The 126,683-nt window shown below is 34.6% G+C and overlaps 3 protein-coding genes, 1 long non-coding RNA gene and 4 pseudogenes across 7 annotated transcripts; all 8 read right to left on the bottom strand.

Moving 5' to 3' along the window:
• Positions 1-13,766: 13,766 nt before the first annotated feature.
• LOC132178794 (beta-amyrin synthase) lies at positions 13,767-21,514 on the bottom strand. Of its 2 annotated transcripts, XM_088513338.1 has the most exons (17): positions 21,281-21,514; positions 18,864-19,049; positions 18,449-18,538; positions 18,113-18,310; positions 17,632-17,716; positions 17,209-17,375; positions 16,913-17,104; positions 16,711-16,824; positions 16,331-16,450; positions 16,078-16,200; positions 15,886-15,984; positions 15,300-15,356; positions 14,965-15,155; positions 14,707-14,884; positions 14,361-14,441; positions 14,189-14,272; positions 13,767-14,057 (listed from the first exon to the last, which is right to left on the bottom strand). In XM_088513338.1, exons 1-17 carry the CDS (start codon positions 21,479-21,481, stop codon positions 13,935-13,937), a joined length of 2,289 nt encoding a protein of 762 aa, XP_088369464.1. In that variant the 5' UTR covers positions 21,482-21,514; the 3' UTR covers positions 13,767-13,934. The 2 variants fall into 2 exon arrangements, with proteins under 2 accessions (XP_088369464.1, XP_088369465.1); XM_088513339.1 differs by lacking the exon at positions 16,711-16,824.
• Positions 21,515-31,381: 9,867 nt separating this feature from the next.
• On the bottom strand, positions 31,382-38,709 carry LOC132177922 (beta-amyrin synthase-like; annotated as a pseudogene). Its single transcript, XR_015911445.1, has 17 exons — positions 38,501-38,709; positions 37,740-37,925; positions 36,514-36,603; positions 36,164-36,361; positions 35,717-35,801; positions 35,324-35,490; positions 34,757-34,948; positions 34,555-34,668; positions 33,863-33,982; positions 33,241-33,363; positions 33,050-33,148; positions 32,774-32,830; positions 32,443-32,633; positions 32,176-32,357; positions 31,854-31,961; positions 31,709-31,792; positions 31,382-31,594 (listed from the first exon to the last, which is right to left on the bottom strand). The product of XR_015911445.1 is annotated as a beta-amyrin synthase-like (transcript).
• A 3,784-nt stretch (positions 38,710-42,493) lies between these two features.
• Positions 42,494-45,839, bottom strand: LOC132177383 (uncharacterized). The gene is made up of 3 exons (XR_009439750.2): positions 45,769-45,839; positions 42,830-42,913; positions 42,494-42,698 (listed from the first exon to the last, which is right to left on the bottom strand). It is a non-coding gene; the product is annotated as an uncharacterized LOC132177383 (long non-coding RNA).
• Positions 45,840-59,505: 13,666 nt separating this feature from the next.
• LOC148587238 (cytochrome P450 93A2 pseudogene) lies at positions 59,506-60,162 on the bottom strand (annotated as a pseudogene).
• Positions 60,163-61,462: 1,300 nt separating this feature from the next.
• Positions 61,463-68,744, bottom strand: LOC132178810 (beta-amyrin synthase-like). Its single transcript, XM_088513340.1, has 17 exons — positions 68,452-68,744; positions 66,563-66,748; positions 66,158-66,247; positions 65,815-66,012; positions 65,625-65,709; positions 65,271-65,437; positions 64,969-65,160; positions 64,763-64,876; positions 64,374-64,493; positions 64,123-64,245; positions 63,932-64,030; positions 63,106-63,162; positions 62,795-62,985; positions 62,517-62,694; positions 62,015-62,095; positions 61,838-61,921; positions 61,463-61,758 (listed from the first exon to the last, which is right to left on the bottom strand). Exons 1-17 carry the CDS (start codon positions 68,650-68,652, stop codon positions 61,636-61,638), a joined length of 2,289 nt encoding a protein of 762 aa, XP_088369466.1. The 5' UTR covers positions 68,653-68,744; the 3' UTR covers positions 61,463-61,635.
• Positions 68,745-87,411: 18,667 nt separating this feature from the next.
• Positions 87,412-93,566, bottom strand: LOC132176919 (beta-amyrin synthase-like; annotated as a pseudogene). The gene is made up of 16 exons (XR_015911580.1): positions 93,357-93,566; positions 92,183-92,368; positions 91,778-91,867; positions 91,435-91,632; positions 91,260-91,344; positions 90,908-91,074; positions 90,602-90,793; positions 90,396-90,509; positions 90,006-90,125; positions 89,755-89,877; positions 89,564-89,662; positions 88,988-89,044; positions 88,675-88,865; positions 88,397-88,574; positions 87,580-87,660; positions 87,412-87,480 (listed from the first exon to the last, which is right to left on the bottom strand). The product of XR_015911580.1 is annotated as a beta-amyrin synthase-like (transcript).
• A 2,570-nt stretch (positions 93,567-96,136) lies between these two features.
• LOC132178123 (beta-amyrin synthase-like) lies at positions 96,137-102,472 on the bottom strand (annotated as a pseudogene).
• A 5,531-nt stretch (positions 102,473-108,003) lies between these two features.
• Positions 108,004-120,793, bottom strand: LOC148587237 (beta-amyrin synthase-like). Its single transcript, XM_088512509.1, has 17 exons — positions 120,575-120,793; positions 118,608-118,793; positions 117,361-117,450; positions 117,011-117,208; positions 116,591-116,675; positions 116,267-116,433; positions 115,324-115,376; positions 110,166-110,307; positions 109,965-110,078; positions 109,656-109,775; positions 109,449-109,571; positions 109,256-109,354; positions 108,995-109,051; positions 108,672-108,862; positions 108,413-108,590; positions 108,205-108,285; positions 108,004-108,108 (listed from the first exon to the last, which is right to left on the bottom strand). The coding sequence occupies exons 1-17, from the start codon at positions 120,773-120,775 to the stop codon at positions 108,004-108,006; spliced, it is 2,190 nt and encodes a 729-aa protein (XP_088368635.1). The 5' UTR covers positions 120,776-120,793.
• Positions 120,794-126,683: the final 5,890 nt, after the last annotated feature.

The raw sequence follows: 126,683 nt of genomic DNA, 5'->3' as shown, positions 1-126,683 counted from the left end.
TTTGTTTAATTAAATGGTTTGGATTAAGGTTGATTTATATAGTTTTATACCTATATTCCGACATAACCTGAACCCGACACACAATATATATAGGGTCTAGTACTAATTATTGACATGACCCATGAATTTACATGAACCTAATACTAAATTAGTTAGTTAGGGTTGAGCCATTGATGAGTTTAACCGGTTTAATTAAATTGATCGAATTAGAATTGACCTATATAGTTTTATACTTATATATTGACACAGCTCGAACCTCAAATATAAACACGAATTGTTACCCCTACTCTACGGCAAAGATTTTGATGCAGGAAAGTAGGTGTTTTTAGTATATATAGATCATAGAGAGAGAGAGAGAGAGAGAGAGAGAGGATATGCATTCGCCATATGAGATCACTGCTAGGTTTCACGTGAAACCGGTTCTTGTAGAAATTTTGACGTGCCTCTTCAACGTACCTCAGCCCAACCTGAGGGTCAAACTCCCATGTCTGCTTCCCAGCAAAGTTGTTTGTGGTGAAGATATAAGGGTCTTTTCCACCCTCTGCTATCTTAAGCTTCCACATGTTCTTCCTCGTCAGTTTCTTTCAATCACTTATCTCTTCTCTTCTTCCCTGCTTCATGCAGCTATTATATATATATATAGTCGCTAGTGGTAACATACCAATCATATAAATATATATAACTTATAACCAACACTAAAGCAACCATAATCGTAATAAGTTGTATTAGGGGGTTTTACAAAATAATCCGTCTATTTTGCCAACAAAATCATTATTTTAAAATAGAGGAATTCTATTTAGTAGACTTTCATGCATGAACATGTATCTGATCATGAACAAATATCTTTTAATGAATAAGTGTCTTTTCATGATCCAGATACCTTGTTTCAAAATGAAGTCATTTAATTTTAATCACTTAGTCTGGATTGTTGGATTTTAAAGATCAAATCATTTACCAATAGTCATTTAATTATACTTGGTCTAATCCTGCAATCCAAATCATTTCATTCCTACATCATACTGATTAACTAACAACGCCCAAAACATATAATTAGTAAGTAAATTTATTGTTGATTAATTGGGGAAACTCCTCAAGGTCAAAGAGCAAATGATTAATTTAAATTACTATTATAATGAAGTGTTAGCTATGGATATATTCGTATTATTTATAGATCATCTGAACTCTCTTGATTTCTCTAGATTTTTAAAGGTGAGTGCATGGTAGATATCAACATGCATGTATGAACCACAAAATTCATGGTGCATATGGCTGAAGTTGTACCCCCTTACATCCTTCAATTAAAAATTCCAGGATATAATATTAGGGGTGTCAACCCGGTCCGGTTTCCCGGTTTTTGGCCTAAAACCGGAACCGGAACCGGGGTACCCCGGTTCTCAATTTTGAGAAACCGGAACCGGAACCGGGACCTCGGTTAACCGGGGTCCCGGTTACCGGCCGGTTCCGGTATTACCCGGTCCGGTAACCGGTTTTTTTTTTAAATTGATTTTTGGGCTTATTTTAGGTATTGGGCCTAAAATAAGCCAATTTTTTTTTTCATAAGTTGGCCCATTTTTTAAAAAATCTATTAGTTTATTTGTATAAATTAAAGGGGTTTTGTTGTGATTGTTCCAAATAATTAAAAAATAAACCTTAAAAAGTCCAAAAATCCTAAAAAATCATTATTTTTGCCTATTTGGGCCTTAGAAATAAAAATTTAATTTTTTAAAATACCCTAAACCTAAACCTAAGTGTAAAAAATATTAATATATATAATATATATATTAATATATAAATATAATAATATATAAATATTATTAAATAAAATGGAAACCCGGTTCCGGTATTCCCGGTAAAAACCGGGTACCAAAAACCGGTACCGGAACCGGGGTACCCGGTTTTTAGATTTTTCAAACCGGAACCGGAACCGGGACCCCGGTTTCCCGGTTTCCGGTTTCCCGGTTTCCCGGTTTTCCGGTTCCGGTTCCGGTTCCCCGGTAATTTTTGACACCCCTAGGATATATAGTACCTTTGTGATTAATTAGTTATATAATTAAACAGATATAGAAAATATCCCATTATCTTGGCTTGGTCTACTAAAAAGAACAATGATTCCCTATGAAAATATTTAATTAGAGGACCACATGTAAGAAGGATTGCCATCAACTTACGAAGAAGAAAATCTATTATTAAAAAATTAATAATCCCATGTTTTACATAAGTTACAATCTATAATCATTAAAAATTCAGAGGCAACACACATATATATTGCCCCATGCATACGGAACATGATCCTTTCGAATTTATTGGAACTGGATAATATTCAGTTAGTTCTATTGAATGAGTATTTTTGTTTTTTTACTTTTTAAGGAAATAAAAATACCCTATCAATATAACTAACTAGATCCACGCAGATGTAGGCCGCACAATAGCTGATAATTCCAACCTAAGGTTTTTTAATTTTTTTTAATCAGGGTTACATGGGATCGAAAATTAAAAGGGTGAGCTCGATCTCCAACAAAAGATAATGCTTAAAATACAAACTAATAATAAAAAATAGATCCAAAAAAAAAAAAGGACTCGTTTTCTATATATATCTTTGAACAAAAGCCAAAAAATATGTCGTATAATTAAGCAATATAAACAAATCAAAAGAAACACGGAAAGAGGCACTCACCAACCTTGTAAGGTCCATCATCCCTTCCCGAACCCCCATAGTTTATATGTTTTAACTTTGTATTCTTTTATGCTGAAAGCTACTCGGCATCCTTGCCCTTCAACGTCCAAATATCACACGCCATCATCAAAGACACCATCTCAACCAACCCTCACTCTTTCTCTAGGTAGGCCATTCTCACTAAAGACACCAGTGAGAAGTAAGAACGATTAATAAAATGAAAACTTCTATGCCCGTATTACAAAAAAAAAAAAGAAGCATTTAATGCCGTTTTTTTAATGCCGCTTTATGCTACATTAACGTCACTTAACAAGTAATTATGTGTTCAAGAGCTCGAATCTGAATAAATAATAATAATAATAATAAGAAGAAGAAGAAGAAGAAGAAGAGAAGAGGAGCAAGAAAGTTAAAGAGGAAAGAAGAAGACACTACTCGCCGCCGCCGCCGTTAGTGAGAGGGGGGGGGGGGGGGGGGGGGGGGCACGCTGCCACGCAACCTCTCTCTCCCCCGTGCATCATATACCCCCCATATATATGGTGCACGGGGGAGAGAGAGGTTGCGTGGCAGCATGGGGTGGGGGAGAGAGGCATGGGGTGCGTTGGGGGGAGAGAGGCTGGGGAGGGAGAGTGTGGGGTGCATTGGGGGGGGTGAAGAATTGAATGAGGTAGCGGTAGGGGTAGTTGGGGAAAAATTAAATCAGGGAAAAATTTCTGCAGCATTGTGCTGCCGTTTGTACACCGGAAAGGGATGGAGAAAGGGGGGACTGGCAGGGGCCAGGGTCCCCCCAAATGACAAGAAAAAAAAATTTTATAGTTAATTTTTTTTTTCTTTTGCTAATTGGCCCTTATCAGCTAAATTTTTTAGACATGGGCCCCTACCCATTTGCAAGGCTGGCTCCGTCTTTGCCGAAAACGGCATAGAATCAGAGTGAACGGCATAATTTTTTTTTTTATTCTTGCACAATATACTACATTTATGCCGTTTGTACAATCAACAACATAATTTTTATTAGAAAATAATTTCTATAAGGTTTTGACATAAATCAAGGCCTTTGTGTCCTCCAATAAAATCATGACAAATCAATGTGGAACACCATAACAAAAATAAATATAAAAACTTAATTTATTCTCACCAAGACCTTATATGAGTTAAAACAAAAAAATCTTCTAAAATGAACCTTTCCTCTTCTTTTTCTCTAGACCCATCGTTAGCCACCAACCTACCGCGGGCAAGTCTAGACCGCACTAGAGATGACGCTGGCTCGCCCAGACCTTGCTGGTGCTCCTCTCCCTCTCTCTCACACTGGTAGCAGAGAAGAAATTTCTCTACTGCCGTTGCTCCCTCTCCCATTTCAAAGATTTGGGTTGATTGCTTGATTTTCAACATGTCCGGCAGCAAAGAAATGGGAGAACCCAAATTTTGAAAATTAAGCAATCAAGCAATCAACTCAAAATCTTTGAAATGGGAGAGGGAGCACTGGTAGCAAAGAAAAACAATTCTCTGCTGCCGGTGAAAATAGGGAGAGAGGGGGTGGCCAGCATGGTCTTCGGCAAGTTTTGGGCTGACCGGCGTCATCTCTAATGCGGTATGGGCTTGCTGGCAACAGGTTGGTGGCTGACGGTGGGTCTAGAGAAGAAGAACGTGAAAGGTTTATTTAAGAAGATTTTTTTGTTTTAACCTATATGAGTTCTTGATGAGAATAAATTAGGTGCTTATGTTTTTTTTGTTAGAGTGTTCCATGCTGATTTGTCATGCTTTTATTGGAGGGTACAAAGGTATTAGTTTGTACCAAGACCTTATAGAAGTTATTCTCTTTTTATTGTCGTTTATTGTACAACCGATACAAATTAAACACAAATTTTTAATTTGTGCTGGTTGAACAATAAACAGCATAATTTTTTAATGACATTTATTGTACAAACGGCAAAATGTCAATAATTTATGTTGTTTATACAATAAACGTCATTAAAAAATATACTGGTGTACAGTAAACAACAATAAAATTTAAAGGGATGATAGGGACCCAACTATTTTGCCCAACTTCGGACCAACTTTTACCTTATTTTTTAATTAAAAAAATAAGAAATGAAAATGAAAAAAATGTGTGAAGCAATAATTTTTTTTTTTCTCCTTCTTTTATTTGGTATTTAAAAAAAAAAAGTATATAAAAAAAAAAAAAAATTGACACTATTATGAAGAAAAATACCAATTAAAGAAGGAGCAAAAAAAAAATATATTATTGCTTCACACATTTTTTTCATTTTTCATTTTATTTAAAAAAAAAATTAAAAAAATAAGGCAAAAGTTGGCCCAAAGTTAGGCAAAATAGTTGGGCCTTTAGCATTTTCCTAAAATTTATACCGTTTACTGTACAAACGACTCAACTTAAAATTTTAATAAACGTATAAAATCTGTGTTTTCAATCACGGGTAATGAGGCGTTTTTTTTAAAAGTACACAGTTTTAAAATATTAAATTGTGATTTTAAAGGCCAAACTGCAATTTTATCTAAAAACAAAAATTACATTTTACAAATCACGTTTTTCAATTGTACATTTTAAATTCGTACTTTATGAAATCCCAAATTCAAACGAACTCTAAAAGTTAATGTTTTGCAATGGCAAATCAATGTTTTTTTGAATATAATATATACCTAGGTAAGTTTGAAATTGAAGTCAGAACAATTTTAAAAAATTAATCCCTCCTTAATACTATAGTTGTATTTGTATGTTAGACGCAGTGATACAAAATAAATAAATAAATAAATAAATTAGACTTAAAGAGATGAAGTTGGTGCTATTTTGGCTCAGTTAAGCTGGCCCAACTTAGCTTACTCTATAGGAACAGGATCCTCTCCAGTCCATTATGGATTGAAGAATATTCAGTTTATGGCTAGGATTTCTTCTCAGAAAGCATATGGCCACAAATAGAACATATATCTCACTAATAAAAATAATAATAAAATATTATTTTAAATTGAAAAAAAATTAATAAAAAAATAAGAAAAAAGAAGGAGAGTGACTGGCCACCATAGGGTAAGGGGTGGCTCAAGCCACCCCTAATGGCTAGCCAGGGGGTGGCCGAACCACCCCCATGGCCTATGGGGGTGGTTCGGCCACCGCCATCTTGCAAAAGGGGGGTGGCCGAACCACCCCCAAGAGCCTTGGGGGTGGCTCGGCCACCCCCTCTGGGCCAAGGGGTGGCTTCGGCCACCCAGCCACCAGGTCTGGGGTGGCCGAAGCCACACAATGGCCTTGGGGGTGGTTCGGCCACCCCCAAGGGCCAACCCTTTTTTTTTTTTTTTTTTTTTTTTTAACTTGGCCCTTGGGGGTGGCTCTTGGGGGTGCTTCGACCACCACCCTTTTGCAAGATGGGGGTGGCCGGCCACCCCCTATAGTGGCCAGCCACCCTCCTTTTTTATTATTATTTTTATTAGTGGGATATGTGGACCATTTGTAGTCATAGAATTTCTGAGAAGAAATCATAACCATGAACTGGATATTCTCCAGTCCATAATGGACTGGAGAGGATCCTGTTCCTACTCTATAAGGCTCCAATTCAAGTCTCAGGCCCAGTCCATGGCCTAAATCATTCACTGCTACCAGCAGCCATTGCTAGCCTCCATTGCCGTTGTCCTCCGCCTCAAGCTGCCACTCTATAGCCACTACTCTAGGGAGCCCAAAAAAAAAAAATTATGTTTATTTCCCTTTCTTTTTCCCAAACTCAAGCTTGCACCTTGAGTTTGAGGGGGGATGTTATAATATTTTATATTATTCTAGTTGTCTTATATGTTCTAGGGTTTAGTCTAGGGTTTCTTGCTTATCACTCATAACCTCTCTATATATAGAGGCATCTGTAATCACAATAATACAATTAATCATTATCAGTACAATGTAGTCCATTGTTTCCTTACACTCATTCTCTCTTCCCTTTCTCATACTTCCCCTCTAATATATTCAACAATATATTTAACAAGACTATTGAAAGTGACTGAATTATCACTCCTGGCATTTGGGGTGATCAAACCACACCTTTTTTGGTGGGGTAGTTCGACAATTACCTCTGCAGCTCCAAGCCACCCCTTTTTCTCTCTCTCCCTACTATATATGTGCAGTCATGATCTCGTAGTTATTGAAATATCTAAATCCTTTAAGAATCAGATAGGAATAAACTACTAGAGAAGCTAGCTGTCTAAACAAGACCTACTTCACAATAAATGAATGGAGTAATGGAGGACCAATATTCCATTTCCAATTGAACCTCATAGTGCATGTAGTCGGTGTGCTACAGCTACAGAAAGATATTGTGTTGTTGATGGTCTTTCGTGATAATGGGGCACCCCTCCATTTTGCCCTAGTGGGTGGCCGGTCACCCCATGTGAGTGGTTGGAGCCACCCCAACTTACAAAATGGCCGATTTGAGGTGGTCAAACAACCTTGTTTCAAGTGTCAAGTTTTCGGCATCTTCATTAGAATTTTTTTAGAGTAAAACTTGGCAAACTATCAAAAAGCCAATTTATGTACTTTTTTTTTAAAAAAAAAATGTCGATAAAGAGAAGAGAAATGGGGAAGAGTGATTCGAACTAGTGACATTTGCTTCATAAAGTATGACCTCCAACCGATTGAGCTACCATTTAAAGACAGATATAGTATAGCGAAAGATATGAATAAATAAATGTGGATATAAGATTACATCAAAATAATGGACCACTATAGATAATTGGCTCATCCACACAAGTTGATAATTTATGCCAATCCCACAAAATACAGTTAGTTAGTATAACGCCATGCAATTATGAACACCTAAAGTTGGCACGTCCTCGGCATTATTACAATTTTATAAACGGCTTTCATATTAATGGGGATGTTTTTGCTCAAATTAGTTTGAAAGAAACTTATCATAATTATGGAAGAATATCATGAGGAGGTAGCTTAAGATATCATAGGGCTGGGGGGCAAAGACCCTTATATCTTCAGCACAAAAAACTTTGCTGGGAGGCAAACATGGGAGTTTGACCCTCAGGCTGGTACCCCACAAGAGAGGACTGAGGTTGAAGAAGCTCGTCAAAATTTCTACAACAACCGGTTTCACGTGAAACCTAGCAGTGATCTCATATTGCGAATGCAGGTTCCCTCATCTTCTCTCTTTAATTCTTTCTATCTATACCATGCAATATATCATTTTATGGTTATTGATGCAACCTATTTTAGGTTACTTTTGATGTCGCTTATAGAGTCTACCCGCAATGCATGCCTAACAACTGAAAGAGAGTTTGAGTTGACATGTGAGAGGAAGTGCTAAAATATAAATAAAATAATTAAATTTTCCTTTTTGTTCTTCATTTTGTCATGATTTATGGTATTTTGCTTACCAATTATACATAGGTTAAAGGAGAGAAACTATTTTATATATGGTCCAGATTAGAGTCCACAACATCTAACTGCGTATATGTTACATACGTTGCCATGTCAATTAAAATTTTAAATGATGTGACACTATGTATATTAATGTTAGATGCTATAAAAGTTAATTTTGACCATAAAATTGAGAGGATCATGCTACAATTAAGCTTTACGGGGCTTACATACAGTTAGTGTCATTTCTTTACCTTATTTTGCTTGAAAAGATTTTTGAAATTAAATTATAATGGAAAAAAAAAACCATATAATAGCTGAAGCCTACAAATTTAGTAATATATAAAAAGATTAAATTATAATATATAAAAAAATTATAATACTATAATTTTTTTTTTTTAAAGTTAAATTGTAATGAAAAAAAAAAAATCCTGCATAGTGCGGGTTATAGGCTAGTTTTAAGTAGTGCTTAGAACAAAGGTGCTGGAATTCATAGTAATCTAGCGGCTTTAGGCCCTTAAAATTCATATATATAATGAGATATCTAATAATTCAGAAATTGTTTACCCTAATATATATGCTCATTTCCTTGTCAAAATGATTGCAGTTTCTTAGGGAGAAAAACTTCAAACAAACAATTCCCCTGGTAATGGTTGAGGATGGAGAGGAAATCACAAATGAAAAGGCTACAGCTACATTGAGAAGGACCGTCTATTTCTTTTTGGCCTTGCAAGCTAGTGATGGCCATTGGCCTGCTGAAAATGCTGGTGTATTGTTTTTCCTTCCCCCTTTGGTGAGACTCATAATTATTATCAATTATTATTTTTATCAGTGTCATCGTTGTTATCATCACATAATCAAATAGATTCTATTTTGGGATATTTAGTATTAGTCGCCATAGATTCTCATTGATGCCATAATGGGACTAGGTCATGTTATGGTTCAGTCGAATTTGAGGGAGCGCCTGCGGTTCCCACCGTTTAAGTCCCTCATGTGTGGCTCCCAGCAGGTCGGTGCCACAATGGTTACACCCAAGTAGGATAGTCACAATTTGTCTCCCCGCCTACCCTTTTTGATAAAAAAATAAAAAAAACTCTGAAACATCTTCTAAGATTGACTAGATTATGAACAGTACCATTGGATTTATGATGACATGCTTGTTCGTTGACTTGTTTTGGTTTTCATTTTGATGCAACTGCTAATTGTATTCTTTTTAACCGGAAAAAATGCAGGTAATGTGTTTATAAAGTACAATACATTTTAATACTGTGTTCCCTGCCTGCTGAGTATCAAAAGAAAATCCTCCGATACATATACTATCATCAGGTGCATATTCTTGGAAACATACATGCAAATTATGCAATAAGGATTAGATTTTTTGCTGAATTGCTTGCTTCCTTTCCTCTTTTTTTTTTAGATGTTTAAACAGTCATTTATTCACTGGCCTGCAAGGCAGAAAAGAAGTGGACGGCCCTTTTTAGTGCAACTGTGACCTTTTCATATGTGATTTCCTCTCCATCCTCAACCTTTACTGGGGGAATTGTTTGTTTGAAGTTTTTCTCAACTGTAGCCTTTTCATGTAAGAAGGATTGCCATCAACTTACGAAGAAGAAAATTTATTATTAAAAAATTAATAATCCCATGTTTTACATAAGTTACAATCTATAATCATTAAAAACTCAGAGTAAACTCAGAGTCAACACATATTGCCCCATGCATACGGAACATGATGCTCTCGAGTTTATTTGAACTAGATAATATTCAATTAATTTTATTGGAAGCATATTTTTGTTTTTTTCACTTTTTAAGTAAGGAGATAAAAATATTTCTTCAATATAACTAACTACATCCACGGATACAGGCGGCACAACTAATAATTCCAACCTGAGGTTTTTTTTTTTTTTTTTAATCAGGGTTACATGGGATTGAAAATTAAAAGGGTTTTCAACAAAAGATCCAAAATAAAAAATATAATACCTAAAATACAAACTAATAATAAAAAATAGATAAAAAAATGACTCGTCTGCTATATCTTTGAACAAAAGCCAAAAAATATGTCGTATAAGCAATATAAACAAATCAAAAGAAACACAGGAAGAGGCACTCACCAACCTTGAAAGGTCCATCATCCATTCCCGAACCGGCGGCGAACCCCCACAGTTTATATGTTTTAACTTTGTATTCTTTTATGCCGAAAGCTGCTCGGCATCCTTGCCCTTCAACGTCCAAATATCAGTCAAGAGTCAAGATTGACGGATTACGCCATCATCAAAGACACCATCTCAACCATCCCTCAGTCTTTCTCTAGGTAGGCCATTCTCACTAATGACACCGGTGAGAAGCAAGAACGATAAATAAAAATGTAAACTTGTCCTTAACACGGTAGCTTAATCCGCAGGACCAAGCATAATAAAGCGGAGGTCACTAGTTTGAATCATTCTCTCCTCGAAGACATGTCAAAAATAAAATAAAAATAAAAATAAAAATGCAAACTTCTATGCCAATAATAAAAAAAGTAAAAAATAAAAAAAGCATTTAATGCCGCTTAATGCTACGTTAACGTAACTAAACAGGTAATTGCGTGTTCAAGAGCTCGAATCTGAAATAATAATAATAATAATAAGAGAAGAACAAGAAAGTTAAAGAGGAAAGAAGAAGAAGAAACATGGTCTGAAAAAAAAAAAAAAAAAAAAAAAAAAAAAAAAAAGCTTGAAAACTAACCGCCGAATGCGTGGAGCTTGGGTGGGGCCCGTGGGGGAGGCCGGCCACTGCAAACACTACTCACCGCCGCCGTTAGTGAGAGTACGTGGGGGGTGGGCTCTGCATATATATATGGTGGATGGGGGAGAGAGAGGTTGCGTGGCAGCGTGGGGGAGAGAGGCATGGGGTGCGTTGGGGGGAGAGAGGCTGGGGAGAGAGAGTGGGGGTGCATTGGGGGGGGGGGGGGGGGGTTTGGGAGAGTTGAAGAATTGAATGAGGTAGAGGTAGGGTAGTTGGGGGGTGGGGGGTTGGGAGTGAAGAATTGAATGGGGTTGCGGTAGGGTAGTTGGGGAAAAATTAAATGAGGGAAAAAATTTTCCAGCATTGTGCTGCCGTTTGTACACCGGAAACGGCATAGAATCAGAGTGAACGGCATAATTTTTTTTTATTCTTGCACAATAATACTACATTTATGCCGATTGTACAATAAACAACATAATTTTTATTGAAAAATAACTTTTATAAGGTTTTAACATAAATCAAGGCTTTTGTGCCTTCCAATAAGATTATAACAAATCAGCGTGGAACACTATAATACAAATAAACTTAAAAACTTAATTTATTCTTACCAAGACCTTATGGGTTAAAACAAAAAAATCTTCTAAAATGAACCTTTCCTCTTCTTTTTCTCTAGACCCACCGTCAGCCACCAACTCGTCGTTGGCAAGCCCAGACCGCGCCGGAGACGACACTGGCCAGCCCAGACCTTACTGGTGCTCCTCTCCCTCTCTCTCTCTCTCTCTCTCTCTCACACACACCGGCAGTAGAGAAGAAATTTCTCTGCTGTCGGTGCTCCCTCTCCCATTTCAAAGATTTTGGTTGATTGCTTGATTTTCAACATGTTTAGCAGCAGAGAAATGGGAGAACCCAAAATTTGAAAATTAAACAATCAAGCAATCATCCCAAATCTTTGAAATGGGAGAGGGAGCACCAGCAGCAAAGAAAAAAAATTCTCTGCTGCCGGTGAAAATAGGGAGAGAGGGGATGGCCAGCATGGTCTCCTACAAGTTTTGGGCCGACTGGCGTCGTCTCTAGCACGGTATGAGCTTGCTAGCAACAGGTTAGTGGCTCACGGTAGGTCTAGAGAAGAAGAACATGAAAGGTTTATTTAAGAAGATTTTTTTTATTATTATTTTAACTCATATAAGTTCTTGATGAGAATAAATTAGGTGTTTATGCTTTTTTTTGTTATGGTGTTCCACGCTAATTTGTCATGCTTTTATTGAAGGGCACAAAGGTCTTGGTTTATGCCAAGACCTTATATAAGTTATTCTCTTTTTATTGTCGTTTATTGTACAACCGATACAAATTAAACACAAATTTTTAATTTGTTATGGTTGAACGATAAACAACATAATTTTTTAATGACATTTATTGTACAAACGGCACAAATGTCAATAATTTATGCCGTTTATACAATAAACGTCATTAAAAAATTATACCGTTGTATAATAAACAACAATAAAATTTGGAGGGATGATAGGGACCCAACTATTTTGCCCAACTTTGGGCCAACTTTTACCTTATTTTTTAATTAAAAAAAAATAAAAAATATAAATGAAAAAATGTGTGAAGCAATAATATTTTTTTTGTCCTTCTTTTATTTGTTATTTTTTTTAAAAAAAAAAATGACACTATTATGAAGAAAAATACATTTTTTTTTTAAAAAAAAAATACCAGATAAAAGAAGGACCAAAAAAAATATTATTGCTTCACACATTTTTTTCATTTTTTATTTTGTTTTTTTTAAAAAAAAAAAAATTAAAAATAAGACAAAAGTTGCCCAAAGTTAGGCAAAATAGTTGGGTCTTTAGCATTTTCCTAAAATTTATACCGTTTACTGTACAAACGACTCAACTTAAAATTTTAATAAATGTATAAAATCTGTGTTTTCAATCACAGGTAATGAGGCTTTTTTTAAAAGAAAATGATAAAGACACAACTTAAACTCAACTTTTCTCTTAAGTTTTTTTTTTTTAAAAAAAAAAAAGCCTGTGGAGGAGAGAGAGAGAGCCTTAAAATAGAGAGAAAGAAATTTAGTCTGGAAGTTGGGCCAAAGTTGAGTTTAAGTTGTGGTTGTATCACACCTCTTTTTTAAAAATGCACAATTTTAAAACATTAAATTACGATTTTAAAGGCTAAACTGCAATTTTGTCCCAAAAAAAAAAAAAAAAACATTTTACAAATCATGTTTTTCAATTGTACATTTTAAATTCGTACATTCTGAAATCGCAAATCCAAACCAACTCTAAAAGTTAATGTTTTGCAATAGCAAATCAATGTTTTTTGAATATAATATATACCTAGGTAAGTTTGAAATTGAAGTCAGAACAATTTTAAAAAAAATTAATCCCTCCTTAATACTATAGTTGTATTTATAAGTCAGACGTAGTGATAAAAAAATAAAATAAATAAAAAATCAGACTTTTTTTTTTTTTTTTTTTTTTGAAGTTGGCGCTGTTTAAGTCCCATTAAATAAGTAAGGCTTTTAGAGTTTTAAACCGTCATTTTTTTTTTTTCTTTTCTTTTCTTCCTTTTTTTTTTTTTTTTTTCACACGGCCATAAAGGAGCGGGACGGGGGCCCAGGAGAGCGTTCAAACAAAAGTTGTTAAACGCAACGTTCTACTTTAGTCAAACGATCGTTTTATAATACAAAGTTGTGCGTTTTTGTCAAAAATAAAACACTCGTAGCAGTCGTCTTCAACCTAAATACCAAAACACAAGAAACAATGGTAGATACTCGTGAGGCGTGAATCTCAGCCTTTCTAAAAATATTTGCCCCCTGATGAGTGGCAGAGTGGGCAATCAGGATATCCAAAGAAATTCTTTCAGTAGTAAGGGAATTTTTTGGGAGGTGAGGGGGGAGGGGGGGGCATTTGACCCCTCTCAACCCTCCCTCCCTCCGCCCCTGGGTACCATCCTGAGGGTCAAGCTCCCATGTCTGCCTCCCAGCAAAATTGTTTGTGGTGAAGACATAAGGGTCAAACATATGTGGCATATGGGATACACTTTAATATAATTAGGGAATTTCTTACATATTAGTCTCAGTGTACAACATTGTATTATATTCCTTAAGAAAATTAACAATTGGCTTTCTTATTGGAGCCTCTTATGTGTAGGGGTTGAGCTATATAGTTCACTAATTAATCAAATTTTTCTGGATGGCAATGGGACACGCTTGCAGTATTCTGCAAGAGCCCACAATGGGAAAGTTTCTCTGTATGTTCCATAGTGTATCATGCAATTCCTCAAGTAGACTCCAAGGATTTCCTGTATGAAAGAGTGATGAATGGTTAGAAAGCTTTGGCGGTAAAATTCAAGCATAATAAACTTCAAAGTTGGGTTATTTTTCTTTGCTCCCTATTCTTTCTGAATTAAATGCATGTTTTAAAGAGAGGTACCTGTTGAGGAAAATCGCCATCTTCCAGTTGAGAATTAATTATCAGCTTTGCTGCACGATGAAGAGGCGTTGGGTCTCTTTCAGCCTATTGCAGATACAATTTTAACATCAGAACATGCAGGATCAAAGCATAGGACAATAATGACAGTATAATATAAACCATGGAGTCTTACCTGTCCAGCATGAATGAGACCCATCATTGCCCATGCAGTTTGTACCAAATTTGATCGGTTTCCTTCAAGAGGTACATATTCCTATATAATCAAGCACAAAGAGTTTATAGTTTTATTATCTAGCATCTGCCAAATCTTAGAAAGCCAAAACAATAAGGACTTTTCTTTGACAAATTGATCCAAAAACTTTGTGGAACAACACAGTGCATGTTATTAAAGGTTCTTAAATTGTTATCAATGATGTTGAGAGTAAATGATAATGAAAAACTTAATGATGTTTGGAAATAAAGATGAAAAACAAATAAGAATCAAGAGCCTTTTAGCATTATACGTGTTAAAACATTACCTTGGTTGGGCATGAGAGATAGCTCTCTCCCCAACCACCATCATCTCTTTGTGCTCTGAGTAGAAAATCAACAGCTCTGCGCATAGCTGGACAGTTGCTGCAAGTCTTGCCAGCTGCAGCCAATCCTCCAAGTCCAAACCATGTACCGTATATGAAGCAAATTCCCCAATTTCCATACCTGTGCAAATGCTTAATCATGCAATAGTATAAAAACAGACAAATGTCAGAAAAAATATCTAAGAAACCAGTGGAACATACCATGAACCATCAGGCATTTGCATGTCTTGAATGAATGGCACAGCACTTTTTATGAAATCTTCGATCTCTTCCTTCCTGTGCCCGGGGTATAACTTCTTAAACAAAACTAAAGCTTGGATTGCTGCTGCGGTGCACTCAACGTACTCATGCTCAACGACAATGTCAGAGAAGAATTCTGTGGGATTAAGCAGCTAATGATAAAAATAAAAAATAAAAAGAGAGAAAATTTCCATTAATATACGATAAAAATGGTGAATTTAGAAGCACTAGATAGTTTTGAAGTATTCCTATAAGCATATTTCAAAAAGGCCACTTCAGTATGTTAAGGTACTTACTTCCAACCATTTTTGGGCTCCAGCTGGTTCCCAGACAGCCATACCGCCAGTTTTACTCTGCATTAAACCATAAATAGAGCTTAATGATATGAATGCAATGAAATATTTAAGAAATAAACATTGCACTAGATAAATGAAACTTCAAGAAAGTTTTAGATCCTTAGAAAAACCAAATGAAGCCTAGGTTTCCTATTCATGCCGATAGTTTCCAAATATTTGTACCTCAAAATACAATGCTAGTTGTTAGAATATTGAATAAATTATTAAAATCAATCATTTCATATTAATTTAAGCTTTTGGAATAATTGGTGATTTAAAATGGTATCAAAGTCAATGTTCTAAATTCTCTACATGTTGGGCATCACTTACTAAGGAGTAGTTTGAGCCCACGTGTGAGGGATTATTAAAATATTACTTAAATCATTAAAATCAACATTTTCCCTTATTCGCTTATTAAAGAGTAGTTTGAGCCTACACACGTGAAAAGTGTTAGAATATTATTTAAATAATTAAAAGCAACCATTTCCCATCAACTTAACCTTTTGGGATGACTCATAAATTAACAATAATGAAAGTTAATCCTCACCTGTAGAGAAAGTATGAAATTTACAGAATCATAAAATCGCTCGGGTTCCATTTTCTCACCAACAATTTCTGGTGGCATCATGGATAAAAGCATGCAACACTGAAATAGAAAAGAATTTGGTGAGGAACAAATTAATTATGGAAAAAGGTGTAACACTTTACCCCATTGACACGTTTAAACAAAGTTAATTACCTTAAAAGCTTCTGCAGTGCAATCAGAAACTTGCCATCCCTGATCTTGATCAGACAAAGTCCATGATCCTTTAGAAATGTGACGGTACATGCTTTTAAAGTCTCTTGAAGGATTGTCCTTGACCTTTACAATTTTTAAGGGAAAAATGAAATAACTAGTTTGAATGAATACTGGATAGTTTTTATTTTTTTTAAGCAAAAAGGCAGATTTGATGATTATGGTGAAGAGATGCTTTTAGAATTGAAAATCAAACCTGAGATTTCTTCAGGAAGTCGTGGCCTCTCGCAAGTGTGGGTCCAATTTCATCAGTGAGATTACTAGCAAGTAAAGCTTGGATAGCAAAACCAGCATCCCACAGTTGACTTCCAAAACCCTGAATACAAATGGCGTATATCAAAGCCAGCGATCCCTTCCTTTTTCTTGCAAAGATTAAGGACTTATAGACTTGAAGCTTAAAAACAAGAGCTTGGGGTTTATACTCAAGTTTGAATAGTTATATTTACAAAACCTATCCTAGAAAGAAATTTATTTTAGGAAATCTCTTCATGCATAGTTCAATATAAAGTGCAACTCAAATGTTCAATGGATGGACAAAAGGTTTTGCAAATGTTTGTGCAAAATATGCGTATTGACCTGCATCTTGATTCCATCTTCAGAGACCCATATGTAATCTGGGATCCTAGCGATATGCTTCTTGAAATAATCCCCATTTGGATCTTCAACCCAACAAGCAAGCATACATAGCACCTATTCAATGCAAATGGATTTAGGAGTATTGATATATAGCCCAAATAGATGCTCTTCATTGCTTCCCTTTATTGTATGATAACATTACCTTTTGCACGCATCCAATGTCAATGTATCGACTCTTCTCATCTTCATAATGAATGTGCTTCATTGTTACTTGAAGAGCCTTCTCTCTAACCAGCTTGTTAAAGGGCCAACGTGTGAGAAGAGGCTCAGTGAATATGTATAGACTATCCCAGAGCAGATCTTGTATCAAATGGTGGGGGTAGTAGAGATCCTCCTATAACAATAGTTTTTCACAATCAAAGCATTGGAAGAATATTGAAAAACATATGTAGCAATGAGCAAGTATCAACAATGAAGAGACGATTAAGGTGAGCTCACCTTTGCACATAGATGGCGCACTTTCTTCCAATTAACTTCATTGTAAGGTTGAGTGTAGAGTTCCTCCCTCAATTGAAGAATGAGAGGTGTGATTGGGCCTACAAACCTTTTCCCATACAAGTATGACATGGGCATGTACACCAAGCGACAGTAGCACCACATTTTAGCTGCATTTTAGGGAAATGATAATTGATAAGCAATATGTAGCAAATTTAATTATCAAAGAGAAGAAACTAAAACCTCTCTAGTAACAGAGGCTTCAAATAGAAGTGCTAAGTGCGAACCATATTTCAATTAAACACTGTATCTAATTTTCAACATTGGACTAAATTATTTTTAAAACATTCCATTATGCAATAAAGATTTAAAGTACAGTGACATTCTCAGGAAGTATAATGAAGTAGTAAGAAGACATGTATAAACCTGGGTGCATGGGAAGAAATGAAGGAAGGATCCAAAATTCCGGAGGCATTGGGTTAGTTCCAATCCACTCGAACACACCAAGTATCTACGACAAAGGGAAAATGCATATACTAGAGTTAATTATCAGCAAACAATCATCATGCATAGTGAATATTTGAACATATATATATATATATATATATAATCATTTCCTAACTGGACATGAAAGCAATATGACCAGATTTATGAAATTTATTAAATTTATACATTCTCACTGGATTAAACTTTTGGAATACGTGGTGATTTAACATAGTATGAGAGCTAAAGGTAATGAATTAGAACCTGACCCATTTAAATTAAATATTTAAAGTGTTAGGCATCACCTAATAAAAGGGAGTTTGAGTCCACATATGAGAGAGGGTGTTAAAGTATTTGATTAAATAGTTAAATTTACCCATTTCTATCAGCATAAACTTTTGGAATAAGTGACGATTTAACATACCGAAAGCCAGGTCTTTCCCCAAGAAGGTATATGTGTTACACCACCATGATCAAGGATCCACTTTCGCGCTCTTGCACAAGCATTGTCCTGACCACCATCAGGTCCTTCCCCAAGCATACGCATACAAATGTAGCTGAGGGCCGTGGAAAACATGATGCTGTGGCCCTCTATGTGTAATCCCCAACCACCGTCTTCATTCTACAATATGCAAAATTTACAGCACACTTGTTAAATATGAGAGTTTAAACACACAAAAAAGGAAAGGAAACAAGTAATTCAACAGAAAATCTAATCTTGTTTGCATAATTAACATGTAAAGCTTCCAAGAATATACACCTGATGATAGTATATGTGTCGAAGGATTTCCTTTTGATGCTCAGCAGGGAACACAATATTAAGATGTCCTGTAATGTACAAACACATTACCTGCATTTTTTCGGGTTCAAAAGAATACAATTAGCAGTTGCATCAAAGATGAAAACCAAAATAAGTCAAATATTGCAGGCATGTCGTCATCGATCCAATGGTATTGTTCATAATATGGTCAATCTTAGAATATTTTTAAGTGTTAAATATCATTAGAGAAAGCTGTTATGTTGTTGATGATTTCCTGGTATCACAAAAGGTTCCTTGATGTGTACTTTTTTACGTAAATATCCCCAAACAGTATCTGTTTGATTATGTGATGATCACAATAATGACACTGATAAAAAAAAAAAAAAAAAAAATTGATAATAATTATGAGTCTCACCAAAGGGGGAAGGAAAAACAATACACCACCAAATTCAGCAGGCCAATGGCCATCACTGGCTTGCAAGGCCGAAAAGAAATGGGCGGCCCTTCTCAATGTAGCTGTGGCCTTTTCATGCGTGATTTCCTCTCCATCCTCAACCTTTTCCTGGGGAATTTTTTGTTTGAAGTTTTTCTCCTTAAGGAACTGCAATCATTTTAACAAAGAAATTAAGAAGCATATTGGAGCTGTAAAGAATTTCATAAATATCATTAGATATCTCTTGATACATATTAATTTTAAAGCTGCTAGATTACTCTGCATCCAGAAGTGGGAGAGCAATTTCATTTCCTAAACCAACAGTCAAAACAACATTTATAGATCTAAGCTATGTGTTATACTGAGGATTTAGTGATGTGCCTTGGTTCAAGGAAATGTCTTGGAAAAGAATAATAAAAAATTAAGAACAATAATAAGTAAAATAAGGTAAAGAAAACAATGGATTAATATATTAGACCAATATATTGTACAACAATATATTTTCCTATGAAGAATCTAGAATATTTACAGAACACAGATAGATTATTATACAATCGCTATTACCTTTACAACTTATATCCTATCCACATTAGTTGCATGGTAAACTCCAAAACAGCTATGGATTTGAAATTTGACAGAGCAAAGCTAAAAACGAAACATACCGTTTGCGTACGTACCGGAAGAAAGAAGCTGAGCAAAAACTATACATTGAAAGAAAAGAAAGAGACGAGAATAGAAAAAAGAAGGAAGAAGAGGTCCGGGTCGGGGTCAGATTGGGAGCAGAGGGCGTCTTCCACGTCGGAGGGGGTGAACCCAGGCTTGATCTTCTGGACCCATGTCTCGAATTGGTTTTCCAGAGGGATTTATTTCTGGGATTGGCGTTTTGTGATGGAAGGGTTGGGGTTCGAGGCATGGCTCAGCTGCTGGAGCAGAAGCCTGGGCTATGATGATCGGTGGTGAAAATGGTGGAGGAGGGAGAGTAGTTTGGTGAGCTTCAGGGTGGCGTTGGATTTGGGAAAGAAGGTCAAGAGATGGATTGGAGGTCTGGGAAGACCACCTTGACTAGAGAGCTTTGGAAAGGTCAGAAATACTGAAATGGTGCTGGAAGAAGAAAGAGTGATATACAATAAAATAATAATAATAATAATAATATTTAAAAGAAACCAAAGAAAATAATAAAAAATTTGTTAGAATGCGTAAAAAAAATATAAGTTAAAATAAAAAAAATAATTTTTTTTTGTTAGATATTTTAGATAGGATATAAATTTTCTTCAAACCAATATAGATGAAATTTTTTTCAACCTATTTAAATAAGTGACAAGTTTCTTTCAACATCTTTGAATTTCTCAAAAATTAATGTTTAAGTTCTTAAGTTAGTAGAATAACAATAACTAACTGGTCCCCAAGAGGTATCTCAATCGGCTCGGACCATGCCTAATAAAACAGAATGCGGACATGTAAAAAATAAAAAATAAAAACTAACTGGATTCGGATCTCTTGAATTTCTTAGGAGAATTCTAATTTCTGAAATTTCATATTCAAGCTATTCATTTTCATCAAGGAGCCATTATCCTGTCGCGTGTCCCATTAATAATAAAATAATAATAAATTTTTAATGATATTAAAAAATAGATGATCTAGATCTGAAATTTCAAAAACTAAAATTCTCCTGTGAATTCTAAGGAATACGGATCCCAATAATTGAGTCTTAAAATATATATATATACACACACGAGAAGACACTTGTCACTTATTAAAATAGGCTTAACGAAATTTCTTCAAAACTTTTGTTTTAATCATATTGTACCATATCATTTTGTAAACAAATTTTTTTGTAAGCTTAACATATTTCAATCGGATATCTCATGCCATGTATGTGCTTTTTCTTTCTCCAATCGGTTCCTATTGTTATTCAATCAAGATTCGCCATCAAGAGATAGAAGTCTTTACTTTAAGTTATTTAGTCGGATCGGATGCTTAAGTACAATTTAGAGCATTCCAAAAACTTAGTGATTCGATGGTACCGAGTGGTCGCTAGCTCAACAGATAATATGACCCCAAAAGCTTAAAAAAAAAAAAAAGATCTCATTTAAATCATAGGGCTTCTAACGTCAAACCGGGTAGAATACAAAACCAAACTCCACGTCGGGTAATTGATTTTGTATAGTTAATCGGTTGGTTTAGTTTTGAACTCTGAGTTTTGTTCTGGTTAATTAGTTTATTGAGTTTTTCTTGTTAACTGCTTTGTTTGTAGCAGTCATGGTCAAGCTTTTTTTCTATCTGGACACAGATTTTGATGCGGTGGTAATGGTTGTTGTGAACATTATGCATGGCAGGAAGAGGAAAGTAGCTTGCTGTTTTGTGTGTAGAGGATCATAGAGAGAGAGAGATGGGAATACCTGCATTCGCCATAGGAGATCACTGCTAGGTTTCACCTGGCACCGGTTGTTGTAGAAATTTTGACGAGCCTCTTCAACCTGAGCCCTCTCTTCAGGAGTACCAGCGTTAGGGTCAAACTCCCATATCTGCCTTCCAGCAAAATTGTTTGTGCTGAAGATATAAGGATCTTTTCCACCGTCTGCTATCTTAAGCCTCCACATGATATTCTTTCTCCCCGGCCAGTTTCTGTGTTAGAAAAAATATTCAGTGCCTTTTATAGACGGAATTAATACACGATCTAATGTACAGTTGTTCACCTGCATTACTTTTGAATATCTTTCACTCAAAAGTACACTGTTACTAGTCGTGAATATCTCCTCTGTCTCTTTGATGGTCTTAATCAACATTAAAGCAGCGACTAATCGTGCCAAGTTGCACTGGAGGGTTGTTCAAAATAATCAGTCTTTTTTTTGTTTTTATGTTTTTTTTCCAACAAAATCACTATTTCAAAAAGCGAATGTTAGGGTTCTTTATTATTCTTCTGGTTTTAGATGTATATTATTATTTTTTTTTTAAAAAAAAAAAAGCAGTTCTTATTTCTCTTATCCGATTTTTTTTCTTTTTTTAAATAATATCTACCTAAAAGCAAAAAAAAGAACAATTTTTTTTAGGGCTAGGGCTATGGGTGTGTTTGGCAAAGGACTTAAAAAATGAAGTTAACTAGAACTGTAACAGATTTGATTGATGTGAGAAAAAAAATAAGAATATTTTGTATGAAAAAAAGTGAAAAAAAAAAAAAAAAAAATTTGTTTTGTAGTGATTTTTTTATTTGAATAGTAATAAAAAGTGATTGATGTAATTAAAAAATAAGAATGTTGGGGTTGATTTTAAGATAGTGTGAGATTTTTTTTGGGTTTGGTCCACTCCTTTGGCAAAGAGAGAGAAAGGATCATGAGACTTTTGGACTTCATTGTTTTTTTAAGTAAATTATTATTCATTCATTCATTTAAAAGAATCAAATATTACAACTTTTAGCATGTACAAAATTAGGGTATTCTTCAATTTAAATTTTCTCCATTGATTTTTGTAGCACCGCCCCCTTTGCCAATAGGTGTGTCGCCAAATTTGTTTCCCTTTTGTACATATGCATCACAAGTCAAGACTGAAAACTGTGTCGAACAATCTGCACATCCTCAACCAATATTGTATCATATCTTTGCCATAATTGGTATTCCATGTGAAAAGCATAAATTATCTCCAAAATATCACCTTCCAAAATAACATTACAAGCTTAGATCTCTCCCAAAAATATCACATTCCAAGCAGCATAAGCCTCAATTGGTGGGATATGGGTTAGGGTGCATCGATAACTTTCCAGAGCACTTAATGACCGGTGGGTGAGTGGCCGGTACAATAAGACTTTAGTTCACGGAAACAAAATTAACAAAAATTGATTAAAAAGATAATTAGAATTTATTTTTATTAAGAAAATTTGCTAAATTCATATCATGAGCTTATTTTAAATTTGGTTAGAACTCAATAAAATTATTATTATTTTCCGTAATTTCAAATAATTACAATAATATATTATATTCAATTAAAATATGAACCATAAGAGTCTCTTTACCAATAGAGTTGAATGAAAAATGTACTTATTTGTCAAACTCTCCAATGTGAAACCATGAAATATAGGGATGATTTCTATTTTTTTATGAGCCTTATATTAATTAATACCAAAATTCATTTGTATAAGGTACAGCTGTTTTAATATACAACTAATCAAAAATAAAATAAAAAGGAAAATGACATGTAAAATTAATTTTTGGGTAGTTAGGAATTAATGATTCCTTCTATAAAGAGAAAAATGGTAACAACTCCCTTATTTTTCTGGAAATTTGCATTTACAATGAGTTTAATTTTTGTGTTTTTTATGTGGGTATGCTAAAAAATATAATAATAAGTTCACGCCGTTAAAAAAATTGTCTGAATTTGTTAATATGTCACAACAATGCCAATCATATTATTACATATGTCATTTAAATAAAAAATGAAAGGATGATTGACCCGCTCCTTTGGCCAAATAAAAGTAGTGGAACCAACCTTTGAACAGAAGCTGCCTGTCCCTCCTCCATGGCGAGGTGGTTCTATCTTCGGCATCCATCCATGCATGACGTTCATTTTCAAGACAGCGATCTTAATTTGTTCTTTTAGCAAGACTAGCATTTTTGTGAGAAGGGCATGACAACAAAATGGCAAAGACTCACGAATCAATGCAAAGCGCTATAGAGTGGCATCTTTTGTAGCCACCAGAAGCCCTCCCAGTTGAAATATTGTGAGTCAATGAAGAATATATTAGGCCGTTGGTCTAGTGTACGAAGTGATTTGTTTATCAGGCTAGCCATGAGGTGGTCGGGTCATCCCATTTGGCTAAGGTGGCTATACCATTTCTTTGTTTTTTTAATAAATATTTTAATAGTTATTATTCTAATTAAACAACGACTAATATTCCTCTACAAAAATTAAGGAATTGCTATTCCTTTAGAAGTACCATAGCTCTAAAACTCATAAAAAACAAAAAAAAAAAATTGTTTGCTCTGCCTTAAATGGATGCATCTGCTCTATCACTGTCCATCAGGTACGAACGAACTTGCTTTAATGCATTCATGTCGAGTCAGCGTCTTTTCTCATCTAACTTCGTCCGAGGATGTTGACACACTTATATGTATTAGAATTAGAAAAAAAAAAAAAAGATTGATACTGAATTAGAAAAAACAAAAAAAATGATTAATAATCAATTCGGTCTCTAATTTCAACAGTTATATTATTAAGTTTCATCACAGTTTGAAATAAGTCTAGTTGTGAACTTACCGTTGGACTAATTAACAACATGATGTGATATCATACTACTAAATTAATTATATGCCTATCGTATATGACAAGGCATCCGCATACTATACATTTAAAGTGACAAATATACATTAAATAAAAAAATTAGGAGTGGATTGTGGAGCGTTTCCCATACTCTAAAGGTGAGGGTTTTCCGCACTCAAAAGGTGGGAATAGGATTCTCTTCTCTGAATTATTATTAGAGGAGTATTGTCTTATCAAAAAGTAAAAAAATAAAAGTACTTTTAAAATATAATTAATTGGAGATGATCTAATTCTTAAAAGTTAGAATTGGTAATTATTATAGTTGGATTCTAACATATTTCTTGGCAACTTGGAAACAAAAACAAGCAACATATATAGCTGATCACCTATGGATTTGGTAAATTATTAGAGAAATACGTGGGAGTAGAAAGGAGGATGATCCCTCACAAGTTTGAAGTGCGAGCAAGAACTCTTTGTTATTAGGATGAAAAATCTCTCTCTCTCTCTCTCTCTCTCTGACATTATTATGTGTGTTTTTGAATAAATTTAAGGATAATTTATAAAGAAAAATGCAAAAGTGTTTAGTTTGAACAGTCTGGCTTGATTGAAGACTTGGCTGGTTAAGTTTGCTGAGTTCGAGCCAAGCTCAAATTTGGCTAGACTTTTAACCAGCCTAATTCGGATAAGAAATAATAAATTTATGTTTTGTCACATCATCCATAAGCTCTATAACCAATTGGCCCAATTCCATAAAAAGACTTAACAAGTCTCCAAAACGCACTTCAAACGAATCAAACCGTACAAACCACTGCTCTTTCCATATCAAGCCACCTCACCTACTCAAGATCTCTTATCAATTACTTGTAATTAATGTTTCCACCTACTACAATGACTTATGCAATTCCCTAATTCTCGGTTCTCTAGATTATGATCCTCTCCAGTTTATTTAAACAAGATAATATTCAATTAGTTATATTGGAAGAATATTTTTATCTTTTCACCTTTTGAAGAGACAAAAATACCCTCAAATATAATTAACTAGATACTATTATCCAGATCAAATGAATTGGGGAGGATCCTATCCCCCATTTTCTGGGCTTCCATGCTGAATGAATCCTAAAATTCTACAACTAATTTTTATTTTCAAGTCTTTCACGCAAAATAGAATCTTCTCCATTTCACTTAACAATGTACATGATGTTAATGTTAACACATTTTTTTAAAATATTAAATAATGTAAGGTTATGTATACTATTAAATGTGTGCAATAATTTTAAATCTTGATTATATTTTAGAGGGATAAATGCAAAATTAGTCCATGTGGTTGGCCTAAATTATAAATCACTCCCTGTAGTATAACAAATAATTTATAGATCCCTGTAGTTGAATTAAATTACAAATCACTCACTACGATATAAAAAATAATTTATAGATCCTCAAGGTATTCTAAAATAACAGTTTACTCAATGAAATCAATTTCCGTTATGTAACTTAACAAATTCTATCACTTTACCACGTCATACCCAATAAAAACGCGATAAGTGTTATTATTAATTTCTAACTTTCAAAAATAATAATTATGATTTTTCACATCATTTTACGACGTCATCTAATTTTACACATCAGTTATCATTCCACGTCATATCCTCAAAATTTTTTCCTATGCGTAACCCTCCCTCATCTTCATCTTCGTTAACCGCTTCACAAAATACAACCATCAAATTCTTACAAAATGCTCACAAATTGAGACGATAAAGAAGGCTAAAATTACAAACCATATATAGCAACACAGCTTAAACCATTACAAACCACTACTTTCTCCCTATGAAGCCACCTCACCCACTCGTGATCTCTTATCAATTACTTGTAATTAATGTTTCCACCTACTATAGGCAGTGCAACCAAACGGAAAAGCTTGTTTTTTGTTTTTCATGGGGGTGGTCACCGACAGCCAAGCCAATAATACCCTTCTAATTGTGCCTAGAAATATTAAAATATTGAGTAATGCTATAAGTTTTTTTAGAGTCTTTCTTACAGTCATTCTAAAAGTGATGTAATTTTTAAAATCACCGTTGAATTTGAGATGTGAAGACTTATAGCATTACTCATAAATATTTGATCAGAAAATGGTTGTTTGCGAAATGATTTTTAGTTGTCCCAACAAAGTTGTTTGTGCTGAAGATATAAGGTCTTTTCCACCCTTTCAGCTATCTTAAGCCTCCACGTACATATTCTTCCTTATCAGTTTCTTACTTTCTTTCAAACAAGTTTCACTACAAAAATTTCATGTTTTAGGGACGTTTGGTAATTAATGAAGTCTTTTTAACAAAACGACTCCGGCCACCATAGGTCATTTTAATAGTAAAACGACTCATCTCAAAAAAAGGGGTCGTTTTACTGTAACACGCTCCCAATTATATAATTGAGAACGTTGCTACAGTACTGCACACCCAATCAAATTTGATGATATATATTGCTACCACTTCTTTCTTCTCTTGTCTGTTTCATGCAGCTATATTATATACTGTGAGAGATAATATTCCAATCATATAATATATATGTAGTTATAATCAACATTAAACCAACCATAATCGTAACAAGTTTCATTAGAGGGCTGCATAAAATAGTCAGTCCTTTTTCCCAACGAAACCATTATTTTTGGGGCTCGCCACCTATGAGAAGTTAGATTATGAGAGAGAGACAATTAAAAGATAAAGTTAAACAACAAATTTGCTAGATTTAGCTATACACGTACTCGTTTAAATTTTGATTGAAATTGAAAAAAATTATGGTTAATGTCCATAATTTCAAATAACATCTTACATCAGTTTCGGTTGGCGAAGGATAATGGGGTGAATAATGGACCTTTTACGGACCCAACTATGGAAGAGAGATAGAAAAACCCCCCATGGCTAACACAAGGTGAATTGGGATATTGCGATTGATTCAAACCAGAAGTACATGGGCCTAGGGGTGATTATTAGGAATGATAAGGGGCTTGTTTCAGCAGCAATGAGTAGAACGTTGGAGACCTTACAAGATCCAGTCATTGGTGAAGCTATGAGGGCCTTGGTGTAGCAGAATTCTGCAGGGATCTCAAGTTCTTTGACATTATCCTTGAAGGAGATTCCAAGCAAGTTATAGATGCCATCACTGCTACGGGTTCCATGTGGTGAAAATATGGGCACATCGTGGGAGATACTCATGAAGTTTCGAAAGCCTTTAGAAGATGGGAAATTAGGCATGCAAAAAGAACGGCAAATGGGGCCACTCATGGTTTAGCTAAGGGTGCAATTAGCTAGGGTCTTAATTCTCCATTCTCTAAATTAGGACTATCTCTAGTTCATTTGAACTGAAAAATATCCAGTTAGTTATATTGAAAAGATATTTTTATCTTTTCACTTTTTGATGGATAAAAATACTCCTCCAATATAACTAACTAGATATTATACAGTTCAAATGAATTGAAGAGGATCCTATTCCCTGTTCTCTGGCTTCCATGCTAAATGAATCCTAAAATTCTACCACTGATTTTTATTTGTAAGTCTTTAACCTGCAAAATAGAATCATCTCCATTTCACTTAACAGTATACGTACATGATGTTAATGTTGTCACATTTTTTAAAATATTAAATAATGTAAGATTATGTACACAATTAAATGCGTGCAAGAATTTTAAATCATGATTATATTTTAAAGGGATAAGTGCAAAATTAGTCACTATGGTTGGCCACTTGGCCTAATATACAAATCACTCCCTATAGTATAACAAATAATTTATAGATCCCTGTAGTTGGACTAAATTACAAATCACTCACTGTGATATACAAAATAATTTATAGATTCTCAAAGTATGCCAAAATAACAGTTTACTCAATAAAATCAATTTACGTTAAGTAACTTAACAAAATTTGTCACTTTACCACGTCATACCCAATAAAAATGCGACAAGTGTTATTATTAATTTCTGAATTTTAAAAATGATAATTATGATTTTTCACATCAATTTATGACGCTATCTAATATTACACATCAATCATCATTTCACGTCATATCTCCAAAATTTTACCCCATGCGTAACCTTCCCTCATCTTCATCTTCGTTAGCTACTTCACAAAATACGACCATCAAATTCTTACAAAATACTCACAAATCGTGGCGAGAAAGATGAGTAAAATTACAAACCATATATAACACACCTCAAACCATTACAAACTACTACTTTCTCCCTATGAAGCCACCTCACCCACTCGTGATCTCTTATCAATTACTTGTAATTCATGTTTCCACCTACTATAATGACTTTCGCAATTTCTTAGACTTCAGATTTAATTTAGATTTCTTCAAATTTTCTAAAAATATAAGATTACCAGATTATCATGTCGTATACGATAGGCATATAACTAATTTAAGGTACGTATGATGTGACATCATGTTAATTAGTTAAACGGTAAGTTGACAACTAAACTTATTTATAAGTGTGTGGAAAGTACTTAATAATATAATTGTTGAAAATTAGAGACCTAAGACTGAATTGATTATTAATCATTTGTTTGGAGTTAGGTGAGAAGAGACGATGACTCGACCTGCATGCATTTTAATGCAATTAAGTTCGTGATAGAGCAAATTCATCCATATATATAATTAAGGCAGTGCAACCAAACGAAAAAGCTTGTTTTTTGTTTTTCATGGGGGTGGTCACCGACAGCCAAGCCAATAATACCCTTTTAATTGTGCCTAGAAATATTGAGTAATGCTATAAGTTTTTTTAAAGTCTTTCTAGATTCATCCCAAATATAATGTGACTTTTAAAATTACCGTTGAATTTGAGATGTGATATATTGACTTTTGATCTATTGATGATTTTAAAAGCCATATCACATTTAGGATGGCTCTTGGAAAACACTAAGAAGACTTATAGCATTACACAAAAATATTTGTTTAGAAAATGGTTGTTTGTGAAATAATTTTTAGTTGTCCCAACAAAGTTGTTTGTGCTGAAGATATAAGGTCTTTTCCACCCTTACAGCTATCTTAAGCCTCCACAATTCCTTATCCTTCTTACTTTCTTTCAAACAAGTTTCACTACAAAAATTTCATGGTTTAGGGACATTTTGTAAGGAAGTCTTTTTAACAAAACGACTCCGGCCACCATAGGTCATTTTAATAGTAAAACGACTCATCTCAGAAAAGGGGACCGTTTTACTGTATAGTAACACGCTCCCAATTATATAATTGGGAACGTTGCTACAGTACTGCACATCCCAATCAAATTTGATGATATATATTGCTACCCCTTCTTTCTTCTCTTGTTCGTTTCATGCAGCTATATTATATACTGTGAGAGATAATCTTCCAATCATATAATATATATGTAGTTATAATCAACATTAAACCAACCATAATCGCAACAAGTTTCATTAGAGGGCTGCATAAAATAATCAGTCCTTTTTCCCAACGAAACCATTATTTTTGGGGCTGGCCACCTATGAGAAGTTAGATTATGAGAGAGACAATTAAAAGATAAAGTTAAACGAAAATTAATTAAAAAATATTAAACACTAACAAATTTGCTAGATTTAGCTATACACGTACTTGTTTAAATTTTGATTGAAATTGAATAAAATTATTGTTAATGTCCATAATTTCAAATAACAGCTTACATCAGTTTCGGTTGGCGCAGGATAATGGGGTGAAGAATGGACCTTTTACGGACCCAACTATGTAAGAGAGTTAGAAAAACCCCCCATGGCTAACACAAGGTGAATTGGGATATTGCGATTGATTCAAATCGGAAGTGCATGGGCCTAGGGGTGATTATTAGGGATGATAAGGGGCTTGTTTCGACAGCAATGAGTAGAACGTTGGAGACCTTACAAGATCTAGTCATTGGTGAAGCTATTGGGGGGGGGGGACCCTTGGTGTAGCAGAATTCTGCAGGGATCTTGAATTCTGTGCTCACATTAGTAATTAAGTGAAGTTAATCAATTTTTGTGCTCACATTCTCTAATATTATGTTTTTAATCAATTTTTGTTCTCACATTCTCTACAATTCTGAATCCGTCACTAACCCACTGATTATGAGATACTCTAAGGGTTGTTGTTTTTTTCCCCTCTAAAGGGTGGGTTTGAGCCAACTATTGTTGTTTTTACAGCACCTTGTCTCTTCAATTTGGAATATTATTGACAAATAAGCATTTTTGTCCATTCAGTAACCTTAGAAGACAAGAGTACTGGTACGTTCACATTTCTTTTCAAAAGTTTGTGATTGACTGCCCATCCATTTTTCGTTAAATTAAGTTGATTAGAAAAAAGAAAAAAAAAAGAAAAAGGTTTGTGATTGACTGCAATGAAGGAGGTGACAAAATTCCAGCTCTATTGGTAAATAGAATCTTGTTTTGCGTATGTTAAAGGAATAAAATGTATACTTGTAGTTACTTAAAATTATGGACAACAACAATAATTTTATTGAGTTTCAATCAAATTTTAAACTCAATAATGTTATTGAATTTATCAATAATACAACTCAGTTCGTTAATATTTTCTAGATTTTTTTTTTTTTTTTAAATTTTTAAATTTTTAATTTTTTTTAATTTTATGATACGAATTGAAGGTACGTAAAAGTAATTTTGGCCACTCAAAACATACATTTATCACACGCATGTTCATAATGTGTTTGGTAGCTTAGAATATTGAGGAGATCGAGGGAAAGAAAATTACATTTTGTATTGCTTATGTTTTACACTGTTTTGGATTTGAAAACTTCGAGAAATTTACCTCAATTAGCTTAGTGCTAATTATACATATTAGGTTCAAATGATTGGATAGCTTTGTTTCCTCACGTCCCAAATGAAGAAAAACTCGTCCATTAAATTTTTGGAAGGCTTCAACTCTTAATAGATTTTGATAATTTGGGGTTCAAATTATGTGTAGGGTGGTACTAGGAAGGAATTTGAAAATCTGGAGTAGTGGAAGTTAAGATCATAGTGACTTAGCTGCTCAAACTTGAAATGGATGTTGGAAGTTGGAGAGAAGATTATGTGTTGTAGAACTACATAATTTGGTATAAATTATCGAACATTATTCATTATTATGTTTAATTATAAATCACATTAAATACATGTGCATATGGGCCACACTTTAATATAATTAGGAATTTCTTACATATTATTTGCAGGTACAACATTTTATAATATTCCTTAATCCCATCTGTCTTTGGTGGCTTTGTGTTTAGACACTTATTACACACGTACATCAACACAGCTGCTAAAGAGAAAGTAAAAGAATTAATAATTGGCTTTCTTATTATAGTGGTTGAGCTATATAGTTCACTAATTGATTCAAATTTTTTTGGATGGCAATGGGACACGATTGCAGTATTCTGCAAGAGCCCACAAGGGGAAAATATCTCTGTATGCTGCATAGTGAAACATACAATTCTTTAAGTAGACTCCAAGTATTTCCTGTATGAAAGAGTGATCAATGGTTACAAAGCTTTGGAGGTAAAATTCAAACATAATATATATATAATTCAACATACTCTTTCTGAACAAAATTCATGTTTTAAAGAGAGGTACCTGTTGAGGAAAATCGCCATCTTCCAGTTGAGAATTAATTATCAGCTTTGCTGACCGATGAAGAGGTGTTGGGTCTCTTTCAGCCTATTGCAGATACAATTTTAACGTCAGAATATGCAGGATCAAAGCATAGGACAATAATGACAGCATAATATAAACAACGGATTCTTATCTGTCCAGCATGAATGAGACCCATCATTGCCCATGCAGTGTGTACCAAATTTGATCGGTTTCCTTCAAGAGGTACATATTCCTATATAATCAAGTACAAAGTGTTTATAATTTTATTATCTAGCATTTGCAAAATCTTAGAAAGACAAAACATGTTGTTAAAGGTTCTTAAATTGTTGTCAATGATGTAGATTGAGAGTAAAAGATAATGAAAAACTTAATGATATTTGGAAATAAAGATGAAAAAAGAGAGTAGAATTAAGAGGCTTTTAGCATTATATGTGTTAAAACATTACCTTGGTTGGGCATGAGAGATAGCTCTCTCCCCAACCACCATCATCTCTTTGTGCTCTGAGTAGAAAATCAACAGCTCTGCGCATAGCTGGACAATTGTTGTAAGTCTTGCCAGCTGCGCGCAGCCAATCCTCCAAGTGCCAACCATGTACCGTATGTGAAGCAAATTCCCCAATTTCCATACCTGTGGAAAAATGCTTAATCATGAAATAGATATCAAAACAGACAAATGTCAAAATATTATCTAATAAACCAGTGGAAGAACATACCATGAACCATCAAGCATCTGTATGTCTTGAATGAACTGTGCAGCATTTTCTATGAAATCTTCGATCTCTTCCTTCCGGTGCCCGGGGTATAACTTCTTAAACAAAACTAAAGCTTGGATTGCTGATCCAGTGCACTCAACATACTCATGCTCAATGACAATGTCCGAGAAGAATTCTGTGGGATTAAGCAGCTAATGAATAAACAAAAAAAAAAAAGAGAGAAAATTTCCATTAATATATGATAAAAAGCATGAATTTAGAAGCGCTAAGTAGTTTTGAATTATTCCCATAAGCATATTTCAAGGCCATTTCAATATGTTAAGGGACTTACTTCCAACCATTTTTGGGCTTCTGCTGGTTCCCAGGCAGATAAACCACCATTTTTACTCTGCATTAAGCCATACAATAGAGCTTAATGATATGAATGCAATGAAATATTTAAAACAATCACTCTAAGTGTTGGGCCTTACTTATTAAGGGGTAGTTTGAGCCTACACGTGAGGAAAAATGTTTAAATATTATTTAAATAATTAAAACTAATCATTTTTTTATCAACTTATGTTTTTGAGATTACTAGTGATTTAATAATGTGAAAGTTAATCCTTACCTGTAGAGAAAGTATCACATTTATAGAATCATAAAATTGCTCAGGTTCCATTTTATCACCTACAATCTTTGGTGGCTTTGTGGATAAAAGCATGCAACACTGAAATATAGGAGAATTTAGTGAGGAACACGTTAATTACGGAGAAGATTCAACACTTTACCCCATTGACGCATTTAAACAAAATTAATTACCTTCAAAGCTTCTGCAGTGCAATCAGAAACTTGCCATCCCTGGTCATGATCAGAAAAAGTCCATGCTCCTTTCAAAATGTGACGGCACATGCTTTTAAAGTCTCTAGAAGGGTTGTCCTTGACCTTTACAATTTTTAAGATAAAGTGGAGTAATTAGTCTGAATGAATATTGCATGGTATTTATTTTTCGGGGTTAAATACTTTATTAGTACTTAGGTTTGCTGTTTTTTATTTTTTTCCCACCTAGGGGAAGCTGAAGCTACCCCAGATTGGCCTTGGGTCACCCCCAATGACCAAAATGGGGGTGGCCGGCCACCCTATGAATTTTTCAATTTTTTTTTTAGGGTTAGTTTTTTTATTTTATTAGACACGTGGCATTTCTTTTGTGACGACACGTGACACTCTATTAGTTTGGGCTAACGGAACCTAACAGAGGTACTAAGTTGGTTTTTTCTCATAAGTCAAGTACTATTTGTAACTGTTTTGGAATCCTAGGTGGGAAAAAAATAAAATAAAAAACTGTGAACCCAAGTACTAATTAAGTATTTAACCCTATTTTTTAAGCAAAAAGGTATACTTGAGGATTGTGGTGAAGAGATGAATTCAAAATTGAAAATCAAACCTGAGATTTCTTGAAGAAGTCATGCCCTCTCGCAAGTGTAGGTCCAATTTCGTCGATGAGATTACTAGCAAGTAAAGCTTGAATAGCAAAACCGGTATCCCATAGTTGACTTCCACAACCCTTCATACAAATGGCATATAGCAAAGACTTAAGACTTATAGACATTTATTTTTTTTTATTTTTTTTTATTTTTAAGGTTGGAGGGGGAGACTAATTGTGGTTATTTTACCTGGGAGTGACCATATAGTAGCACCAACCTGCGGGGGACTACTCAGAAGGGACTCAGATGGTGAAAACCGCAGGCGTACCCTCAAGACCAGCCAAGCCATAGCTTAACTACTCACCCCATCAGGGCATCAATGGGAACCAAGGCGGTTTATACTAATCAGGCATAGGGATTCTTCATTGTGGAGATTCGAACCCACACCGGCACACCCTAGTACTTACCTAATCACTTGAAAATTTTCTTGGACCATTGAACCACCACCCTTGATGGTTATGACTTATAGACTTGAAGTTAGAAAAATAGAACTTGGGGGTTTTATATTCAAGTTTGAATTGTTCTATTTACAAAAGAAATTCAATTTAAGAAATCTCGTCATTCATAGTTTAATATGAAGTGAAATTCAAATTTTCAACAGATAGTCAAAAGGTTCTGCAAATGTTTTTGCAGAATATGCATACTAATTAACCTGCATCTTGATTCCATCTTCAGCGACCCATATGTAATCTGGGATCCTAGCAATATGCTTCTTAAAATGATTTCCATTTGGATCTTCAACCCAACAAGCAAGCATACATAGGACCTGTTCAATGCAAATAGCTTTAGGAGTATTGTTATATAGCCCAAATAGATGTTCTCCATAGCTTCCTTTGATTGTTTGATAATATTACCTTTTCCACGCATCCAATTGTGACGTATCGACTATTCTCATCTTCATAATGAATGTGCTTCATTGTTACTTGAAGAGCTTTCTCTCTTACCAAGTTGTTAAAGGGCCAACGAGTGGGAAGAGGCTCAGTGCATACGTATAGACTATCCCAAAGTAAATCTTGTATCAAAGGATGAGGATAGTAGAGATCCTCCTGTAACAATAGTATATTGCATAATCAATGCATGCATTGGAAGATGTTAAAATGCTACTTATCCTAAAAGCTTAAGCTGATAAGAAGTGATGGATTTAATTTTTCAATTTATATTCTAACACTCTCTCTCATGTGTAGGTTCAAACTTCTCCTTATTAATTAATAAGTGAGGCCTAACGTATGAAGTATTTAATTAAAATGAGAGATATGAATGATGAAGACAAGGTTTGAACTCAAGACTTTTGTCTTGATATCATATTAAAAGCTTAAGCTGATAGAAATAAATGAATTTAATTATTTAATTTATATTCTAATAAAATAATGTTGAAAAGCATATGTAGCAATGAGAGAGTATCAACAATGAGAAAAATTTACCTTTGCACAGAGATGACGCACCTTCTTCCAGTTAATTTTGTTGTAAGGTTGAGTGTAGAGTTCCTCTCTCAATTGAAGAATGAGAGGTGTGATTGGGCCTACAAACCTTTTCCCATAAAGGTATGACATGGGCAGGTACACCAAGTGGCAAAAGCACCACATTTTGGCTGTATTTTAGGGGAAAGGAAATTGATAAGCATCATGTAGCAAGTTTAATTATCAAAAAGAAGAAAGTAAAACCTCTACCTAACAGAGGCTTTCAATTAAAAATTGAATTTAATTTTCAATATTAGATTAAATGATTTAAAAAAAATTCCATTATGCACTAAGGATCTAAAGTACATTGGCATTTTCAGGAATTAAGTATAATGTAGTAAGCATATATGTACAAACCTGGATGAATGGGAAGAAATGAAGGAAGCATCCAAAATTCCGGAGGCATTGGGTTGGTTCCAATCCACTCGAACACACCAAGTATCTACAACAAAGCGAAAAATGCATATAAGAGTTAATTATCAGCAAACAATCATCACGCATAATGAAAATTTTGTTTCACTTTGTTGTAATTTTTATTTCAATTAGACAATAGTGTACTTAAGATTTTTCATTTAGTTCAATTTTGTGTTCTAAGCTCGAACCGAAAATTTACCAGTTTGAACTAGCCAGTGGAAGAAGTAATCTCAAGTTTGACAAAACTTGCCGTTCCAAGATTAATTTGTATTAATTCGGTTCCAACTTATTCTTGTATTTAGTGGATGAGTTTTCTGGGTTTGGTCATCTCGGAATAGTTTTACTATTGAATATATAGTTACTCAAAAGATTTATGAAACATGATCATACCGAAAGCCAAGTCTTTCCCCAAGAAGGTATGTGTGTTACACCACCATGATCAAGGACCCACTTTCGCGCTCTTGCATAACCATTGTCCTGACCACCATCGGGTCCTTCCCCAAGTATACGCATACAAATGTAGCCGAGAGCCGTGCAAAACATGGTACTGTGGCCCTCTATGTGTAATCCCCACCCACCATCTTCATTCTACATATAATTAATATGCAAAATTTGCAGCATACTTGTTAAACGTACATGACAGCTTAAACACACGCACAAAAGAAAAGGAATCAAGTACTTCAACAGAAAAGCTAATCCTATTTGCATAATTAATATGTGATGGTTCCAAGAATATGCACCTGATGATAGTATATGTATCGAAGGATTTCCTTTTGATACTCTGCAGGGAACACAGTATTAAGATGCCCTGTAATGTACAAACACATTACCTGCATTTTTTGGGGTTAAAAGAATACAATTAACAGTTTCATCAAAATGAAAACCAACAAGTCGAAGGTAGGCATGCATGTCCTCATAGATCCAATGATACTATTCATAGTCTGGTCTATCTTAGAAGATGTTTTAGAGATTTAGTAACTTAAAAAAATTAATTTTAGACGAGGCAGGATAAAACTAAAAAAAAAAAAAAAAAAATTCTTAAGGTAAAAATTTAATGGGTAAAGTCTATATATCTCTCTAAAACTACCACCCAATTGACAATGTCCTCCCAAACTTTTAATTATGACAATATCTCTCCAAATTACCAAAACATTGTCAATGTCCTCCCAAGACTAGTAAAAAGATAAAAATGCGTCTATAAATTCCTCAATGAGACAAAAATACCCCTATAAAATACAAAAAATAAAAATAAAAATTTATTTTAAAAATACGATTTTAAAATTTTTTTTTATTATTAAAAATGAAATTTTTTATTTTTTTAAAAACCAATTTTTATTTATTTATTTATTTTTAAATTGGAATTTTTTTCTTTAGTCTGTTTTAAAAAAACGATTTTTTTTTTTTAGATGGAAATTTTTATTTAAAAAGCTTTTAAAACAACAATTTAAAAAAAAAAACGAAATTTTTTAATTTTTTTCTTATAAAAAGGATTTTTTTAAAAAACAAATTGGCCACCCCTTGTAATTTTTTCTTAGAAGTTTTAGTATTTTTTTTTTAATTTTTTAATTTTTTTATTTTTTTAAGGGTAATTTCGTTATTGGAGGAACATTGTCAATTTTTAGTAGTTTGGAGGGACATTGTAACAATTGAAAGTTATGAGAGACATTGTCAATTAGGTGGTAGTTTGAGGAGGGAATGTAGACTTTTCCCAAAAATAAAATTTTGGAGGTTCAATCCATTAAAAAAAAAAAAAATTGAGGTAATTTGAAAATTTTTAGGGGAGTAGCGCCCCAAGGCTTGGGTAGTTCTACCCCTGATTAGTAAAAGCCGTTATGTTGTTGATGATTTGTCTTGATGTCACAAAAAGTTTCTTGGTGTATATAATTTTTACGTAAATATATATAATGATGACATTGGAAAAAAATAAAATAAAATAAAATTGTTAACGATTATGCATGAGTCTTACCAAGGGGGGACGGAAATACAAGTTGCCAGAATTTTCAGCAGGCCAATGGCCATCACTGGCCTGCAAAGCAGAAAAGAAGTGGACGGCCCTTCTTAGTGCAGCTGTGGCCTTTTCATATGTGATTTCCTCTCCATCCTCAACTTTTACTGGGGGAATTGTTTGTTTGAAGTTTTTCTCCTTAAGAAACTGCAATCATTTTGACAAAGAAATGAGCATATATATATTATAGTAAACAATTTCTGAATTATTAGATATCTCATGATATTTTGAATTTTAAAGCCGCAAGATTACAATATATCATGATATTATGAATATTTTATATAATATTTATACGACTACTGGATCTGATACAAATTTAGTATTAAATCAACATGTTACAGTTAAGAGATCTAATTTGTTTAATTAAATGGTTTGAATTAAGGTTGATCTATATAATTTTATACCATATTTCGACATGAGCCGAATCCGACACACAGTATAGGGCTAGTACTAATTATTGACATGACCCGTGAACTTACACGAACTTAATACTAAATTAGTTAGTTAGTTAGGGTTGAGCCATTGATAAGTTTAATTGGTTTAATTAAATTGATCGGGTTAGAATTGATTGGGTTAGTTTTATACTTGTATATCGACACAACTCAAACCTCATGTAAACACGAATTGTTACCCCTACTCTACGGCAAAGATTTTGATGCAGGAAAGTAGGTGTTTTTAGTATGTATAGATCATAGAAAGAGAGAGGATGAGGGTACGTATACCTGCATTCGCCATATGAGATCATTGCTAGGTTTCACGTGAAACCGGTTCTCGTAGAAATTTTGACGAGCCTCTTCAACCTGAGCCCTCTCTTCTAGGGTACCAGCCTCAGGGTCAAACTCCCATGTCTGCCTTCCAACAAAGTTGTTTGTGGTGAAGATATAAGGGCATTTTCCACCATCTGCTATCTTAAGCCTCCACATATTCTTCCTTATGATCACTTTTTTCCAAACTAATTTGAGCCAAAAAAAAAAAAAAAAAAAACCGATTACGAAAACCTTTTATAGAATTGCAATAAGGCCGATTGAGGATGTGCCAACTTTGGGTGTTCATAATTGCATGGCATCTACTAACCAACTGTATTTCACTATTTTGTGGGGTGGGCATAAATCATCAACTTGCATGCATGGATGAGCCAGTTATCTATAGTGGGGTCCATTATTTTGGTGTAGTGTTATGTTCACATTTATTCGTTCATATGTTATATCCACGTTATTTCAAATTTGATTAGAACTCAACAGGGGCGGAGTCAGCTTTGAATTTATGGGGATTCAGGGCCAAAATTTTTTTAGGGATAGACTAATTGGCAAAAAATACCTTAAATTATTATTTTTTCCTTAATTTTTTTTTTTCTTGTAATTTGGGGGGGGAAAGGGGACCAAGGCCACTATCGATCCCCCCCTAATCCGTTTTTGTCTAAAATTATTGTTTTTCGTAATTTCAAGTAACTACAATGATATATTATATTCAATTAAAATATGAACCACAAGATCTCTCTTTACCAAAAGAGCTGGAGTTTTGTGGCCTCCATCATTTCAGTCAATCACAAACTGTTGAAAAGAACAGTGAACGTTGCACTCTTGTCTTCGAGCACTCACGTCCGACTCAACAAATATTTAGTTAAAATTTAGCTAACAAACACATTTTTCTATTTTAATTATCAACCTTTTCAAATCACTTATATCCGGCTCAACATTTTAACTATTTACTTTTACTTTTTTATTTAAAAAATATATATCTATATATATATATATATATTTTTTTATCTACTTTCCCAATTCTCAATGAAGAGAGTGAGCAAGATTACTTTTATTATAAATATAAATAAGGATTTGTTGAGCTACAACACTGTAGCTCCTCAACAAATCTTTAGTCATTTTATTGAGCCGATTAAAATTAAAATTAAAATTAAATTTTTTTTTTTTAAAAAAAAAAAAACCTAATTTATTGAAGCCAATGTGAATGCTCTTAGGGTACTGAATGAAAATGTACTTATTTTTTATGATGTGAAATCATGAAGTATAGGGATGCTTTCTATTTTTTATGAGCCATATATTAATACCAAAATTCCTTTGTCTAAGGTACATCTGTTTTACTATACAACTAATCAAAAAGAAAGAAAAAAGGAAAATGACATGTAAAATTAATTTTTGGGTAATTAGGAATTAACGATTCCTTCTATAAAGAGAAAAATGGTAACAACTCCCTTATTTTTCTGGAAATTTGCATTTACAATGGGTTTTTGTTTTTATTTTTTCTGTGGGTCAGCTAAAAAAAATAAAAATAAGTTCATGTGGAAAAAAACGTTGACAAAATCTGTTAATGTGTCACAGCAACATCAATCATATTGTTACACATGGCATTTAAATTAAAAATAGCTAGAGAAATGATTGAGCAGCCCCTCGGACAAAAGCTGCATGTCCCTCCTCCATTGCGAGGGGATTCCATCTTCAGCATCCATCCATGCATGACGTTCATTTTCAAGCCAGAGATCTTAATTTGTTCTCTTAGCAAGACTAGCAATTGCATAGAATGATATAAAATATAATAACATCCTCTCTCAAACTCAAGATGCAAGCTTGAGTTTGGAAAAAAGAAAGGGAAATAAAGAGAGTTCTTTTTTTTTTTTTTTGGGTCGCCGGAGTAGTGGCTGGAGAGTGGCGGCCTGAGACGGAGGACAACGGCAATAGAAGCTGGCAGTGGCTGGTGGTGGCAGTGAATGACTTAGGCCATGGACTGGGCCTAAGACTTGAATTGGAGCCGTATAGAATAGGCTAAGTTGGACCGGTTTGATTGAGACAAAATAGGCCAAAACCCATGGACCATTGCATATGGTTTGACCTGAAAATGATATGAACTGGGTCTAACTCGTTGAACCAAGTTGACTAATTTGAACTGGTTAGATAGATTGACCAGGTTGGACCGGTTTAGAACCTGATGATCCGGTTAGAAACCGGTTTTGGATCAAGTTGGAGATGACTTTATTTGAACCCGATAAACCGGTTAGAATCCGGTTTTGGAGCGCCTTGGATGGATCCGGTTGGACCGGTTTAGCAAGTGGGCTGGTTACATGGGCCAAAATGGCCGAAACCCGTGTATCGTTGAATGGGTCGGTCTGGCCCGAAAGAGAAGATCCGATTCTAACCCGTTGGATCGGGTCGAAAATATTGGATCCGGATGAGTTTGAATTTATTTATTTATTTTTTGGATCTGACACGTGGCAGAGGGCTAGGACTGACGTGGTGCGCTCTCTGAGGGACACGTGGCAAATATAAAGAGCAAGGAGCGTCTGGCACGTGGGAGATGCTGCCGGCGCGTGAAAGACTGACAGAAGCTTCCGGAGGCGCGTGGAAACTTAACCCGTTGAGATATCTTCAGATCTAGACTCGGAATCGTCTGATCACTATCGTCTGGAGTGGAGCGTGTAGCACCAACTAGGGCAATGGTGGTGCGTGGGTTCATAGGCAGTTTCTCCTAGCAGCGTGTGGGAGTGCGTGCAAGTCTGGAAAGGACTGAAATTGCACAAATCCATCGATTTGGGGCCGAGACACCCCGTTTGGTGGTTATTCGGCCGAGAGGAGTCACAGTGGTGGCGCGTGTGACACTTGCAGGGACTGTCGGATGTGCGTGGAGGCGCGTGGGACAGCTGATGGTAGTGGATCTTCCATAGATCTGTAGATTTGTGACTCGCAAGCATGAATCTAGGATAAATTTTCCTAGATGAAGTTACGTTGAAGGCGTGAAAGAGATTTTGAGTGAAAAACTGCTTGGCGGCGCGAGGACTACCGGAAAAGGGAAGTTGCTGGCGGGAGCGTCGGAAAATGTCAAAGACGTTAATTGGAAACCACAAGAAAGTGGCTCTGATACCATGTTAAATAGCTTTGATACCATGTTAAATATATTGTTGAATATATTGGGATGGCAGCATGAGAGTGGGAAGAGGGAGAGCGTAAGGAAACAATGGACTATATTGTATTGGTAATGATTGGTTGTATTATTGTGATTACAAAGGCTTCTATATATAGAGAGACTATGAGTGATAAGCAAGAAACCCTAAACTGAACCCTAGAACATATAAAGCAACTAGAATAATATAAAATATTCTAACAAGTCCATTTGAAATGTCCAAAGGGGTGATTTAGACACTCTCAAAGAATGTCTTATGAGTGACCAAACCATCCTAATAGCCAAAACGAGATTGTTCGCACAAAAGGGCGAAACTAGAACTTGAAAGAGGGATGGACAATTTTTTTTTTTTTTTGTTTAAATGATCCAAAAAGAATACTCATAAAAATATATATTTTGGGAGCTTTTTAAAAATGTTGGGAGGCTTCAACCTCCCACCCGTTAAGGTAGTTTTGCTCCAGTTCTGTTCGACCACCCTGCGGAGAATGGACAATACTTTTTGTAATTGGAATTTCTGCTTTTATTTTTTCCTCTCGCGAGGTACTGATCGGTACCCCTCAACCCTCTCAAGTAAAACTTAATTTACCTTATTTATTTCTCTCATCAAAATAAAATCCGTTCCAATTTTAATTTTACAAATAATTTCTTATTTAGAGTAAATTACCAAATACCCGTAATTATGTTTAATATAAATCACAATAAACACATGGCATATGGGCTACACTTTAATATAATTAGGGAATTTCTTACATATTAGTCTCAGGGCACAACATTGTATAATATTCCTTAAGAGAATTAACTATTGGCTTTCTTATTGGTGCTTCTCACTACAAAAAAAAAAGGGATAGTTCCTTAAGATCTTATATATAGTTCACTAATTAATTCAAATTTTTCTGAATGGCAATGGGACACGTACGCTTGCAGTATTCTGCAAGAGCCCACAATGGGTGAGTTTCTCTGTACGTACGTTCCATAGTGTATAATACAATTCCTCAAGTAGACTCCAAGGATTTCCTGTATGAAAGAGTGATAAATGGTTAGAAAGCTTTGGAGGTAAAATGCATGCATAATATACTTCAAAGTTGGGTTATTTTTCTTTGCTCCCTATTCTTTCTGAATTAAATGCATGTTTTAAAGAGAGGTACCTGTTGAGAAAAATCGCCATCTTCCGGTTGAGAATTAATTGTCAGCTTTGCTGCACGATGAAAAGGTGTTGGGTCTCTTTCAGCCTATTGCATATACATTAATTTTAACATCATAATATGCAGGATCAAAGAGTATTTTAATAGCTTAACCCGTTAAGCTTTTATAGTTCACTTTAATCATTCTTAATTTAAAAAGTGATATTTTTCTTCAGAAAAATGGCCATTGTTTTTTTTTTAAAATGGTCATTATTCTGAAGAAAAATATTATTATTATTTTTTTAAAAAAAAATACCAAATGAAAAAAATGACAACATAGGGTGTTATTAGTTCTTAACTTTTTTATTTATTTTTTATTTTGTTTTTTTTTTAGATGACCATATAAGAGAAAAGTTGGGCCGAACTTATGTTAAAAAGTTGTGTCTCTATCATTTTTTTTTCACAATAGCTTTCCTTACCTTATCCTATACTATTAAAATATTATTTTTTTACAAAATACAAGTTTCCTACCTACTCCTACTTTTTTCCCAAAATCCCAACACAATCCCAATTAAAGGTAAAAAGATGAAAGATGAGAAAGAAAAGAAAAATGCTTATATTAAAATAATGTATATGGAACCATTTTTGGTTCCCTACACATTGCGGAATACTGTAGCAACCTTGAGTGTTGGCTAAAAGTAGGAAATCTGATGTAAGTTTTTGTAATTTTTTTACATTTTTTAAAAAAAAAAACATAAGGAATGGAATGGCATATAGGCATCTACTGTTACTGCTCTTAGGCCAATGATCTAGTATACAAAGGGATTTTGTTAATTAGACTGACCAAAAGGTGGTTCGGTTGAGCCACTCCTTAGCCAGCCGCCCATTTGGCTAAGAAGATTTCCAGCAAACTCCCTATAAGGGAATTTGTTCCCTAAGTTTAGGGAATATATCCAAAAAAATCGCAAAAAAAATCTCATAGCAGGCTCCCTATATGAATCCTAAACATTAAGATTGTTACAGTGGAACCCAACGTTTTGGGTTTCACTATTGCAATCCTTATGATTATTAAAATAAATAAAAAATGATTCTTTCTCTTTTCTCCTCTCATATATATAATATAATTAAAAATAAATAAATAGTTTAATGATATAGGGAATGATTAATGGAACTTATTGAGATGTATTTTGATATAAAAAAGTAAAAAATAATTTTAATATTTAAATATAAGAAAAATGACGAAAAAATTGATGAAAATGCTCTAAGGGTGGCTAGAGCATTTCTTTGTTTCTTTAATAAATATTTTAATAGTGATTCTTCTTCCTCCACAAAAATTAAGGAACTGCTATTCCTTTTAGAAATACGCTAGCTTTAAAAATCATTTCCCAAACAACCATTTTCTAAACAAATATTTCTAGGCACAATTAAAAGAGTACTGGCCTGGCTGTCGGTGACCAGTACCCCCATGCATGAATTGAATAACAACAAACAAAAGTTTTCGTTTGGTTGCACTGCCTTAAATAGATGATCAATTTGCTCTACCACCGATTCTTATCTTGTACGAACGAACTTAATTGCATTAAAATGCATGTCGAGTCAGCGTATCTTCTCACCCAACTTCACACGCTAAGTCAATAAGTTGGTGTGAATAGCCGGCCCTACAGAAAACCTATTGGGAAAAAATCTGTGGGGACCTACTACCCACATTTTTTTTTTTTTTTTTGAAGTTTTTCCAACCAGTCCAGTGACTCTTTCCATTTGCTGCCTCCGTCTGCCTTCTATTGCATGTGATGCACCACTTTTCGCTTTCTCGTAATCAGTTGGATTTCAAATCAAGTTTTTCAAATCTAAATATAGTTTTCTTAACTAGTTTTGCTCAGCGATGCACAAGTCCACCATGCTTTCCAGCTCCTCACCTGCCTATCAGCACAAAACAACTCCATCTCGTCCACCACGCACCAGTCAGTGCGTTTCGCCTCCCGCATCTCGGTTGTTGTAGCTATTTGCGGTCTTTTTATTTATTTATTTATTTTTAATAAGGGTTTGACTTCTTTTTAAATCTACTTTCATAAGCGATCTTTGGGGTGAAGATTTTTTATCCTGACTTTTGAGTCGAGGAGAATTTGTTTCAGTGTGAGGGTTTACTCCTATGGCCTAAAAAATAAAAGTAGGAAATATGGATTACCTATTTATTAGATTGAGTACGCCTGCAGCAGATCTTATTCTATAACTGAAGTTTGACATGGGTTAGCAAATGTTGAAGTCATATTTAGGACTCAATTGTATGTTTTTAATGTTTGTCTCTATGATGTTATAACCTCATAGCTAAATAATAAATAAAAACTTCACACATTAAGTGACATGTGGAGATCCAATTTCGTTTGAGAATGCTAAGTGACATACTTATATAAGTGATTAATACTAAATTAGAAAAAAAAATGATTAATGGTCAATTCAGTCTTAGGTCTCTAATTTCAACAATTATATTTCAACACAATTTTAAATAAGTCTAGTTGTCAACTTACTGTTCAACTAATTAACAACATGATGTCACACAATATGCCTATCGTATATGACATGGCACCCGCTGTACGTTCAAAGTGACAAATAAACATTAAATAAAAAAGATAAGAGTGGATTGTGGAAGGTGGACAATCCAATTTCCCTACCGGTGAGGGTGGATGAACCCCTCTAAAGGTGAGGGTTTCCCACACTCTAAAGGTGGGAATAGGATCTTCTCCGGTTTATTATTGGAGGAGTATTTTTGTTTTCTTATAAAATAAAAAGATAAAAATACTCTTCAAATATAATTAACAGAAAATAATCATAATTTCTAAAGATGAGGGTTGGTAATCAGATCCCATGGCAAGTTGGAACAAAAACAAGCAACATATATATATCTAATCACCTACGGTAAATTATTAGAGAAATATGTGGGAATAGAAAGGAGGATGTTCACTCACAAGTTTGAAATGCAAGCAAGAAATCTTTGTTGTTAGGACGACGACTTCGTTCCAGGCATCTTCACTAAAAGCTCTCTCTCTCTCTCTCTCTCTCTCTCTCTCTCTCTCTCTCTCTCATTATTATGTGTGTATTTTTGAATAAATTTAAGGATAAGGAGAAACTTCATAAAGTCCCCTTGAACTTTTAGCCGTTTTGACATACCCCCTTGAATTTTCAAAACTCTCACTTAGGCCCAATGAACTTTGGTTTTCTCTCACTTTGGACCCTTTTAATATTAAACTACATTGTTTTGGACTTTTTATACTCATTTTACCCTTCCCTAAAACTACGTCGTTTTGTGTCCTAAAATTACACCATTTTGAGCTTTAAAATTACATCACCACCCAACCCAAAACGACGACATTTTGAGCATAATATTAAAAAATAAAAAAATAAAAGCAAAATAAAAAAATAAAAAAATAAAAAAAAATAAAAAATAAAAAAAAGGAAATCGGGGGGTGGCTCTGGCTGGTCTGGGGGTGGCCGAACCACCCCCTTAGCCATGGGGGTGCTCCGGCCACCCCCAAGGCCAAAAAAAAAAAAAAAAAAAAAAAAAAAAAAGAGGGAAGGGGGGGGGGGGGGGAGATAGGGTGCATTTGGGGTGGCCGGATACCTATGAGGTGGCCGAAACCGGTGGCCGAAACCGGGGGTGGTCCAGCCACACCCAAAAGCAGCCCATCCAACTTTTTGTTTTTTTTGTTTTTTTTTTTTTTTAAAATTAATGCCTAAAACGACGTCGTTTTTTGCTATAGTGTAGGTGTTGTAATTTTAGGACATAAAACGACATAGTTTTGGGGAAGGGTAAAATGTGTATAAAAAGTTCAAAACTACGTAGTTTAATATTAAAAGGGTTCAAAGTGAAAAAAAAAAAAAAAAAAAAAAAATCAAAAAATCAAAAAATCAAAAAATCAAAATTCAGTAGGCTTAAGTAAAAATTTTGAAAATTCAAAAGAGTATGTTAAAACAGTTGAAAGTTTCAGGGAGATTTTGTTAAGTTTCCCCCCGAAGATAATTTAGAAACAAAAATGCAAAAGTAGTCGTTAGTCGTAGGAACTGTTTGGCTTAATTGAAGACTAGACTTTTAAGGAGCCTAATTCGGACAAGAAATAATAAAGTTATGTTCTGTCACATCATCCATATATAAGATCTATCGCCAATTCCATAAAAGACTAACAAGTCTCCAAAACACGCACACTTCTAACCTCACAAACCACTACTTTTTCCGTATCAAGCCAATCTCTTATCAATTACTTGTAATTAATGTTTTTATTTATTTATTTTATTTTTTTACAATTCCACATAAAAAAGAAATGAGAGATTCAAACTAAAAATTTTGAAAAAATTATAATTTTAGATACAATTGATCAAATTATAAAAATTTGAAATTTTGAAGGGATGAATTATAAAAATTAAAATATTGGTGTTCGAATTAAAAAACGCTGTCAACTTTAAAGAAATAACCTATAATTTTCTCAAAAATTTTAACAGTATACATGATATTAATGTTAACATATTTTTTTGAAATATTAAATAATGTAAGATTATGTACACTTTAAGTCCGGATTATATTTTAAATGAAATGGACCCTTCGCCTCTACCTGCTCTGATTCTTCTTTACGCCACCTCACCGACTCATGATCTCTTATCAATTAATTATTGTAATTAATGTTTCCACCTACTACAATAACTTCCACAATTCCCTAATTCTCCATTCTTTGGGCTTCAGATTTGGACTTTCTGGAATTTTTTTAAAATATTATAAGATTCTCTTGTTATCACGTCATATACTCGTATAGATGAGAATAACTTATTAAGGAGGCTGCACAAAAGTCATTTTTTGTGCTACTAATAAGAAGCTAATAAATTAACTAATTTCATTAGATTTACATTTAAAATAAAAACTCAATCACACCATATTATACTTTAATAAAATAAAACATTAATTTTTTTTTTATTTAACAAAATAAATAAATAGAATTGAAGGGGTGGCCAACCCTTTGGGTGGTCGGCTGCCACCCCAAATTCGGCCACCACCCTAGATCTGGATCTGGGGTGGCTGGCCACCACCCCAGCCCATGGGGGTGGCTCACAGGCGACTCCCATGGCCTATGGGGTGGCCCGCGAGCCACCCCAAGCCATGGGAGTGGCCGCGCCCCATGGGCTGGGGGTGGCTCGCCGGCCACCTCATAGGCCATGGGAGTGGCCGCGCGGCCAACCCCATGGCCTGGGGTGGCAGCCGGCCACCCCAAGTGGGGGAGGGGTGGCTGGCTAGCCACCCCTTCAATTTTGTTTTTTGTTTTTGTTTTTTTTTTTTTAAAAAAAAAAAAACAATTAATTTTTATTTATAATCTGGTGTATTTATGCTTTTTTTTTTAAAAAAAAAAAACTTAAGTCTGATAAATTTAACTTAAGTGTTACCTTCTGATTGGTTGCACAAAACTCACATTTTGTACAACCTCCTTATATAAGTTATTCTCCATATTTAATAGGTATATAACTAATTTAGTGGTATGATGTGACATCATGTTGTTAATTAGTTGAACAGTAAGTTGACAACTAGACTTATTTAAAAAAAGTGGTGAAACTTAATAATATAATGGTTGAAAATTAGAGACCTAAGACTGAATTGATTATTAATCATTTTTTTTTCTAATTAAGTATTTTATTTTTTTTTAGGAAAAATCAATCTGATTTTATTAATAGAAGTCAAGTGCATAGAAGCTCTTACAATCACAAAGCATACAGTTCTGCAAGATCATAGCCGAAGTTAAAAGATTACACGTCAAAAAATTGAAAACATAACAAATCTTACATTGAAAAACCAATCTATGATGTCAAACATCCGCTATCCTAGCCCGATCTTCAGATTATAGAACAGAACTGCTAACGCAGACTCCTTTCGGGAGCACAGGAAGCCATTTCCTAGGTCTGAGCAAAATACTCATACCCAAATCATTTTCCTCTCGACCCAAAAGCCAGAAGCATTATTTACGTCCTCAGTCCAACGGCTGGGATCATAAAATAAAAACAACAAAAAACAAAAACCAAAACCCTCACAAGCAGCAGTTGAGAAGCACGACATCGTAGATATTCATTCGGAGGATACGCCTTGGCTCAAGAAAAAGATCAGATCTAAGGTTGAAGAGACTAGATCTGAATCTAGATTTATATCTATAAACTAGATCTAAAGTAATCTGCCAGAAACGGAGACCGGTGGAGCCTACTGAGAAGACGCCGAACACTGCTACCATGAAAGGGGAATAAGAAAGATCTAAATCTTTCTTCTTCTTAAAGTTATTCTTAATGTTGTTTAGATGAAAAGATAGAGATGGATGCTTCTCATAGTGAATTAATTAAGTATTAATCACTTATATAAGTATGTCACTTAGCATTCTCGTTGGAGCCAAATTGGATCTCCACATGTCACTTAGCCCGTGGAGTTAAGTGAGAAGAGACGCTGAGTCGACATGCAAGCGTTTTAATGCAATTAAGTTCGTTTGTACGAGAAGATGGCTGTGCCTAGAAATATTGAGTCGTGATTGGGAGCACGCCTGGCGTGCTTCAACAGTGAAGCACGCCAGGCACAAAATTTTTTTTTTTTTTTTTCAAAAAAATTAAAATAATAAAATAATAATAAAAAAAAAATTTTGTGCCTGGCGTGCATCACTGTTGATGCACGCCAGGCGTGGTCAATATCTTTACCCAGAAATATTTGTTTAGAAAATGGTTGTTTGGGAAATGATTTCGCGGGCGTGGCACGCCCAGTGCCAAATTTTTTTTTTTTTTTTTTTTTTAAGATCAACAGCACGGGCGTGCAATGCACGCCGCGTGCTGTTGATCTTTACCCAATGATTTTTAGAGCTAGGCTAGCATATTCCCAAAGGAATCGTAATTCCTTAATTTTTGTGGATGAATATCATTCCTCATTTTAGAAGAATAATTATTAAAATATTTATTAAAAAAGCAAAGGAAACAACCCCTTAGCCAAATGGGGTGGCCGGCCAAGGGGTGGCTCGACCACCTATGGCCGGCCAGCCTGACTCACAACGAAACCATTATTTTTGGGGCTGGCCACCTATGAAAAGTTAGAATATGATAGAGAGAGAATTACAAAATAAAGTTAAAACAAAAACAAAAGTTGCGTCTCTATCATTTTTCGTTCACAATAGCTTTCATTATCTTATCTTATACTATTAAAATATTATTTCTTTACAAAATATAAATTCCCTACCTATCTTCACTTTTTTTACAAAATCCTAATACAATCTTAATTAAAGACAAAAAGATGAAAGATAAAAGGAAAAAAGAAAAATGTTTATATGAAAACAATGTATATGGAACTACTTTTGATTTCCTACATATTGGGAAACATTATAACAGCCTTGAGGGTTGATTAAATGGAGAAAATTTGATGTGAGTAAATTTTTGTGATTTTTTTAAAAAAAATTTCTAAACATAAGAAATAGAATGACATTTAGAGTATCTGTTGTTATTACTGTTAGGCCGATAGTCTAGCGTACGAAGGGATTTTGTTAATCCGATTGACTATAAGGTGGTTCCATCGAGCCACCCCTTAGCCGGCCACCCCATTTGGCTAAGGGGTGGCTAGGGCATTTCTTTGTTTTTTTAATAAATATTTTAGTAGTTATTCTTCTTCTTCCACAAAAATTAAGGAACAGCTATTCCTTTTAGAAATACGCTAGCTCTAAAAATCATTTCCCAAACAACCATTTTTCTAAACAAATATTTCTAGGCACAATTAAAAGGGTATTGGCCTGGGTGTCGGTGACCAATAACCCCCATCAATAACAACAAAACTTTTCGTTTGGTTGAACTGCCTTATTAAATAGATGATCAATTTGCTCTATCACCGGTTCTTATCTCGTACGAACGAACTTAATTGCATTAAAATGCAAGTCGAGTCAGCGTATCTTCTCATCTAACTTCACACGCTAAGTAAATAAGTTGGTGTGAATAGCTGGCCCTAGAGTAAACCTAGTGAGAAAAAACCTGTGGGACCTACTCCCCACTTCTTTCTCCTCCCTTTTCATTTTGTTTTGTTTTGTTTTGTTTTTTGTTTTTTGTTTTGTTTTATTTTTTTTATTTTTTTTTTCTAGTTTTTAGTTTTTTATTTTGTTTTTTCTGACTAGTCCAATTGCTCCTATTATCTCTTTGCTTATGCTGCATTGCCTCCGTCTGTCCTCTATAGTACTGCGCTGCTTTTCGCCTCCTTGTAATCAATTGGACTTTAGATCAAGTTTTTCAAATCTTGATATAATTTCCTCAATTGGTTTTGCTCAGCCATGCGTTGGCTCACTATGCTCCTTAGCTCCTCAGCTGCCCATTTGTGCAAAACGGCTCCATCTCTCTACCATGCACTGGCCAGTGCGTTTCGCCTCCTTCACCTCGGCTATGGTAGCTATTTACTGGCCTTTTATTGTTTTTTTGTTTGCTTGTTTGTTTTTTTAATAAGAGTTTGACTTCTCCTTAGATCTACTTTTATGAGCGATATTTGGGGATAAGGTTTTTTACCCTGACTTTTGAATCGAGGATAATTTGTTTCGGTGTGAGGGTTTACTCCCATGGTCAAGAAAATAAAAGTTGGAAAATATGGACTACCTATGTATTAGATTGAGTACGCCTATAGCAGATCTTGTTCTATAACTGAAGTTTGGACATGAATTAGCAAATGTTGAAGTCATAGATAAGAGTTGATTGTATGTTTTTAATGTTTGTCTTTATGACGTTAATTATAACCTCATAGCTAAAAAAAAAAAAAAAACTTCACACACTAAGTGACATGTGGAGATCCAATTTAGTTCGTACGAGAATGCTAAGTGACATACTTATATAAGTGATTAATACTAAATTAGAAAAAAAAATGATTAATAATCAATTCAGTCTTTGGTCTCTAATTTCAACAGTTATATTATTAAGTTTCAGCACAATTTTAAATAAGTCTAGTTGTCAACTTACCATTCAACTAATTAACAACATGATGTCACATCATACCACTAAATTAATTAGCCCTATCGTATATGACATGGCACCCGTATATTATGCGTTCAAAGTGACAATACACATGAAATAAAAATGATAGGAGTGGATTGTGAAGGGTGGACAATCCCATTTTTCTACCCGCGAGGGTAGACAAACCTCTCTGAAGGTGAGGATTTCCCACACTCTAAAGGTGGGAATTGGATCTTCTTCGGTTTATTATTGAAAGGGTATTTTTATTTTCTCAAAAAGTGAAAAGACAAAAATATTCCTAAAATATAATTAGCCTAAAGTAATCCTAATTTCTAAAGATGAGGGTTGGTAATCAGATCCCATGGCAAGTTGGAAACAAAAACAAGCAACATATATAGCTAATCACCTACATGGGTTTCATAAATTATTAGAGAAATCTGTGGGAATAGAAAGGAGGATGTTCACTCACAAGTTTGAAATGCAAGCAAGAAATCTTTGTTGTTAGGATGATGACTTCGTTCCAGTCATCTTCACCAAAAGCTCTCTCTCTCTCTCTAACATTATTATATGTGTATTTTTGAATAAATTTAAGGATAATTTAGAAAGAAAAATGCAAAAGTAGATAGTCGTTTGAACTGTTTGACTTAATTGAAGACTCGATTGGTTAAGTTTGCCGAATTCGAGCCAAGCTCAAATTTGGCTAGAATTTGAAGGAGCCTAATTCGGACAAGAAATAATAAAGTTATGTTTTGTCACATCATCCATATATAAGATCTATCGCCAATTCCATAAAAAACTAACAAGTCTCCAAAACACGTACACTTCAAACCTTACTTACAAACCACTACTTTTTCCCTATCAAGCCAATCTCTTATCAATTACTTGTAAATAATGTTTTTATTTATTTTTTATTTTTTACATGTCTACACAAAAAGAAAATGAGAGATTCGAACTAAGAATTTTGAAAAAATTATAGTTTACACCCTAAAATTGACAATATTTTTCAATTTGAACACCAAAATTTAAATTTTTGCAATCCACCTCTACAAAGTTTCAATTTTTTTTTTTTTCAATTCAATTAATATTATTCCAAATTTCCATACTGTTCATAATTTTTATTTTTTATATAAAGAAAAAAACAAATTTAGGGGGGTGCAAAAATGGCTAAATGACCAAAGGGGTGGCTACGAGCCTACGGTCACCCCGCATTTTTTTTAAAATTTTTTTTATAAAAAATAAAAAATTAGAGGCAATATTGGAAATTTTGGATACAATTGGTCAAATTGTAAAAATTTGAAATTTTGTTGTTCGAATTGAAAAATGCTGTCAACTTTAGAAGGTAAACTGTAATTTTTTCAAGAATTTTAACAGTATACATGATATTAATATTAAGATATTTTTTAAAAATATTAAATAATGTAAGATTATGTACACTTTAAATCCGGATTATATTTTAAATGAAATGGATCCTTCGCCTCCACCTGCTCTGATACTTCTTTACGCTTCCATGGTGAACAAATCCTTTAACATCATATCCCACCAACCATATCAACACGTACACCTCAAACCATTACAAACCACTACTTTCTCCATACGAAGCCACCTCACCGACCCATGATCTCTTATCAATTAATTATTGTAATTAATGTTTCCACCTACTACAACAACTTTCACAATTCCCTAATTCTCCGTTCTTTGGGCTTCAGATTTGGATTTTCTGGAATTTTTTTAAAATATTATAAGATTCTCCTGTTATCATGTCATATAGATGAGAATAACTTATACAAGAAGGCGCACAAAAGTCATCTTTGAGTCACCAATAAGAAACTGACAAATCAACCAATTTCATTAGACTTATATTTAAAACAAAAATATTAGTCTAATGAAATTTCTGACGTGCTAAAAATATCACGTCAGAAATTTGTGATGTGTTAAATGTTAGTACGTCACTCAAAAATTAGGTGGGATTTTCAACTTTTTCGCTCTAATTTTCCCTTAATTTATTCTTTTATTATTCTTTATTCCCTTTATATTCTTTATTTATTCTTCTTACCCTTTATAATTCTTTTAATTTATTCAACTTCTTTCATCCCTTTTCTTTTATTTCCAGACTCATGTGCAGAGACAGAGGGAGGGGGGGGGGACTGGGGTGGGCCACGGTCCGCCCCCAAATAAGGAAGAAAGAAAATTTATAAGTAAAAAAAAAATAAAAATAAAGTAATGTTTTAAGTTTAGTCATTTGGCCCCTTCAAAAAAAAAAAAAAAAAAAAAATTGACCATATTTTAAAATTTTTTGGCCATATCCAATAAAAGTTTTTGGCCATATCCCATTAAGTTTTTTTTATTTTTGGTCCTTACTTTCAAATGTCTATTTTTTGGCATGCTCACTTTTTTTTTGCCTTTACGGTAGTTTTTAGTTCAAAAAAACAACTAAAATAATTTTTTTTAATAAAAAAATTCTAAAGAACCAAAAAAAAAAAATTTGGTTGGCCCCCTCCCATAAAATTTCCTGGCTCCGTCCCTGCTCATGAGCTCTCTCTTGATCTCAATCTCCCTCTTCTCTCTCTGCACATACATGCAGCCGGCCAGCTCCCTCTAGAGGGATGAAGAAAAGGAAAAGGAAAAGGAGAAGAGAAAAAAAAGATAAGAAGAAGAAGAAGAAGAAAAAATAAATATAGGAGAAGAGAAGAAGAAGAAGAAGAAGAAGAGGAGAAGATAAGAAGATAAGAAAATTTTTTGAAGATTTGTTGGGTTTGGTGTTTGGGTTTTTGATTTTTCAGGTTGATTTTTTTATTTGGGTTTTTAATTTTTTGAAGATTTTTTGGGTTTGGGTTATGAAAATGGAGGAAAGAAGAGAGAGAGAGAGAGAAAGTGAGAAAATGGAGAAAAGAAGATCGAGCAGGGAGAGAGCTGGCCGGGAGAAAATGGAGAAAAGAAGATCGAGCAGGGAGAGAGTTGGCCGGTAGAAAATGGAGAAACGGTACTGATGAATTGAATTAAAAAATATATTATTTTAATTGAAAAATAATTTAAATTAATACATTTTTTAATTGAAAAAAAAATTCCATAATTTTTTTTTAAAATAAAAATTATTATTTTTTAATAATTTTTAAATTACTGACGTGTCAAAATTAACACGTCAGAAAATTTTTTGACGTGTCAAAAAGTGACACGTCAGAAAACACGTCAGAAATTTTCCATTTCTGACACCGATAATCTTAACGCCTGAAACACGTAAAAAATGCCCCGTCAGGAGGATTTTCTGACGTGTCAGAAAACTTATGTCAGGAAAAAATTGGTTTTTTGTAGTGTTAGAATATTGAGGAGAGGAAAAGAAAATTACATTTTGTATTGCTTATGTTTTATTCTGTTTTAATTTGGATTTGAAAACTGCGAGAAATTTGCCTTAGCTTAGTGCTAATTATATATATTAGGTTCAAATGATTGGATAGCTAGCTAGCTTTGTTTCCTCACGTCCCAAATGAAGAAAAACTCGTCCATAAAATTTTTGGAAGGCTTCAACTCTTAATGGATTTTGATAATTTGGGGTTCAAATTATGTGTACTTGGAATGAATTTGAAAATCTGGAGTGGAAGTTGAGAATAGTGACGTAGCTGCTCAAACTTGAAATGGATGTTGATGTTGGAAGTTGGAGAGAAGATTATGTGTATGTAGATTTCTTATTTGGAATAAATTACCAAACACTCATAATTATGTTTAATATAAATCACAACAAATACATGTGCATATGGTCCACACTTTAATATAATTCGGGAATTTCTTACATATTATTCGCAAGTACAACATTGTATAATATTCCTTATAAATCCCATCTATCTTTGGTGGCTTTGTGTTTAGGTACACTTATTACACACATCAACACAGCTGCTAAAGAGAAAGCAAGAGAATTAATAATTGGCTTTCTTATTATAGTGGTTGAGCTATATATATATGTAGTTCACTAATTGATTCAAATTTTTTTGAATGGCAATGGGACACGATTGAGTATTTTGCAACAGCCCACAATGAGTGAATATATATCTCTGTTTGCTCCATAGTGTAACAAACAATTCTTTAAGTAGACTCCAAGTATTTCCTGTATGAAAGAGTGATGAATGGTTACAAAGAGTCCTGTATATATATATATATACTTCAAAGTAGGGTTATTTTTCTTTGCCCCCTATTCTTTTCGAACTAAATTCATGTTTTAAAGAGAGGTACCTGTTGAGAAAAATCGCCATTTTCCAGTTGAGAATTAATTATCAGCTTTGCTGCACGATGAAGAGGTATTGGGTCTCTTTCAGCCTATTGCAGATACAATTTTAACATCAAAATATGCTGGATCAAAGCATATGACAGTATAAACCAACAAGTCACCTGTCCAGCATGAATGAGACCCATCATTGCCGATGCAGTGTGTACCAAATTTGATCGGTTTCTCCTTCAAGAGGTACGTACATATTCCTATATAATCAAGTACAAAGAGTTTATAGTTTTAAGGTAAAGTCTACTTAACCCCTTCAAACTACCATTTCAATGACAATCTACCCTTCAAATTATTAATTACGACAATTTACTCTCTAAACTACCAAAAAATGACAATGTACCCCCCAATGCTAGCAAAATAATGAAATTACACCTATAGAATTTTCATTAAGACAAAAATACCCTTTAAAATTTGAAAAAAAAAATTAAATTTTAGTATTTTTGTTTTTATTTGAGTAAGGGTAATTTTGTCATTTTGTTAAAATTGGGGATACATTGCCATTGTTTTGGTAGTTTGGGGGGTAAATTGTCGTAATTGATAGTTTGGGGAGTAGATTGTCATTGAAGTGGTAGTTTGAGGGAGTTAAGTGGAATTTACCCATAATTTTATTATCTAGCATTTGCAGAATCTTAGAAGGACAAAACAAGACTTTTCTTTGACAAATTGATCCAACAAATTCATTCATTGACATTATAGTGTGTCAATGATTTTGCAGTATATATATATATATATATATATATATATATATATATATATATATATATATATATATATAGTCTACCTACAAAAAAATATAAAAAAAAAAATCTTTCGTCTAATTCATAATTCTCATCTCTTAGCAACTTTGATGTAGATCGGAGTGTATTCCGATCTCATATGTTATTTCATGTTTTTATCTTTTAAGTGTCGTGGCCGTCCGGACAGCCATATGTCCCGTCCGGATGGACGCCGTTAGTTTGTTTTATTTTCTAGCCGACTTTATGTTGTTATTTTATTAGGTTAAGGTTTTGGGAGTCTTTATTTCGTTATTTTATTAGGTTTAGGGTTTTGGGAGTATTTATGTCATATTTTATTAGGTTTTGGGTTTTGGACTATAAATATATGCTTATAGCCTCTAGAGAAATGGAGTTTATGTTGATTATTGATTTTTATTAATAAGAATTACTCAGAGTTGGGTTTATGCCTCTATTTTCCTTCAAAACCTAGAGAGTATCTAATTTTGTTAAGAATATTTCTTAGATCATTAATAGAATCAAGATCTAGAAGTATTTATCCGTTGCTTATTGATGTTTTTTGCTGCAGCCCACTAAGTCACGCTGCATCAGTTGGTATCAAAGCTCAAGTTACTTTTCATGAATGGGGAGGAGCGACCGTCTGACAAACATGAACGAGGTGCACGTGTGCACGGAGACAGCACGTAAGGAGCAACTGGCGATTCGTTTGCGGCACATGGATAGTGGGCCAAACAATTGTCGTCACCAACTAATACCATGATTTGCTGAGGTGAATAGCAAATCTATCGCTGAACGTTGGCAGCACGTGGAGGATTAATTCACGGCTATGAAAGATCAAATTGAAGACCTCACTATTGGAATATCCAACTTGTGTGGTCACAAAGGGAGTGGATCTAGAAACCCGTTTGCAGAACGCCGAACGCAAGGACGTTAGCACCTTGCGCAAGCTCATGCCAATTGGCGGGTGAATAAGTTCAAACTCGATGTACCGGAATCCAAGGTTGCTTGCAACCCAAAAAGTTCTTGGTGACACAAAAAAAAAAAAAAAAAAAAATTCATTCCACAAAAGAAGTACCTAGGAAGATGGTGGAGATGGTGCCTAGAGAGGTGACAGAGATTATGAGTCAATCAGTTGTGGTGGAGGAAGATGGATTTATTGAAGAAGATTGCTCGGTAGATTGGGCCTCTCCACCAATCTATGACATCTATCCTGACGAAGAGTTGAGTTCTATACACCGAGTGTTTGATGAAAGTTCTGAAAGAGAAATCTTTGATTTGGAAGTTGATTTGCTTGGAGTAGATGCTATCTTGTTAAAAACTTTTAACCAAAGTCGTGATGAGATCTATGGGGCTGAGACGACTTTTCTATCAAAGAGTGAAAGGGTCTTTGTGAGTTCTTTGGGGATTTTCATGGGATTTGGGAAGGGCAAGGTACGAGCAAAGCTTGGAAAGTCTACTCAGCAAGGTGAGGTGCTGGCCATCATGTTTATTATGAGGTGTGGCCTTGTTGTGATTTTGAGAAGAGGAGGATGAAATGAGTTGATTGGACAGCCGAAGGACCGTGGGAAGAACCGGCCCATATGTTATTTCATGTTTTTGTCGTTTAAGTGTCGTGGCTGTCTAGATGGCCATATGTCCCGTTCGGATTGGCGCCGTCAGTTTTTTTATTTATTTTTTAGCCGACTTTATTTTGTTATTTTATTAGGGTTAAGGTTTTGGGAGTCTTTATTTTGTTATTTTATTAGGTTTAGGGTTTAGAGGGTATTTATGTCATATTTTATTAGGTTTAGGTTTTGAACTATAAATATATGCTTATAGCCTCTAGAAAAATGGAGTTTATGTTGATTATTAGTTTTTATTAATGAGAATTACTTAGAGTAGAGTTTATTCCTCTATTTTTCTTCAAAACCTAGAGAGTATCTAGTTTTGTCAAGAAGATTTCTTAGATCATTGATAGAATAAAGATCTAGAAGTATTTATCCGTTGCTTATTAATGTTTTTCGCTGCAGCCCACTAAGTTACGCTGCATCAAACTTGGAAACAAAAACAAGCATTCACAAGTTTTTGTTTCACCTACATGAATTTGGTAATTATTATAGAACTATGTGGGAGTAGAAAGGCAGCTGTTCACAAGTTCGAAGTACAAGCAAGAAGACTTACGAGGCATGCTCCATACAACTCTTTGTTAACTAAACAGGCTCCTAGTCATCTTCACCAAAAGCTGTCTCTTAGACATGATTACATGTTTATGTTTGTGTAGGACCATTAGCTGTAAATCCACCTAAAATTAAATATTGGTGGGTGAAGGAAAACAAGCTCAAGTGTTTTATGGACCTTAATTAACATTGCACCGAATGAGCATGTTTTTAGAAAAATTGCTGGGAGCGACACTGTGTCCCAATAGTTTGGTATTCATTTGTTACTGTCTTGGCACAACATTTGGCATTAGGTGTAAATCCAATGACCTGAAGAAAATAACAATGAAATAAAAGTAAAAGCGGAAATAAAATAAAATAGAGATAAATGATTTTTACGTGATTCGGTCTATGAATTATATCCACATATATAGCCCTAAAGGCTACATTATGCTTTTATTCAATGGATGATTTTACAATACGAAATGGTCTCTATTTATAGAGATGTAGAGAGAATACAAAATGATATATATGGTTGATAAAAAATCAAATCAGAACTGAATGTATCTGCTTTGATTTTATCAATTACGATTATATTGAAGGAGCACATGGGTTGAAGTGAGCAACTGGATGAACTGCGAGTGGGTGAAGCATGCTCAAGGACAGGCCTGGTCCAGATTGCATAACAACCTTATCTCCATCTCCATCAACCTTCCAATCAAAGCATTGAACCAAAGATGCAACCGTAGCATTCATCAAGCTGAATGCCAGTGTTGGTCCTGTCATGCAGGTCACCCTCTCCTCCCCGCCCCAAATGGAACATAATTGAAATTTTGTCCACTGATCACTTCACTTTGATCCTTGAAGGAAACCAAGAACCTCTCTGGGAGGAACTTATTAGGATCATCCCATGAATCTTTATCCCTCATGATGGCATAAAGATTGATTGCCACCGCAGTTTTTTCGGGTATATCAAACCCATTGATTTTGCAGTTTTGGCGGCATTCTCTCATTACTCCAGGGCCTGTTGGGTATAGTCTTAGTGTTTCCTTCACAACCGCTTGCAAGGTAAGGGAGATTTGGGATATTTGATTCTTCAACATGTCTAGTTTTTCCCACATCGGATTCTATTTCCTTTCTGACCTTCTTGAACACACAAGGATGATTAATTAACTCAGCTATTGCCCATTGCATTGCTTCTGCTGAGGTTTCAGTGCCCGCAATGAAAAGATCCTGGCATGCATGCATATATAAGATAAAAATTCAAAGCCTTGGTGACCTGCCAAAATTACACACGTCACCTTTTAAAGGATGACGAGTTTAATTCCACATGTCACTAATTGGCGATGTGTTCATCAATTGACAGATCACCAAATCCAATTTTAGACCGGCAAATTAATGCCACGTGACCCATGTCACTAATGACATGTCACCATCCAATTAGTGACGTGTTTAGCAATTGGCAAGTCACCAAACTGAAGTCACAAAATCCCAATTTTTTTGTAGTGGCTGAAGTTTCAAAGTTCCAATGTGAAGGTCTTCTTTCCCTTTGATTTCTTCTAACATCTTGCTTGTTTTTGTGCTTATTGACCTTTTTTTTTTTTTTTTTTTTTTTAATTTTTTATTTATTTTTTATATATATTTTCTCTTGGTTGACTTTAGCCACTCAAAAGTCAAAACATTAATACGAATTTCATATCGAGAAATGTTACTAGTTAATAAGTTTATCATATTTTGCCAATATTCTTCTACAAATTTAATAAATCAATAATTAAATTTGTGAGGTCTACTATTAACTTATACGAGATCCACATAAGTTCACAAATTAAATGATTGATTTGTAACATGAGATGTGCCAAATATGAGAAAAACATTGACCCATAGCATTTATCTATTATATCAGTCAGGGCTAATGAATATGTCTACTCAGTTGCTTTTTTACCTGAGGGTCAAGTAAAAACTGGCCGAGAACGCGGTGCTGCTAAGAGGGAGGAGGAGACCACGCTGTGGCATAGGTGCTCCTAGGGTTACCTCGCAACTGTGGGCGAGGGGGAAGGAGAAATCTTTTTCTTTATCCCTGTTAGGAACCCTAGATTTTTTTTTTTTTTTTTTTTAATAAGTTGTATCAATATATTTTGCTTTTATTTCCCTAATAGGCTATTTTCCTGATTGGCTAAACCGTATATTTTCTTACCTAAATAAGTCTGGCCGTATGGCAATTCAGTGAAGAATAAACATAATTTTGCCTAAAGTAATCGGAGGTTGATCCCTTCAAAATCATCAATAGGGGTGGGCACGCATTGGAGTGGAGCAGGTTTAAGGGTTTTCTTGAACTTGCCCCGTAATGGTCGGGTTCCAAACAAATGGGTCTAAAACCCATGTAAAAAGGATAGGCCACCCCATTTGCTAGGAGTGGCTAGGTGGGCCACTAGAGTTCAAGAGCGAAACAACTTGCAGTCATATGAAATTGGACTGGATTGAAATAGCACACGGGTATAGGCTTATAGCCGAACGAAGAATTTTCATTTATTTTATATATATATATATATATATGAACGACCTATTTATTCAAAAGAAAACACACATTTACAGACTCTCCAGCTAATCACCTGATACTACACATTGACACACATTCACTGGCCACAACATCAACACATTCGCTAAAGAAAAAGTAATTAAGAGAATTCTCATCTTGCTTTCTTTAAGAGTTCACCACTTGATTTAAATTTTTCTGGATGGCAATGGGACACGCTTGCGGTATTCTGCAAGAGCCCACAATGGGAAAATATTTCTGTATGCTGCATAATGTAACATACAATTCCTCATGAAGACTCCACTAATTTCCTGCATGAAAGAGTGATGAATGGTTAGAAAGCTTTGGAATGATATACCTGAAATTTGAAGCTTAGTTAAAGAGAGGTACCTGTTGAGGAAAATCGCCATCTTCCAGTTGAGAATTAATTATGAGCTTTGCTGAACGGTGAAGAGGTGTCGGGTCTCTCTCAGCCTATTACAAATACAATTTTAACATCAGAATATGTCATAAAAGCATATGTGGTATGACAGCATGATATAGATTTTTAAAACATGAACTACTCACCTGTCCAGCATGAATGAGACCCATCATTGCCCATGCAGTATGTACCAAATTTGATTGGTTTCCGTCAAGAGGTACATATTCCTATTATATAATCAAGCACAAAGAATTTTTGACAATGATGTTAAAACTAAAGTTGACAATTTTTGACAGCTGTAAATTCGACTCAAACTTAACACAAAATTAAGAAAATTAGGATTGATGAGTCTAATTAACCTGTTTAATTAATTGAATGGGCTAGGTTAGGGTTGAGCTATATAGTGTTATACTCATGCCTCAACACGACACTAACCCAACACTCAACATTTGAGGTCAACAATTTTTGACACGATTTATAAACCCGACGCAAATTTAATATGAAATTAGCGGGTTAGGGCTGAGGGGTTTGATTCGTTTAATTAAATGGGTTGAGTTAATATTGACCTATATAGTCTTATACCCATGTCTCGATAAGACCTGAACCTGGCATGCAAATACGAATTCTCACCCTTAGTAAAAGCATTACCTTGTTTGGGCATGAAAGATAGCTCTCTCCCCAACCACCATTATCTCTTTGTGCTTTAAGTAGAAAATCAACAGCTCTGCGCATAGCCGGACAATTGTTGTAAGTCTGGCCAACTGCAGCCAATCCTCTAAGTGCAAACCATGTAGCGTATGTGAAGCAAACTCCCCAACATCCATACCTGTGGAAATGCTTCATCATGTAATAGATTTATTTGGGAAATCCATATAAAAACAGACAAATATCAAAAACATATCTAGTAAACCAGTGGAGGAACATACCATGAACCATCCGCCGTTTGTTCGTCTCGAAGGAATTGAACAGCATTTTCTATGAAATCTTCGATCTCTTTCTTCCGGTGCCCAGGGTATAACTTCTTAAACAAAACTACAGATTCGAGTGCTGATCCGGTGCACTCAACGTACTCATGCTCAACGATACAACCCGAGAAAAATTCTATGGGATTAAGCAGCTGATGGGAAAAAGAAAAAAAAAGAAAAAAATCCATTAATATACAAAAAAGGTGAATTTATAAATTTTAAATAATTATGAAGCATATTTCAAGGCTACTTCAATATGTTAAGGTACTTACTTCCAACCATTTTTGGGCTCGAGCTGGTTCCCAGACAGATACACCACCATTTTTACACTGCATTAAACCATACAATAGAGCTTATCGATATGAACACAGTGAAATACTTCAAGAAATAAACACTGCACTAGATAAATGAAACTTCCAGAAAGTTTCCAAATGCAGCCTGGGTTTCCTATATATGTCGATAGTTTCCAAATATTTGTAGTTCAAATTAAATACAGTGCTAGTTGTTAGAATATTGAATAAATTATTACAATCAATTATTTCCTATTAATTTAAACTGTTGGGACAACTAGGGATTTAAAGTGGTATCTTGACTCAGAGTTCGAACCATGTCTCCTCATTTGCCTTTCATTTCGATTAAATATTTTACGTGTTGAGTCTTATTTATTCACTTATTAAGGTGAAGTTTGAACCTAGCATGAGGAATGATGTTAGAATATTAAGTAAATAATAGTCTACGTATTGAGCCTTACTTATAAATAAGGGGTACTATTTGAATTCGCATGTAAGTTATTTAAATAAAAGTTTTAAAATTAAATTGAATTCAAATTTACTGACTGTCAATATTTGACACGTCAATAAATCCTGACGTGTTGTATTCAACACGTCAATAAATGTTGACGTGCCACTTTTGGCACGTCAAAAAAAAATTTGTTGACGTGCCAATTTTGGCACGTCAACATTTACTGACGTGGCAAAAAATGGACACTGTTTGTCACGTCAAAAGATTGCCTTTTTTTTGTAGTGTATCAACAATTTTTCATTAGCTTAAGCTTTTGGGTTGACCGATAATTTTACAATAGTGAAAGTTAATCCTCACCTGTAGAGAAAGTATGACATTTATAGAATCATAAAATCGCTCGGGATCCATTTTCTCACCAACAATTTTTGGTGGCATCATGGAGAAAAGCATGCAACACTGAAATAAAAGCGAATTTGATGAGTAACATATTAACTACGGAGAAGGTGCAAAATTTTACCCCATTGATGCATTTAAAAAATGTTAATTACCACCAAACTCTCAGCAGTGCAATCAGACAATTGCCATCCATGATCTTGATCAGAGAAAGTCCATGATCCCTTAGAAATGTGACGATACATGCTTTTAAAGTCTCCAGAAGGATTGTCCTTGACCTTTATAATTTGTAAGGGAAAAATGGAATAACTAGTCTGAATGAATATTGAATAGTTTTTATTTTTTAAGCAAAAAGGTAGATTTGATGATTATGGTGAAGAGATGCTTTTAGAATTGAAAATAAAACCTGAGATTTCTTGATGAAGTCATGCCCTCTCGCAAGTGTAGGTCCAATTTCATCAGTGAGATTACTAGCAAGTAAAGCTTGAATTGCAAAACCGGCATCCCACACTTGACTCCCAAAACTCTGCATAAAAATGGTATATATCAAAGTCAGGGATCCCTTATTTTTTCTTGCAAAGACTTCGGACTTGTAGATCACTTGAAGCTAGAAAGCAAGAGCTTGGGGTTTATCCCAGAGTTTGAATAGTTATATTTACAAAACTAACCCTAGAAAGAAATTTAGTGTAATCTCTTCATTCATAATTCAATATGAAGTGTAATTCAAATGTTAAACATATAGTCAAAAGATTAATTCTGCAATTGTTTTTGCAAAATATGCGTACTGATCATGACCTGCAACTTGATTCCATCTTCAGCAACCCATATGAAATCTGGCATCCTAGCAATGTGCTTCTTGAAGTAATCCCCATTTGGATCTTCAACCCAACAAGCAAGCATACATAGGACCTGTTCAATACAAATGGCTTTAGGAATACTGTAATATAGCCCAAATCGATGCTCTACATTGCTTACCTTGATTAGATGATCATAAAATTTACCTTTTCCACGCATCCAATGGTGATGTATCGACTGTTCTCATCTTCATAATGAATGTGCTTCATTGTTACTTGAAGAGCCTTCTCTCTTACCAACTTGTTAAAGGGCCAACGAGTGAGAAGAGGCTCAGTGAATATGTATAGACTATCCCAGACCAGATCTTGTATCAAAGGATGGGGATAGTATAGATCCTCCTGTAACAATATATAGTTTTGCACAATCAATGCATTGGAAAAATATTGAAAAGCGTATATGTAGCAATGAGCAATTATCAACAATGCAGAGAAGATTAAGGTAAACTCACCTTTGCGCACAGATGACGCACTTTCTTCCAATTAACTTCATTGTAAGGTTGAGTGTAGAGTTCCTCCCTCAATTGAAGAATGAGAGGTGTGATTGGGCCTACAAACCTTTTCCCATAAAGGTATGACATGGGCAGGTACACCATGCGGCAGTAGCACCACATTTTTGCTGCATTTTGGGGGAATAGGCAATTGTATAACAGAAGTGCTAACCATTTTTGAGTTAAACACTATTCTTAGTTTTCGACATTAAAATAAATAATTTCAAAAAAAAACATTCCATTATGCAATAAGGATCTAAAGTACACTGACATTTTTAGGAAATACAATGAAGTGGTAAGCAAATATGTACAAACCTGGACGAATGGGAAGAAATGAAGGAAGGATCCAAAATTCCGGAGGCATTGGGTTGGTTCCAATCCACTCGTACACACCAAGTATCTACAACAAAAGGAAAAAATATGCATACTGCATAGTGAATATTTGAACCTATATATATATATATATATATATATATATGACTAGATTTATGAAACATGGTCATACTGAAAGCCAGGTCTTTCCCCAAGAAGGTATGTGTGTTACACCACCATGATCAAGGATCCATTTTCGCGCTCTTGCACAAGCATTTTCTTGACCACCATCGGGTCCTTCCCCGAGTATACGCATACAAATGTAGCTAAGAGCCGTGCAAAACATGATGCTGTGGCCCTCAATGTGTAATCCCCACCCACCATCTTCATTCTACAATATGCAAAATTTACAACATATTTGTTAAACATGATAGTTTAAACACACACACTCACACAAAGGAAAGGAAGCAAGTAATTCAGTAAAAATTTTAATCTTGTTTGCATAATTAACATGTAAAGCTTCCAAGAATATGCACCTGATGATAGTATATGTATCGGAGGATTTCCTTTTGATACTCAGCAGGAAACACAATATTAAGATGTCCTGTAATGTACAAACACATTACCTGCATTTTTTTCCCATTAAAAAGAATACAATTAGCAATTGCATTAAGATGAAAACCAAAACAAGTCAAAGATAGGTAGGTTGTCTTTGATCCAATGGTACTGTTCATAGCCTGGTCAATCTAAGAAGATGTTTTTGTGTTAAATATCATTAGAAAAAATTGTTATGTTGTTGATGATTTCTCTCGGTATCACAAAAAGTTCCCTGATGTATACTTTTACGTGAATATCCCAAAAAAATATATGTTTGATTATGTGATGATCACAATATTGATTATACTTTTTAAAGAAAAAATGATAATAATTATGAGTCTCACCATGGGGGGAAGGAAAAATAATGGGCCAGCATTTTCAGCTGGCCAATGGCCATCACTAGCCTGTAAGGCCGAAAAGAAATGGACGGCCCTTCTCAGTGCAGCTGTGGCCTTTTCATTTGTCATTTCCTCTCCATCCTCAACCTTTACTGGAGGAATTGTTTGTTTGAAGTTTTTCTCCTTAAGAAACTGCAATCATTTTGACAAAGAAATGAGCATATATATTAGAGTAAACAATTTCTGAATTATTAGATATCTCATGATATTTTGAATTTTAAAGCCACTAGATTACAATATATCATGATATTATGAATATTTTATATAATATTTTATACGACTTCCGAATCTGATACAAATTTAGTATTAAATCAACATGTTACAGTTAAGAGGTTGATCTAACTTGTTTAATTAAATGGTTTGAATCAAGGTTGATCCATATCATTAATAATTCAAATAGTATTTTTTAAAAAAATAAGTGATCATATCATTTTTTTCTCTTACTATTTTCAATGTATTTTCTTGACGTGTCAAATGTAATACGTCAAGAAAAAAAATTTCTTAATAATTTTTTGACTATTAAATGTTGGCGTATCACTAAAAATGAGCAGGAGATCTCTCTTAAATATTCAACTTTTTCCCTCTTTCTTTTCCTCTTCTTATTATTTATTCATTCCCTCTTCTTTTATTCTCCGACACACTCTCTCTCCTCTCTCAATCTCCCTCTTCTCTATTGAAGTCTTCTTCTTCTCCAGATCTAAAGCCGCCCATTCTCCTCAGCCGTGTCGAAGCGAGTTACCTCTCTCTCTCGATTAAGTTTTAGTGTTATTCTCAGTTTGGATGCTCAGAAAACTGTGGAAAGAAGAATGAAGAAAAGAAATGGAGTGTCTCTCAGAATTTTGGTTTCCAAAAAATTAGGCCATGTTTCGGAGCTGTATTTGGTTCTCTTCAGTAACAGTTTATTTTTTTCTTCTCAAAATTACTTTTGAGGAGAAAAGAAGAGAGAGAGTGTGAGAAAAGGAGAGAATGGCGAGCACGCCATTCTGTCTCTCTCCCTTCGTTCCTCCAGCTGGAGAAACGAAGGGATCCGTTTCTCCAGGGAGAAACGAAGGGATCCCTTCGTTAATTTCTCCAGCATCTCTTTCTCTCTCTCCGGAGAGAGAGAAAGAGATGATGGTGAAAAAAATAAAAAATAATTTTTTTTTTTTTTAATAATTTTTAAACTTTAGTGACATTTTGAAATTGGCACGTGAACAAATTTATTGACTGTCAATTTCTGACATGTCAATAATTTACTGATACGTCAACAATTCATGTCAATAAATTTATTGACGTGTCAAAACTGACACGTCAGTAATTTATTGATCTGTCAATTTTGACAAGTCAAAAATTAATGACGTGGCAAACAGTCACACGTCAAGAAATCACATTTAGGGACACCCCTATTTAATTTTAACGTTGAACACACGTCAAGAACGCTACGTCAATAAACTTTACTGACGTGTAAATGAGCTTAACACGTCAATAAATCTCAATCAAGAAAAATTGGTTTTTTTGTAATGTATATAGCTTTATACCCATATTCCGACATGACCTGAGCCCGACACACAACATAGGGCTAGTACTAATTATTGACATGACCCGTGAACTTACACGAACTTAATACTAAATTAGTTAGTTAGTTAGGGTTGAGCCATTGATGAGTTTAACCGGTTTAATTAAATTGATCGGGTTAGAATTGACCTATAGTTTTATACTTATATATCGACACAACTCAAACCTCAAATGTAAACACGAATTGTTACCCTACTCTACAGCAAAGATTTTGATGCAGGAAAGTAAGTGTTTTTAGTATGTATAGATCATAGAGAGAGAGAGGATGAGGGTACGTATACCTGCATTCGCCATATGAGATCACTGCTAGGTTTCACGTGAAACCGGTTCTTGTAGAAATTTTGACGAGCCTCTTCAACATGAGCCCTCTCTTCTGGGGTACCAGCCTCAGGGTCAAACTCCCATGTCTGCCTTCCAACAAAGTTGTTTGTGGTGAAGATATAAGGGCATTTTCCACCATCTGCTATCTTAAGCCTCCACATATTCTTCCTTATGATCACTTTCTTTCAAACTAATTTGAGCAAAAAAAATCCCATTACGAAAACCTTTTATAGAATTGCAATAAGGCCGATCGAGGATGTGCCAACTTTGGGTGTTCATAATTGCATGGCATCTACTAACTGTATTTCACTATTTTGTGGGGTGAGCATAAATCATCAACTTCCATGGATGAGCCAGTTATCTATAGTGGGGTCCATTATTTTGGTGTAATGTTATGGTGCTTCTATACGGTCTTGGCAGAAAACTTATGTTTTCTGCCTTCCTTTAAAATCCTGACACCTCATCTAGTAGATTTTAAGAAACTAAAACCAAAACACCTAATAACTATGTTCTAAACATTAAAAAACCAACCAATCCACCGGATGCAGATAAATACGCCAGAGAGAGATTACCGGCAGAGGTGTGGGTAGCAGTGGTGGCGTGAGTAGAGGGAGGTGCCACCCCCGACCCATCTAGGGTGGCCACGCACCACCCCAGACAGATCTGATGGTGGCACGCGGGCCACCCACACCATATCTGGGGTTGCCGCGCGCCACCCTAGAAAGGCCGGGGTGGCGGCGAGCCGCCCCACCTCTCTAAGTGAGGGCTTGCCGGCCACCCTGGGTGGCCCTCTAAATTTATTTCTTTTTTAAAAAAATAATAATAACATAACTTGATATAATTAGGTGTAGTTGTATGTTTTTTTCTTATTGTGTTCCAAGCTAAGGTGTCAGCTTCTGAATGGTGGGCATAAAACGAGAGTTTTATTCCACAACCATATAGAAGTTATACTCATCCACATTTATTCGTTCATATGTTATGTCCACATTATTTCAAATTTGATTAGAACTCAACAGGGACGGAGCCAGCTTTGAATTTGTAAGGATTCAGGCTCAAAATTTTTTTGGGAAGAGATCAATTGGCAAAAAATACCTTAAATTATTTTTCTTTACCTTAATTTTTTTTTCCTTGTAATCTGGGGGGGAGGAGGGACCAAGGCCACTACCAGTCCCCCCCTCTAAAATTATTGTTTTCCGTAATTTCAAATAACTACAATGATATATTATATTCAATTAAAATATGAACCATAAGATCTCTCTTTACCAAAAGAGTTGGAGTTTCGTGGCCTCCATCATTTAAGTCAATCACAAACTTTTGAAAAGAACAGTGAACGTTGCACTCTTGTCTTCGAGCACTCACATCCGACTCAACAAATATTTAGTTAAAATTTAGCTAAAAAACATATTTTTCTATTTTAACTATCAACTTTTTTCAAATTACCTATATCCGGCTCAACATTTTAGCTATTTACTTTCACTTTTCTATTTAATATATATATATATATATATATATATATATATATATATATATATATATATATATATATACTTTCCCAATTCTCAATGAAGAGAGTGAGCAATATTTCTTTTTATTATAAATATAAATAATGTTTTGTTGAGCTACAATACTATAGCTCCTCAACAAATCCTTAGTCATTTTATTGAGCAGGATGTTGAGGGTTTTTTTTTTTTTGGTTACATTATCGGTTAAAATAGTAAAAAAAAAAAAAAGAAAAAAGAAATAGTTAAAAAAAAAAAAAAAAAAACTAATTTATTGAAGCCAATGCGAATGCTCTTAGGTTACCGAATGAAAATGTACTTATTTGTCAAACCCTCCGATGTGAAATCATGAAGTATAGGGATGCTTTCTATTTTTTATGAACCATATATTAATACCAAAATTCCTCTGTCTAAGGTACATCTGTTTTACCATACAACTAATCAAAAAGAAAGAAAAAAGGAAAATGACATGTAAAATTAATTTTTGGGTCAATAGGAATTAACGATTCCTTCTATAAAAAGAAAAATGGTAACAACTCCCTTATTTTTCTGGAAATTTGCATTTACAATGGGTTTTTGTTTTTATTTTTTCTGTGGGTCAGCTAAAAAAAATAAAAATAAGTTCATGTCGTAAAAAATGTTGACAGAATCTGTTAATGTGTCACAGCAATATCAATCATATATATTGTTACACATGTCATTTAAATAAAAAATAGCTAGAGAAATGATTGAGCCGCCCCTCGGACAAAAGCTGCATGTCCCTCCTCCATGGCGAGGGGATTCCATCTTCATCATCCATCCATGCATGACGTTCATTTTCAAGCCAGTTTTTTCTTTTTTTTTGGGCTCGCCAGAGTAATGGCTGGAGAGTGGCGGCCTGAGGCGAAGGACGACGGCAATGGAGGCTAGCAGTGGCTGCTGGTGGCAGTGAATGATTTCGGCCATGGACTGTGCCTGAGACTTGAATTGGAGCCTTATAGAATAGGCTAAGTTGGGCCGGTTTGATTGGGCCAAAATAGGCCAAAACCATATAGCTTTACCCGAAAATGATATGAACTGGGTCTAACCCGTTGAACCAGGTTGACTAATTTGGACCGGTTGGATAGATTGACCCAGTTGGACCGGTTTAGAACCTGATGACCCGGTTAGAAACTGGTTTTGGATCAAGTTGGAGATGACTTTATTTGAACCCGATGACCTGGTTAGAATCCGGTTTTGGAGCGCCTTGGATGGATCCGATTGGACCGGTTACGTGGGCCCGTGGATCGTTGAATGGGTCGGTCTGGCCCAAAAGAGACGATCTGATTCTAATCCATTGGACCAGGTCGAAAATATTGGATCCGGATGAGTTTGAATTTATTTATTTTTTTTTTTTTTGGATATGACACGTGGTAGAGGGCTAGGGCTGACGTGGTGCGCTCTCTGAGGGACACATGGCAGATATAAAGAGCAAGGAGCGTCTGGCATGTGGGAGATGCTACCGGCGCGTGGTGAGACCCTTCAGGCGCGCGGAATACCATGGGAGGCGGGTGAAAGACTGACAGAACCTTCGGGAGGCGCGTAAGGGTGCATAGAAACCTGGACGGTTGAGATCTCTTTGGATCTAGACTCGGAATCATCTAATCACTATCATCTGGAGTGGAGCGTGTAGCACCGGCTAGGGCAGTGGCGGCATGTGAGGCGCGTGGGTTCACCGGCAGTTTCTCCTAGCAGTGTGTGGGAGCACGTGCAAGTCTGGAATGGACTGAAATTGCACAGATATACCGATCTGGGGCCGAAACACCACGTTTGGTGGTTATTTGGTCGAGAAGAGTCACAGTGGCGATGCGTGTGACGCTTGCAGGGACTGTCGGATGCGCGTGGAGGCACGTGGGACGGCCGATGGCGGTGGAACTTCCATAGATTTGTAGATTTAGGACTCGCAAGCATGAATCTGAGATAAATTTTCCCATATGAGGCTACATTGAAGGCATGAAAGAGATTTTGAGCAAAAAACCACTTGGTGGAGTGCGGACGACCGGAAAAGGGAGGTTGTCAGAGGGAGCATTGGAAAATGTCAAAGACGTTTATTGGAGGCCATAAGAAAGTGGCTCTGATACCATGTTAAATAGCTTTGATACCATGTTAAATATATTGTTGAATATATTGGGACGGAAGCATGAGAGTGGGAAGAGAGAAAGAGTGTAAGAAAACAATGAACTACATTATATTAATAATAATTGGTTGTATTATTGTGATTACAGAGATCTCTATATATATATAGGGGTGTAAACGAGCCGAGTTTGAGCGAGCTTCCTTTGTTTGGATTCGGCTTGTTTAAATTTTACCCTACCTCGAGCTCGAGCCGAGCTTAAGGACGAGTCAAAAAATCGAGCTCAAGCTTGAGCTCATAATAAGTCAAGCCGAACCAAGCCAGTTCACGAGCTGGCTCTTATATTTAATTTAATTTGTTTAATTTATTATTATTTTTTTAATTATAAATTTAAACTTTAAGTACTTTTAAACGGCTCAAGAAGCCAGCTTGTATATGAGCATTTGCTTAGTCTGGCTAGCGGAGTATGGAACCCGAGTCAATACAGGCACTTGGTTTCGAAGAGATAGGATATGCATCATTTTATAATAAAAAGATGCTATTAGAAAGAAAAAAAAAAAATCAACAATTTTTAATATTAATATGAGGAATTATATGAATAACTACCAATTCGAGCCTTATACGAGCTGTTCATGAACTTAGCCAAGTTGAGCCGAGCTAGCTTCGTTTAATATTCGAACCAGGATTCGTGTTCACGAAACGCTTCATTTAATATTCGAGTCGAGCACGAGCCGAGTTTATGCGAGCCGAGCCCGAGCTTGCGGCTTGCTCTCTTAACAGCCCTATATATATAGAGGCTATGAGTGATAAGCAAGAAACCCTAAACTAAACCCTAGAACATATAAGGCAACTAGAAGAAAATAAAATATTCTAACAAGTCCATTTGAAATGTCTAAAGGGGTGATTTAGACACTCTCAAAGAATGTCTTAGGAGTGACCAAACCATCCTAATAGCCAAAACGAGATTGTTCGCACAAAAGGGCGAAACTAGAACTTGAAAGGAGGGAAGGACAAATCTTCTTTTTTTGTTTTTTTTTTAAAAAAAATGATCCAAAAAGAATACTCACACAAATATTTTGTGAGCTTTTTAAAAATGTTGGGAGGCTTCAACCTCCCACCTGTTAAGGTAGTTTTGCTCCAGTTTTGTTCGACCACCCTGTGGAGAATTAATGGACAACATTTTTTGTAATTGGAATTTCTGCTTTTATTTTTTCCTCTTCTAATTAAGGGCCTCGCGACTCGCGAGGTACCGATCGGTACCCCTCAACCATCTCAATTAAAACTTAATTTACTTTATTTATTTCTCTCATCAAGAAATAAGAAATCAAAATAAAATCCATTCCAATTTTAATTCCACAAATAATTTCTTATTCAAAATAAATTACCACAAACACCCGTAATTATATATGTTTAATATAAATCACAATAAACACATGGCGTATGGGCTGCACTTTCATATAATTAGGGAATTTCTTACATATTAGTCTCAGGGCACAACATTGTATAATATTCCTTAAGAGAATTAACAATTGGCTTTTTTATTGGTGCCTCTTATATATAGTTCACTAATTAATTCAAATTTTTCTGAATGGCAATGGGACACGTACGCTTGCAGTATTCTGCAAGAGCCGACAATGGATGAGTTTCTCTGTACGTACGTACTTTCCATAGTGTATCATACAATTCCTCAAGTAGACTCCAAGGATTTCCTGCATGAAAGAGTGATGAATGGTTAGAAAGCTTCGGAGGTAAAATTCAAGCATAATATACTTCAAAGTTGGGTTATTTTTCTTTGCTACCTATTCTTTCTGAATTAAATGCATGTTAGGATCATCTCCGGTCTATTTGAAGCTTAGCTAAAGAGAGGTACCTGTTGAGGAAAATCGCCATCTTCCAGTTGAGAATTAATTATCAGCTTTGTTGCACGATGAAAAGGTGTTGGGTCTCTTTCAGCCAATTGCATATACAATTTTAACATCAGAATATGCAGGATCAAAGAGTATTTTAATAGCTTAACCCGTTAAGCTTTTATAGTTCACTTTAATCATTCTTAATTTAAAAAATGATATTTTTCTTCTGAAAAATGGCCATTGTTTTTTTTTTAAAAAATGGTCATTATTCTGAAGAAAAATATCATTTTTTTTTTAAAAAAAAAAAAAATACCAAATGAAAAAAATGACAACATAGGATGTTATTACTTCAGAACTTTTTTTATTTTATTTTTTATTTTGTTTTTTTTAAAAATGACCACATAAGAGAAAAGTTGAGCCGAACTTATGTCAAAAAGTTGTGTCTCTATCATTTCTCTTTGACAATAGCTTCCCTTACCTTATCCTATACTATTAAAATATTATTTCTTTACAAAATACAAGTTCCCTACCTACTCTCACTTTTTTTACAAAATTCCAACATAATCCCAATTAAAGGTAAAAAGATGAAATATGAGAAAGAAAAGAAAAACGCTTATATTAAAATAATGTATATGGAACCATTTTTGGTTCCCTACACATTGGAGAATACTGTAGCAACTTTGAGTGTTGGCTAAAAGTAGGAAATCTGATGTGAGTAAGTTTTTGTAATTTTTTTACATTTTTTTTTTAAACATAAGGAATTGAATGACATATAAGGCATCTTTTGTTACTACTCTTGGGCCAATGATCTAGTGTACGAAGGGATTTTGTTAATTAGACTGACCATAAGGTGGTTCGGTTGAGCCACTCCTTAGCTGGCCGCCCATTTGGCTAAGAGCATTCCCAACAAACTCCCTATAAGGGAGTTTGTTTCCTAAGTTTAGGGAATATATCCAAAAAATCGCAAAAAAATCTCATAGCAGACTCCCTAAATGAATCATAAACATTAAGATTACTACAATGGAACCCAATGTTTTGGGTTCCACAATTGCAATCCTTATGATTATTAAAATAAATAAAAAATGATTCTCTCTCTTCTCTCCTCTCATATATATAATATAATTAAAAATAAATAAATAGTTTAATGATATAGGGAATGGTTAATGAAACCTATTGGGGTGTATTTTGACATAGATAAATAAAAAGTAATTTTGATCCTTAAATGTAATAAAAATAACGAAAAAATTGCTGAAAATGCTCTAAGGGTGCCTAGAGCATTTCTTTGTTTCTTCAATAAATATTTTAATAGTTATTCTTCTTCCTCTACAAAAATTAAGGAACTGCTATTCCTTTTAGAAATACGCTAGCTCTAAAAATCATTTCCCAAACAACCATTTTCTAAACAAATATTTCTAGGCGCAATTAAAAGAGTACTGGCCTGGCTGTCGGTGACCAGTACCCCCATGCATGAATAACAACAAACAAAACTTTTCGTTTGGTTGCACTGCCTTAAATAGATGATCAATTTGCTCTACCACCGGTTCTTATCTTGTACAGTTGTACGAACGAACTTAATTGCATTAAAATGCATGTCGAGTCAGCGTATCTTCTCACCCAACTTCACACGCTAAGTCAATAAGTTGGTGTGAATAGCCGGCCCTACAGAAAACCTATTGAGAAAAAATCTGTGGGGACCTACTCTCCTCTTCTTTCCTCTTCCTCTTTATTTTTTATTTTTTATTTTATTTTTTTTTTGTAGTTTTTTCAACCAGTCCAGTTACTCTTTCCATTCATTTATTTATGCTGCGCTACCTTCGTCTGCCTTCTATTGCATGTGCTGAACCACTTTTCGCCTTCTCGTAATCAGTTGGACTTTAGATCAAGTTTTTCAAATCTAGATATAGTTTCCTCAACTAGTTTTGCTCAGTCATGCACTGGCCCACCATGCTTCCCAACTTCCCAGCTCCTCAGCTGCCTATCAGCGCAAAACGGCTCCATCTCGTCCACCACACACCTGCCAGTGTGTTTCGCCTCCCTCACCTCAGCTGTTGTAGCTATTTGTAGGCTTTTTTATTTATTTATTTTTTTTTTAATAAGGGTTTGACTTCTCCTTAAATCTACTTTCATAAGCGATCTTTAGGGTGAAGGTTTTTTATCTTGGCTTTTGAGTCGAGGAGAATTTGTTTCGGTGTGAGGGTTTACTCCCATGGCCAAGAAAATAAAAGTTGAAAATATGGACTATCTATGTATTAGATTGAGTACGCCTGCAACAGATCTTGTTCTATAACTGAAGTTTGACATTGGTTAACAGATGTTGAAATCATATATAGGACTTGATTGTATGTTTTTAATGTTTATCTCTATGACGTTATAAGCTAAAAGCTAAAAAAAAAAAAAAAAAAAAAAAAAAAAAACTTCACACTTTAAGTGACATGTGGAGATCCAATTTTGTTCGAGAATGCTAAGTGACATACTTATATAAGTGATTAGTACTAAATTAGAAAAAAAATCAATCTAGTCTTAGGTCTCTAATTTCAACAATTATATTTGAGCACAATTTTAAATTAGTCTAGTTGTCAACTTACTGTTCAACTAATTAACAACATGATGTCACATAATATGCCTATCGTATATGACATGGCACCCACTATACATTCAAAGTGACAAATATACATTAAATAAAAAAGATAGGAGTGGATTGTAGAGGGTGGACAATCCCATTTCCCTACCGGTGAGGGTGGACAAACCCCTCTAAAGGTGAGGGTTTCCCACACTCTAAAGGTGGGAATATGATCTTCTCCCATTTATTAATGGAGAAGTATTTTTGTTTTCTTAAAAAATAAAAAGACAAAAATATTCATCAAATATAATTAACTGAAAATAATCCTAATTTCTAAAGATGAGGGCCGGTAATCAGATCCCATGGCAAGTTGGAAACAAAAACAAGCAACATATATATCTAATCACCTACATGGATTTGGTAAATTATTAGAGAAATATGTGGGAATAGAAAGGAGGATGCTCACTCACAAGTTTGAAATGCAAGCAAGAAATCTTTGTTGTTAGGATGACGACTTGTTCCAGTCATCTTCACCAAAAGCTATCTCTCTCTCTCTCTCTCTCTCTCTCTCTGTGACATTATTATGTGTGTATTTTTGAATAAATTTAAGGATAATTTAGAAACAAAAACGCAAAAGTAGTTAGTCGTCGGAACTGTTTGGCTTAATTGAAGACTCGATTGGTTAAATTTGCCAAATTCGAGTCAAGCTCAAATCTGGCTAGACTTTTAGGGAGCCTAATTCGGACAAGAAATAATAAAGTTATGTTTTGTCACATCAACCATATATAAGATCTATCGCCAAATCCATAAAACTAACAAGTCTCCAAAACACGCACGCTTCAAACCTTACAAACCACTACTTTTTCCGTATCAAGCCAATCTCTTATCAATTACTTGTAATTACTGTTTTTATTTATTTTTCTTTTAACAAAAAAAAAATGAAAATGAGAGATTCAAATTAAGAATAACAGTGTACATAATGTTAATATTGACAATTTTTTTTTTAAAATATTAGATAATGTAAGATTATATACACTTTAAATCCGGATTATATTTTAAATGAAATGGATCCTCCGCCTCCACCTGCTCTGATTCTTCTTTACGCTTCCATGGTGAACAAATCCTTTAAAATCCCACAAACCATAGCAACACGTACACCTCAAACCATTACAAAACCACTACTTTCTCCGTACGAAGCCACCTCACCTACACATGATCTCTTATCAATTAATTATTGTAATTAATGTTTCCACCTACTACAATAACTTGCACAATTCCCTAATTCTCCATTCTTTGGGCTTCAGATTTGGATTTTCTGGAATATTTTTAAAATATTATAAGATTCTCATGTTATCATGTCATATAGATAGGTATATAACTAATTTAGTGGTATGATGTGAGATCATGTTCTTAATTAGTTGAACAGTAAGTTGACAACTAGACTTATGTAAAAAAAGTGGTGAAACTTAATAATATAATAGTTGAAAATTAGAGACCTAAGACTGAATTGATTATTAATCATTTTTTTTTCTAATTAAGTATTTTATTTTTTTTTTAGGAAAAATCAATATGATTTTATTAATAGAAGTAAGTGCATAAAAGCTCTTACAATCACAAAACATACAGTTCTGAAAGATCATAGTTGAAGTTAAAAGATTACACGTCAAAAAATCGAAAATATAACAAATCTTACATTGAAAAACCAATCTATGATGTCAAACATCCGCTATCCCAGCCCAATCTTCAGCTTATAGAACATATCTACTAACGCAGACTCCCTTCGGGAGCATAGGAAGCCATTTCCTAGGTATGAGCAAAATACTCACACCCAAATCATTTTCCTCTCAACCCGAAAGCCAGAAGCATTATTCACGTCCTCAGCCCAACGGCTAGGACCATAAAATAAAAACAACAATAACAACAACAAAAAACAAAAACCAAAACCCTCACAAGCAGCAGTTGAGAAGCACGACATTGTAGATATTCCTTCGGAGGATATACCTTGGCTGAAGAAAAAAGATCAGATCTAAGGTTGTAGAGACTAGATCTAGATCTATAAACTAGATCTAAAGCAACCCGCCAGAAACGGAGACCGATGGAGCTTACAAAGAAGATGCCAAGCACTGCTACTATGAAAGAAGAAGAAAAAAGATCTAAATCTATATCTTTCTTTATTTTAAAGTTCTTTTTAATATTGTTTAGATGAAAAGGTAGAGAGAAGGATATGATGCTTCTCATAGTCAATTAATTAAGTATTATTCACTTATATAAGTATGTCACTTAGCATTCTCGTTGGAGCGAAATTGGATCTCCACATGTCACTTAGCCTGTGGAGTTAAGTGAGAAGAGACGCTGAGTCGACATGCAAGCATTTTAATGCAAATAAGTTTGTTTGTACGGTTCTCAAGGGGTAGTTCAATCGGCTATGGACCACGCTTAATGAAGTGAAGGTCACTGGTTCGAATCTTTTCTCCCCCTTCCCTTACGTGGATATGTCAAAAAAAAAAAAAACCAAAACAAAACAAAAAGGTTCGTTTGTTCGAGAAGATGGCTGTGCCTAGAAATATTTGTTTAGAAAGTGGTTGTTTGGGAAATGATTTTTAGAGCTCGGCTACCATATTCCCAAAGGAATTGAAATTCCTTAATTTTTGTGGATGAATATCATTCCTCATTTTAGAAGAATAATTATTAAAATATTTATTAAAAAAAGCAAAGGAAACAACCCCTTAGCCAAATGGGGTGGCCGGCCAAGGTGTGGCTCGACCACCTATGGCCGGCCAACCTGACTCACAACGAAACCATTATATTTGGGGTTGGCCACCTATGAAAAGTTAGAATATGATAGAGAGAGAATTACAAAATAAAGTTAAAACAAAAACAAAAGTTCCGTCTCTTTCATTTTCTTTTACAATAGCTTTCATTACCTTATCTTATACTATTAAAATATTATTTTTTTACAAAATATAAGTTTTCTACCTATCCTCACTTTTTTTATAAAATCTTAATACAATCCCAATTAAAGGCAAAAAAATGAAAGATGAGAGAGAAATGAAAAATGTTTATATTAAAAGAATGTATATGGAACCACTTTTGGTTTCCTACACATTGGAGAACATTGTAACAACCGTGAGGGTTGATTAAATGGAAGAAATCTGATGTGAGTAAGGTTTTTGTAATTTTTTTAAAATTTTTTATAAACATAAGGAATAGAATGACATATAGAGTATCTTTTGTTACTGCTCTTAGGCCGATAGTCTAGTGTACGAAGGGATTTTGTTAATCAGATTGACCTTAAGGTGGTTCTGTCAAGCCACCCCTTAGCCGGCCACCCCATTTGGCTAAGGGGTGGCTAGAGCATTTCTTTGTTTTTTTAGTAAATATTTTAATAATTATTATTCTTCCTCCACAAAAATTAAGGAACTGCTATTCCTTTTAGAAATACGCTAGCTCTAAAAATCATAACAACCATTTTCTAAACAAATATTTCTAGGCACAATTAAAAGGGTATTGGCCTGGCTGTCGGTGACCAGCACCCCATCAATAACAACAAACAAAACTTTTGGTTCGGTTGAACTACCTTATTAAATAGATGATCAATTTGCTCTATCACCGGTTCTTATCTCGTACGGACGAACTTAATTGCATTAAAATGCAAGTCGAGTCGGCGTATCTTCTCACCCAACTTCACACGCTAAGTAAATAAGTTGGTGTGAATAGCTGGCCCTAGAGAAAACCTGTGGGGACCTACCCTACTCCCCTCTTCTTTCCTCTCCCTTTTCTTTTTGTTTTTTTCTTTCTTTTTTCAGTTTTTTTTTTTTTTTTTTGCTTTTGCTTTTGCTTTGCTTTGCTTTTGCTTTGCTTTGCTTTTCCAACTAGTCCAGTTGCTCTTGCTATCCCTTTGCTTATGTTGCATTGTCTCCGTCTGTCCTCTACTGTGCTGCGCCACTTTTCACCTCCGATCCTCGTAATCAATTGGACTTTAGATCAAGTTTTTCAAATCTAAATGTAATCTCCTCAATTGGTTTTGCTCAGCCACGCGCTGGCCCACTATACTCCACAGCTCTTCAACTGCCCATCTGCGCAAAACAGCTCCATCTCTCCATCACGCACCGGCCAGTGCGTTTCGCCTCCTTCACCTCGGCTGTTGTAGCTATTTGCTGGCCTTTTATTGTTTTTGTTGTTGTTGTTGTTATTATTATTATTATTATTATTTTAATAAGGGTTTGACTTTTCTTTAAATCTACTTTCATGAGCGATCTTTGGGGTGAAGGTTTTTTATCTTGGCTTTTGAATCGAGGAGAATTTGTTTCGGTGTGAGGGTTTACTCCCATGGCCGAGAAAATAAAAATTGGGAATATGGACTACCTATGTATTAGATTGAGTACTCCAGTAGCAGATCTTGTTCTATAACTGAAGTTTGAACATGAGTTAGCGAATGTTGAAGTCATATATAAGACTTGATTGTATGTTTTTAATGTTTGTCTTTATGACGTTAATTATAACCTCATAGCTAAAAAAAAAAAAAAAAAAAAAAAAAAAAAAAAAAAAAACTTTACACACTAAGTGACATGTGGAGATCCAATTTCGTTCGTACGAGAGTGCTAAGTGACATACTTATATAAGTGATTAATACTAAATTAGAAAAAAAAATGATTAATAATCAATTCAGTCTTAGGTCTCTAATTTCAACAATTATATTATTAAGTTTCAGCACAATTTTAAATAAGTCTAGTTGTCAACTTACCGTTCAACTAATTAACAACATGATGTCACATCATACCACTAAATTAATTATATGCATATCGTATATGACATGGCACCCATATACTATACGTTCAAAGTGACAATATACATGAAATAAAAAAGATAGGAGTGGATTGTGGAGGGTGGACAATCCCATTTCCCTACCGGCGAAGGTGGACAAACCTCTCTAAAGGTAGGGGTTTCCCACACTCTAAAGGTGGGAATAGGATCTTCTTCGGTCTATTATTAGAAGGCTATTTTTGTGTTTTTCAAAAAGTGAGAAGACAAAAATACCCCTAAAATATAATTAGTTAAAGATAATCCTAATTTCTAAAGATGAGGGTTGGTAATCAGATCCCATGGCAAGTTGGAAACAAAAAGAAGCAACATATATAGCTAATCACCTACATGGATTTGGTAAATTATTAGAGAAATATGTGGGAATAGAAAGGAGGATGTTCACTCACAAGTTTGAAATGCAAGCAAGAAATCTTTGTTGTTAGGATGACGACTTCGTTCCAGTCATCTTCACCAAAAGCTCTCTCTCTCTAACATTATTATATGTGTACTTTTGAAAAAATTTAAGGATAATTTAGAAAGAAAAATGCAAAAGTAGATAGTCGTTTGAACTGTTTGACTTAGGGCCTGTTTGAGATTGCGTTTGAGAGGCCTAAAAGTACTTTTAACACTCAAAAAGTTCGTTTGAAGAAAAAAGTATTCGTTTGGTAAAAAAATTAAAAGCGTTTTTAAGGATATAAAAAGCCTAAAAATGACCAAAAAGTAATTTTGGCAAAAGCTTAAAAATGAAGCTTTTGCCTAAAAACTCTTTTTAGTTTAAAAACTCTATTTTTCAAACGCAATTCTAAACATGCTCTTAATTGAAGACTCGATTGGTTAAGTTTGCCGAATTCGAGCCAAGCTCAAATTTCGCTAGACTTTTAAGGAGCCTAATTCCGACAATAAATAATAAAGTTATGTTTTGTCACATCATCCATATATAAGATCTATCGCCAATTCCATAAAAAGACTAACAAGTCTCCAAAACACGTACACTTCAAACCTTACAAACCACTACTTTTTTCGTATCAAGCCAATCTCTTATCAATTACTTGTAACTAATGTTTTTATTTATTTTTATTTTATTACATGTTCACACAAGAAGGAAATGATGTTAATATTAACATTTTTTTTTGAAATATTAAATAATGTAAGATTATGTACACTTTAAATCCGGATTATATTTTAAATGAAATGGATCCTTCGCCTCCACCTGCTCTGATTCTTCTTTACGCTTCCATATATGATGAACAAATCCTTTAAAATCCCACAAACCATAGCAACACGTACACCTCAAACCGTTACAAACCACTACTTTCTCCATACGAAACCACCTCACCTACTCATGATCTCTTATCAGTTAATTGTAATTAATGTTTCCACCTACTACAATAACTTTCACAATTCCCTAATTCTCCATTCTTTGGGCTTCAGATTTGGATTTTCTGGAATTTTTTTAAAATATTATAAGATTCTCATGTTATGATGTCATATACAATAGGTATGTAACTAATTTAGTGGTATGATGTGACATCATGTTGTTAATTAGTTGAACCGTAAGTTGACAACTAGACTTATTTAAAAAGAGTGGTGAAACTTAATAATATAATGGTTGAAAATTAATTAGGGACCTAAGACTGAATTGATTATTAATCATTTTTTTTTCTTATAATTAAGTATTAATCACTTATATATATATATAAGTATGTCACTTAGCATTCTTGTTGGAACGAAATTGGATCTCCACATGTCACTTAGCCTGTGGAGTTAGGTGAGAAGAGACGCTGAGTCGACATGCATGCATTTTAATGTAATTAAGTTCGTTTGTACGAGAAGATGGCTGTGCCTAGAAATATTTGTTTAGAAAATGGGTGTTTGGAAAACGATTTTTAGAACTAGGCTACCATATTCCCAAAGGAATCGTAATTCCTTAATTTTTGTGGATGAATATTATTCCTCATTTTAGAAGAATAATTATTAAAATATTTATTAAAAAAACAAAGGAAACAACCCCTTAGCCAAATGGGGTGGCCGGCCAAGGGGTGGCTCGACCACCCATGGCCAGGCTGACTCATAGCGAAACTATTATTTTCGACCACCCATGGCCAGGCTGACTCATAGCGAAACTATTATTTTTGGGCTGGCCACCTATGAGAAGTTAGAATATGATAGAGAGAGAATTAAAAAATAAAGTTAAAACAAAAACTAATTAAAAAATATTAAATACTAACAAGTTTGCTAGATCTATATATATAGGCATATAGCTCGACATGAGCTGGTTTAAAATTTGAATAAAATTGAATAAAATTATTGTTAATGTCCATAATTTCAAATAACTACAAATATTATATATGTATTTCATTCATTTAAAATATGTAACACAAGAGTCTCTCTACCAGTGGAGCAGTAATTTTGTCGCCTCCATGCACTCTTGTCTTCTAAGGTTACTGAATGGACAAATTGCTTACTTGTCTTAATTCTAATCAGCTGTAAAAACTACACTATATTAATGCCCGTGACCCACATCACTAATGACATGTCACCATCCAATTAGTGACGTGTTTAGCCATTGGCAAGTCACCAAACTGAAGGCACACAATCCCCATTTTTTTGTAGTGGCTGAAGTTTCAAAGTTCCAATGTAGAAGTCTTCTTTCCGTTTGATTTCTTCTTAACATCTTGCTTGTTATTGTACTTATTGACCTTTTTTTTTTTTTTTTATAGTTTCTCTTCATTGACTTTATCCACTCAAAACATTAATACGAATATTATATTGAGAAATGTTATGAGTCAATAAGTTTATCATATTTTGCCAATATTCTTTTACAAATTTAATAGATCAATCATTAAATTTGTGAGGTCCACTATTAACTTATATGAGATCTACATAAGTCTACAAATCTAATGATTGATTTGTAACATGAGATGTGCCAAATATAAGAAAAACAATGACGCATAACATTTCTCTATTATATCTGTTAGGGCAAATAAGTATGTCTGCTTAGTTGCTTCTTTACTTGAGGGTCAGGTAAAAACAGGCTGAGAACACGATGCTGCTAAGAGGGAGGAGGAGACAACTCTATGGCATAGGTGCTCCTAGGGTTACCTCCCAACTGTGGGCGAGGGCAAAGGGGAAATCTTTTTCTTTATCTCAGTTAGGAACCCTAGATTTTTATTTTTTAATAAGTTGTATCAATATATTTTGCTTTTATTTCCCTAATAGGCTATTTTCCTAATTGGCTAAACCCTATATTTTCTTACCTAAATAAGTCTGGCCGTATGATAATTCAGTGAAGAATAAACATAATTTTGCCTAAAGTAATTGGAGGTTGATCCCTTCAAAATCATCAATATGGGTGGGCACGGATTGGAGTGAGGCGGGTTTAAGGGTTTTCTTGAACTTGCCCCGTAATGGTCGGGTTCCAAAAAAATGGGTCTAAAACCCATATAAAAAAGGAGAGGCCACCCCATTTGCTAGGGTTGGCTAGGTGGGCCACTAGAGTTCAAGAGCGAAACAACTTGCAGTCATATGAAATTGGACTGGATTGAAATATATATAGCACACTTTTTCAGATAAATATATTTTGAGAAATAATAATAATAATAATAATAAGAGAAAAATAGGGCATTATAAAATGAAAATAAATACTTTTATATATGGACCAACAGAGTTCAAGAGCTAAACGAGGGTATAGGCTTATAGCCAAGCGAAGAAATTTTCATTTATTTTATATATATTTGAACGACATATTTATTCAAAAAGAAAACACACATTTACAGACTCTCCAGCTAATTATCAGCTAAATCACCTGATGCTACACATTGACACACATTCACTGGTACAACATCAACACATTCGCTAAAGAAAAAGTAACTAAGAGAATTCTCATCTTGCTTTCTTTAAGAGTTCACCACTTGATTTAAAATTTTCTAGATGGCAATAGGACATGCTTGCGGTATTCTGCAAGAGCCCACAATGGGAAAATATTTCTGTATGCTGCAAAATGTAACATACAATTCCTCATGAAGACTCCAGTGATTTCCTGTATGAGAGAGTGAAGAATGGTTAGAAAGCTTTGGAGGTAAAGTTCAAGCATAATATATATACCTGAAATTTGAAGCTTAGTTAAAGAGAGGTACCTGTTAAGGAAAATCGCCATCTTCCAGTTGAGAATTGTTGATAATGGCTCAAATTGTCAACAAGTGTGAAGATAATTGCTGAAAAATATCAATATTCAAGTTGGTGGGCTCAAGTCATATTTATCTATAAGAGGATAATGTTAGTTTTAAAAGGAGTCCAAGAACAACTGGAATTTGATTTTTTGGAGAAAACGTGTATGGATAAACATGTGGGTTGCAATGCTTATCTTCATCATGAAAAGACTTTGTATTCATGATGGTTTCGTTTTCCCAGTAGCAATTGGATTAAAATTGTTCTCCTATTTTTCGTGATTAGCCACTAGAAAAGGACATGCAATCCTTGGTTAAGTGGGAATCCGGAAAATCCAAATTGGTGAGAACACTTTGTGACTTTTCTTTACTGGGTATTTGAGATGGACAGTTGAGTGAGGTGTACAAGGGGTTAAGGGCTTGGGTTTGGGATATTAAACTTGAGCGGTTCAGGCTTGTACTATTATACTCAATATTTCTCAATAGTAAAGAAGGAGACCGGATCACGCCCCGTGGACGTAGGCATATTGTCGAACCATGTAAACTCTTTGTGTATGTGTGTGATTGATGTGTGTTCTCGTGCGTTTTCTTTTCAAACTTGTCTTTCGCATAAAGGGTTAGTGGGAAATTGGTAAACAATTAATTATCAATTTTCCCAACAATTGGTATCAGAGCTTGGTTGCGGATTTCTACTCGTTAAGAAGAAATGCAGTCCTTGAAGTTTGGGATTGAAAGGTTCGACGGAAGAATGAACTTTGGCTTGTGGCAAATACAAGTCAAGGACATCCAATCTGGGCTACACAAAACATTGAGAGGAGCAGGCTCGGCAGATTGCTCCAAAAACGCTAATAGTGTTTCTCTCACTGCAGTGAGAGATGATTATGATGATGTTCTTTGATAATGGCATGTACATCCTCTGGCATGACCGCTAAAAATGTCAGGATAATGGATGTGTTCTATTAGCGGGTCCACATTTGCATACGAGACATTGGTTTGATTTTTTGATGTTGGGTATGTGGTGGAAAAGGGTGTCGATGGCTGATGAACTTCCGGGGGAACCAAACATGGAAGTTGCACCATATTTTTCAGCAGGATTTTTTCGACATGTGCCGAAAATGAAAATTCTTGGAATGGTTTAATTCTAAGTGCATGTGCTCTTTATGGTGGAGCATGATAATTCTTGTGGAATTATTACTGTTGGTGTAGACAGTGTTTTGCAAGACATCCCAGGACGTGGGGATGGGCATCGGTCAAGATGCGGACCTGAGGTCTCAGGTGGAGGTTGCCAAATTTTCGCCAAGGTGGAGATTGTTGATAATGGCTCAAATTGTCAACAAGTGTGAAGATAATTGCTGAAAAATATCAATATTCAAGTTGGTGGGCTCAAGTCATATTTATCTATAAGAGGATAAGGTTAGTTTTAAAAGGAGTCCAAGAACAACTGGAATTTGATTTTTTGGAGAAAACGTGTGTGGATAAACATGTGGGTTGCAATGCTTATCTTCATCATGAAAAGACTTTGTATTCATGATGGTTTCGTTTTCCCAGTAGCAATTGGATTAAAATTGTTCTCCTATTTTTCGTGATTAGCCACTATAAAAGGACATGCAATCCTTGGTTAAGTGGGGATCCGGAAAATCCAAATTGGTGAGAACACTTTGTGACTTTTCTTTACTGGGTATTTGAGATGGACAGTTGAGTGAGGTGTACAAGGGGTTAAGGGCTTGGGTTTGGGATATTAAACTTGAGCGGTTCAGGCTTGTACTATTATACTCAATATTTCTCAATAGTAAAGAAGGAGACCGGATCACGCCCCGTGGACGTAGGCATATTGCCGAACCACGTAAACTCTTTGTGTATGTGTGTGATTGATGTGTATTCTCGTGTGTTTTCTTTTCAAACTTGTCTTTCGCATAAAGGGTTAGTGGGAAATTGATAACCAATTAATTATCAATTTTCCCAACAAGAATTAATTATGAGCTTTGCTGAACGGTGAAGAGGTGTCGGGTCTCTTTCAGCCTATATATTACAAATACAATTTTAACATCAGAATATGTCAGAAAAGCATATGTGATATGACAGCATGATATAGATTTTTAAAAAACATGAACTACTCACCTGTCCAGCATGAATGAGACCCATCATTGCCCATGCAGTATGTACCAAATTTGATTGGTTTCCGTCAAGAGGTACATATTCCTATTATATAATCAAGCACAAAGAATTTTTAATTTTATTATCTACCATCTGCAAAATCTTATAAAGACAACAAGAAATACTTTTCTTTGACAAATTGATCCAAAAACTTCATTCATCGAAATTCTTCCTATAATAACAATTAAGATAATAAAAGCTAGGTTCATGCTATTAAAGGTTCTTAAATTGTTATCAACGATGTTTAATTACTAATTATCCCAGAGAAGAGATAAATTTAATCACTTAATTGTTACTTTAATAGTTGAGAGTAAAAGATAATAAAAAATATTAATGATGTTTGGAAATAAAGATGAAAAATAAATAAAAAATTAAGAAGCTTTTAGCATCATGCATGCATGTTAAAACTAAAGTTGACAACTTTTGATATGAACTGCAAATTCGACACAAACTTAACACAAAGTTAAGAAAATTGGGGTTGATGAGTCTAATTAACCTATTTAATTAAATGAGCTAGGTTAGAGTTAAGCTATATAGTTTTATACTCATGCCTCGACACGATTATAACCCAACACTCAACATTTGAGATTAACAATTTTTGACACGACTCATGAACCTGACATAAATTCAATATGAAATTAGCGGGTTAGAGTGGAGGGGTTTGATTCGTTTAATTAAATAGGTTGAGCTAAGATTAACCTATATAGTCTTTTGCTCATGTCTCGACAGGACCTGAACCTGGCATGCGAATACGAGCTGTTACTCTTAGTAAAAACATTACCTTGTTTGGGCATGAAAGATAGCTCTCTCCCCAACCACCATTATCTCTTTGTGCTTTAAGTAGAAAATCAACAGCTCTGCGCATAGCTGGACAATTGTTGTAACTCTGGCCAACTGCAGCCAATCCTCTAAGTGCAAACCATGTAGCGTATGTGAAGCAAACTCCCCAATTTCCATACCTGTGGAAATGCTTCATCATGTAATAGATTTCTTTGGGAAATCCATATAAAAACAGACAAATCTCAAAAAAATATCTAATAAACCCGTGCAGGAACATACCATGAACCATCAGCCGTTTGTACGTCTTGAAGGAATTGAACAGCATTTTCTATGGAATCTTCGATCTCTTTCTTCCGGTGCCCAGGGTATAACTTCTTAAACAAAACTAAAGCTTCGATTGCTGATGCGGTGCACTCAACGTACTCATGGTCAACGATAACATCCGAGACAAATTCTATGGGATTAAGCAGCTGATGGGAAAAAGAAAAAAAAAAAAAAAAAATTCCATAAATATACAAAAAAGGTGAATTTATAAATTTTAAATAATTATGAAGCATATTTCAAGGCTACTTCAATATGTTAAGGTACTTACTTCCAACCATTTTTGGGCTCGAACTGGTTCCCAGACAGATATACCACCATTTTTACTCTGCATTAAACCATACAACAGAGCTTATCGATATGAACATAGTGAAATACTTAAGAAATAAACACTGCACTAGATAAATGAAACTTCAAGAAAGTTTCCAAATGCAGCCTGGGTTTCCTATTCATGCCGATAGTTTCCAAATATTTGTACTTCAAAATACAATGCTAGTTGTTAGAATATTGAATAAATTATTAAAATCAATCATTTCCTATTAATTTAAACTGCTGGGACACCCTTGGCTCAGAGTTCAAACCATGTCTCCTCATTCACCTTTCATTTCGATTAAATATTCTACGTGTTGAGTCTTATTTATTCACTTATTAAGGTGAAGTTTGAACCTAGCACGAGAAATGGTGTTAGAATATTAAGTAAATAATAGTCTACGTATTGAGCCTTACTTATAAATAAGGGGTACTAGTTTGAATTCGCATGTAAGCGAGAGTGTTATCAACCATTTTTCATTAGCTTTAAGCTTTTGGGTTGACTGATAATTTTACAATAGTGAAAGTTAATCCTCACCTGTAGAGAAAGTATAACATTTATAGAATCATAAAATCACTCGGGATCCATTTTCTCACCAACAATTTTTGGTGGCTTCATGGAGAAAAGCATGCAACACTGAAATAAAAGCGAATTTGATGAGTAACATATTAACTATGGAGAAGGTGCAAAATTTTACCCCATTGATGCATTTAAAAAATGTTAATTACCACCAAACTCTCAGCAGTACAATCAGACACTTGCCATCCATGATCTTGATCAGAGAAAGTCCATGATCCCTTAGAAATGTGACGATACATGCTTTTAAAGTCTCCAGAAGGGTTGTCCTTGACCTTTACAATTTATAAGGGAAAAATGGAATAACTAGTCTGAATGAATATTGAATAGTTTTTATTTTTTAAGCAAAAAGGTAGATTTGATGATTATGGTGAAGAGATGCTTTTAGACTTGAAAATCAAACCTGAGATTTCTTGATGAAGTCATGCCCTCTCGCAAGTGTAGGTCCAATTTCATCAGCGAGATTACTAGCAAGTAAAGCTTGAATTGCAAAACCAGTATCCCACACTTGACTCCCAAAACTCTGCATAAAAATGGCATATATCAAAGTCAGGGATCCCTTATTTTTTCTTGCAAAGACTTCGGACTTGTAGATCACTTGAAGCTAGAAAGCAAGAGCTTGGGGTTTATCCTAGAGTTTGAATTGTTATATTTACAAAACTAACCCTAGAAAGAAATTTAGTCTAGGGAATCTCTTCATTCATAATTCAATACGAAGTGTAATGCAAATGTTAAACATATAGTCAAAAGATTAATTCGTGAATTGTTTTTGCAAAATATGCGTACTCATGACCTGCAACTTGATTCCATCTTCAGCAACCCATATGTAATCTGGGATCCTAGCAATGTGCTTCTTGAAGTAATCCCCATTTGGATCTTCAACCCAACAAGCAAGCATACATAGGACCTGTTCAATACAAATGGCTTTAGGAATACTGTAATATAGCCCAAATCGATGCTCTACATTGCTTACCTTGATTATATGATCATAAAATTTACCTTTTCCACGCATCCAATAGTGATGTATCGACTGTTCTCATCTTCATAATGAATGTGCTTCATTGTTACTTGAAGAGCCTTCTCTCTTACCAACTTGTTAAAGGGCCAACGAGTGAGAAGAGGCCCAGTGAATATGTATAGACTATCCCAGACCAGATCTTGTATCAAAGGATGGGAATAGTATAGATCCTCCTGTAACAATTAATATATAGTTTTGCACAATATATGCATTGGAAAAATATTGAAAAGCATATATGTAGCAATGAGCAATTATCAACAATGCAGAGAAGATTAAGGTACACTCACCTTTGCGCACAGATGACGCACTCTCTTCCAATTAACTTCATTGTAAGGTTGAGTGTAAAGTTCCTCCCTCAATTGAAGAATGAGAGATGTGATTGGGCCTACAAATCTTTTCCCATAAAGGTATGACATGGGCAGGTACACCATGCGGCAGTAGCACCACATTTTTGCTGCATTTTGGGGGAATAGGCAATTGTATAACAGAAGTGCTAACCATTTTTGAGTTAAACACTATACTTAGTTTTCAACATTAAAATAAATAATTTCAAAAAAAAATTCCATTATGCAATAAGGATCTAAAGTACACTGACATTTTTAGGAAATACAATGAAGTAGTAAGCAAATATGTACAAACCTGGATGAATGGGAAGAAATGAAGGAAGGATCCAAAATTCCGGAGGCATTGGGTTGGTTCCAATCCACTCGAACACACCAAGTATCTACAACAAAAGGAAAAATATGCATACTGCATAGTGAATATTTGAACCTATATATATATATATGACTAGATTTATGACACATGGTCATACTGAAAGCCAGGTCTTTCCCCATAATGGTATGTGTGTTACACCACCATGATCAAGGATCCATTTTCGCGCTCTTGCACAAGCATTTTCTTGACCACCATCGGGTCCTTCCCCGAGCATACGCATACAAATGTAGCTAAGAGCCGTGCAAAACATGATGCTGTGGCCCTCTATGTGTAATCCCCACCCACCATCTTCATTCTACATTATGCAAAATTTACAACATATTTGTTAAACATGATGGTTTAAACACACACACTCACACAAAGGAAAGGAAGCAAGTAATTCAGCAAAAAGTCTAATCTTGTTTGCATAATTAACATGTAAATCTTCCAAGAATATGCACCTGATGATAGTATATGTATCGGAGGATTTCCTTTTGATACTCAGCAGGGAACACAATATTAAGATGTCCTGTAATGTACAAACACATTACCTGTATTTTTTTCCCGTTAAAAAGAATACAATTAGCAATTGCATTAATATGAAAACCAAAACAAGTCAAAGGTAGGTAGGTTGTCTTTGATCCAATGGTACTGTTCATAGCCTGGTCAATCTAAGAAGATGTTTTTGTGTGAAATATCATTAGAAAAAATTGTTATGTTGTTGATGATTTCTCTCGGTATCACAAAAAGTTCCTTGATGTATACTTTTACGTGAATATCCCAAAAAAATATATGTTTGATTATGTGATGATCACAATATTGATTATACTTTTTAAAGAAAAAATGATAATAATTATGAGTCTCACCAAGGGGGGAAGGAAAAATAATGGGCCAGCATTTTCAGCAGGCCAATGGCCATCACTAGCCTGTAAGGCCGAAAAGAAATGGACGGCCCTTCTCAGTGCAGCTGTGGCCTTTTCATTTGTGATTTCCTCTCCATCCTCGACCTTTACCGGGGGAATTGTTTGTTTGAAGTTTTTCTCCTTAAGAAACTGCAATCATTTTGACAAAGAAATGATCATATTATAGTAAATAATTTCATAATTATTAGATATATCAGGATATTATGAGTTGTAAAGCTGCTAGATTACTCTATATTTAGAAGTGGGAGAGCAATGTCATCACCTACTAATACCAAATAATTTCATTTCCAAAATCAATAGGATTAGCGGCAGAGAAATACATTCCCTTAAGCTTGTGGAGCATGGGTCATTTGTGTCTTCTCTCTCCTTGGCTCTGCAGGTGACCATATTTGTAGGCACAGGCTTTTGCTATTATATATAAGGGGAACTTCACAAAATCTCTTAAAACATTCACGCATTTTGAAATTATTTTTCAAAGTTTAATAACTCATAATTATAATATCGAATTTTCAAATTTTTACAATGTACCCTCATATGTTAGAATTTTTCATTAAATCTTGTCAAAATTTTCAAATATGTTTTTTATTATAAAAAAATAAAAAATTGCAAAAATTTAAGTATTGGTTATAAGGATTTAACGGAATTTAGAAAAATATCTATGCAAAAATACGTACGCCTCAAACATACATGAAGCGCTTTCCAACTCTTCATATTATAATATTGCGGATGCGAATATGGATATCTAAAAAGAATATATGCATTTTGCGGATGCCCGCATTTGCATATATACCACTACTTAACATGACCTGAATCAGACACTATACATATGGTTAGTACTAATTATTGACACGACCCATGAATTTACATGAATTCAACACAAAATTAATAGATTGAGTTTGAGCGATCTAACTGATTTAATTAAATGTATCGAATTAGAATAAAAATATATAGTTTTATATGCATCGATACGACTCAAACTTACTCAAACTTTATATGCGAACATAGTGGACGCTGGCTTGCCATGCATATCTGACCAGCTCATTCTTCGTTCTACTTGACATGAATCATTATTCAATTTTATGGATAGTATTGAATACTGTTTTCAAGATGGGAATACCTGCATTCGCCATAGGAGATCACTGCTAGGTTTCGTGAAACCGGTTGTTGTAGAAATTTTGCCGAGCCTCTTCAACCTCAGCCCTCTCTTGTGGGGTACCAGCCTGAGGGTCAAACTCCCATATCTGCCTTCCAACAAAGTTGTTTGTGCTGAAGATATAAGGGTCTTTTCCACCCTCTGCTATCTTAAGCCTCCACATATTCTTCCTTATCGGTTTCTTTCAATCACTTTTCTCTTCTCTTCTTCTCCGTTTCATGCAGCCATTATATATAGTCGCTAGTGGTAACTATATATATAAATGGTGCGTCGGGGGGAGAGAGAGAGGTTGCGAGGCAACGTGGGGTAGGGGTGAAATTTAAAACCGCTTAACCGCAACCGCTAACCGTTAACCGTTATAACCGTTAATCGCTAACCGCCTAACCGCCTAACCGCTTTGAAAGCGGTTAGTAAAAACCGCTAACCGCCTAGGCGGTTGCGGTTAGCGGTTAGTGGGTTTTGGAAATCCGCTAACCGCTAACCGCTTTTTTTTAAATATAATATATATTTATATATTATATATATATAATAACAATAAGTTGTGAGTTTATGAACTTTTTTTGGTTGATTGAAATGAGCCTCAAGCTTCAAGTTTAACCATATATGTTGATTTTTTTGGTTGCTTGTGAGTTTATGAATTTGTTTGTGTTTTATTTTATTTCTATGTGTGAGTTTATGAACTTGCTTGTGAGTTTATGTATAAGACTACAAGTGAAGTGATGATTTTGTTGTAATTTTATTTGTATATTATATGATGTGTAGATTTGTAGAAGGTGGCCAACAAGATTTTGGTATATAGCAATTTTTAATGCTAAAATGGCCATGGAAAGGGAAAAAAAAAATGTTTAAAATGAGAAAAAAAATGTTTAAAGTGAGCCTAAAACCGGCCTAAAACCCGGTCCAAAATCGGTCCAAAGAAAAAAGCCCAAAAAAAGCAGTTAGAAAAAAAGCGGTTATTCCAAAGCGGTTAACCGCTAACCGGGCGGTTAACCGCCTAGGCGGTTAACCACTACCCGGTTAGTGGAGGCGGTTAGTAAAATTTACTAACCGCCTAGGCGGTTGCGGTTAGCGGTTTTAGCCACTAACCGCTAACCGCAACCGCTATTTCACCCCTAACGTGGGGGATAGAGGCATGGGGTGCATTGGGGTGGGGAAAGAATTAAATGAGGTGGCACTAGGGTAGTTGGTGGAAAAATTAAACGGGGAAAAAATTTGCAGCATTGTGCTGCCGTTTGTGCAGCGGAAACGGCATAATATTTTTTTTAGTAGCTTCGTTTTATATCTTTGAATTATTATGAGATTTGATAAATTTTTTTAAAATTTTAAAATTTCTCAATTTGAACCCTTAAACTTCCAATTGCAGTTAATTTGAACTTTTCCGTCAGATTTAGCCGTTAAACCTTTTTTTTAAAAAAAAATAAAATAAAATTTTAATTTGGAATTAAGGGTAAATTTGAAATTTTTTTAAAAATTCAAAGGTATAAAAGTCATTGTCTCACTTTTAACGTTTAAAATCTGACGAAAATATTCAAATTAACTGCAATTAAAAGTTCAAGGGTTCAAATCTATAGCTCATGAACTTCTCCTCTAACCATATATAAAGATAAGGAAATAATTGGATGGTATGTTGAATTCTAGCCAAACATTAATCTCTTTCTTCTACTAATTTATTTCCTAATTCTCCAAGACAAATTCTAGTTTAAGCATCGTGAAGTTATAATCTAAGCATCGTGACCCCGCTGGACCCAACTAGATACTTGGAGCTTAACTTTCAATGTCTTTAGAGCACTCCTTGCAGTTTCACCAAAACCATTTTTTAGTTATTTTGGTGAGGCAATTTAACCAAAATGGTATAAATGTCAATTTTTCAGTCTCACTACTTTATCAAAAAAAAAAAAAAAAGGTAGTGAGATGAACAATACTCACCAAATTTAAAAATTACTATTCACTCTCTTATTGATTAAACAACTCTTTCTTCTTTTTTGCTTTTAGTTTCTCTCCGTTTTTTCTAACAATAAACAAATCTTTAAAAAATAATATTTAAATATAATAGTAAAAGTGGATCATACTTGTGTGCTCTAAAAATGTGAGTTGTTACCTTTAGTTATTTTGGTGAGTAAAATTTGATGAGGCTGCTAAGAATACTCTAAATAGGTACTCTTGGTCGAAGATTTGACCTAATTATTCCATATGGAGAGAGGAAAAGAAAGCGAGAAATTAATTAAGACAAAGAGAGAAGGAAGAGTTATGTAGCAAATCATGGACAAAATCAAAAGTATATGGTTTACTATAAGAAAGCGATAGTTTATTAATTTAAAGTCGGAAGAAGAAGCTGAGAAGCGGGATCTACACTACACGTACGCTAGCAGCAACTGCCAAATGTTCCTTGCAAGAGGACTCCACCAAGACACGTACATGCATGGCTAAAGTGATGTGGCTGAAGAGGTTGCTTAGGACAAGAATTAATAAATAGCTGCAGGAAGCCTGGCTGGAAGCACAATGAAAACGTATGTTGAATGGGCACATGATGACCTGGCGCTGTCTCTTTGTGGGTATCTTTTCCTTAGACATTGTAATTAATATGGATTGATGTGAATATATATATATATATATATATATATATATATATATATATATATAGCTTTGCCAAACAAAGCCAATATTTCTAAGCATTGAAGCTAGTCTTTGGAGTTAAGAGTTTAATTTATCTCCATTTGTTTATCGTCCCTTAAACCTTTTGTTTGTTAAAGAGGTTAAATATTTCTGTATGCTGCATAATGTAACATACAATTCCTCATGAAGACTCCAGTAATTTCCGGCATGAAAGAGTGATGAATGGTTAGAAAGCTTTGGAATAATATACCTGAAATTTGAAGCTTAGTTAAAGAGAGGTACCTGTTGAGGAAAATCGCCATCTTCCAGTTGAGAATTAATTATGAGCTTTGCTGAACGGTGAAGAGGTGTTGGGTCTCTTTCAGCCTATTACAAATACAATTTTAACGTCAGAATATATCAGAAAAGCATATGACAGCATGATATAGATTTTTAAAACATGAACTACTCACCTGTCCAGCATGGATGAGACCCATCATTGCCCATGCAGTATGTACCAAATTTGATTGGTTTCCGTCAAGAGGTACATATTCCTATTATATAATCAAGCACAAAGAACTTTTAATTTTATTATCTACCATCAGCAAAATCTTATAAAGACAACAAGAAATACTTTTCTTTGACAAATTGATCCAAAAACTTCATTCATCGAAATTCTTCCTATAATAATTAACAATTATGATAATAAGAATTAAGATAATGAAAGCTAGGTTCATGCTATTAAAGGTTCTTAAATTGTTATCAACGATGTTTATATTAACTTACTAGTTATTCCAACTCAGAAGAGATAAATTTAATCAATTAATTATTACTTTAACAGTTGAGAGTAAAAGATAATAAAAAATATTAATGATGTTTGGAAATAAAGATGAAAAAAAAAAATTAAGAGGTTTTTTATTAGGACGATGCATGTTAAAACTAAAGCTGACAATTTTTGACAAGAACTGTAAATTCGACACAAACTTAATAAAAAGTTAAGAAAATAAGGGTTGATGAGTCTAATTAACCTGTCTAATTAAATGGGCCAGGTTAGGGTTGACCTATATAATTTTATGCTTATATCTCGATTGACACCACTATAATCCAACACTCAACATTGGAGGTTAACAATTTTTGACACGACTCATAAACCCGACACAAATTCAATCTGAAATTAGCGGGTTAGGATTAAAGGGTTTGATTCGTTTAATTAAATGAGTTGAGTTAAGATTGAACTATATAGTCTTATACACATGTCTTGACACGATCTGAACTTGGCATGCGAATACGAATTTTCACCCTTAGTAAAAACATTACCTTGTTTGGGCATGAAAGATAGCTCTCTCCCCAACCACCATTATCTCTTTGTGCTTAAAGTAGAAAATCAACAGCTCTGCGCATAGCTGGACAATTGTTGTAAGTCTGGCCAACTGCAGCCAATCCTCTAAGTGCAAACCATGTAGCGTATGTGAAGCAAACTCCCCAATTTCCATACCTGTGGAAATGCTTCATCATGTAATAGATTTATTTGGCAAATCCATATAAAAACAGACAAATCTCAAAACAATATCTAATAAACCAGTGGAGGAACATATATATACCACGAACCATCAGCGGTTTGTACGTCTTGAAGGAATCGAACAGCATTTTCTATGAAATCTTGGATCTCTTTCTTCCGGTGCCCAGGGTATAACTTCTTAAACAAAACTAAAGCTTCGATTGCTGATGCGGTGCACTCAACGTACTCATGGTCAACGACAACATCCGAAACAAATTCTACGGGATTAAGCAGCTGATGGGAAAAAAAAAATTCCATTAATATACAAAAAAGGTGAATTTATAAATTTTAAATAATTATGAAGCATATTTCAAGGCTACTTCAATATGTTAAGGTACTTACTTCCAACCATTTTTGGGCTCGAGCTGGTTCCCAGAGAGATATACCACCATTTTTACTCAGCATTAAACCATACAATTAATAGAGCTTATCGATATGAACACAGTGAAATACTTCAAGAAAGTTTCCAAATGCAGCCTTGGTTTCCTATTCATGCCGATAGTTTCCAAATATTTGTACTTCAAAACACAATAGTTGTTAGAATATTGAATAAATTATTAAAATCAATCATGTCCTATTAATTTAAACTGTTGGGACAACTAGGGATTTAAAGTGGTATCTTGGCTTAGAGTTCGAACCGAATGCCTCCTTCTCATTCACCTTCCATTTCAATTAAATATTTTATATATTGAATCTTATTTATTCACTTATTAAGGTGAAGTTTGAACCTAACATGAGGAATAGTGTTAGAATATTGAGTAAATAATAGTCTACGTATTGAGCCTTATAAATAAGGGGTACTAGTTTGAATTTGCATCTAAGTGAGAGTGTTATCAACAATTTTTTATTAGTTTAAGCTTTGGGGTTGACTAATAATTTTACAATAGTAAAAGTTAATCCTTACCTGTAGAGAAAGTATGACATTTATAGAATCATAAAATCGCTCGGGAACCATTTTCTCACCAACAATGTTTGGTGGCTTCATGGAGAAAAGCATGCAACACTGAAATAAAAGTGAATTTGATGAATAACATATTAACTACGGAGAAGGTGAAAAATTTTAATCCATTGATGCATTTAAAAAATGTTAATTACCACCAAACTCTCTGCAGTGCAATCAGACATTTGCCATCTATGATCTTGATCAGAGAAAGTCCATGATCCCTTAGAAATGTGACTACACATGCTTTTAAAATCTCCATAAGGGTTGTCCTTGACCTTTACAATTTATAAGGGAAAAATAGAATAACTAGTCTGAATGAATATTGAATAGTTTTTATTTTTTAAGCAAAAAGCTAGATTTGATGATTATGGTGAAGAGCTAGATGCTTTTAGAATTGAAAATCAAACCTGAGATTTCTTGATGAAGTCATGCCCTCTCGCAAGTGTAGGTCCAATTTCATCAGTGAGGTTACTAGCAAGTAAAGCTTGAATTGCAAAACCGGTATCCCACACTTGACTCCCAAAACTCTGCATAAAAATGGCATATATCAAAGTTAGAGATCCCTTATTTTTTTTTTGGAAAGACTTCGGACTTGTAGATCAATTGAAGCTAGAAAGCAAGAGCTTGGGGTTTATCCTAGAGTTTGAATAGTTATATTTACAAAACTAACCCTAGAAAGAAATTTAGTCTAGGGAATCTCTTCATTCATAATTCAATATGAAGTGTAATTCAAATGTTAAACATATAGTCAAAAGATTAATTCTGCAATTGTTTTTGCAAAATATGCGTACTCATGACCTGCAACTTGATTCCATCTTCAGCAACCCATATGTAATCTGGGATCCTAGCAATGTGCTTCTTGAAGTAATCCCCATTTGGATCTTCAACCCAACAAGCAAGCATACATAGGACCTGTTCAATACAAATGGCTTTAGGAATACTGTAATATAGCCCAAATCGATGCTCTACATTGCTTACCATGATTATATATGATCATAAAATGTACCTTTTCCACGCATCCAATAGTGATGTATTGACTGTTCTCATCTTCATAATGAATGTGCTTCATTGTTACTTGAAGTGCCTTCTCTCTTTCCAACGAGTGAGAAGAGGCTCAGTGAATATGTATAGACTATCCCAGACCAGATCTTGTATCAAAGGATGGGAATAGTATAGATCCTCCTGTAACAATATATAGTTAATTTTGCACAATCAATGCATTGGAAAAATATTGAAAAGCATATATGTAGCAATGAGCACTTATCAGCAATATTGCAGAGAAGATTAAGGTAAACTCACATTTGCGCACTGATGACGCATTTTCTTTCAATTAATTTCATTGTAAGGTTGAGTGTAGAGTTCGTCCCTCAATTGAAGAATGAGAGGTGTGATTGGGCCCACAAACCTTTTCCCATAAAGGTATGACATGGGCAGGTACACCATGCGGCAGTAGCACCACATTTTTGCTGCATTTTGGGGGAATAGGCAATTGTATAACAGAAGTGCTAACCATTTTTGAGTTAAACACTATACTTAGTTTTCAACATTAAAATAAATAATTTAAAAAAAAAAACATTCCATTATGCAGTAAGGATCTAAAGTACACCGACATTTTTTGGAAATACAATGAAGTAGCTAGTAAGCAAATATGTACAAACCTGGATGAATGGGAAGAAATGAAGGAAGGATCCAAAATTCCGGAGGCATTGGGTTGGTTCCAATCCACTCGAACACACCAAGTATCTACAACAAAAGGAAAAAATATGCATACTGCATGGTGAATATTTGAACCTATCTATATATATATATATATATATATATATATATATATGACTAGATTTATGAAACATGGTCATACTGAAAGCCAGGTCTTTCCCCAAGAAGGTATGTGTGTTACACCACCATGATCAATGATCCATTTTCGCGCTCTTGCACAAGCATTTTCTTGACCACCATCGGGTCCTTCTCCGAGTATACGCATACAAATGTAGCTAAGAGCCGTGCAAAACATGATGCTATGACCCTCTATGTGTAATCCCCACCCACCATCTTCATTCTATATTATGCAAAATTTACAAGATATTTGTTAAACATGATAGTTTAAACACACACACTCACACAAAGGAAAGGAAGCAAGTAATTGAGCAAAAAGTCTATTCCTGTTTGCATAATTGACATGTAAAGCTTTCAAGAATATGCACCTGATGATAGTATATGTATCGGAGGATTTCCTTTTGATACTCAGCGGGGAACACAAGATTAAGATGTCCTGTAATGTACAAACATATTACCTGCAATTTTTTTCCCGTTAAAAAGAATACAATTAGCAATTGCATTAAGATGAAAACCAAAACAAGTCAAAGGTAGGTAGGTTGTCTTTGATCCAATGGTACTGTTCATTTTGTGTTAAATATCATTAGAAAAAATTGTTATATTGTTGATGATTTCTCTCGGTATCACAAAAAGCTCCCTGATGTGATGATCATAATATTGATTATACTTTTTAAAGAAAAAATTATAATAATTATGAGTCTCACCAAGGGGCCGGGGAAGGAAAAATAATGGGCCAGCATTTTCAGCAGGCCAATGGCCATCACTAGCCTGTAAGGCTGAAAAGAAATGGACGGCCCTTCTCAGTGCAGCTGTGGCCTTTTCATTTGTGATTTCCTCTCCATCCTCGACCTTTACCGGGGGAATTGTTTGTTTGAAGTTTTTCTCCTTAAGAAACTGCAATCATTTTGACAAAGAAATTGTCATATTGGAGTAAATAATTTCCGCCTTATTAGATATATCATGATATATATTATGAATTTTAAAGCTGCTACATTACTCTATAGTCAGAAGTGGGAGAACAATGTCATCACCTACTAGGCTACTAATACCAAATAATTTCATTTCCTCAATCAACAGGATTAGCGGCAGCGAAATACATTCCCTTAAACCCGTGGAGCATGGGTCATTTGTGCCCTCTCTCTCCTTGCTCCGCGGGTGACTATATTTGTAGGCACAGGCTTTTGCTATTATATATAAGGGAATTTCATAAAACCCCTTTAAACATTCACACGTTTTGAAATTATTTTCTCAAAGTTTAATTACTCCTAATTATAGTATCGAACTTTCCATAATGTACCTCCTATATGTTAGGATTTTTTATTAAATCTTGTCAAAATTTTCAAAATGCCTATATTTTTTATTATAAAAAATAAAATAAAATAAATAAATAATAATAATAATAATAAAAAATTGCAAAGATCGAAGCATTGGTTATAAGGATTTAATAGAATTTAGAAAAATATCTATACAAAAATACGTACACCTCAAATATATATACTTGAAGTGCTTTCCAACTTTTCATATTACAATATTGCGGATGTGAATATGGATATCTAAAAGGAATATATGCATTTTGCGGATGCAACTGTAGATGTTACAAATAACCGCATTCACATGTATACCATTGCTTGACATGACTTGAATCTGACACTATAGTCTATACATATGGCTAGTACTAATTATTGACACGACCCATGAACTTACACGAACTCAATACAAAATTAATAGGTTGAGTTTGAAAAATTCCAACTGATTTAATTAAATGGATTGAATTAGAATAAAAAAATATAATTTTATATGCATCAACACAACTCGAACTTTCTATGCGAACATAGTGGCCACTGGCTTGCCATGCATATCTGACCAGCTCATTCTTTGTTCTACTTGACATGAATCATTATTCAATTTTATGGATAGTATTGGATATTGTTTTCAAGATGGGAATACCTGCATTCGCCATAGGAGATCACAGTTAGGTTTCACGTGAAACCGGTTGTTGTAGAAATTTTGCCGAGCCTCTTCAACCTCAGCCCTCTCTTGTGGGGTACCAGCCTGAGGGTCAAACTCCCTTATCTGCCTTCCAACAAAGTTGTTTGTGCTGAAGATACAAGGGTCTTTTCCACCCTCTGCTATCTTAAGCCTCCACATATTCTTCCTTATCGGTTTCTTTCAATCACTTCTCTCTTCTCTTCTTCTCCGTTTCATGCAGCCATATATAATATATAGTCGCTAGTGGTAACTATATATATATATATATATATATATATATATATGGTGCGTCGATCTGGGGGAGAGAGAGAGGTTGCGTGGCAGCGTGGGGGAGAGAGGCATGGGGTGCATTGGGGTGGGGAAAGAATTACATGAGGTGGCAGTAGGGTAGTTGGTGGAAAAATTAAACGGGGAAAAATTTTGCGGCATTGTGCTCCCGTTTGTGCAGCGGAAACGGCATATTATTATTTTTTTTAGTAACTTTATTTTAAATAATTATTATGAGATTTGACAATTACTTTCTAAACTTTAAAACCTCTCAATTTGAATCCTTAAACTTTCAATTGTAATTAATTTAAACTCTTCCATCAAATTTAGCTGTTAAACTTTTTTTTTTTTTAATTTGGAATTAAGGGTAAATTTAGAATTTTTTTTTAAAAATTCAGGGGTATAAAAGTCATTGTCTCGCTTTTAACGTTTAAAATCTGACGAAAATGTTTAAATTAACTGCAGTTGAAAGTTCAGGGGTTTAACTCTATAGCCCATGAACTTCTTCTCTAACCATATATAAAGATAAGGAAATAATTGGATGGTATGTTGAATTCTAGCCAAACATTAATCTCTTTCTTCTACTAATTTCTTTCCTAATTCTCCGAGACAAATTCTAGTTTAAGCATCTTGATTAATATGGTACATATTAATTAGTAAAAAAAAAAAGGAATAATAATGATTCATAATTCCCAATGAAAATATTTAATTAGAGGACCACATGCATAAGAAGGATTGCCATCAACTTACGAAGAAGAAAATTTATAATTTTAAAAAAAGAGTCCATGTTTTACTGATCGAATTAAGTTACAGTCTATAATCATTAAAAACTCAGAGTCAACAATGCGCCCTACGCAAACGTAGGCTGCACCACTGACCATGCCAACACATTGTTTTATTTTATTTTATTTTATTTTGTTTTTTTTATTAATCAAATAATGAAGGATTATATGGGATTGAAAAATGGGGAGACCGAGATTCCAAACAAAAAACCCCAAAAAAAAAAAAAAACTAAAATGCTTAAAATACAAACCAACACTACAAGAAACTAATTTTTTGCTGATTTAGATTTTTTGACGAGTCAAAGTAGCACGTCAACATTTATTGACGTGTTGAATATAACATGTCAAGATTTATTGACGTGTCAATTTGACACGTCAATATTTACTGACGTGTCTAACTTTGACAGGTCAGTAAATATTAAATTATTAAGTTATTTAAATAAAATGTTTTAAAATTAAATTGAATAAAAATTTACTGACGTGTCAAATATTGACACGTCAGTAAATCCTGACGTGTTATATTCAACACGTCAATAAATATTGATGTGTAACTTTTGGCACGTAAAAAAAAAAATTGTTGTTGGCACATCAACATTTACTGACGTGGCAAAAAATGCATAGTGTTTGCCACGTCAAAAGATTGCCATTTTTTTGTAGTGCAATAACAAAAAATGGGTTAAAAAAGTGATTCAATCGGTTCTTTATATCTTTAACAAAAGCCAAAAAATAGACCGCATAAGGGGTAAACAAATAAAAGGGACATGAATCTCGAATGGTCTATCAATCATTTCCGAACCCCCACAGTTTATATGCTTTAACTTATAATCCTTTATGCCGAAAGCTGGTCAACTAGCTCTCTTTCTCGGTTCAAGGCTTTTATTTTGGAAGGAAACTCCCTAGTGGTCATCCTTGCCCTTTCAACATCCAAATATAACTCAAGAATATTATTAATTGGCGGATCACCCCATCATCAAAGATACCATCTCAACCATCCCTCACTCTTTTTCTTGATGAGAAGTAAGAAAATTAACAAAAGTGTAAACTTTGGATCCATCATGCATGTGCCATATTGAACCTCTATCAAATCCACTTCTAGTTGTATTCTCATTTGTTGTTTTCCTAGGATATATTTTTATATATTATGTATATTTTATTAATTCATGAATTTATTTATATTTCTTCAAACTTAGGTGCCGACATTAGAGTTAATATATATATATAAACCAGATGGACGATGGATCCCAATGCTGGCTTGAACGTATAGCCTAGCTAGCTAGTATATAAATACATCAAAATTTTGTTCATTGTGACAAGAAAAAGATCCGTTGGTTACGTAAATTTAATTTCTCAAGAAGCGGACTTCTTCATTAATTCTCGAAGGCTACAGATCTGATAGCCCATGAACTTATCCTCTAGTTGGTTCCCGCTGGACCCAACTAGATACTTGGAGCTTAACTTTCAATGTCTTTATAGGTACTCTTTGGTTGAAGATTTGACCTGATTATTCCATATGGAGAGGAAAAGAAAGTGACAAATTAAGACAAAGACAGAAGGAAAAGACTTGTGTGGCAAATCATGGACAAAATCAAAAGTATAAGGTTTACGATAAACAGCAATAGTTTATTGATTGAAAGTCAGAAGAAGAAGCCGAAAAGTGGGATATACTCATATACACTACAAGCTAGCAGCAACTGCCAAATGTTCCTTGAGATTCAATAAAATAAGGTTGCATCATTATTTTGCACAGCGATCCTCGTTACCCTCCAGAGAAAGAAAATGGGATGCCCGGAACGTTGTCCAATTAATTAATGGAGTGTTTCCTCAGGAATGATTGGTTGTGCATGCACCACATGATGAATCCCCTTTGTTTTTCTAATTTAAGCTAGATGTACGTAATGAAAGAAAGCAAACAAACTTGCTTTTGGCGAAATCAAGTCTCAATTTCGTTCTTATTATATATATATAAGTAAAGAGTTACAATCAAAATCAAATAGGAGGAACTAATACAACTAGAACTAGGAGAGCTAATACACCTAGAACTAGAAGAACTATTACGATTGGAAAGCTTTAATATAAACATATATTAACAATATAAAACATATTGCATTCCGATGCAATAAAATCTGTAAGAAGTGCAGTGCGCTCGAGCGCTAGAGGAGATGCACTCGAGCTCACTCGTGTTTCTTAACATGTAATAATGAAAACTAGCTATTGATTTTTCTAACAATTAATTTTTAGTATTGCCACATCATTTCAATTATATGGTAATGCAATCTACTAAATATCATTATTATTATTATTTTTTTATAAAGTTCTTATTAATTAGTTCAAATTATGATTTTCATTAAGATGTTATTTATGATAGTCATATAATAGTTTACTAAATAACTAAATTGTTTGCCAACACATTTATGTTATGTGTTAGTAGTTGCATGCAAGAGAACTCCACCAAGACACATGCATGGCTAAAGTGATGTGGCTGAAGATCAGGTTGCGTAGGACAAGAATTAATCAATAGCTGGAAGCCTGGCTGGAAGCACAATAAAGAGCTGGAGCTGAACTATCACAGAAACGTATGTTGCATGGGCACATGACCTGGCGCTATCTCTTAGTGTACACGGATTTGGATGGGTCTATCTGCCCTTGCAGTTATAGAACTCACATGTTCTCTTATATTAACTTGTAGGACAACTAGTCAAAGTGAAATAGAAATGACAATTTGTCAATAAAATAATTGTTATATTCCGTAATTTTAAGTAAGTACAATGATATATTATATATTCAATTAAAATATAAACCACAAGAGTCCCTTTACCAAGAGTTTCGTTGCGCGCCCTTTGGCCAAATAAGAGTAGTGGAACCACCCCTTGGACAAAAGCTGCATCTTTGTAGCCACCACATGCCCTCACAGTTGAGATATTGTGAATCAATGAGGAAGATATTAGGCTGATGGTCAAGTATAGGAAGGGATTTTGTTAGTCAGGCTGGCCATGGGGTGGTTCAGTCGGTCGAGCCATCCTTGGCCGGCCACCCCATTTGGCTATGAGGTAGTTAGACCATTTCTTTGTTTTTTTAATAAATATTTTAATATTATTCTTCTAAAACGAGGAATAATATTCCTCTACAAAAATTAAGGAATTGCTATTCCTTTAGAAATACGCTAGCTCTAAAACTCATTTCCAAAACAAACATTTTCTTAAAAAAAAAAAAAAATCTGCGCAAGGGAAAAAGGGTATTGGTTCGGCTGTGGGTGACCACCCCCATGAAAAACAAAAAAAGCAAACTTTTCGTTTGGTTGCTCTATCACCATTCATCTCGTACGAATGAACGGACGTGAGGAAACAAAGCTATGCAGTCAATTGACTTCATTGAAGGAGGAGGTGACAAAATTCCAGCTCTATTGGTAAATAGAATCTTGTGATGCGTATTTTAAAGGAATGAAATATATATATATATATATATATATATATATATATATACTTGTGTCGTAGTTACTTAAGATTATGAACAATAACAATAATTTTATTGAGTTTCAACAATTAATATCATTAATGTTTTCTAGATGGTGCTTTTAAAAAAAAAAATTATGATGTGACATAAAGACAAAAGTAATTTTGGCCAGCCACATAAAACACACATTTATCACACGCATGTTCATAATGTGTTTAGTATCTTAGAATATTGTTTTTCTAAAACGAGCTTTTGAGGCCTTAATTAAAAGTGCATTTTGGGTTTTCAACCGCAGGCCCAAACAAGCTCTGAGGAGAGGAAAAGAAGATTACATTTTGTATTGCATATGTTTTATTCTGTTTTGGATTTGAGAACTTCGAGAAATTTCCCCTAGCTTAATGCTAATATTAGAGTTCAAATGATTGGATAGTTTTGTTAAATATTTCCTCGCGTCCTAAATGAAGAAAAACTCGTCCATCAAATTTTTGGAAGGCTTGAACTCTTAATGGATTTTGATAATTTGGGGGTCAAATTATGTGTAGAGTGGTACTTGGAATGAATTTGAAAATCTGGAATGGAAGTTAAGAATAATGACTTTAGCTGCTCAAACTTGAAATGGATGTAAGTTGGAAGTTGGAGAGAGAAGATTATGTGTTGTAGAACTACATCATTTCTTATTAATTTGGAATAAATTACCGAACACTCGTACCTATAAATCACAATAAATACATGTGCATATGGGTCACACTTTAATATAATTAGGGAATTTCTTGCATATTATTCACGTGCTGGTACAACATTGTATAATATTCCTTAATCCCATCTATCTTTGGTGGCTTTGTGTTTAGACACTTATTACACACATCAACAGCTGCTAAAGAGAAAGTAAGAGAATTAATAATTGGCTGGTTGAGCTATATATATATATATAGTTCACTAATTGATTCAATTTTTTTTGGATGCCAATGGGACACGATTGCGGTATTCTGCAAGAGCCCACAATGGGTAAATATTTCTGTATGCTGCATAGTGAAGCATACAATTCCTTAAGTAGACTCCAAGTATTTCCTGTATGAAAGAGTGATCAATGGTTACGAAGCTTTGAAGGTAAAATTCAAGCATAATATATATATATATATATATATATATATATATATATATATATATATATATATATATATTCTTTCTGAACTAAATTCATGTTTTAAAGAGAGGTACCTGCTGAGGAAAATCGCCATCCTCCAGTTGAGAATTAATTATCAGCTTTGCTGCACGATGAAGAGGTGTTGGGTCTCTTTCAGCCTATTGCAGATACAATTTTAACATCAGAATGAATATGCAGGATCAAAACATATGACAATTAATGACAGCATAATATATATAAACCATGGAGTCTACCTGTCCAGCATGAATGAGACCCATCATTGCCCATGCAGTTTGTACCAAATTTGATCGGTTTCCTTCAAGAGGTACATATTCCTATATAATCAAGCACAAAGAGTACTTTATAGTTTTATTATCTAGCATCTGCCAAATCTTAGAAAGACAAAACATGTTATTAAAGATTCTTAAAAACAAATAAGAATTATACGTGTTAAAACATTACCTTGGTTGGGCATGAGAGATAGCTCTCTCCCCAACCACCATCATCTCTTTGTGCTCTTAGTAGAAAATCAACAGCTCTGCGCATAACTGGACAATTGTTGTAAGTCTTGCCAGCTGCAGCCAATCCTCCAAGTCCAAACCATGTACCGTATATGAAGCAAATTCCCCAATTTCCATACCTGTGGAAATGCTTAATCATGCAATAGATTTCTCTGGTATAAAAACAGAAAAATATCTAAGAAACCAGTGGAGGAACAAACCATGAACCATCAGGCATTTGTATGTCTTGGATGAATCGCACAGCACTTTTTATGGAATCTTTGACCTCTTCCTTCCGGTGCCCGGGGTATAACTTCTTAAACAAAACTAAAGCTTGGATTGCTGATGCGGTGCACTCAAGGTATTCATGCTCAACGACAGTGTCAGAGAAGAATTCTGTGGGATTAAGCAGCTAATGAAAAAAAAAAAAAAGAGAAAATTTCCATTAATATACGATAAAAATGGTGAATTTAGAAGTACTAGATAGTTTTAAAGTATTCCATAAGCATATTTCAAGGACACTTCAATATGTTAAGGTACTTACTTCCAACCATTTTTGGGCTCCTGCTGGTTCCCACGCAGATAAACCACCATTTTTACTCTGCATTAGAGCTTAATGATATGAATGCAATGAAATATTTAAAACAAACACCAAGTGTTGGGCCTTACTTATTAAAGGGTAATTTGAGCCTACACGTGAGAAAAAATGTTCAAATATTATTTAAATAATTAAAACCAATCATTTTTCATCAACTTATGTTTTTTAGATTACTGGTGATTTAACAATGTGAAAGTTAATCCTTACCTGTAGAGAAAGTATCACATTTATAGAATCATAAAATCGCTCGGGTTCCATTTTCTCACCAACAATTTCTGGTGGCATCATGGAAAAAAGCATGCAACACTGAAATAGAAAAGAATTTGGTGAGGAACACATTAATTATGGAAAAAGGTGTTAACATTTTACCCCATTGACACATTTAAACAAAGTTAATTACCTTAAAAGCTTCTGCAGTGCAATCAGAAACTTGCCATCCCTGGTCTTGATCAGCAAAAGCCCATGATCCTTTCGAAATGTGACGGTACATGCTTTTAAAGTCTCCAGAAGGGTTGTCCTTGACCTTCACAATTTTTAAGAGAAAATGGCGTAATTAGTCTGAATGAATATTGTGGTGAAGAGCTGAATTCAGAAGTGAAAATCAAACCTGAGATTTCTTGAGGAAGTCATGCCCTCTCGCAAGTGTAGGTCCAATTTCATCAGTGAGATTACTAGCAAGTAAAGCTTGAATAGCGAAACTGGTATCCCATGCTTGACTTCCACAACCCTTCATACAAATGGAATATATCAAAGTCAATTGTCTCTTCCATTTCCTTGCAAAGACTTAAGACTTACAGACTTGAAGCTAGAAAACAAGAGCTTTGGGGGTTTATACTCAAGTTTGAATAGTTATATTTCAAATGCTCAACACACAAACAAGGTTATACAAATGTTTTTGTACAATATGGGTACTAACCTGCATCTTCATTCCATCTTCACCGACCCATATGAAATCTGGGATCCTTGCAATATGCTTCTTGAAATAATCTCCATTTGGATCTTCAACCCAACAAGCAAGCATAAATAGGGCCTGTTCAATGCAAATAGCTTTAGGAGTAGTGTTATATAGCTCAAATATATGCTTTCCATGGATTCCCTTTATTTTTGATAACATTACCTTTTCCACGGATCCAGCGGTGATGTATCGACTATTCTCATCTTCATAATGAATGTGCTTCATTGTTACTTGAAGAGCTTTCTCTCTTACCAATTTGTTAAAGGGCCAACGAGTGAGAAGAGGCTCAGTGCATAGGTATAGACTATGAAAATTATAAAAACGACTCCAAACAACACCTATTCAAATGTCTAGGTGATTCACAAATATTCAGCGGAATAAGATCTGACCTAACAATCAATAATCAACCAAATACAGATATGTAATGAAAATCAAGAACACAGATATTTGGTTACGAAGAGGAAACCATTTAGAGAACTCTCTAAATGTAAAACCTCTCCGGGGCAGCCAAACCCAGGAAATCAATCCACTATAAGAAGAATAAGGAATACAAGAAGAATTACAAAACCTTTGCAATTTACTCTTCCTTGTACACGACAAGCGACCCACTTGACTTCTACCGCAGTATCCCTTTCCAGAACATCTGGCACAATTCTTCTATAAGATTTCCTTTCACCGGAACTCCGATTGGCTTCACGTATTTAATCCCTTCTCAAATAAGCTAGAACAATATCTCTTTCTAAGCTCTCTGATTTTGCTCTCCAAAATACGTACTTGTAAATGTAGCAAAATCGTGTTTAAATAGAAAATAACCCTAATAAGTCAGCCAGGTCCGGACCCTGCAGATCTGAGGTCCGGACATGCCTCATAAAATGCACTTTCGGGAACTGGGGTCCGGACCCGGGGAATTGAGGTCCGGACCCTGCTTGAAAAATCAAGTTTCTGGAAATGGGGTCCGGACCCGGCTTCTGGAGGTCCGGACCCGGACTGTCCAGTCTTCATCAACAACTCCGATCGATGGGCGTTTGTGGTCCGATTGAGCTGAAATTTTGCAGGGACGTTCATAACACATGAATGTACATTATGAACGGTGGAGATTGGATTCTGAGCATTCAATATCAGTGTTTGAGCCATGAACAGTAGCATCTACATTTTGGAACTAAATTAAGCCAACACAAGAACTAACAAACTCCCCCTTTGGCAATTCAGTGACAAAACCAAAATGTCGAGCCAATCCCATCATCTCCCCATATTTACTCCCCCTTTTTGTCACAGAATGACAAAAGGTCTTCATGTTTCCTGAAACACTTCACAAAATACATCAAGGCATATGTGGAACAAGAAGACATAAATAAAACTCATGAAAAAAAAATGATGCGTGATTATAAAGAAACATTAGCAAAACTCCCCCTCAATGTATGACTCAATTAACAACAGGAAACTGGAAATGCAAAGCATGTTTCTCCCCCTTTAAAAGTTAAATGAACACACATGATAACACATCAATGACTCATGTATTGCACAATGAATATCCAAAAGCTTTCCTTTTTTTTTTTTTTTTTTTTATTTATTTATTTATATATATTTTTTTTTAAACAAAACACCAAAGAAAACTTGTATAGATAAGCAATAGATCATGCATGCTCGTATGAATATCTGAACAATTCGGAGTGATCAACAAGCTACACTTACACCGTAAATGTACCATATGCATGACACAACCTTGGTCTGTGAATGCAGTCAAGTAGGCAATAATCAGAAATCTCATGTGATGGTGTAGTGTGTGAGTACTCCCATTAACTAAGATTTCATCAATGAAAGGTAAATCTAGGCAGACATTTTGTAAAAGGAAGACCAGTAGTCTGATTCAAACCATAGTAAAACCTTATAATGTTAGGACCTAGATTCCCTCATCCGATACACTCCCCCTGAGACTGATCATTTTCTTTTACCATGTCCTTTAGTAATCATCTATTTCCGCAATGATTTGATCACTGATTCTTTCTTTAGGGACAGACATAAGCAAAATGAAATCATCTGAGCTTATTTTATGCCCTTTTTTTTTTTTTTTTGGAAAATGGTGGAATTTTTTAGGAGCTAGGTTCAACTAACGAGTTGGTCAAGTGGATAGAACTGACACTACCTATCTTCCAAGCAAAATGTTTGCTCCAAATTCCCAAACATATAACAAAAATCTAAACCTAATGGGGGCAAAAAGTGCACAATTTCGAACATGAGAAAAACTGACTCTTACTCCTTTAACAGTCTTCAGAAAAACAAGGTATATCAGAAACATATGGAGCAATAGATGTAAATTGCAGAAATATTGACCCCACTCATATGTAAAATATTCATTTGAGCACAAGACATGAAAAACTGAGTATCTAACAATTAAAACAATCTAAAAGAATAAAAAATAATCAAAGAAAATAAAAACAAAGCAAACAAAAATTAAGAAAAAAATGCCCTAGAATAGCTATAGACAAATATCAATATGCTCAATTTCTAGGCATGGTCTATGTGCCGACCTAATCTAGGTGAGTCCATTACCACTCCCCCTCAATGGGTGAATGGTATTAATCTTCTTGACCCAAACTTTCTTCACATCAGGGACAACTGTGTGACTCTTATCCAAGACATCTAACCGTGTTACTACGTCTCTCATCATGTTGAATAATTTCTCATAACTATTTCTAGAATGGAAATATTCTCTTTTAGGCTCATGACTGTTAAGCTGAAAACACTTAGGACGAATATGTCCAAACTTACCACAGTTATGACACGTAGGAATAAACCTTTGAGAAGGTTGGTTCCTTAACATGTGCATACTTCTCGACTTAGAACTAGACATATAGGAATCAGTTAGAGTTCCCTTACCTTTTCCATCTTTGGAAATTTGAGGAGAAATTACCTTCTTTTCAGCCAAGCTATCTTCTTTGTTCACTGGTTTCACAAACATCATCTTTGAAGAAGAAGCAACATTAGTAGATAAAATAGTAGATTTATCAAAACCCAATCCAGTTCTATCAAACGAATGTTTCTGATTATGTAGCATTTGATTTAGCTTTTCACTAGAGAATTTTGTTAAATGATTCTTTGATTCATTCAGTTCATTCTCTAAGGATTTCACTTTGGCAATTAGCATTTGATTTTCAGACATCAAAGTATTATGAGTAGCAAGAGAATCAGTTAAGGTGACAGAAAGTTGATCATTTTCAAGATTAACCTCATTGAGTTTCTTCAATTGCTGCTTATTCAGCTTTTTCAGTTTAGTGTATTCCACAAAGAGATTATTATAAGCATTTTGCAAATCATCTTCTTCTTCCGAATCATTATCGGACACACCTTGTTTGTCTTGAGAATTACACTCACTATTCTCATGCTCACTCTCATAACTAACTCCAAATGCTAAGTAATTAACTCCTTGTTCAGCATCGTCCTTGTCTGACTCATCACTTTGAGTCACATTAAATGCCTTGCCATTTGACTTTCTCAAGTTAGCACAGTCAACACGAATGTGTCCATGTCCTCCACATTCGTGACACTTGATACCTTTAGGTGACTTTCCTTTCTCAACATTCTCATTTCTAGATTTCTCAGAAAATTGTGAATTGCTATTTCTAAGATTTCCTTTCTTGGCTCTAAAGAATTTCCTAAACTTCTTAGCAAACATAGCAATTTCTTCCTCATTTCCAGAATCCTCATCAGATGAACCACAAGAGTCAACCTTAACATTTTTTGCCTTAAGAGCAATATTTTTGGTGTTCTTGTGTTTAGGAAGAATTAGCTCAAAGGTCTGAAGGGAACCTACAAGTTCTTCTACTCTCATAGTATCTAAGTCCTTGCTCTGTTGTATAGCAGCAATTTGGGGAATAAACCTCTCAGGCAAAGATCTTAAGATTTTTTTCACCACTTTAGCATCATCCATTTTCTTTCCCAAATTAATGGTAGAGTTTCTAATGACACTAAGCTTTGAATAGAATTCATCAAAAGTTTCATCTTCCTGCATTCTAATCTCCTCAAACTGAGAAACCAACATTTGAATTTTTGAAGTTCTAACAACCTTAGTTCCTTCATGTGTGATTTCTAAAGTTTCCCAGGCTTCCTTAGCTATTTCACATCTAGAAATTCTAGAAAATTCCTCATTTGAAACAGAGATGTAAATAGCATTTATAGCTTTGTCATTCGCAGTAGCATTATTCTTTTCCTCTGTTGTCCATTCAGCTATTGCTTTTTCTGGACGTGTCCATCCAGATTCGACAATATGCCAAACATTAATGGATTTAAAATATGCTCTCATACGAATTTTCCAAAGCGTATAATTTGTTCCGTCAAAGACGGGAAGAGAATTAGGAGCAACAGTATGAGACATTTGATATGGAGTCTCGGATCACACTCAGGAAATAAATCCTTCACAGAGTGAACCCGCTCTGATACCAATTGAAAATTATAAAAACGACTCCAAACAACACCTATTCAAATGTCTAGGTGATTCACAAATATTCAGCGGAATAAGATCTGACCTAACAATCAATAATCAACCAAATACAGATATGTAATGAAAATCAAGAACACAGATATTTGGTTACGAAGAGGAAACCATTTAGAGAACTCTCTAAATGTAAAACCTCTCCGGGGCAGCCAAACCCAGGAAATCAATCCACTATAAGAAGAATAAGGAATACAAGAAGAATTACAAAACCTTTGCAATTTACTCTTCCTTGTACACGACAAGCGACCCACTTGACTTCTACCGCAGTATCCCTTTCCAGAACATCTGGCACAATTCTTCTATAAGATTTCCTTTCACCGGAACTCCGATTGGCTTCACGTATTTAATCCCTTCTCAAATAAGCTAGAACAATATCGCTTTCTAAGCTCTCTGATTTTGCTCTCCAAAATACGTACTTGTAAATGTAGCAAAATCGTGTTTAAATAGAAAATAACCCTAATAAGTCAGCCAGGTCCGGACCCTGCAGATCTGAGGTCCGGACATGCCTCATAAAATGCACTTTCGGGAACTGGGGTCCGGACCCGGGGAATTGAGGTCCGGACCCTGCTTGAAAAATCAAGTTTCTGGAAATGGGGTCCGGACCCGGCTTCTGGAGGTCCGGACCCGGACTGTCCAGTCTTCATCAACAACTCCGATCGATGGGCGTTTGTGGTCCGATTGAGCTGAAATTTTGCAGGGACGTTCATAACACATGAATGTACATTATGAACGGTGGAGATTGGATTCTGAGCATTCAATATCAGTGTTTGAGCCATGAACAGTAGCATCTACATTTTGGAACTGAATTAAGCCAACACAAGAACTAACAGACTATCCCAAAGTAGATCTTGTATCGAAGGATGAGGATAGTAGAGATCCTCCTGTAACAATAATATTGCGTAACCAATGTCTTGGAAGATGTTAAAACAACACTTACCCCGAAAGCTTAAGCTAATAGGAAGCAATTGATTTAATCATTGAATTTATATTCTAACACTCCCTTATGTGTAGGTTCAAACTTTTTCCTAATAAGTGAGACCCAACACATAAAGTATTTAATTGAAATGAGAGATGAATAATGGAGACAACGTTTCAACTCAAAGAAACGGATCCTTTCCAGTCCTTGAAGGACTAGAGAGTATCTAGTTCACGGTTGGGATTTCCCTAGAGAAATCCCAATGCTACAAATAAGCCACGTCAGCCTTCACTAACAAATAAAAAATAAATTTTATTTTCAGGTTAATTTATTAGAATGTATTTTAATATATATTGTAGAATGGGTGACATTGGGGTGGCTCAGCCACCCCCGTTGGTCCTAGGGTGGCCGGCCACCCTTAGGGCAATTTTATTTTATTTTATTTTTTTTAATTTTTTTTTTTTTTATCATTTGACCCTTGGGGGGTGGCTTGGCCACCCCAGACTAGCCACCCCATATGGCCAATAGGGGTGGCCAGCTGGCCATTCCATTATTTTTATTATTATTATTTTTAATCCTAAAGAATATTTTATTTTATTTTTATGTATTAATAGGACAGGTGTCCCATTTGTGGCCCAATATCTCAGAAATCTTAGCCATTAATTAGATACATTCTAGTCCAAAATAGATTGGAGAAGATCCGGATCCTGAACTCAGGGCTTTTGTTATGATATCATGTTAAAAGCTTAAGTTGATAGAAATAAATGAATTTAATTATTTAATTTATATTCTTATAGAAGAATGTTGAAAAGCATATGTAGCAATGAGTGAGTATTAACCATGAGAAAAATTTACCTTTGCACATAGATGACGCACTTTCTTCCAGTTAACTTTATTGTAAGGTTGAGTGTAGATTTCTTCTCTCAATTGAAGAATGAGAGGTGTGATTGGGCCTACAAACCTTTTCCCATAAATGTATGACATGGGCAGGTACACCAAGCGGCAAAAGCACCACATTTGGGCTGCATTTTAGGGGAAAGCAAATTGATAAGCAATATGTAGCAAGTTTAATCATCAAAAAGAAGAAAGTAAAACCTCTACCTAATAGAGGCTTTCAATTAAAAATTGTACAAACCTGGATGTACGTATAATGTACGTAGTAAGCATTTATGTACAAACCTGGATTAATGGGAAGAAATGAAGGAAGCATCCAAAATTCCGGAGGCATTGGGTTGGTTCCAATCCACTCGAACACACCAAGTATCTACAACAAAGCGAAAAATGCATACTAGAGTTAATTATCATCAAACAATCATCACTTTGTTGTAATTTTTATTTCAATTAGACAATAGTGTACTTAAGATTTTTCATTTAGTTCAATTTTGTGTTCTAAGTTCGAACTGAAAATTTACCAGTTTGAACTAGCCAGTGGAAGAAGTAATCTCAAGTTAGACAAAACTTGCCGTTCCAAGCTTTGTATTAATTCAGTTCCAACTTATTCTTTTATTTAGTGGATGAGTTTTCTGGGTTTGGTCATCCCGGAATAGTTTTACTATTGAATATATAGTTACTCAAAAGATTTACGAAACATGATCATACCGAAAGCCAAGTCTTTCCCCAAGAAGGTATGTGTGTTACACCACCATGATCAAGGATCCACTTTCGCGCTCTTGCACAAGCATTGTCTTGACCACCATCAGGTCCTTCCCCGAGTATACGCATACAAATGTAGTTGAGAGCCGTGCAAAACATGATACTATGGCCCTCTATGTGTAATCCCCACCCACCATCTTCATTCTACATACAATTAATATGCAAAATTTACAGCATACTTGTTAAACATACATGACAGCTTAAAAACACACACAAAAGAAAAGGAATCAAGTACTTCAACAGAAAATCTAATCCTATTTGCATAATTGACATGTGATGCTTCCAAGAATATGCACCTGATGATAGTATATGTATCGAAGGATTTCCTTTTGATACTCTGCAGGGAACACAATATTAAGATGCCCTGTAATGTACAAACACATTACCTGCATTTTTTTTGGGTTAAAAGAATACAATTAACAATTTCATCAAGATGAAAACCAAAACAAGTCGAAGGTAGGCATGTCCTCATTGATCCAATGATACTATTCATAGTCTGTCTATCTTAGAAGATGTTTTAGAGATAAATATCTTTAGTAACTAAAAAAAAAATTAATTTTAGATGAGGCAGGACAAAACTAAAAAAAAAAAAAAAAAATCCTAAGGTAAAAATTTAATGGTTAAAGTCCATATATCCCCCTAAAACTATCACCCAATTGGCAATGTCCTCCCAAACTTTTAATTATGACAATGTCCCCACAAACTACCAAAATATTGTCAATGTCCTCCCAAGACTAGCAAAAAGATAAAAATGCCCCTATAAATTTCTCAATAAGTCAAAAATACCCCTATAAAATACAAAAAAATAAAAATGTATTTAAAAAATACGATTTTTAAAAAATTTTATTATTATTATTATTATTTAAAAAAAAAAACCAATTTTAAAAAAAAAAAATTGGAATTTTTTTTCTTAATTCTGTTTTAAAAAAAGATTTTTTTTTTTTAAAACGGAAATTTTTATTTAAAAAAATTTATAAAACAATTTTTTTTTTTTTTAAAAAAAAAAAAACGAAATTTTTTAATTTTTTTCTTATAAAAAGGATTCTTTTAAAAAAAAAATAAAAAAAATAAAAAAAAAAAAAAAAAAAGAAGCAAATTGGCCACCCCTTGTAATTTTTTTAGAAGTTTTAGTATTTTTTTTTTTTTTTTATTTTACTAAGGGTAGTTTCGTTATTGGAAGAACATTGACAATTTTTTGTTGTTTGAAGGGACATTGTAACAATTGAAAGTTATGAGAGACATTGTCAATTATGTAGTAGTTTGAAGGAGGAATGTAGACTTTTCCCAAAAATAAAATTTTGGAGGTTCAATCCAAAAAAAAATCCCAAAATTGAGGTATTTTGAAAATCTTTAGGGGACTAGCGCCCCAAGGCTAGGGTAGTTCTACCCCTGATTAGTAAAGGCCGTTATGTTGTTGATGATTTGTGATCTTGATGTCACAAAAAGTTTCTTGGTGTATATAATTTTTACGTAAATATATATATAATGATGACATTGGAAAAAAATAAAAAAATAAAACATTGTTAACGATTATGAGTCTTACCAAGGGTGGAAGGAAAAACAAGTTGCCAGAAAGTTCAGCAGGCCAATGGCCATCACTGGCCTGCAAGGCAGAAAAGATGTGGACGGCCCTTCTTAGTGCAGCTGTGGCCTTTTCATATGTGATTTCCTCTCCATCCTCAACCTTTACTGGGGGAATTGTTTGTTTGAAGTTTTTCTCCTTAAGAAACTGCGATCATTTTGACACAGAAATGAGCATATATATTATAGTAAACAATTTCTGAATTATTAGATGTCTCATGATATTTTGAATTTTAAAGCCGCTAGATTACAATATATCATGATATTATGAATATTTTATATAATATTTATACGATTTCTAAATCTGATACAAATTTAGTATTAAATCAACATGTTACAATTAAGAGATCTAATTTGTTTAATTAAATGGTTTGGATTAAAGTTGATCTATATAATTTTATACCCATACTCCGACATGACTTGAACCCGACACACAATATAGGGCTAGTACTAATTATTGACATGACCTGTGAACACAATAACTAAAACTCTAAGAGATTCAATTTAACGCTCATCACATATGATCTCTCTTAGCATAGACTCCGACGAACTCTCTGAGGGCGAAAATTCGTATCTCTCTCTTCTATAATAATGTATATATATCAGTACATTAAACTATAGACCTAGGCCCACTAAAAACACGCGTGTTTTTGGGCATAGTAGGTACGGGGTGTCCGGACATGTTAATGGGCTGTCCGGACAGGGCCTTGAGGAGCAAAAATATGCTTGCTGGAAAGCCTGTCCGGATAGCCTAGCACCCGGTCCGGACATGGCCTACATTTTGAAAATGTTGTCCAGTCTTGATCAACAGATCCAATTAATGGGCGTTTGTGGTCCGATTGAGTTGAAATTTTGCAAGAACGTTCATGACACATGAATCTACATTATGAACAGTGGAGATTTGACTCTGAGCATTCTATATCAGTATTTGAGCCCGTGGACAGTAACCTCTGGATTTTGGAACCGAATTAAATCAACACAAGGACTAATAGTTTTGATGTTGATTTTTTTTTTTTTTTTTTTTTGGTTGAAAAATTGTGCATGAACAATAATAAAAGAAAAGAAAGGCTTTGCCAAACAAAGCCAATATTTCTAAGCGTTGAAGCTAGTCTTTGGAGTTAAGAGTTTAATCTCCATTTGTTTATCGTCCCTTAAACCTTTTGTTTGTTAAAGAGGTCAAAGTTTTCCCTAAAAACCTTAATTTCACTTCAAAAAAGAAATTGCTACTCATGTTATTTAGTTTGGTGACAAGATAAAAGAGCTAAAGAGAGATAGGTTAACATGCATATATATATATATATAATCTAAATTGAAACTTTACCTTCCTCCCATCAAAGAAAAAGAAATCAGAATAAAATCAATTCTAATTTTTATTCCACAAATAATGCCTTATTTCAAATAAATTACCAAATACCTATAATTGTGTTTAATTTAAATTACAGTAAATATATGTGGCATTAGGCCTGGGCCAAAAAACGGAGTGCCACCTACCGGCCGACTTCCGACCGTAACCGCCCTGTCACTGTCCGACACCGACAGGGCGGCCAAAAACTTAGTGAATACACCAAGTAGAATTTAGAGCATTCCAAAAACTTAGTGATCAGATGGTGCTTCATTTAAATTATACGGCTTCTAACGTCAAACTGGGTCGAATACAAAACCAAACTCCACGTCGGGTAACTGATTTTGTATAGTTAATTGGTTGGTTTAGTTTTGAGCTGTGAGTTTTGTTCTGGTTAATTAGTTTATTGACTTTTTCTTGTTAACTGCTTTGTTCGTAGAAGTCATGGTCAAGCTTTTTTTCTATCTGGACACAGATTTTGATGCGGTGGGAAAGGTTGTTGTGAACATGGCAGGAACAAGAAAGTAGCTTGCTGTTTTGTGTTTTGTGTGTAGAGGATCATAGAGAGAGAGAGAAGATGGGAATACCTGCATTCGCCATAGGAGATCACTGCTAGGTTTCACATGAAACCGGTTGTTGTAGAAATTTTGCCGAGCCTCTTCAACCTCAGCCCTCTCTTGTGGAGTACCAGCATGAGGGTCAAACTCCCATATCTGCCTTCCAACAAAGTTGTTTGTGGTGAAGATATAAGGGCCTTTTCCACCCTCTGCTATCTTAAGCCTCCACATGATATTCTTCCACCCCGGTCAGTTTCTTCGTGTTAGAAAAATATTCAGTGCCTTTTATAGACGGAATGCACGATCTGATGTAGAGTTGTTCCACCTGCATTACTTTTGAATAGGAAAAACTTTACTTTGGCCTCCTAAACTTTCACCAAATTTTACAAATCCCCTGAACTTTTCAATCTCTCATTTTGGACCCCAAAAACATCGCATTCCAAGCAGCATAAGCCACAATTGGTGGGATATGCGTTAGGGTGCATCAATAACTTTTTGTGATATGTGGGCTCAAACGTACGGCATTTCAAAATCCCCTCATTTCCTCCATTTAGTGCATTTTGAAGGGTATTGCATTTAATGTACTACCATCATTAAAACTTTTGGACAATACTACCCTTCAAAATGCACTAAATAGAGGAAATGAAAGAATTTTGAAATGGAGAGGATCCTTTTCCAAACGCAGGGTACATACTTTTCAGAGCACTTAATGACCGGTGGGTGAGTGGCACAATAAGACTTTAGTTCATGGAAACAAAATTAAAAAAAATTGATTAAAAAGATAATTAGAATTTATTTTTATTAAGAAAAATTGCTAAATTCATATCACGATCTTATTTTAAAATTGATTAGAATTCAATAAAATTATTATTATTTTCCATAATTTCAAATAATTACAATAATATATTATATTCAATTAAAAGGGTTAATAACTTTTTCGGTACCTGAGTTTTCACTTTTTTATTTTTTCCCCCCTGAGTTTTAAAACATGACAAATCTAATATCCAACCTATGGGGAAAAGACAAAATCAATACCTTCGTTAGTTCTGTCAGTCCTACTTAACGGGTTTAGTAGGAAAATCAACAAAGAAAGCTTGGAACCCTAAAAAGTAAAAATAATTAAAAATTAAAAAAAAAAAAAAAAAAAAAAAAAAAAAAAACGAGCTGCCTCTGTTTGGTTGCCGAGAAAACAAGAGAAAGAATGTGTTGCCGAGTTGACAAGAATTTTTTTTTTCAGACGCTATTTCATGTCCAAGTTCTTTCGGGTAATTTCAGAGACTAGTTCCAAGCTTTCCTTGTTGATTTTCCTACTAAACCCGTTAAGTAGGACTGACGGAACTAACGGAGGTATTGATTTTGTCTTTTCCCCATAAGTTGAGTACTAGATTTGTCATATTTTAAAACTCAGGGGGGGGGAAATAAAAAAAAAAGTGAAAACTCAGGTACCAAAAAAGTTATTAACCCCAATTAAAATATGAACCATAAGAGTCCCTTTACCAATAGAGTTGAATGAAAAATGTACTTATTTGTCAAACTCTCCCATGTGAAATCATGAAATATAGGGATGATTTCTATTTTTTATGAGCCTTATATATATTAATACCAAAATTCATTTGTATAAGGTACGGCTGTTTTAATATACAACTAATCAAAAAGAAAATAAAAAGGAAAATGACATGTAAAATTAATTTTTGGGTAGTTAGGAATTAATGGTTCCCTCTATAAAGAGAAAAATGGTAACAGCTCCCTTATTTTTCTGGAAATTTGCATTTACAATGAGTTTTTTTTTTTTTTTTATAATGTGGGTAAGCTAAAAAAATATAATAATAAGTTCATGTTGTTAAAAAAAATTGTTTGAATTTGTTAATATGTCACATCAATGTTAATCATATTATTAGGCATATCATTTAAATAAAAAATGGAAGGATGATTGAGCCTCCTTTGGCCAAATAAAAGTAGCGGAACCACCCCTAGGACAGAAGCTGCTTGTCCCTTCTCCATGGCGAGGGGGTTCTTCCTTCGGCATCCATCCATGCATGACATTCATTTTAAGAGCCAGCGATCTTAATTTGTTCTTTTAGGAAGACTAGCATTTGGTGAGAAGTGCATGGATGACAACAAAATGGCAAAGACTCAAGAGTCGATGCAAATCACCATAAAGTGGCATCTTTTGTAGCCACCACAAGTCCTTCCAGTTGAAATATTGTGAGTCAATAAGGAAGATATTAGGCTGATGGTCTAGTGTACGAAGTGATTTGTTTAACAGGCTAGCTATGGGGCGGTCGAGTCATTCCATTTGGCTAATGTGCATAGATCATTTTTTTTGTTTTTTTAATAAATATTTTAGGGAAAATGTATAATAGATCCCTAAGTCAACCATCCAAAATTTTAAAATCCTTAAGTTTTTTTTTTTTTCAAAAATTTACTCCCTAGGTTAATGGAAATGACAATAAAATTCCTACCGTTAAAATTTTTTAAAAGCCGTTAGTCAAATTCAAAACGCACCGTTTAACCTCATTAAAATATTAATATTTTATTAATTTAATTTTAAAAATTAAAAAAATTAAAAAATTAATCTTTTGTCAACTCACGACTTCTTGCCCCAACTCCGGCAAACACACCCGAGCTCTCGAATCTCTCCGGCAACATCAACGGTGGCTTGGCTTCGGTGGTGCCTTCTCCAATTGTTGGAGAACAATTGATTTCTCAGGTAGATTTTCAATTTGTGACTTCTTGCCTTCAAATTGATTTTTTAGGTTGAAGAACAAGAAAAAGAGAATTTTACTGCTGGTTCTTGTTGTTATATCTTGATGGTTTTTTATCTTTACAATTTCAGGGTCTCTACTGCGATTACCAAAGGGAGAAAACGAGACTGTTGTCGATCTAATCATTGCTCAAAGTTTTTGGTTTCTTGGTCTGGGTTTTGTTGGTAGAAGGATTTTCTGAATGGGTTTTGCTTAGTCATTTTTTTTTCTTTCTATTTTTGGTATATGGGATTTTTTTCAGCTTGTCAAATGTCAACATTTGGAGAATCTGGTTGTTTCCCTCATAGCCAAGCTAACGTTTGCCCAAGTACAAAGAGAGTTGATCAGATCTTAGATTCTAACTTGAACAAAAGGTTCCGCAATTCGTACAGTGAAAGCAGAGCAGTCACTTGTAAAGGTAATGGAAAAAGCGTTTTTGGGCCAGATTAAGGTATAGATAGACCAACCATGGAACAGCCTCATAGCTATCCTTACGAATAAACAGATGGCAAGGAAAATTACAGCAAGCATCATAAAGGTTTAAAAAAATTCCACAAGCTTCAAAAGATTCCAACATGTTTAAGATGGCTAAAACACACTAGCAGAGGCATGCATAACATTGTCTCTTAAGATGTTGGATTCTCATACACAGGACTCAAGAGCCCAATTTCAATAGTCCTTCTCAGAAAGGGAATTACATCAAAATTGCACATCTAAAGAAGGGATTCTAGTAGATTGGTAGCGCTTGGTTTGATTGATTTGGGTTTTTTCTGGGGTTGTCAATACTGAGAAAATTTGAGTGTTTTTTTACTTTGTTTGGTTTGAGGAAGACTTTTTTTGGCATTGGATTGTGCTCTGTAATGAGGTATTGTTTTGAGGAAAAATTGGAGGTTTGGATGTTTGTGATTACTCTAATCATTCAAATATGACAATGGAACTGTAGTAGTGCATTGTCGTTGTTAGGACTTAGGAGAGATCCATAGGAAGATGGCCTCCACAACCCCTTCCTCCTCTCCTCTGTGAATTCACTAACTTCCTCTGTAACCTCACGGTCCTCACCACCACCACTTTTTTTCCTTGCTCCGTCGAATTCTTCAACTACGCCTACTCAGACTACTGACACCCCAGCACCTTCATCCCCTTCAACCCCTTCAACTCTAGCTCCTCAGTCTCCTCCACCGGCAGTCCCTGCTGCTCCTCCATCCCCGCCAGCTTCACCCCCACCGATACTAACACAACCTCCAACCTCACCGCCACCTTCTCCGCCAACTTCAACCCCACCATCAACTTCACCACCGCCATCGCCACCAGCATGACCCCCACCATCTGCCCCTCCGCCAGCATCACCCCCTCCAGTTTTATCTTCGCTGCCACCACCACCACCACTAGGAGGTTCTCCTCTGCAAGCATCCCTTACACCTCCGGTGGCATCCCCACCTCCCCCTCGAGCCATTCCAGCAACTGCATCTTTACCTCCTCCACCAAATGATCCAACACCGTTTTCCTCCAATCCAGATCTGGGAAATTTTTACGATCTCTTTGGAATTATTTTTAATTATTTTTAGTTTTTAAATTTAAAATTTAAAATTAAATTAATAAAAAAAATTAATATTTTAATGAGATGAAACGGTACGTTTTGAATTTGACTAACGGCTATTAAAAATTTTTAACGGCAAGAATTTTATTGTCATTTCCATTAACCTAGGGAGTAAATTTTTTTTTAAAAAAAAACTTACGGATTTTAAAATTTTGGAAGGTTGACTCAGGAATTTATTATAAATTTTTCCAATATTTTAGTAGTTATTATTCTAATTAAACAAGGACTAATATTCCTCTACAAAAATTAAGTAATTGCTATTCCTTTAGAAATACGATAGCTCTAAAACTCAATTCCAAAACAACCATTTTCTTGAAAAAAAAAAACAAAAATTTGTTTGCTCTGCCTTAAATGGATGCATTAATTTGCTCTATTACTGTTTATCTCGTACGAACAAACTTGCATTAAAATGCATTCATGTCAGCGTCTTTTCTCAGCTAACTTCGTACGAGAATGTTGACATACTTATATGTATTAGAATTAAAAAAAAACTGTTGATCTCGTACGAACAAACTTGCATTAAAATGCATTCATGTCAGCGTCTTTTCTCAGCTAACTTCGTACGAGAATGTTGACATACTTATATGTATTAGAATTTAAAAAAAAAAAAAAAAAATGATACTGAATTAGAAGAAAAAAAAAAGATTAATAATCAATTCGGTCACTAATTTCAACAATTATATTATTAAGTTTCATCACAGTTTGAAATAAGTCTAGTTGTCACCTTGCCGTTGGACTAATTAACAACATGATGTCACTTCATACAACCAGATTGATTATATTCCTATCTTATATGCCATGGCACCCGCATACTATACATTCAAAGCGCCGAATATACATTAAATAAAAGTGATGGGAGTGGATTGTGGAGCGTTTCCCTCACTCTAAAAATGAGGATTTTCCACACTCTAAAGGTAGGAATAGGATTCCCTCCTCCGGATTATTATTGGAGAAGTATTGTCTTATCAAAAGGTGAAAAAATAAAAGTACTTCAAAAATATAATTAATTGGAGATAATCCTAATTCCTAAAGGTCAGGGTTGGTAATTATTATAGCTGGATCCTAACAGAGTAACAGATCTCTTGGCAACCTAGAAACAAAAACAAGCAACATAAATAGCTGATCACCATGGATTTGGTAAATTATTAGAGAAATAGTGGGAGTAGAAAGGAGGATGTTCACTCACAAGTTTGAAGTGCAACAACTCTTTGTTATTAGGATGAAATCTCTCTCTCTCTCTCTCTCTCTTTCTCTCACTCTTTTGACATTATTATATGTGTATTTTTGAATAAATTTAAGGATATTTTAAAAAGAAAAATGCAAAAGTGTTTAGTTTGAACTATATGGCTTGATTGAAGACTCGACTAGTTAAGTTTGCCGAGTTCGAGCCAAGCTCAAATTTGGCTAGACTTTTAACAAGCCTAATTCGGACAAGATATAATAAATTTATGTTTTGTCACATCATCCATAAGCTCTATAACCAATTGGCCCAATTCCATAAAAAAGACTTAACAAGTCTCCAAAACACACTTCAAACCTTACAAACCATTACTTTTTCCATATCAAACCACCTCACCTACTCATGAGTCATGATCTCTTATCAATTACTTGTAATTAATGTTTCCACCTACTACAATGTCTTATGCAATTCCCTAATTCTCCGTTCTCTAAATTAGGACCCTCTTCAGTTCATTTGAACTGGATAATATCCAGTTAATTATATTGGAATGATATTTTTATCTTTTTCACTTTTTGATGGGACAAAAATACTCCTCCAATATAACTAACTAGATATTAT

Source organism: Corylus avellana, chromosome 2, assembly GCF_965113065.1.
Source record: "Corylus avellana chromosome 2, dhCorAvel1.hap1.2, whole genome shotgun sequence".
Taxonomy (NCBI): Eukaryota; Viridiplantae; Streptophyta; class Magnoliopsida; order Fagales; family Betulaceae; genus Corylus; species Corylus avellana.
The sequence above is the reverse complement of the archived record's forward strand: the minus strand, read 5'-3'. Positions and strand labels throughout refer to the sequence as shown.

Excerpts from the sequence above, each read along its gene's own strand:
- LOC132178794 (XM_088513338.1), bottom strand. The coding sequence starts at position 21,481 with ATGTGGAGGCTTAAGATAGCAGACGGTGGAAAAGATCCTTATATCTTC. Across the intron at positions 16,451-16,710 it reads AAGATGGAATCAAGATGCAG|GGTTTTGGAAGTCAACTGTG; the intron begins GTCAATACGCAT and ends ATTTGTATTCAG. Across the intron at positions 15,985-16,077 it reads GCACTGCAGAAGCTTTTAAG|TGTTGCATGCTTTTATCCAT; the intron begins GTAATTAACTTT and ends TTTCTATTTCAG.
- LOC132178810 (XM_088513340.1), bottom strand. The coding sequence starts at position 68,652 with ATGTGGAGGCTTAAGATAGCAGATGGTGGAAAATGCCCTTATATCTTC. Across the intron at positions 64,494-64,762 it reads AAGATGGAATCAAGTTGCAG|AGTTTTGGGAGTCAAGTGTG; the intron begins GTCATGATCAGT and ends ATTTTTATGCAG. Across the intron at positions 64,031-64,122 it reads GCACTGCTGAGAGTTTGGTG|TGTTGCATGCTTTTCTCCAT; the intron begins GTAATTAACATT and ends CTTTTATTTCAG.
- LOC148587237 (XM_088512509.1), bottom strand. The coding sequence starts at position 120,775 with ATGTGGAGGCTTAAGATAGCAGAGGGTGGAAAAGGCCCTTATATCTTC. Across the intron at positions 109,776-109,964 it reads AAGATGGAATGAAGATGCAG|GGTTGTGGAAGTCAAGCATG; the intron begins GTTAGTACCCAT and ends ATTTGTATGAAG. Across the intron at positions 108,863-108,994 it reads GAGCCCAAAAATGGTTGGAA|CTGCTTAATCCCACAGAATT; the intron begins GTAAGTACCTTA and ends TTTTTTCATTAG.